General features: G+C 53.0%; 3 protein-coding genes across 13 annotated transcripts; 2 read left to right on the forward strand and 1 right to left on the reverse strand.

Moving 5' to 3' along the window:
* The first annotated feature begins 28,052 nt into the window (after window positions 1-28,052).
* On the forward strand, window positions 28,053-88,081 carry ARIH1 (ariadne RBR E3 ubiquitin protein ligase 1). The gene is made up of 16 exons (XM_060175596.1): window positions 28,053-28,299; window positions 28,511-28,608; window positions 28,673-28,774; window positions 30,730-30,797; window positions 51,958-52,102; window positions 59,594-59,686; window positions 60,136-60,191; window positions 68,461-68,527; window positions 69,551-69,657; window positions 71,389-71,431; window positions 71,886-71,957; window positions 74,670-74,800; window positions 78,583-78,640; window positions 82,462-82,722; window positions 84,164-84,276; window positions 84,841-88,081. The coding sequence occupies exons 1-16, from the start codon at window positions 28,053-28,055 to the stop codon at window positions 84,923-84,925; spliced, it is 1,746 nt and encodes a 581-aa protein (XP_060031579.1). The 3' UTR covers window positions 84,926-88,081.
* Window positions 88,082-96,701: 8,620 nt separating this feature from the next.
* Window positions 96,702-107,000, forward strand: BBS4 (Bardet-Biedl syndrome 4). 6 transcript variants are annotated; one of them, XM_060174269.1, is made up of 16 exons: window positions 96,702-96,994; window positions 98,071-98,122; window positions 101,007-101,092; window positions 101,402-101,465; window positions 101,876-101,987; window positions 102,200-102,272; window positions 102,989-103,042; window positions 103,719-103,846; window positions 104,232-104,286; window positions 104,512-104,580; window positions 104,763-104,915; window positions 104,996-105,167; window positions 105,543-105,612; window positions 105,889-106,030; window positions 106,155-106,406; window positions 106,505-107,000. In XM_060174269.1, the coding sequence occupies exons 1-16, from the start codon at window positions 96,971-96,973 to the stop codon at window positions 106,760-106,762; spliced, it is 1,764 nt and encodes a 587-aa protein (XP_060030252.1). In that variant the 5' UTR covers window positions 96,702-96,970; the 3' UTR covers window positions 106,763-107,000. The 6 variants fall into 6 exon arrangements, with proteins under 6 accessions (XP_060030252.1, XP_060030254.1, XP_060030253.1 ...); XM_060174271.1 differs by having other exon boundaries at window positions 101,876-101,981; XM_060174270.1 differs by having other exon boundaries at window positions 96,702-96,988.
* Window positions 107,001-109,573: 2,573 nt separating this feature from the next.
* ADPGK (ADP dependent glucokinase) lies at window positions 109,574-124,330 on the reverse strand. Of its 6 annotated transcripts, none has more exons than XM_060174276.1 (9): window positions 124,048-124,326; window positions 116,468-116,693; window positions 115,416-115,482; window positions 115,221-115,305; window positions 114,385-114,520; window positions 112,172-112,292; window positions 111,551-111,747; window positions 111,264-111,362; window positions 109,574-110,757 (listed from the first exon to the last, which is right to left on the reverse strand). In XM_060174276.1, exons 1-9 carry the CDS (start codon window positions 124,272-124,274, stop codon window positions 110,206-110,208), a joined length of 1,710 nt encoding a protein of 569 aa, XP_060030259.1. In that variant the 5' UTR covers window positions 124,275-124,326; the 3' UTR covers window positions 109,574-110,205. The 6 variants fall into 6 exon arrangements, with proteins under 6 accessions (XP_060030259.1, XP_060030258.1, XP_060030261.1 ...); XM_060174275.1 differs by having other exon boundaries at window positions 109,574-110,760; window positions 124,048-124,324; XM_060174278.1 differs by lacking the exon at window positions 111,264-111,362 and having other exon boundaries at window positions 124,048-124,330.
* Between the last annotated feature and the right edge of the window lie 15,403 nt (window positions 124,331-139,733).

The raw sequence follows: 139,733 nt of genomic DNA on the forward strand, positions 1-139,733 counted from the left end.
GGTGTGACTAGGATTTCCTCTCTGAGTGTTTCTACGAAGAGGGTGTGCAGATCCCATGAACCCAAGGAAATCGGCGTCAGGTCTGGACCAGACGGCACCCTGGGTTGTTGGACAGCCAGCCGGGGTTGAAGGCCGGCCCCAGGGTCTCTAAGAGCCTCTCACACTCCAGTGAGCTATTTTGTGGTGCAGCTGATTTCTGTGTTGAAATCTTACTTCTTTAGTGGAATCAATAGCTGCTTCAGCGTTAATTTGTACGCACTGTACTGGGGGCCTTTTTTCTTTTTGAACATTACTGTTGCTGAAGCCCGTGGAGAAAACTTCCTGGAAGTAATCACTGCTTTTCTGTTCCCTTCTGTGAGAAGAAACCTGTGTCCTGTCTCTTTGGTTGTGAACGCGATCTCCTTAATACTGCTTCCCATTGGAGACTTTCTTCTAGTAGACGTACTTCCCCGGGCCAAAACGTGGCCAAGGTCTGGACTGTGCATAGGTACGTGCCGCGTGCTCAGGTGTACACACGCACATAGTTGTTTCTTTGGTTTTGAGATGGTGCTATTATATAGCTATAGCTCATCAAATTATGGCATTCGTAGGATTGCTAGTAGTAACTGCTGTTACTGATGGTCACCTACTAGGTGAGAAAGGCTTCCAGCACTGTGTGACTGGATCCTTTGGGGCTGATGGAAATAGTAGTGGCAGCGAGTTGCCTTATTCCCAGTGTTTTGAAAGCTCAAGACCAGCAAAATAGCTCACGTGGGTAATGGGCTGTTTTGCCATGTGCTTGGCCCAGGTTCAAGCCTAGCACTGCATTGAAGGTACACTTCAGTGCTTTGGTCTCTCTCTCTCTCTTTTACCAGAGCACTGATCAGCTCTGGTTTATGGTGCTGGTGGGGGGCAGGGGGGGCTGAACCCGGGACTTTGGAGCTTCAGCCATGAGAGTCTCTTTGCATGACCTTTATGCTATCTACCCCCACCCATTTGGTCTCTTTCTCTGCCTTTGTTTTTATCAAAGAAAGAAAAGAAAAAAAGCCTAATGCATTAAAGTAGAATAAAAACAAAATGCCCAAGCTAGTTGACATTGAACCTTCACTTCCCCTCCAAAACCAAAAACAGCATAGCATGTCTTTAGGTTGAGTGGGTGGGTTTCTTTAGTCATATAACTTAAGTTCCCCCCTAAATTCTCACTCACCCAGTGGCTATCTAGGGTTACCTTTTTCTTTTCTCCTTTGAATAATGTCTCACTTCGTGGTGCGCCAGAGTAGATATCTGTTTGGTATTTGAATTGCTGGGTGCTTTGCCATCACAGAAAGCAACTGAAAAAAGTTGTACTTCATTTAATTACAAAATCAGGATAGTAACTAATCTGAGACCAAAAAGTTGTAAGGGCTTATCTGAGCAGTACCAAATAGCACGCTGAGACTTTTTCTCATGACTTTTTTTGACATGTAAGCATGTCCGGTGGCATTTTTCCTGTTTGCTCTATTCTGTAAATAGAAGTGTTGCCATTGACCAGACACTTAATATGTTTTGGCAAAAAGTACTGCAGATGATGAAGTATTAAGTAACGGTTCCTTATACTAGACTTTTGTTTAGACACTGCTAAGAATAGCTATAATCCCAGACACTCCTCCCCAGACTGTCATGCTTCTGATTCAGATATCAACTTGACTCCAAGTAGCAGCAGACCTTTTTTAAAATATTTCTTTATTCATTCCCTTTTGTTGCCCTTGTTGTTGTAGTTATTGACGTCATCGTCGTTGGATAGGACAGAGAGAAATGGAGAGAGGAGGGGAAGAAAGAGAGGGGGAGAGAAAGACAGACACCTGCAGACCTGCTTCACCGCCTGGGAAGCGACTCCCCTGCAGGTGGGGAGCCGGGGGCTCGAACCAGGATCCTTACGCCGGTCCTTGCGCTTCGAGCCACCTGAGCTTAACCCGCTGCGCTACAGGATCCTGGTAAGCTAGCTGCCGAGGAGCACCTGGGGCGTGAAGTATTTCTAGGTAGGCGTCCTTGCAGTGGGTGCTCATGATATTCTGAAGGGCATTTCCTCTGATAACCAGTTGTATTGCCTTCTTTCCCTTGTGACTTCCCGTCAGTGATTTTTAGAATTTGAGACTCATACGTGCTGCTTTGGCTCCGGCAGTTCCCGCACCCAGGTCACCTGTTTCGTGTTACTCTGTTCTGTGTCTGTCTGTCTCTCTCCACTAGTTAACCCTGACCTAGGCCTCAGTTCTTCTTCTGCCTCCTTTTGCTGCCATTCTGGGTGTCAGGACCGAGTGGAAACGTCGTAGTTCTTTTCCTGTCGCTGACATGCTGTGCGCCCTGCCTCCTTCTCCCGGAGTTTTGATCACTAGCTGGAACCTCACTGCTGTCGCTGGTCCTGCCTACCGCCTCCGGCGCTCCATTGACGATCCTTAGTGGGTGACGCCTGCGTGTCTTCCTCATGCTGCTGCACCCTGTGGCATCTGACTGCTGGGGTGGGGCCCTGGGCCTGTGCAGTCCCTGCTCGCTCACTACCTTCCTGCCTGCGTCCTTCTCTGCCAGCCCTGGGCTTCCTGGTCTGTGTTGGCAGCCCACCCGTCACAGGGATGCGTGCGGTCGCAGTACCTCAGGTTTCCTAGCCCTCCCTATGAGCGCCACTCACGCACACAAGCATTTGCACACTCAGCAAATACTTGACTCTTGTCTCTGAGAAGCACTGCCTTGGTCTCCTTATCTGCAAACCAGAGGGAGCCAGACAAGATTGTCTTCTGGCACTAAGAAATAATTTTGTGATTTCTAGATAACGCCCCAGTGTTAGAGTAAGGAGGTTGTAAGGGGGGAAAAAGTCTTAGGTTGTAAGGGGGAAAAAGTCTTAATTGCAAAAAGACAATTTGACCTTTGTAGATTACACTTTGTATGCGCTGGTGGGCTTGTTCTCAGAACTGCTGGTGAAGCAGTAAACAGCTCCCGGTCTCTTCTGTTGGCGGACTGCAAGGCCTCAGGAGCTGGTGGGGACTGTCCCTGAGAGACCCCTCGCGCTATAATGGAAGCTCTGGGAACAGACCTTGTCTGTCTTGCTGCTTGGCCCTAGGTACCTTAGTGGCAGTTAGGAAACGTTTGTTTGTTTGTATTTTTAGTTCACTTCCATTTCGAACAATATTTTCACTCCCAGTGTTTTAACTCGTTAATGATCCCATTGTTTTGGGCTCCCTTGTTTGTGGAAGGGGAACCTGAGTCTAGGTGTTTGGGAAAATCATTTTAACTTTGTGTTTGAAAGACTGATAAACAACCAATGTCTCTAGTTGGATTTCTTCATTTTCTTTCTTTCTTTCTTTCTTTCTTTCTTTCTTTCTTTCTTTCTTTATTGATTTATTTATTCCCTTTTGTTGCCCTTGTTGTTTTACTGTTGTAGTTTTTATTGTTGTGGTTATTATTATTATTGATGTCGTTGTTGCTGCATAGGACAGAGAGAAATGGAGAGAGGAGGGGAAGACAGAGAGGGGGAGAGAAAGACAGACACCTGCAGACCTGCTTCACCGCCTATGAAGCGACTCCCCTGCAGGTGGGGAGCCGGGGGCTCGAACCGGGATTGTTACGCCGGTCCTTGCGCTTTGCGCCACGTGCGCTTAACCCGCTGCGCTACAGCCCGACTCCCGGATTTCTTCATTTTCAATATCACTTTGGGTTTTCTTGTTGCCTCCCGGCCCTGTCCAGCTACACGTGTTGGTTAGCGTTGTACGCTTTTTTTTTTTTTTTTTTTGGCCACATTGTACTCAGTGTTGCCTCTTTCCTCTGTGCCTTAGCTTGGATCATTTCCATTGGGTTAGCTTCTGGGTCTCTCGCTTTTTTCTCCTGTGCCTAATCTGCAATTAAATACCTCTTAGTGCTTGTGTTCAGTAATGTCTTTTTCAGTTCTAGAGTTTCTACTCTGTTTTCTTGCAGATGACTTTTTTCACCTGTTTCCCATCTTTTGCTCTATTTTCTCCATCATATTAGTCATTTGCTCTTAATGTAGTGTCAGCTAACTTGAGTATCCAAAACATTTGTTGCTGCTTCCTATTTTTTTGTTTGTTTTTTCTTTTGGCTTTTGGTCATGTGTTCCTGCCACTTGACGTACTTTGAATGCCCACATTGTGTATAGACTATTCGAGAGACCTTAGCTGCTGGGGGGCTTCTCCAGAGGCTTTCATTCTTCTCTTGCTGATTCTAGGTAGGTAATACCCAGCACCTTGATCTGGTAGAGGTCAGCTCGAGCCCTCTGCAGTCTGTCCATCTGTGTGAACTGCTGTGCTGTCACCCCCCCCCCCCCCCCCCACACACACACAGGGTCTCGGACGCCAGTCTGTGTCTCAACACTAGCTCAGGGCCTTGCCTCGCCCCTTAGAAGGTCCATATTGGCCCTGTCCACTCCTGGAGTCCAGAAGCTGTGCTGTGGAGAGGACCCCCCCCCCCCCCCAACACATACACACTTTGCTTCTCTGGCTGCCACTCAGCAGCTAAAAGCAGCACAGACCCATTATCATTGTGAAGGTCCTTCACAAGTCCCAATGAATGCCGGCAGCCAGATCTCAGCAGTGTGACCCAGGTGCCTGCTTGCCGCGCTCCTCCTGGTCTCTGGGAGGCTGCTCCGCCATTTCCACTTTCTGGCCCTTTACGTCAAAGCCAGCCCAGAGCATCGTCATAATTCTCTCTGACAGCTTTTCCATTTTAACAGACCCTTTGATTGCACTGATCTGGTTAATCTAGAAGAATGTCTTCGTTTTAAGGTCAGCAGTTTAAAGACCTCAGTCCTGTCGGCAACAGGTACTGGGGGGAAACATCTTCTGCCTCCTGTTGTAGACTGTCCGTCAGTCAGTCCGCACCCCTGTGTCCGTGCAGAGGACTTCTGGGCGTGAACTTGCTTATCTCCTGGAAGGGAAGCAGTGCATGCTTTGCTGTGTCTTCTTCTCTTCACGGCTTTACTTATCTGTGTATTTATTTGGTAGAGACAGCCAGAAATCAAAAGGGAAGGGGGAGAGGCCGAGAGACACCTCAGTCCTGCTTCACTACTCTGAAGCTTCCCCCCTGCAGGTGAGGACTGGGGCCTGGAACCCCAGTCCTTACTCACTGTAACGTGTGCGTTCAAGCAGGCAGGCTACCACCCGGCCCCGCAGCACGTTTGGTAGGCCAGTGGCCGGCCTTAGGCTACTGCAGCTGTTCAGGGATGTGGGACTGCGGCATATGCTTTGAACTTGGGTTCCAGCTGGAAGTCACGACCCATTCAAGACCGCGGTGTGCAGAACCACAGGGTGGATGCAGGGAACAGTCGCCTCACTGGCTCACTTGTATGTGTGGGGAGGCGCAGGAGCGGCGGGCTTAGCTGATATTTGCAAGGTGTTTCGTGTATGCCGATTTGCTTATGATTCCCAAGGAGATAATCCGCTTGGGCAGCTGAGCAGATGTGGAGGTAGAGAAAGCCAAGCTGTGGCTTGCTCAGAGCAGTCTCTTGGAAGATCATGAAAACTTTTTTTTTTTTTTTTTTTAACTTTTGAAGTATCACCTCTTTCTGCTACTGCAGATTATTTGATTATTTTCACATTTTACTTGTCTTTGCACCACGCAACATCGATGGCTTCAGGGCCTTGTGCCTTGTACGTTTCCATTCTCCCCTTTCAGCTTCATATACAAAGAGTTTGAGGTGGGGGAGAGAGAAGGAAAGATGCCCTAGCAACTCCTGAAAACCCCCCAGGGTGCTGGGGCCTTTGTGCACTCTATAAGGCGAACGCTTCTCTCTTGGCCCTGACACCAAATTCCTAGACCAATTTTTTTCCCCCTCTTGTGTTGAAAACTTTGCTAGCTCGTTGTTGACTCTGATTTTAGGTGGGTTACTTGTATTTTGTTATGTTGCTTCCAATTTTTTTAAAATTTATTTATTTTCCCTTTTGTTGCCCTTGTTGTTTTTATTATTGTTGTTATTTATGTCGTCGTTAGATAGGACAGAGAGAAATGGAGAGGGGGGAGAGAAAGACAGACACCTGCAGACCTGCTTCACCGCCTGTAAAGCTACTCTCCTGCAGGTGGGGAGCCAGAGGCTTGAACCGGGATCCTTTCGCCGGTCCTTGCGCTTTGCACCATGCTGTGCTACCTCCCGACTCCCGATAATTATTATTTTCTCCTCCTTGTCATCTCTGGTTTAGGTGGTGTGGGGAATGAACCTGAGGTCTTTTTACATAACCGTTATGTTTCCCTCCAACCCCCCTCCCCAAACACACATCTAGAGGCTTAAAACAACAAATTAAACAAACCTTTCTCTTAATTTTCAGTGACTTAGCTGTGTCTCTAATGAGGTGTGGTAGTCAAGGATGTCAGCCTAGGTTGTTTATCTGGAGATGTGGTTTGGGCTGCAGAAACACTTTCTAGACCCTCTGAGCTTCACTGTCATGGCCACACTCACTGGGCCACCTGTGTCCCCATGCCTTGTTAGCTGACTCCTTCCGGAGCAGGGAGTCAGGGAAAGCAAGTGAGAGACTGTCATGCCTGTTATGACCTCACTGCAAAGCCCAAGTCAGCCCCCTTTGCTATGTGAACGGGACATCCAAACGTCTGGAAGCACGGCCGACTACAGTGACCACAGGTAGTCTGTGGAAAGGAAGGGTGAGACGAGGAAGTTGGCTGCAAGGCTGGATTCTCGCTCCAGGATCTCAGAATTAACATTTTTGTGTGATGCCAAATGAGTAGAAGTGGAATGAGAATTTACAATGTGTGCGATGTTTCTATCATGCCAACACAGCTGGATTTCAGTGTTGGCTGTGGACATCCCTTAATCATGACTTCATTTACTTATCCAAAAGTCTGTCTGACACTTGGTGACTTTATGGGTAAATCCTAGAGTCTCTTAGGATTTAAGTGCTGCAGTCTTGGCTGATTTGTCCCCATCTTTGCTGTTCTGTGTGACAGTCACTCACAAGTACAAGATCTGATATTCTATTAACTTTAGAAGAAGAAGAAGGAGGAGGAGGAGAAAGGACTTTCAGGCCCTTGAGATTGAGTGCAGACAGGCCCCTTTTACAGGCTGCAGTAGACTAACCAAAGCCTTCTTTCTGGAGGAGACCGTAGTATAATAGTCAGCCTGCCTATTGAGTTGATGATTCACTCAGTCTCATAAAAACTCTAGGGCTAGGGAGCCCCGGGCGGTAGCGCAGCGGGTTAAGCGCACGTGACACAAAGCACAAGGACCGGAGTAAGGATCCCGGTTCGAGCCCCCGGCTCTCCACCTGCAGGGGAGTCGCTTCACAGGCAGTGAAGCAGGTCTGCAGGTGTCTGTCTTTCTCCCCGTCTCTGTCCTCCCCATCTCTCTCCATTTCTCTCTGTCCTGTCCCAACAACGAACAACATCAACAATAAGTACAACAATAAAACAAGGGCAACAGAAGGGAATAAATAAATAAAATATTAAAGGAAAAAAAAAGAAAAAAACCCTCTGGCACTAGATTCTAATCCCATCCCTAATGTATCTGTATTTGGACTTGGTGATCTCTAGACTTTTTTTTTTTTTTTTTTTTTTCCTCTCCAGGGCTATCGCTGGGCTCAGTGCCAGCATTACAAATCCACTGCTCCTGGAGGCCATTTTCCTTTTTTTTTGATAGGACAGGACAGGACAGGACAGGACAGAGAAATTGAGAGGGGAAGGGAACATGGGGGGGGGGGCGAGGAGACACCTGCAGCCCTGCTTCACACCTGCCAGCACAGTGTGCAGTGGCTTCTACTGTAGAGGTCTTTCTCCTCTGTCCGTGCCAGTGGGTCTCATCCTTACGTTGTAAGTGGGAGTGCTGCCTTTTCTCCTGACTCATTTGTGTGTAGAAACGCCACAGATTTATGTTTTTTTTGTATCCTGCTACTTTACTGGTTTTGTCTGGCTTCTAGTGGCGTTTTGGTAGAGTCTTTAGGGCCCTTTTTAAGCTTTACCATGTCAGCTGTGAATAATAATAGTTCATCTTTCTCAAGTGGGTTTTTTCCCCCCTTCATTGCACTGGGCTGTGTTAAATAGTAGTGGTGAGGGTGGATGTCCTTGTGTGCTGGGTTGTGGGAAAAGTCAGGACGCGTTTTTGCATGGAAAACCAGAAAAATACAACGTGACTTTTCTGACAGCCCAGTAGTTCCAGATTGTAGGGCAAGAGTTTTTGGTTTCTCCCCACTGGTCACTGCGAAGCTGACTGCGTTTGCTGCACGTGGCCTTTGCTTTGTTAAGGAGTCTCCCTTCTGTTCCCCAGTTTCTTGCATGTTTGTCATGAATGGGTGTCGCAAACTTCTGAAGTGCTGTCGCTCTTAGTGTGTAGTTGTCCTTTGCTGTCTGCTTGACGAAAGCCTGTCTTCCAAAATATTAACTAGTTGGTTTTTAGGCAAAAGGGAGTGTTAGTTATGCGTGGATACCCAGTCTCCTTAGGAGCTGTTCTAAGTTACTAGAAGGCTTTATCGGCAAAGTTGGAAGGTGTGAGAACCTTGCATACCGGTGGAGAATGGCCTAGGAAGCCTTGCTGTGCATGGTAGGGTCACTGGGTTTTTCAGTGTCTCGTTAAAGAGTGGCCATCCTGATGAGATTACTACGGAGTCCAAAATGGTCACCTTTTCGATGAAATTTGAAGGAATCATGTTAAGTGAAATAAGTCAGAAACAGAAGGATGAATGAATATGGGATGATCTCACTCACAGACAGAAGTTGAAAAACAAGATCAGAAGAGAAACACTAAGCAGAACTTGGACTGGAGTTGGGGCATTGCACCCAAGTAAGACACTGGGGTTGGAAGAGGGTTCGGTTTGGGTCCTGGAACATGATGGCAGAGGAGGACCTAATGGGGGGCTGTACTGGTATGTGGAAAACTGGGAAATGTTATGCATGGACAAACTATTGTGTTTACTGTTGACTGCAAAACATTAATCCCCCAATAAAGAAATTTTTTTAAAAGTTCACCTTTGGTCTAACTTTATGGCCGGAGAAGGCATCAGTAGATGAGGTCTTCACCCCATCCGCTGAGCAGGAGGCTGAGGGTGGGCAGGAATGGGACTTTGGAGCAGCCTGCTTCACTTGGGCTTCTGACCCTGGGGTCCCAGTGACTAAGTTACAAGAGGAGCAGATTCAGATAGAAAATTCCTAGGCATGGTAAGGTCAGACTTTTCATTATTCCACTTTTATTTCTACCTGTCAAGTCTCTTGGGATAGCAAAATAGCCAACTCTGAATTTTTCTCTGTCTTTGCATTCTAACTTAGCTGTGATGGTGCCAGTGGGGAAATAGGCCTTTGGAATTCACAAAAATCTTCTAGCTACTTTTAGAAATGAAAGGCTAATGTTTACACTATATATAGTTAAAGGATTAAAGGTGACTTAATTTGTCCAACCTTTGTGTTAAAGTAGCACAATTTTTCATTCACAGAGTCAGATTAACAAGGATGAAAAGAGTCTGACAAGTTATCATGATCAGCCAGTCACCAGTTACTGTCACCCTGCTAAGTGATTTCTTTTCTTTTTTTTTTTTAATATTTTATTTTATTTATTTATTCCCTTTTGTTGCCCTTGTTGTTTTATTGTTGTAGTTATTATTGTTGTTGTCGTCATTGTTGGATAGGACAGAGAGAAATGGAGAGAGGAGGGGAAGACAGAGAGGAGGAGAGAAAGATAGACACCTGCAGATCTGCTTCACCGCCTGTGAAGCGACTCCCCTGCAGGTGGGGAGCCGGGGTTCGAACCGGGATCCTTATGCCGGTCCTTGTGCTTTGCGCCACCTGCGCTTAACCCGCTGCGCTACAGCCCGACTCCCTGCTAAGTGATTTCTGAGCCTTTTCTTAAATCCTCTACACTGTCGTACCCCCTCAGCTGCTTCAAGAAGTGAGCACATTTCATCTCTTAAGTGCTCTCATTTTGGAGCTCTTCCTTTATTAACATCTGCCTCCCTGTCGTTTTTCACTAGAACCTGTCTGGTTCTAACTTCTGCCATAGCTTTTCCATAATTTTAAAGACCGCCCTAACACATTGGAGCCTGGTCCTACTTTCAGCTATAGCTAGGCTAACCTTCCCTTCCTTGCAGAGTTAAAGCCACTGCTTTACTTTTTGCAGATTGTTGTTGGGAAGCGGATTGTGCGCTGGAGTTTTGGACTTAAACCCGTGTGTGTGCTCCAGCAGTTCCACAGGGCTGAGCGGCCCGCTCAGTCAGGTCAGTGCCCGGCAAGCAGAGGAAGGTCTGTTTGCAGAACCTTGCTGCAGACGCTGCTGGTTGCAGGAGCTGTAGGTAACTTAACTCCTCCTGTTACTGTGCTGTTGATAGTTTGGGGGCTTTGAATTCTTTCTGTGTCCTCCAGCTCTGAATTCATAAAAGTCAAACCAGCTGCTGCACGGTGCTAGTCCGCTCTGAATAAAATGTCCTTGACTGTTGATTGTAAGCTGGGTCAGTGTAGGTGGGGCCTGTCCTGAAAGCGCCGTGCCGTGCAGCCCTCTGCCCTTCTGAATCAGGGTTCTCTCTGTTTGAACTAAGCAGAGCAAGCCATAGAAGAAGCGAGGCTCGATAGGCCTCCTGTGACCTTTGTGCTTAGCAACTTTAAGCAGCCCGAGTATTTTAAGACTGCTGGTCAACTTTCTAGGGAAAACAGTTCATCGCTTGACTGGTTGCTTATTTCCTGAGTTTCAAAACTCAAAAAGTACAAGAGAAAGTTAAATGAAAAAAGGTCTTAACTACTGGTTCCTTCCCTCAGAAGCAGCTGCTGTCTTTTATGCAGATGGACCTGCTTCTCCTAAGGTGGTTTTTATCCTTTTGAGACCCTGTCTGTCATGCTAGGATTATTTTCTGAGTTTCTGAAGCTAGTGGTTCTCTAAACAATATGTGGGCTGAGTACTTGGTAGAGTTCTAGCAGCTGCTATTTGCTTAGCAGGAGAGCAGTGAGGAGTCCAAGCAAGAAACCTAGGGCTGGACGGACAGGCAGGAGCCCGGGGCGTCGTCACACGTTAGGAGGGGAATCATTTTGAGTTAGGGGACAGAATAGCTTTGTCCATCCACGGCGCCGAGATGGGCTTTGCCACTGAGCAGCCGGGCTGCTTTGTGACGGTCATTTAATTTCATAAGTTCTCTTTGCTCTCCTGGGGCAGTTGAAGTTTTTAAATGTCATGTAACCAACTTCCTAGGTTACTAACTGCTCTGCAGCTCCTCAAGCAAACAGACCTGTCTGGTGTTGCCGACAGGGTCTCAGCTTCTTGGCATTTCTGGATACGCCGAGCTAAGTGATGCCATTTGTCAGTCAGGATGCACCTCACACTGTACGGTGGCATTTGTATCAAGTGGACAAATCCCATGAGTGGTGGTGTCAGAGCCTGGTGGGAAGCACTGTTCGTGGGTGTGGGGCATTCTGGGAGTGATACGGAGTGTTCTGAAATGAACGATCGACCCAGTTGTGTGTCACAACTCTATAAGTGTCATCAGGAATGCCAGATGATAAGCTCTGGAAGTGCATTTTAAGGTGTATGACTGGTACTGAGTTAAGTTGTCACGTAGGAAGGCATCTACACGGCACCCAGCTCTCCAGCCCACTGTCATAGATCCTGAGTCTCGGGCTCGGTCGTGGAGTTGATGGAATACAGTAAAGATGTGGTGAGGGCTCTTTCTTCATCTGTTTGAAGATTACCTTGTGGCGGCCTGGGTCCCTGTCATCTTTGATATGTGCAAAGTAAAACCTTGTGCTAAAGAAAAGTGATGTTCACACGGAAGCCAGCCTTAAGGAAGCGTAAGGCAGACTAGTAAAGAGAATAACTGTTGGGATCTCCTTGGAGTGTGAGCAGGTGTTAGGATAGTTTTGAGATAACTGGGTGGCTTGGAGGTGACACACCCAGTAGAGTGCACACTTTTCTGTGCATGAGGACCCGGGCTTGAACCCCTGAGCACCGTCCCAGGAGAAGCTTCACGAGTAGCACAGCTGTAGAAGCTTTCCTTGTCTCGTGTCCTCTTTCTAAAGAAAAGCCAAATCAAAACCAAAGCCAACCCACAAAGCTGGGATTGGTGGAGCCTTGCAGGCACAGAGCCCCAGTGATAACACAGCAGTAACAGAAATTAATCAATTGATTGATCAATCAGAGGGGACCACACAGCCTCGAAGCCTATGTTGCTTTTTACTTGATCTCAGGCATGAGAGTCTGAGTGCATAATCACCACGCTGTCTCCCCTGCCCGTAGCTGGTATCATTATATCTTCTTTCACACCTAAGGTCACCTACATGGAATGCTAGAAAGCATCCTTAAGACAGAAAAATGTAGAATAACAAGGTGCCAAAACGTAACCCTAAACCAGAGATTCCAAGCATCTGCCGCGCACACGGGGAATGTTTCTGAGTGGGCCGGTTGCCGTTTTCTCTCTCTCTCTTTCTCTCTTTCTCTCTTTCTTTCTTTCTTTCTTTCTTTTTTAAGAAAGGATAAATTAACAAAACCATAGGGTAGGAGGGGTACAATTCCCACCGCCCAATCTCCATATCCCACCCCCTCCCATGGTAGCTTTCCCATTCTCTATCCCTCTGGGAGCATGGACCCAGGGTCGTTGAGGGATGCAGAAGGTGGAAGGTCTGGCTTCTGTAATTGCTTCCCCGCTGAACATGGGCGTTGACTGGTCGGTCCATACCCCCAGTCTGCCTCTCTCTTTCCCTAGTAGGGTGGGTCTCTGGGGAAGCGGAGCTCCAGGACACATTGGTGGGGTCTTCAATCCAGGGAAGCCTAGCCGGCATCCTGGTGGCATCTGGAACCTGGTGATTGAAAAGAGAGTTAACATACAAAGCCAAACAAATTGTTGAGCAATCATGGACCCAAAGCTTGGAATAGTGGAGAGGAGGTGTTAGGGGGGTACTCACTGCAAACTCTAGTGTACTGCTTTCAGGTATATATTTTGCACTAGTTTATGGATACGTGTGAACATATGCTCTCTCTCACAGAAACTGGTGTATATCTAGGTTTTGGGTCTTTGTTAGAAAGTGAACCACCTGAGATGGAATTAGAGTGTACTGTGAAAGGAAAGGTCTCACCCGAGTAATGAAGCTGAAGGGTTGTCATTCCACACGTGAAGTCTCTGGACACAGTCTGAGGTGAAGCATGTTGAGGTGGCAATCGTTGCGTTGGTTAGATTGTGACCGGCGGATGCAATATTATTTGATATGGATTGGGAGAGGCATGAAGGAAAGTGGGCCCTATCCAAGGGTTCCAGGACTGGGGGAAGTAGAGGCTCTATAGTGGAGATGTGAGGTTCCTGCTGTCTTAGGGTTCCAAAAGACAATGGATAGTTACTGTTATCATCACATTATTTGGTAATTGGGTTAACTTTGAAAAGTCCTTTTGTCAGGGTTTGCTGTACAGTACCCAGTATCTTGTATATAGCTGTGCTATTGGTTGCTTCTCAGTTGCCATTTTCTTTTTTTTTTTTTTTAAGAATTTTTTTCTTTCTTTTTTTTTTTGGTAATTTTTATTTATTTATCTTCCCTTTTGTTGACCTTGTTGTCTTTTTATTGTTGTAGTTGATGTCGTTGTTGGACAGGACAGAGAGAAATGGAGAGAGGAGGGGAAGACAGAGGGGGAGAGAAAGACAGACACCTGCAGACCTGCTTCACCGCCTGTGAAGCGACTCCCCTGCAGGTGGGGAGCTGGGGGCTCGAACCGGGATCCTCATGCCGGTCCTTGCGCTTAGCGCCACCTGCGCTTAACCCACTGCGCCACCGCCCGGCTCCCCGGTTGCCATTTTCATCTGGGTATGGCACACTTGTTTTGCCTTCAGGATTATCGCTGGGATGGGACTTGGTGCTTGCACTGATCCACTCTGCTGGAGGCTATTTTTTTATTTTCTTTTGTTGCCCTTGTTGTTTATCGTTGTTATTATTGCAGTTATAGTTGTTGGATAGGACAGAGAGAAATGGAGAGAGGAGGGAAAGACAGAGAGGGGGAGAGAAAGACAGACACCTGCAGACCTGCTTCACCGCCTGTGAAGCGACTCCCCTGCAGCTGGGGAGCTGGGGGCTCGAACCGGGATCCTTAGGCCAGTTCCTTGCGCTTCATGCCATGTGTGCTTAACCTGCCACGCTACCACCCGGTATGACAGACTTGTAACCCACACTTTGTGTACGAAAGAGCAGTGTCTTGTTGGGAGAAGTTGTGTGGCGTAGCAGCACAGGTGCCTGTTTAGAGAGAATGGCTGTTCTGCCTGTCGCCCTAGGAGGTTGTGTGCTTGAAGGAAAGGAGTGCTGTGCAGTCAGGAGGGCTTGGTGTGGGTGGTTAGGTGGGGTGCCGACTGCAAGGCCAGGTATTAGATGTGGCTAGGTACATCCAACACCCCCCCCCCACACACACCATATGCCTTGATTTAGATTTTGATCAAGTCTGTCTGGCCTTTGCCGCTGTGGCCCACTGACTTGTCCATCTGACCGTTACGGTACGTACTGGGTACTTCCAGAAGTGCGAGTTCAGTGGTGCAAAGGACAGGCGGGCGGCAGCAGCAAAGGTAGGACAGCATCGCTCCAGAGACAAGTCTGAAGGGCCTGAACCTGCAGAAGCGCACGCACATTCATCCTGGTGGCTCAGGCCCCACACCACTTAGTCGGGATTTATTTTAAAAAGCCCCTGACTTGCTAAGTCGGAGGCACCTATTTATAAATAGCCCAGTTGTAGTCTTTTTTAAGCCAGACATTTAATTGACATTCGGGTCAAAGTATCCTATCTAATTCCCTTTTTTTCCCCCCCTTCCTTCCCTCCGCTCCCTTCCCCCTTGCATAGCTGTTGGGATATCTCCCCTGGCCTGAGATGTGTGTTTTAATTGTCATCAGTATTTATTATTGGGAGTCGGGCGCAAGGACCAGCACAAAGATCTCTGTTCGAGCCCCCGGCTCCCCACCTGCAGGGGCGTCGCTTCACAGGTGGTGCAGCAGGTCTGCAGGTGTCTGTCTTGTCTCCCCCTCTCTGTCTTCCCCTCCTCTCTCCATTTCTCTCTGTCCTGTCCAACGACGACAATAGCATCATCAACAACAACAATAATAACTACCACAACAATGAAAACCAACAAGGGCAGGCAGTAAACAGGGGAAATAACTACAAGTGTCTGTGCTTACACGGTATCAGTCGCAGTTCTTGGTCTGCACCTGAAACACTTTATTTTAGAGGAAGAGTGGGTCATGCGCGTGCTCTTCCTTGCCACCTGATATTGTGGGGCGCCCGACAGCTTCTTGTTGCATGTTGACTCTTCCCATCTTTGGACCTAGCGGGCCTGACCTTGGAGGTGTGTTTGCCGGACTTTGGTTTTGACGTTTACCGTTCCGTCATAAAGACCGTGGCGCTTGTCTTCGCTGTCAGCTGGTCAGGCTGTCTTTCCCTCTGGCCACCGGGACAGTCTCCTTAGTGTTACTTGGCTGGTTTCGCATTGGTCTGGGTCGCCTTTTTACCTTTCCTTAGTGAGTTCTTAGTGTGCGATGGGCTTTTCAGCAGTTACTTACTTTTAAAATACGTATTTTGTGGTAGCCATTTGTTCTCAAATGGCTGCATTTTTTTTTTTTTTCCCTTTTCCTCCTCCAGGGTTATTGCTGGGCTCGGTGCCTGCACCATGAATCCACCGCTCCTGGAGGCCATTTTTACTCCCTTTTGTTGCCCTTGTTGTAGCTTCGTTGTGGTTATTATTATTGCCCTTGTTGACGCAACTTGTTGTTGGATAGGACAGAGAGAAATGGAGAGAGGAGGGGAAGACAGAGAGGAGGAGAGAAAGACAGACACCTGCAGACCTGCTTCACCGCCTGTGAAGCGACTCCCCTGCAGGTGGGGAGCCGGGGGCTCGAACCAGGATCCTTACGCCGGTCCCTGCGCTTTGTGCCACATGCGCTTAACCCACTCCGCCACCGCCCGACCCCCGCATTTTTTTTTTTTTAAGTGTAACTTAACTTTCTGTTTGAAGGGGGGCCTAGACTTTTTGATACATGAAGGTTTTGCTTATTCTTTGAGTGCACCAAGGCTTTCACAGGACTCGGTCCTGCACCCCAAACCCACTGCTCCTGCCTGCCTGCCCGCCTTTCTCGTGACAGGATAGAAGGACACCTGCAGCCCTGCTCCACCCCTGGTGAAACTCCCCCCTCCCTGGGGACTGGGGATTTGAACCTGGGTCCTTGCACGTCTGCCACCCGATCCCAAACACATTAAGTCCTGTGAATTTTCTGCAGTTGCCTGCTCTTACCACATGAGGAATCAGTCACGTTAAAGTTCCAGGCAGCTGCGACTCTAGTTTTGGGAAACCAAAAATAAAAATTTTAAGTAAAGACTGTGATGATGTAACCACTCGGAAGCTGATGTCCAAGACCAGTAGTAACTGCTCAGGACCAGAAGCCATCCTGCACTAGACAGTACCAGCGACACACGTGACCATGACTGACCGCTTAGGACCAGAAGCCAGCCTGCACTAGACAGTACCAGCGACACACGTGACCAGGAGTGACCGCTCAGGACCAGAAGCCATCCTGCACTAGACAGTACCAGTGACACACATGTGGCAGTTAAGGCGTCTGCTTTGGGCTGTGGACTAGCATGGTCTCATCGAGTGCCCCGGCATCCTACTCGCTCCTCTGTTCTAGGAAGGTTCTGAAAAGATCCCTGCTTTGTACCAACTCAGCCTTTGCATTACCGGTGTCCCTAGTGGTTGACAGGACCAACTCTTAGAGTTGTGTGCAAGCAGCCACTGAACTCTCCAGCTAATGTAAGTGGCTCATGTCACATTCACTCTTTTTTGCCACCTGGGTTTTCACTGGGGCTCAGTGCTGCTCAACACCAGCTCTGACTCTGTTCCTGTTCCCTCCTGTAGACGGGGTGAGAGACACCAGCTCTGTCTCTGTGTCTGTTCCCTCCTGTAGACGGGGTGAGAGACACCAGCTCTGTCTCTGTCTCTGTGTCTGTTCCCTCCTGTAGATGGGGTGAGAGACACCAGCTCTGTCTCTGTGTCTGTTCCCTTCTGTAGACGGGGTGAGAGACACCAGCTCTGTCTCTGTGTCTGTTCCCTCCTGTAGACAGGGTGAGAGACACCAGCTCTGTCTCTGTCTGTTCCCTCCTGTAGACGGGGTGAGAGACACCAGCTCTGTCTCTGTGTCTGTTCCCTCCTGTAGACGGGGTGAGAGACACCAGCTCTGTCTCTGTCTCTGTTCCCTCCTGTAGATGGGGTGAGAGACACCAGCTCTGTTCCTTCCCCAGTGTGTTTGCCGGGGGCACGGACCTGAGACAGACACATGCAGACCTGCTCCACCGCTTTTGAAATGACCCCCCTACAGGTGGGAATCCCAGGGCTTGAACCAGGATCCTTATGCAGGATCTTGTGCTTCATGCCATGTGCACTCAGTCCGCTGCGCTACTGCCGGCCCCTGCTTCTGAATTTTCTCATAGCTTGATTTTTTCAAGTCACCATTGAACAGCGGTTGGTTTTGTGGTTATAATATCATTCAGTAACAGTCTAGACAGTGTGTTGGAATTATCCCCGCTATTTGAACAGGCCTGATGTCCAGTGTTCTGGGTCTCCCTGAGAACAGTAATCCAGTGTCAAGGTCATCTGGAAGGCTTGCTCTCCTGTGTTGAGGATTTCTACTTCCTGCCTGCCCTCCCTCTGAGCCTCTGGGTGACTGCTGCCACTGAGGATTGCTTCTTTTTCTTTCTTTTTGCCTCCAGGGTTATTGCTGGGGTTACGAATCCACTGCGCCTGGAGGCCATTTTTTCCATTTGGTTGCCAATGTTGTTGTTGTTGCTGTTGTTGGACAGGACAGAGAGACATGGAGAGAGGAGGGGAAAACAGAGGGGGGGAGAGAAAGACAGACACCTGCAGACCTGCTTCACCGCCTGCGAAGTGACCCCCCTGCAGGTGGGGAGCCGGGGGCTCGAACCGGGATCCTTACACTGGTCCTCGCACTTGGCATCATGTGCACTTAACCCGCGGCGCCACCGCCCGGCACCCTGAGAATGGTTTCTGGTGCCAGCCTGTCCCTGGCCGGCTGGCATGTTGCAGGCACGTGTCTGTGACTCAGCTTCCCCGCCGTGGCCCTGATGACGTCTGCAGTCTGCCTTCAGGCTCGCGGAGTGGATCTGCCGCTGCACGGCGGAAGCGCCCAGAGAGGCCGCCTTTCCCACTCACCACCACTAACACGTCTCGCTCTCCTTCTCCTCTAGTAGCAATTGTCGGCTTTGTCTCCACGCCGCGGCCCTCAGCACCCATCCTCTGAACGCCAGCCAGCGGCTTGCTGGGTTCTGCCCGGAGATGGGCACGCACCGCCGAGCGCCGTGCACCGCTGCTCTCCCGGACCCGTGCCGGAGCCCGTTCTCTCCCTCGTTCTGCTGCTGCGTGCGCTGTGCTGCGCTGCGCTGTGTGGCCGGCGTGCCGGTTTTGACAGCTCAGGTGACGGGTGCGCTGGCTCAAGGCCCAGCTGGGCCAGTTTCTAGTCGCAGACCCACTCTAAACACAGGACAGCCTGGGCGATCGGAGGAAAGCTGAGAAAGAGCGCGGTATTGCCGAGAGGCCCTGCTCACTTGGGAGCCGAGGCTGCGGCCCGTGGGGAGCGGGAGCTGGCGGCCCGTCCTCTCACCGCGGCCTCAGAGGAGGAGTCTCGGGCTTAGGTCCGAGTGCGCTCGGTATTTCTCCTGCTCCTCGGGAGCTGGCGACATGTAGCCAGAGCAGAGCCGTTGCCTCAGAGCTTCAAAGCAGAGAAGCTGTGAGATTCCGGGTTTTGGAAGCAGCGGTGGGGACGGGCTGAAGAGGCAGGTGCTGGGCGGCTTTCTCACTCGACTGGTTGCTGGTTTTGGCAGCACCCAGAGGTGGACTCTGCTCTCTTGTGGCCAGACTCCAACCGCACATTATCAGAGGAGAGTCTTCACAAGCACAGGTCTTCTGGGCTCCTCGCGGTGCTCAAGTCCTCCTGATCGGCTTCGCTGTCTGTGTGAAGCCCTCCCTCGCTCCCTCCCATCTGTGAGTCCACAGAGGGTTTTTTTTTTCTTTTCTCACTTCTCCCTCTCTCCCTCCCTGTCTATTTTATTGTCCAGGACAGAGAGATATTGAGAGAGGAGGGGGAGATAAGAGAGGGAGAGACAGACACCTGCATCCCTGCTTCAGTGTTTCTAAAGCGTCCCCCCGCATGTGGGGATTGGGTGCTCAAACCCGGGTCTTTGCACACGGTGATGTGTGCTTAGCTGGGCGGGCCCCACCGGGCGGGCCCCACCCCCCATTTCACCTTTCTCAGCTCACCTGCAAGAATGTAAATGATGCTGCTTTGAGTACTTGTTGGCCGTCACAGTTCACTGGAAGGAAGTTCACCAAGTGCCTGTCTCTGAAGGACAAATCCAAGTGCCCCGTTCTCAGCAGCGTCTTCTCTATAATCTTTACAATTTATTTATGTATTTATTATTGGGTAGAGGAATCGAGAAGAGAGGGAGAGAAACTGACACCTGCAGCTCTACTTTGCCTCTCGTGAAGCTTTCTCCCTGTAGGTGGTGATCAGGGGCTTGAACCCAGGTCCTTGCGCACTGTAGTATAAATGTAGTGTGTGCGGCTAATAAGGTGCACCATCACCTGGCCCCTCTTATTTAACTTTTTTTAAATGTCATTAATTTAATTATTGGATAGAGACAGAAATCGAAGAGAGGGGAAGACAGAGGAGGAGAAAGACTCCCCAGCACGGCTCCCTCACTGGTGAAGCCTCCAGCTCCCTGCGGGAGGGGCCGGGGTCTGAGCACTTGTCTATTTGCTTTTCCCCAGTAGAGGGAAGTGCTGAGCATTTTCCCGCATCTGTTGGCCGTCTGGATCTCTTCTTCAGTGCAAGTTCCGCTCATGTCCTTTCACATTTTTTAATGCTGGGTTTTTGTCGTCCCCCCCCCTTCTTTCTTTCTGAGTTTTGTGCGCTCTCTGTGTTTCGGTTGCTGCCCGTCTGATGTATCTGGCTGGCTGTAAAGAGCTTCCCCGCTCCGCACTCAGCAGCTGTCTCTGCTTTGGTGGGTGATGCTTCCTGGGACTGGCCAAGAGCTCTGCAGCCTTCTGTAGTGGACCCGTTGTTTGGTTCTGCTTTCCTTGCTGTTGGGCGTGATTCTTCAAAGGCCTTTCCAAAGCATTCGCCATCAAGTGTTTTTTTTTTTTTTTTTTAATTATTTGCCCTTGTTGCTTTTTTATTGTTGTTGTAGTTATTTTTGTCATCGTTGTTGGATAGGACAGAGAGAAATGGAGAGAGGAGGGGGAGAGAAAGACACCTGCAGACCTGCTTCACCGCCTGTGAAGCGACTCCCCTGCAGGTGGGAATCGGGGGCTCCAACCGGGATCTTTATGCCGGTCCTTGCGCTTTGCGCCACGTGCGCTTAACCCGCTGCGCTCCTGCCTGACTCCCTCTGCCAGTGTTCTGTGTGTTTTGTGGTTCCTGGTCTAACTTCCGTGTCTCTGGCCCTTTGTAGTTGATCTTCGCACAGCGATCTGTAGAGGTCCAGCGTCGTTCCCCGCATGCCTCCCCGCTCCCTCGCCCTTGTCTCAAAAGGCACTCCTCCACTCGGTGTGTATGCCCCTTGTCAGAACCCACTTGTTTATAGAGGTGGGTCCCTGTCTGTCTGTGGTGAAGTGTTGCTTGCACATCTGTAGTCTGTTTTTTAAATTGGCCTTTTGTTGTTAAGATTTCAAGAGATATTAAAAAAAACAAAGCTGGCGCAAGGATCCCTGTTGGAGTCCCCAGCCCCCCACCTGCAGGGGAGTCGCTTCACAGGCGGTGAAGCAGGTCTGCAGGTGTCTGTCTTTCTCTTCCCCTTCTCTCTCGATTTCTCTCTGTCCTATCCAACAACGACGACATCAGTAACAACAATAGTAACTACAACAACAACAAAAGGGCAACAAAAGGGAAAATAAATAAATAAAAATAAAATAAAATAAAGCACCAGCACATTCTCCATACAGATTCTCTGTCGGAACATAATTGGCAAGCCCTTTGCCTCCGTGTGCAGCAGGCCTTTCCGCTGTCTTTAATGGGTCCGTTTTCTTCTAGCTGACCCCCATATGCGGTAACCACATCAGGAACTAGTCACCTAGCCCCAAATCACAACATCTCCCCATATTTTTATAGTCTCAGACTTGCTATTAAGTCTGAGGTGTAGACAGAAGTTTTGCACTAGTGATCCTAGTGCTTTGCTGGAAAGAGCGGGCCCCAGTCTCTGCTCTGCTCTAGAGCTTGGGGACTCGGGTGGAAAGTGTCCTGTATTTGCAGGGCCGGCTTTGTCTTCTGGTGCAGCGGTAAGTTTTGAAATCAGGTGGTATTCTTTTCTTTTTAGAACCTTTTGTGTTTTCTGATATTTGATGGGAAAGAGAGAAACTGAGGGCGGGGTAGAGGGCAGAGACGCCTGCAGCTCTGCTTCACGCTTGGGAAGCTTCCCCTCTGCGGCCGGGCTCCTCGAGCACTGTCGTGCGTGTACTTAACCAGGCGCGCCGCTGCCTGGCCCCAGACATTGCTCTTTAAAAGCTATGCTGGCTCTCTTAGTGTCGTTTAAAACTGCTTTGTTGACATCTACCCCAAACCCTACTGGGATCTGATTGGGGCCGAGTTTGTAGATACAGGAGGGAGTCGCGTCGTAGCCGCACGTCTCCGCACACACGCACCTTATGCACGGCTTAGCTGCACACATTATGTAACTGCTGTATGACATTGTCTTTTTAAATATTCCTTCATTTATTCCCTTTTGTTGCCCTTGTTTCATTGTTATAGTTATTGTTGTCGTTGTTGGATAGGACAGAGAGAAATGGAGAGAGGAGGGGAAGACAGAGGGGGAGAGAAAGACAGACACCTGCAGACCTGCTTCACCGCCTGTGAAGCGACTCCCCTGTAGGTGGGGGTCGGGGGCTCGAACCGGGATCCTTAGGCCGGTCCTTGCGTTTTGCGCCACCTGAGCGTAACCCGGTGCGCTACCACCCAACTCCCCCTTTTTTTCTTTTTTTACTAGAACACCAGGTTGAGGGAGCTAGCTTTCGACTCCTAATTTGTGGGGTGTTTTCATTAGCACAGAGTGTGGACTTTGCTCAGCTGCCTCTCCTTATCGCGTCTTGCCTTGCTTTCTTTTCTGGCCAGTTAGCCAGGGCTGGCTTTCTGCGTTGGTGTTTCGTCAGCCTGGGCATGGGACTAACCTTTCAGTGTGGCACGATCATCCTTACTTAACATATTGCCAGCTTTGATTCCCTAGCACTCTGTTGACCATTCCTACTTCTTTTTTGTGACCAGGGTGGTGCAGGTCTTCAACCAGGAACAGGGAAGTGTTCCCTCCTGTTTTCTGCCGGAGGTGATGCGAATTGTCTTTTGAGGTTACCTAAGTGACTGGTAGAATTGATCACTGGAACCGTGCAGGATCATAGGGTAGGTCCATTTCTAGCCTTCTGAGAGTTCTCAAATCTGTTCTCCACAGAGGCTGGACCCATTGACATTCCCACCAGCAGTGCAGGAGGGTTCCTTTGACCCCACACCCTCTCCAGCATTTGCTGCTGTTACCTTTTCTGATGTGTGACATTCTCACAGGAGTGGAGTGATATCTCATTGTTGTCTTGATTTGCATTTCTCTGACAATCAGAGACTTGGAGCATTTTTTCATGTGTTTCTCGGCCTTTTGGATCTCTTCTGTGGTGAATATTCTGTCCAAGTCCTCCCCCCATTTTTGGATGGGGTTATTTGTTGTCTTGTTGTTGAGTCTGGCAAGCTCTTTATATATGTTGGTTATATCAGATGTATGGCATGTAAAGATCTTCTCCCATTCTGTGAGGGGTCTCTTGATTTGGGTAGTGGTTTCTTTTGCTGTGAAGAAGCTTTTTAATTTGATGTAGTCCCATAGGTTTATACTTGCCTTAGTCTTCCTTGTAATTGGATTCGTTTCATTGAAAATGTCTTTAAAATTTATGCGGAAAAAAGTTCTTCCAATATTTTCCTCTAAGTATCTGATAGTTTCTGGTCTAACATCCAAGTCCTTGATCCACTTGGAATTTACTTTTGTATTTGGTGAAATACAGTGGTTCAGTTTCATTCTTCTGCATGTTTCAACCCATTGTTTCCAACACCATTTGTTGAAGAGACTCTGCTTTCCCCATATAATAGTCTGGGCCCCTTTGTCAAAGATTAGATGTCCATACGTGTGGGGCCTCATTTCTGGGCTCTCAATTCTATTACACTGGTCAGTGTGTCTGTTCATGTTCCAGTACCAAGAAGTTTTGATGACAATGGCCCTATAATACAGTTTGAGATCTGGCAGTGTGATGCCTCCGGTTCTGTTCTTTTTTCTCAAGATTGTTTTGGCAATTCTAGGTCTTTTCTGGTTCCAGATAAACATTTGTAGCATTTGTTCTGTTCTCCTAAAAAATGTGCTTGGGATCTTGATGGGGATAGCATTAAATTTGTAGATGGTTCTGGGTAATATATTCATTTTGATGATGTTAATTCTGCCAACCCATGAACATGGAATATCTTTCCACTTCTTTGTGTCTTTTTCAATTTCTTTGAGTAGTGACTCATAATTTTCAGTATACAAGTCTTTCACTTCTTTGGTTAGGTTTACTCCTAGATATTTTATTGTTTTTGTTGCTATAGAAAAAGGAACTGATTTCTGGATTTCAATTTCTTCTAACTTAGTGTTTGCATAGAGGAATGCCACTGACTTTTGAATGTTAATTTTATAGCCTGACACATTACTGTATTACCTGATGATTTCCAAAAGCTTCCTGCTGGATTCCTTAGGTTTTTCCATGTATACTATCATGTCATCTGCAAATAAGGAGAGTTTGACTTCTTCTCTTCCAATCTGTATGCCTTTAATTCCTTGCTCCTGCCTGATTGCTATGGCAAGAACTTCCAACACTATGTTGAATAGTAATGGTGATAGTGGGCAGCCCTGTCTAGTACCTGATCTGAGTGGAAATGCTTCCAGTTTTTCACCATTGAGTATGATGTTGGCTGTAGGTTTACTATATATAGACTCCACTATCTTCAGGAATTTTCCATCTATTCCCATTTTTTGTAGTGTTTTGATCATAAAGGGATGTTGTATTTTGTCAAAGGCTTTCTCTGCATCTATTGATATGACCATGTGGTTTTTGGTCTTGCTTTTGTTGATGTGGTGGATCACATTGATTGATTTACGTATATTAAACCAACCTTGCATGCCTGGGATAAACCCCACTTGCTCATGATGAACAATCTTTTTGATATACTGCTGTATCCGGTTGGCTAGAATTTTGTTCAATATTTTCGCATCTATGTTCATCAGAGATATTGGTCTGTAGTTTTCTTTTTTGGTTGTGTCCCTGTCTGCTTTTGGTATCAGGGTGATGTTGGCTTCATAGAAGCTGGCAGGGAGTATTCCAGTGTCTTCAATCTTCTGGAAGACTTTTAAAAGTAGAGGTATTAGTTCTTCTTTGAAAGTTTTGTAGAATTCATTTGTAAAACCATCTGGTCCAGGACTTTTATTTTTGGGAAGATTTTTGATAACTGTTTCAATTTCATTAGCTGTGATGGGCCTGCTCATGTTATCCACTTCCTCTTTACTTAGTTTTGGAAGTTGGTAGGTATCTAGGAAATCGTCCATTTCTTCCAGGTTCTCTAGTTTGGTGGCATATAGTTGTTCATAGAAGCCTCGCATGATATGTTGAATTTCTGCAGTGTCTGTTGTGATATCTCCTCTTTCATTTACTATCCGATTTATTTGGGTCTTCTCCCTTTTTTGTTTTGTGAGTCTGGCTAAAGGTTTGTCGATTTTGTTTACTCTTTCGAAGAACCAACATTTACTTTCATTGATCTTTTGTATGGTTTTCCTATTCTCAATGTTATTGATTTCTGCCCTAACTTTAGTAATTTCTGTCCTTCTGGTTGCTTTAGGATTCCTTTGTTGTTCTTCTAGGTCTTTAAGATGTGCAATCAGGCTGTTTATTTGTGCCTTTTCTTGTTTCCTAATGTGTGCTTGTATAGCTATGAACTTCCCTCTTAGAACTGCTTTAGCTGTGTCCCAAATATTTTGATAGCTTGTGTCTTCATTTTCATTGAACTCTCGAAACATTTTGATTTCTTCCTTGATTTCCTCTTTGACCCAGAAGTTGTTAAGAAGTGTACTGTTGAGCTTCCACATTTTGGCACTGTTACTAATCTTTTGTTGATTGTTAAGTGTTAGTTTAATTCCACTGTGGTCTGAGAAGATGCTTGGGATGATTTCAGTGCTCTTGAATAGGCTGATGCTGTCTTTGTGGCCTAACGTATGGTCTATCCTTGAGAATGATCCATGTGGATTTGAGTAAAATGTGTATTCCAGTTTCTTGGGATGAATGACTCTGAAAATGTCCAATAGTTCTAGTTTATCTATCTCTTCATTTAGCTCCCTTATGTCTTTACTGATTTTCTTCCTGGATGATCTGTCAAGTTGAGATAGTGGGGTGTTGAAGTCCCCTACTATGATTGTGTTACTGTTAATATATTGCTGTAGCTCTTTCAGTAGAAGTTTGATGTATTTAGATGGTTTCTCATTGGGTGCATAGATATTAATAATTGTTAAGTCCTCTTGATTGACTGATCCTCTGAGCATTAAGTAGTGTCCATTCCTATCTTTTTTAATCTTATCTATTTTAAAGTCTATCATGTCAGATATGAGAATAGCTGTTCCTGCCCTTTTGTGTGGACCATTGGCTTGTATGATAGTTTTCCATCCTTTCACTTTAAGTCTGTGTTTGTCTTGTTGAGTTAGGTGAGTTTCCTGTAGACAGCATATTGTTGGATTGTGTTTTCTGATCCATCTTCCTGCTCTGTGTCTTTTAATAGGTGAATTCAGGCCATTGACATTTATTGATATCAAAGATTGAAGATATTTTAACGCCATTCTTGTAGAGTTTTAGAGTGTTTTGATATATGTCCTATTTGTGGTGGTCTGGTTGTTTATAGGAGACCTTTCAGAACTTCTTTCAGGGCAGGCTTGGTGATGGTTGCTTCCTTCAACTGTTGCTTGTCTGAGAAGGTTTTGATGCTTCCATCTAGTCTGAATGACAGTCTAGCAGGATATAGTATTCTTGGCTGAAAGCCTTTCTCATTGAGCACTCGATAGATATCTTGCCATTCTCTTCTGGCCTGTAGTGTTTGTATGGAGAAATCTGCTGCTAATCTTATGGGTTTTCCTTTGTAGGTGACTCTTTGTTTTTCTCTTGCAGCCTTGAGAATCCTTTCTTTATCCTTATTCCTTTCCAATCTAAGTATGACATGTCTTGGTGTCTTTAGGTCTGGGTTAATTCTGTTTGGGACCCTCTGGGCTTCTTGAATCTTTATGTCTTTGGTGTTGTCTAGACTAGTGAAATTTTCAGCTATTATGGCCTGGAGAATGCTTTCTTCCTCCCCTTCTCTTTCTTCCTCTGGTAAGCCAATAATGCGTATATTGTTTTTTTGAAGTCATCCCATAGGACTCTGTTGTTGTTTTCAGCATCTCTTAATCTCTTTTTGAGATCTCTTACTTCTTTTTTAGTTGTCTCTAATTCATCCTCAATCTTGCTAATTCTGTTTTCAGCCTCATAGATTCTATTCTCTCTGCCCTCTACTGCTTTCTGGAGTTCATCTATTTTGTTGCCCTTCTCTGATACTGTTTTAGCTTGTTCAGCTAGTTGCATTCTTAGCTCAGCGATTTCAGCTTTCAGCTCTCTAATAACCATGAGGTAATTAGAATTTTCTTCCATTTTCTCATTTGTTGTTCCTGCATTTCTGATTACAATTTTTTCAAATTCTTTACTCACTCCTGTTATTATTTCCTTAGCTAATGTTTGGATGTTGAACTCGTTGTTTTGTGCTTCACCCTCTGGAGGACTTTTAGCTGGACTCTTGTCCTGGTTCGAGTCTCCAATATTTTTTCTTGTTGTTTTAACCATTTTATATATGTTAACAGTTTTTTCAATCCCTAGTTGGAGCTCAGTGGTGTAAAAGCCTCTTTTTTTTTTTCTTCCCTGTAGGCTATGGGAGCCTGAGGGCTTTTAAACAATCAATAGGCTTCTTGGCTTAATCACTGACTCCTGACCAAGAGATAAAGCAGGGTGTGGCAGAGATAATCCAGTGGTTATGCAAAGAGACTTTCACAGCCCCTCAGCTATGCCACCGAGGTATAGGTCTTCTCCTGAGTTTCCCGGTTAGATCTCTGTCCCCTGGTGTCCCTCCCTGTTGCTGCTCCAGATTCTGAGGGTAGTAGCAATGGAGACTCAGAGTTGCACTTGGTGAGTCTCTGGGGAGTCCTCTCCTCCCGTCAGCTGTCCCCTTGTTGGTGGAGCAGACTGGAGGTGGTGTCTCCACTGATAAACTGTTGAACTGTTAGCAGCCACTTAATCTCTCCTTAGGCCCCTCTCTCCTCTCTGTCACCAGCCATGTGTGTTTGTACTCACGGGTGATTTACTGGGTTCCTGTGGTCATTCTAGTCCTGTCTTGTTTCGGTCCGGGTGGTCTCCTTTGGTATTCCTAGTTGATCCGGGAGAGGAGAGGAGAGGAGAGGAAGCGATCTGCTGCTCGTAGCTCCGCCTCCTTGGTTTCTTTTTCTTTCTTTTTTTTTTTTTTACCAGAGCACTCCTCAGATCTGGTTTATGGTGGTGCAGGGGGATTGAACCGGGGACTTTGAAGCCTCGGGCATGAGAGTCTCTATACATAACCATTATGCTGTCTAACCCCTCCCCCCCCCATTGGTTTCTATTCACCTTTTCTTCTAGTTTTAAGTACTTTTTTTTTTGGTGGTGGGGGTTGGGGGGCAATTGTCTGACTGGGAGTTAACTCTGGGTAGAACATAGGACTTGCCTATGTGAGGCCCAGGGTTCTGCTCCTGGCATTGCATGTGGCCTCTAATGAAAGTCAAGCGCTGTTGGGGCAGGAGATAGTCTAGTCAGAGCAGGGTACAGTGGCTAGGCCGGGCTTCAGCACTGGGGAGGCTTCATGAGCCCTGCCCCAGTCTCTATGGGGTTGGGGGGGGTCACGCTGGCTGCGGCCCCACCATGCATATCCCCAGTTCTGTCTCTGTCGGTCTCCCACACGCCAGAGGTCGAAAACCCAGGGTCTCACACCTGGAGGTTACACACTCGGCCATGGCGTTGGCCTCTGGGTTCTTAAACCATGGAACCACGGTGCCTTTAACAACTGTCGGAAGAAACCTCAGTGGTTCTACCAGTATCTTTCCTGTTGTTACCAAATACCAGAGGGGAGGAGGTGGCCCCCACAGCGTCAAGGCACCGAGCTGCTCTGCCCTGGCATCTGAAGTCACCCTAGAGTCAGCATCTCTGGTCTTCTCCCTTGAGAACTGGGAGACCGGGCCTCGAGCTGTGGATACTCTGGGTACCCTGCTCTGAGGCTGTGTCCAGCCCACTCAGATCAGAGCCTCTAGTTGTCCCCAGCGTTAGCCCTGCCTCGTCGGCACCTCCCGCGCCCACCTAGGCCTGCCCGGCCATCTCCTGCCCGACACACTCTCGCCACCTCCCGCGCCCACCTAGGCCTGCCCGGCCATCTCCTGCCCAACACTCTCTCGCCACCTCCTGCGCCCACCTAGGCCTGCTCGGCCATCTCCTGCCCAACACTCTCGCCACCTCCCATGCCCACCTAGGCCGGCTCAGACTTGGGCAGCGCCTTATGTCCACACAGCTAGAGGCAAGCCAGCGACCTGCTGCTCCCCCCCATTTTGCGACTTCCTTCGTGCTCTGGCTCCCACCAGGAAAGCCTCTCTCAGCTTGAGTGCCTGTCACACTTGGAGGTGAAAGGCATGGATGAAGATCGAGTGCCCAGGGCCTCCCGCACCCTTTCTGACTCTCGCTTGGTGTGGTGGTGTCCTGGCTTCTCTGCGGCCTGGAGACTCCTGGCTGGTGCTGGCTGGAGGGAGAGGGAGTGTCTGTGACGCCTTTCCCTTCAGCCGTGCTGAACCAGACGGGCTCCGGAATCTGCTTTGGGGGGGAAGGACAGCGATGTCCTTCTCGGAGAAACTCGTGATTGAGCTCTGGCCCCTACACGAGAGTGTCGGGCAGGAGATGGCCGAGCAGTTAGATGCTTTGGCACTCTCCCACCTCCTCTGAGCACACAATAAATTAAAATAAAAGTCGGGCCAGGGGTTCAGCTCGAGATTCACACGTGTGTGAGGCCCTGGCCCTTGTTTCTAGCGTGGCTTTATTTAAAACATATATGGGGTGAGCTGGCGAGATGTGGGAACAACGGTCTGGCCTTCCCAGTCCCCGAGTCCCTGACCCAGACAATCACCCCTGTGGGGCAGAGCCCAGGCCGTGTCTTAACTGCACTTTGTGTTTTGGGGGCCCAGTGGCTGGGGGCCTGTTGCTGTGACCACTGTTGGAACTTGGAGATGATAGGCCTAGGGAGGCATCGCCGCATGGACCCCCACCCCCGACCAGCAGGCTCTTGCTGGTGGCCGAGAGCACATGTGCGTGTGCCACCAGCAGACGGTTCCCTAGCCGCCCGTATCTGCGTGTGGTTCAAGAAATAACCGCTGCCGTTGAAGTCACCGTCCGTCTCTGAAGCATTTGAATCGTCACACTTGTGGGGGAGGCAGACATGACTGTGTCCTGTGCAAGTGAATGTGGTGCGGTTAGCGTGTCCTGTGTGGGTGTGGCCGCCCGTACACCACGGAGTGTCTGCAGCCCTGTGTAAGATAAAGGTGCTTTTAGGGAGTAAGGGATGGACAGGACAGCAGGACGGGCTGGCAGGCCGTGGGCAGGAGTGGTGGCTGAGGGTCACTGTTGGCCTTTTTGGGGGGTGTGTGTGTGCTTTTCAGGACAGTAGTTGATTTTTTTCCCCATGACCTTTCTGCCTAGGTTTACTTTTTTCTTTTCTTTTTTTTTTTAAACCAAGTGGGTAATTCACATACTAGGTGTCTTTGGCCCAGAGAGCTTTGGTGACATGCTGCCCAAACAAAACTGTCTGTTTGAGTTGCACCTCTTCTGTTGCTGCCACCTCCTGAGTTTTGGGGTGGGCCTGGAGACCTGAGTCTTGGGCCTCTCGACTTTGTACCTGCAGAGGGAGGGCGGGGAGGGAGCTCACTACCTGGGGCAGTGGACGTGCGTGTGGCCGCCCTGCCTGGAAGGGCGACCTTAGCTCAGGACACTGACCTTCCTCCTAGCAACGAAACAGCAGGCGGCACTATTCTCTACATTACTGCACAGCGCAGATGTCTGTCATTCTCTTAGATATTCTCAGTTTTTACTTTATAGAAGGCATTAGATACTTTACTGTTTAATGGTGTAAACTGTGAGTCTGTTAAACCTTTGTGACAAAACTGGTTCATTTTAATTAGTTTCTCATTTAAGTAGTATTTTCTTTCAACTTAATTTCTTTTTGGCTTATTATAAATTCGGATATAGAATTCCATAGAATTCTGACATATGAATCAACAGCCTTGATTATTTTTTAACTTTTATTTGGTGAGACAAGTTGAGAGGGAAGGGGCATAGAGAAGGAGGGCGAGAGAGAGAGACAGAGAGAGAGAGACAGAGATCTGCAGCCCTGCTTTACCATATGTGACGCTTTCTCCTTGCAGGTGGGGACTAGGGGCCTGAACTTGGATCCTTAAGCATGGTGACATGTACTTAGCAGGTGCACCACCGCCCGGCCCCCTTCTGGTCCTGATGCTATACGTAATTTTTGTATGTGTTGGAAGAATAAGGAAATTTGGGTGGGGCCTTTTAGAAACTTAAATGCAACCTAGAATTTCACTGACTGTCAGTGGAGTACTCTTGCCTTAAGATGCTTTTTTTCCCTTTTCTTTAGAATCCAGCAACTATCACAAGAATACTCCTTAGCCACTTCAATTGGGACAAAGAGAAGCTGATGGAAAGGTAAGGAAGTGCACTGCCAACCTGACTCAGGTAACGTTGAAAGCCGTGGCGGCTTTATGAGATGCAGACAAGGGATTGTCCACATGCCAGTCCTCGGACCACTGGATGTACGAGCAGTGTCTGCTTTAACGGCCTGCGTTCCTGGCCTGCGGAGTTTGCGGTGATTGAGGGGACACGGGCATCGTGTTGCTTAGCTTACTGGGAGTGACACGGCCACGGCTCTGCTTCAGTATACGTGTATGACCCGGAGGACCGAGAACCCACCAGAAAAACGAATCAGCACGCAGTGCGGCTGTTGAACCCACAGGATCTTTTACAGTGCTGTCAGAATAGCTTCTGGGCAGAGTGCACTCACTCTGCTGCGTGGGTAATCCGGGTTTGAGCCTGGCCCCTCCGCACTGGCGAGAACTCTGGTGCTCTGCTTCTCTCTCTAATAAAGAAAGAAAGACCTTTTAATTACTTGGACATTTCTTTCTCCTGGATCTTTAAACTTAGCTCAGGCATATCAAAAGCGTTTGCACTGGTCCTCTGGTTTAGTGAGTCTCGCTTTCCAGTAGAGTCTCTTTCCTCGTCCCCCCGTGAGGAAACTTAATATGAAGTTACTGGGATGAGTGAGTGGCTGTTAGTGCCACTCTCACCCCTTTTTCTTCCCAGATGGGATAGTTGGAGCATTTGCTACAGTGGAAGGTGGTAGCTTGTCACTCTAAAATTAGCGATCCTGATTAAAAAAAGTAATACTGAAAACCTAAATACTATAGAAAATAAATGGAATCTATTTCCTCTTTGATTTTAAATCTGAGGGCAGTTTGTAAACAGGTGTTAAATACACCCGGCTTCTCACACTGCGCACTCAGTGTTGGTGCATAACAACAGCAACGGCCGTCAGTTATCAGGCCCCGTGTGCTAAGCATCTGTTCTCCTTATGGCTTTATGGAGTCAGAAATCATCACCCACTTAATTGATTTGGAAACTAAGGTTTACAGCTTAATATAGTAATCTCAGTCTTGCAAACCAAGAGTCAGCACTCAGACTCAACTGTGTACCAAAACCTGTGTTCTCAGGAGTAGGGGGTTCGGGCAGTAGTGCAGCAGGTTAAGCGCACATGGCACAAAGCGCAAGGACTGTCACAAGGATCCTGGTTTGAACTGCCAGCTCTCCACCTGCAAGGGGGTTGCTTCACAAGTGGTGAAGCAGGTCTGCAGGTGTCTTTCTTCTTCACCCCCTCTGTCTCCCCCTCCTCTCTCCATTTCTCTCTGTCCTATCCAACAACAACAACAAGGGCAACAAAATGGGAAAAATGGCATTCAGGAGCAGTGGATTCATAGTGCAGGCACCGAGCCCCGGCGATAACCCTCCCTGGAAGCATGAGAACAAGACAGCGTGTTCTTAGAACAGACCATGTAGTGCCTGCAGGGTCAGTCTCTCACACGCGCGGGCGCGCACGCCACACACACCCGCCCTCATCACCTGTTAGGAAGCCCGTGATGTTTCTTGATTCCGGTAATGTTTGTCTTCAGCCTTGTGACACCTCCTTTAGGGAAAGGACTTTTTCTCTTTTTCTCTTTTTTTTTTTTTTTTATATATTTTTTATTATTTATGTATTCCCATTTGTTGCCCTTGCTGTTTTATTGTTGTAGTCATCATGGATGTTGTCGTTGTTGGACAGGACAGAGAGAAATGGAGAGAAGAGGGGAAGACAGAGAGGGGGAGAGAAAGACAGATCCCTGCAGACTTGCTTCACCGCCTGTGAAGCGACTTGACCCCCCTGCAGGTGGGGAGCCGGGGGCCTGAACCTGTGCTTAACCCGCTGCGCCACAGCCCGACTCCCGACTTTTCCTTTTTTACACCAGACACTCTTCAAGCATTGTAGGCTTAGAATTTAAATATCTCTCCATTCTGAATTTTGTCTTGTAACATACTGTTGACACTACTGAATGCAATTAAAAAAAATTATTTTCTTTACTGGATAGAGACAGCCAACAATTGAGAGGGAGGGGGGGATAGAGAGGGAGAGAGACACCCGCAGCCCTGCTTCTCCCGCGAAGCTTTCCCCCTGCAGGTAGGGCCCAGGGGCTTAAATCCGGGTCCTTGTGCACAGCAGTGTGTGTGCTCGAGCAGGTGCGCCACCACCTGGCCCCCTGAATGCAGTTTTTAAGTTAAACAATCACTTAATCGTGGGGTGTGTGAGTACCACACACACACACAGTTTGCTCTTTTCATCCCACTCATGAGCAAACTGTGGTCCTTCAGAGAGGGAGCAGCTCATGGTGGAGTGAGGACAGTAGAGTGTGCTAAGTACCTCACTGACCCCAGACTTTGAGTTCTCAGTTTAACCGGATTTATCCTGACCTTGAAAATAGTGTGCTTTGTTCTTCCTAAGAATACATTTTGGGGAGTAGCGCAGCGGGTTAAGCGCACGTGGCATGAAGCACAAGGACTGGCTTAAGGATCCCGGTTCGAGCCCCCGGCTTCCCACCTGCAGGGGAGTCGCTTCACAGGCGGTGAAGCAGGTCTGCAGGTGTCTGTCTTTCTCTCCCCCTCTGTCTTCCCCTCCTCTCTCCATTTGTCTCTGTCCTATCCAACAAGGACAACATCAATAACTACAACAATAATAAAAAAAAAAAAAGGGCAACAAAAGGGAAAATAAATAAATAAATATTTAAAATAATACATTTTGGTGGAGAAGGAATCATTGTACCTGTTGGCTTCTGCCATTTTCTATTTGCTGTTTTACTCACCTGTCTGTTCTGCTTCAAAACCAGTCTTTCCATCTGCATTTAGATTATATCATAATTCTGTGGCGTGTGGCTTTCATTATCTCTTCTTTTATGTATCTTGGAACATTCTCCATTTTTCCTGGTACTCTGTCAGTCAGGATTTTTAGTTGTAGACAGACAGTAAGACAGTGGAGATAGAGAATTAGCCAGTGAAGACTACCTAGCCAGAAAAAGGGCCAAAGCCCAGTGTCAAAACTATTTCATGGGAACCACCGCTGCTGTTGCTGGAATGCGGACCACTGCTCACTGTGCCAGGAAGGGCCACGTGACGGCACTGCGGCCAGCAGGCACTCCTGCAGCTTGGGAAGCTGCACGTCCTCTCCGCCCGCCCAGCCCTCTTCCACACCTCGCTCCGCCCAGCCCCGACTCCGCCAAATGGCGAGGAGAAAGTGAGCTGTTCTTCCCTTTTGATGACAGTCAAGACGCTTCAGGCCGGTCGCTGGGCAGTAGTGTAGCGGGTTAAGCGCATGTGGTGCACAAAGTTCAAGGGACATCGTAAGGATCCCGGTTCGAGCCCCGGCTCCCCACCTGCAGGGGGGGTCAAGTCGCTTCCCAGGCGGTGAAGCAGGTCTGCAGGTGTCTGTCTTTCTCTCCCCCTCTCTGTCTTCCCCTCCTCTCTCCATTTCTCTCCAACAACGACATCAATAATGACTGCAACAAGGGCAACAAAAATGGGAAAAATGGCCTCCAGGAGCAGTGGATTTGTAGTGCAGGCAATAACCCTGGAGGCAAAAAAAAAAAAATCCCACAAACTTCAAGTGCCGGCTTCTTCTGTCTGCCCTTCTGGCACCATCTCTCTCTCTCTCTGCTCCACTCAACTGGTACAGAACTTCAAGGTGGTCACCAGATTCACGACCTCAGGCTTGCAGGTTTCCTTTGTCTGACACAGTGACAACTGTGCCACTCAGCTCCCGGAATCACTTCTAGAACCATATTGTTGGTGGCCTGCGCTGGGCACGCCTCTCTCCTCAGCAGCTGTCCTTCGGATCCCTACCGTAGCTTCTGAGACGACTGTTCCGGGTCCCGCCAACAGTCTCTCCCTCTGTGGCACTGATACGTGTTCGGCCTAGCGTCCACTGCCTGTGCGCCTGTGTGAGACTCTTCACGTTCACGCCGTCTTTCTCAGCGTCCCCTCCTTGCATGTGACATGATTCCTGAGGAGCCAGTTGTTTCTAGGTTTTTCTCTTCAGAGAAACAGGAAGGGGGAGATAGAGAGACATCCGCAGTCCCCTTATGAAGCTTGCTCTGCACCCGAGGGCCAGGAACTTGAGGTGCTGGTAGCACCCACACTGGACCCAGTGCTGCGCCGCCGCCCCTGCCATCCTGGGGTTGTGCGTGCCTGGTGCGAGTCTGTCTTTGCTTCCCTTTTCACGAGAGGGGGCGCTTTCTAAACATTTTTTATTGAGCTGTGCCCCCCCTGTGGTTTTTCTTAAATCATTTTAAAATTTTTATTTATTTTTTTATTTGATAGAACAGAAATTGAGAGGGAGAGCAAGGTAGAGAGACAGCCCTGCTTCACGCTCGTGAAGCTTTCCCCCACAGGTGGGCACTGGGGGCTTGAACCTGGGTCCTTGTGCTTGGTAGTCGAGGAGACAGGTGAACGTCTGGCTGCAGCTCAGCACTTCTTTTCCCAGTCCATGTGCTTGGGACGCTTCCCATGTCTGTGTCTTCTGGTTATTCAGTGTGTGGGTCCTTAGCCTCCTTTATCAAGTCCGTCCCCCCCTCCCCTCCCCTCCCCTCCCCTCCCCTCCCTTTCCTTCTCTAATTCATTGTATATAGAAATGCAACAGATTCCTGTGTGCTGATTGTGTATCTCGCCATTTTACTGGCCTTGTTAATCCCTCCTTTGCCCCCTGCAGGAGACCTGTGTTCCTAGTGGCCTTTGGGTCACAGTGCTGCTCTCCCCCTCCTGGGAGCTCCACAGGGAGGAGCTTTCTCACGCGGTGGCTGGGGACTTGAACCCAGCTCCTTGTACTGTACCCGCAGAGCTGTCCCCTAGCCCTCTTCTCTGGTCGTTTCTGGTGACACCTTTAGATTCTCTAGGTAGCTTACTATGGCATCTGCAGTAGAGACGGTTTTTTTTTCTTCCAGTTTGAATTTTCACTATCTTTTTCTTGCCTAACTAACCTGGCTTGAAGTTCTGTAGCTATGTTTAACATTAGCGAGGAGAGTGGATACTCTTTTTTCCTCGTTTTTGTGGAAGATTTCCATTATGGAACACGGGTTTATTGTGTTTCCTTGACTGTTGATGTCCGTTCCTTCTACTCCTAATTTGTTGAGTTTACCCTAAGTGGGTGTTGGGTCATGCCAAATGCTTTTCCAGTGTGTTCTGGTCATGTGATCTGTCATTGTCCCTTTTGCTGATGCTAGTGTGTTGTGTACTTGACTTGCCTGTGTTGAACCTCCCTGAAGTGAATTCCACTTGATCATGATGAACGATTCTCTTGCTGTGCCGAGTCCTTTCTCCCCCTCACCACCAGGGTTACCGCTGGGGCTTGGTGCCTGGATTACCGCTCTGTTCCTGGAAGCCATCTTCCCCATTTCCTTTCTGTACTGATGGGGGCGTGGGGGAAGAGGCACCCAGCAGCACTGCCCCTCCACGAGAAGCTTCCCTGCCACGCCGGTTGGGGCTGGAGGCTTGAACCCCATAGCCACGTGTGTTGTCTTACTGGGTGTACCACTGGCTGATTATTCTTGTCCTGTACACTAAACCATCTTTATCCAATTTTGAAATCGGGATACTTAAAACATTTTAGGTGTATTTGTTGCATACAGACAGAAATTGAGAGGGAAGGAGGAGATAGAGAGAGAGGGAGACTTGCAGCCCTGCTTGACACTGGAGAGGCTTCTCCTCTGCATGCTGGGGCCAGGGCCTTGAACCTGAGTCCTTGCACATTATAACGTGCGCCCAACCAGGTGCACACTATCCAGCCTGCCCCTGGAATCAGAATACTTCTGGCTTTGTAAAGTTTGCTGGGTAACATTCCTCCCTCTATGTTTTTGAGAGCATTTGAGAGCGCTTGAAAGTTTGGATGACTTCATCCATTTCTCGGGCTTCTGTTTCCAGCGTCATTTATCCTCCAGGGTTGTTGCTGGGGCTCATTGCCGGCGCTATGAATCCACTGCTCCTGGTGGCTTTTTTTTCGCATTTTACTGGACAGGACAGACAGAAATTGAAAGAGGAGGGGAGACAGAGAAGGAAAGACAGAGACACCTGCCTCATCGCTTATGAAGTCGGCGTCTCTCTCTCTCTCTCATAGGTGGGAAGCCAGGGACTTGAACCGGGATCCTTGCACAGATCCTTGTGCTTAGTGCTGTGTGTGCTTAACCGAGTGCGCCACTGCCTGGCCCCCTCTGCTCCCCCTTCTTAGGGAGACTTTTGTCTACTTTTCTCTTTTTTTCCATTTCTGTACTTGTGATTAATCTGTTCAGGCTATGTCCATCCTATCTCTTCTACCTCCATCTCCCTTAGTCTTGGAAGGTTGTGAGAGTCTAAAATCTTTCTCCATTTCTCTAGACTGGGCTGTGGGGCGGATAACTGCCCACAAACAGCCTGCGAAGTCACTTGGTCTGGCTTGTGAAGCAGACCACCAGCAGATGGAGAGTGGGGGCTTGAACCCAGATCCTTGTGCATAGTAATGTGTTCACTTGACTGGGTACACCACTGCCCAGCCCCCGAGACTTGCTGTTTTGCTTATCCATTCCGTGAGCTTGCTCTTCTCTTGGTCGATCCTTTGTGTCCGCTTTGTGATTTGTATTTATTCCTGCTGGTGTTTATATGTTCCTCTACTGACTTGCCAGTTCTTTTCTAGCTCCTTGTAGATGTAAATTGTTTACCTGAGATATTTTTCTGCTTACTAATGGTCTGTTGGTATAGACTTGCCTCTTGATACTGTCTTTGCTGCCTCCTGCGTGACTTGGTAGTCAGTCACCTCTTCGTTTCCGTTGGGTTGGAGGTGGTTACTTCTGCACTGCTTGCTTTCTGTCCAGTACGTAGTCACTCAGGAGCATGTCTAGTGTCTGCACGCTGAGAGCTTTGGATGAGCTGGCTGCGTGTCCTTGTGTTTGGAAAAGCTGTCTGTTACTGTTGGAGTCTTGATATACTCACTGAAGCTTGTTTCATGTCCCAACGTGTTCTGTCCAGGAGAGTGTTCCAGGCACACCTGAGAGGAATGCACATTCATTTATTTCGGGGTGAAATGTCTGTCTGTTCATCGCATCAGTCAGTCACTATTTGTAAAGGAAAATCCTGAATCTCTTGTAAAATCTGTCTGGATGAACTGTAAGTATCAGTGAATAGTGTGCTGAGCTCTGCTGCTATCCTGTGTTGCTGTCAGAGCCTCCCTTAGACACACCAATCGTTACCGATTATGCCTTTTTGCTGAACGTTTATTTTTTTTAATTAATTAATTTATTAAAAAAATATTTATTGATTTGAAAGATAGGAGAAGGAGAAAGAACCAGGTATCATTTTGGTACATATGCTACCAGGAATTGAACTTGAGACTTCATGCTTGAGAGTCCAGTGCTTTAGCCACTCTGCCATCTCCCAGACCACTCTGTCTGTCTGTCTGTCTGTCTGTCTATCTGCCTGCCAGACCGCTGCTCACCAGTGGCTCCCCACGTGCTGTTGGGGGTTGAACCTAGGACCTTAGAGTCTCTGCCCTGGAAACCTTTTGTATAATGTCCTGTCTCCCTCCCTGTAATCCCTTGATTGTTATATGGTGCCTGTCTTTGTCTCTTGGAGCCTTCCTTTGGCTGAAAGTATTTTATTAGGTGAGGCTATCAGTTCAAGTCCCTTTTCTGCATTATTGATTCGCTGTGTCTTCTTCTGGCCTTTCACATCTGGTCTGTGTCTTCTGTCCAGTGGCCGTCATGCTGCTGTGCCTAGACCCTTGACCAAGTCCTCCGGCTGTCCTTGTCTGACTGCTTTCACTGGTGTGCTTGGTAGCGCATGGGGTTCCTTAACTACCACTCTGTCTTTTGCTGTTGGCTTTTACATTTTGCTGGGTCTTCCCACCACCAGTAAATCCCTGGCTGCCTTTTCACTTGAGCTGTTTCCTCTGGTTACTCAGGTCTTGTCTTGTCTGTGTCCCTAGTCCAGGTCTTCGTCTTGATCAGTAAGGATCGTCAGCACCTTTCTGTATCTGAGACATTCTCTCGCATGCTCGTGCCCACTCCGCTTCCTTTGACCGAGCGGATTCTGTCTGGTCTTCTCTTTGCCTTTGGGTGTCTCGGCTCTCTTTCTGTGTCACTGTTCATTACCACCCTCAAGGGCTTCCTCTTTCTTTTAACATGAATAATCCTCCTCAGCATATTTGCAGGGCAGAGCTGGTGACAGCACTGATTTTTGTTTATTTGGGAGAGTATTTTTTCTATCATATCTGAATGGTAGTTTTTCAGATTATTTTTTAAAGTTTTTTTTTCTTTTTTTAATTTTTTTAAATTAGGGAATTAATGTTTTACATTCAACAGTAAGTACAATAGTTTGTACATGCATAACATTCCCCAGTTTCCCATATAACAATACAACCCCCGCTAGGTCTGAATCCTTCTTGGACCTGTATTCTCCCCACCCACCCACCCCAGAGTCTTTTACTTTGGTGCGGTACGCCAATTCCAGTTCAGGTTCTACTTTTTTTTTTTCTTCTTCTTCTGATCTTGTTTTTCAACTTCTGCCTGAGAGTGAGATCATCCCATATTCATCCTTCTGTTTCTGACTGATTTCACTTAACATGAATTTTTCAAGGTCCATCCAAGATCGGGTGAAAACGGTGAAGTCACCATTTTTACAGCTGAGTAGTATTCCATTGTGTATATAGACCACAACTTGCTCAGCCACTCATCTGCTGTTGGACACCTGGGTTGCTTCCAGGTTTTGGCTATTACACATTGTGCTGCCAAGAACATAGGTGTACACAGATCTTTTTGGATGGGTGTGTTGGGTTCCTTAGGATATATCCCCAGGAGAGGAATTGCAGGATCATAGGGTAGGTCCATTTCTAGCCTTCTGAGAGTTCTCCAGACTGTTCTCCACAGAGGTTGGACCCATTGACATTCCCACCAGCAGTGCAGGAGGGTTCCTTTGACCCCACACCCTCTCCAGCATTTGCTGCTGTTACCTTTTCTGATGTATGACATTCTCACAGGAGTGAAGTGGTATCTCGTTGTTGTCTTTATTTACATTTCTCTGACAATCAGAGACTTGGAGCATTTTTTCATGTGTTTCTCGGCCTTTTGGATCTCTTCTGTGGTGAATATTCTGTCCAAGTCCTCCCCCCATTTTTGGATGGGGTTATTTATTGTCTTATTGTTGAGTTTGGCGAGCTCTTTATATATGTTGGTTATTAAACTCTTGTCTGATGTATGGCATGTAAGGATCTTCTCCCATTCTGTGAGGGGGTCTCTTGGTTTGGGTAGTGGTTTCTTTTGCTGTGAAGAAGCTTTTTAATTTGATGTAGTCCCATAGGTTTATACTTGGCCTTAGTCTTCCTTGTAATTGGATTTGTTTCATTGAAGATGTCTTTGAAATTTATGCGGAAAAGAGTTCTGCCAATATTTTCCTCTAAGTATCTGATAGTTTGTGGTCTAACATCCAAGTCCTTGATCCACTTGGAATTTACTTTTGTATTTGGTGAAATACAGCGGTTCAGTTTCATTCTTCTGCATGTTTCAACCCATTTATTCCAACAGCATTTGTTGAAGAGACTCTGCTTTCTCCACTTAATAGTCTGGGCCCCTTTGTCAAAGATTAGATGTCCATAGGTGTGGGGGCTCTAAAGATTTTTTAAATATTTATTTATTTATTCCCTTTTGTTGCCCTTGTTGTTTAATTGTTATAGTTGTTGTTGAGTTCGTTGTTGGATAGGACAGAGAAATGGAGAGAGAAGGGGAAGACGGGGAGAGAAAGACATCTGCAGACCTGCTTCACCACCTGTGAAGCGACTCCCCTGCAGGTGGAGAACCGGGGGCTTGAACTGGGATCCTTATGCTGGTCCTTGGGCTTTGTACCACCTGCGCTTAACCTGCTTGCTACTGCCTACTCTCAGATTAAAGTATTTACTGGCTGTTAGTTTTTACATTTTCTTTTTCTTTTTTTAAAAAATTTATTTATTTATTTATTCCCTTTTGTTGCCCTTGTTGTTTTATTGTTGTAGTTATTGGTGTTATTGATGTTGGATAGGACAGAGAGAAATGGAGAGAGGAGGGGAAGACAGAGAGGGGGAGAGAAAGACAGACACCTGCAGACCTGCTTCACCGCCTGTGAAGCGACTCCCCTGCAGGTGGGGAGCCGGGGGCTTGAACCGGGATCCTTATGCTGGTCTTTGCACTTTGTGCCACCTGCGCTTAACCCGCTGCGCTACAGCCCGACTCCCTAGTTTTTACATTTTCTTCAGCTCTGGCATTTCTGCCAAGAAGCACCATGTGACCTGACTGGGGTGCGTTTGTACGCTACATAAATCTCTCCCCCATGTTGCATGCGCGCCTGTCTCAGGGCTTCACTGCTGTGGGACAACTCTCCTGACAGAACAAGACAGACAGCGCAGCAGTGCCTTCCTCCAGCATGGTGTGGCCATACTTGGCAAAGCTGGCGAGCTGTTTGGCTTCGTGTTTAAAGTTCATTCAGTAGTGGGGCCGGGGGCGAGGATGTGAAACTGAGCATCAGTGTGGCACTTGCAGTGCTGGCAGGTGAGCTCAGACCTTGTGTTTGAAGCCCAGCACTCCATCCACTATTCCACTCACAGCTGCAGCCCCACTATTTTTTTTAAAGGTCTTTCTATTTTTATTAGAAAATTTTTATTTCTATTATTTATTTATTAGAAAGGTAGGAGAGAAGGAACCAGACATCGCTCTGGCACATGTGCTGCCAGGGATTGAACTCAGGACCTCATGCTTGAGAGCCCAGTGCTTATCCACTGTGCCACCCCCCCCTACTATTTTTTTTTTATCATTGTGTTTTGATGATCTAATAATGGTGTACCTTCTAGTATTTTTCCCCCCCCCTTAAACATTTGGGTATTCTGTCTGCTGTCTGTGGTTCTTGCCTTAGCTTTTGGAGACTCCTGGCTCTTAGTTCTGTGAGCACCCCTCCCCCATATCCGTTGTGTGTGCTGCCTTTTCTGTGGAGCCCGGGCAGAGCTCCCCCATGTTGTCTAGTTCTGTTCCTGCTCTTGCTCTGGTCTGGAGTCTTCTGATTGCGTCAGCGTGATTCCTGTGGAGGCTGCGCCTGCCTTAAGTGCTCTCCCTGGAAGTTCATTCACTGTGTCTTTCATGCCCAGGGGCTCTGGGTTGGAGCTACATTTGTTTTGTCACTTGTGGTAAATAGTGGGCTGCAAGACTGTAAGATCACAGGCTGTAGTGCCGTGCCACGCCACGTCCCCACCAAGGTTCCGTGTCCCCTCTTTCCCGACTGGCTTTAGTAGCCTTACTCCCGTTGATGACATCTTTTCTTCCGGAGTTATGTCTTGATAAAGTCTTAAACTTAGTTGATAGCATGTACAGGGGTGTTAAGGAGTCAGCAGGTGTTAGAGGTGAGGACAGACGGATGTCTACCGGCACACTACCTTGTATTTCCTGGTGTTCCTTTTTATTAGTGGCTTATTCCTGACTTGAAGATTACAGTGAGTGGTCCTACAAGTACAGCTGCCAGCACAGTTCGGTGCCTCCACCAGTTTTTAGGAAGTCTTAGCAGCAGTCTGCTTCCTTCTTTTTCTTCGACTTTGTGATACTTGTGCTCACCCAGGTGGGCCACCACCAGGCCCCTTTTTTTCGACTTCCGATGTTTCAGTTCCTTATATTGCACAGAGGAAGGAAGCCTCTCAGCAGCTGTCTTTCAGGGACATGCAGGATGTTCGGTGACTCATAGAAACGGCAGCAGGAGCCTGGTTGCCGCGATGCTGTTGTTGTGTCTCCTGCTTCTGCGGGAGGAGCATGGGGAGCGGGCTTGTTCCCTCTGCCGCACACCTCCCTGGTTCTGCCAGGACAGCTGGCAGTGCAGGCACGGGGACTTCTGGCTTGACTGAGAGTGGAAACAGCTAATGGGAGGCAGGAGACACAGTAGGTTGGGGAAAGGCTGCGGTGCATGCCGAACTGGGATTTAAGACTTGGATAACTGGAGGAGCAGGCTGTGGTGCGCCAGATTGAGCACACACAGAGGCAGGGACCTGGGTTCAAGCCCCCGGTCCCCTCCTGCAGGTGGAGCCTTTATGAGCAGTGAAGCAGAGCTGTAGATGCCTTTTTCTTTCCCTCTCTATCCCTGCTCCCTTCTCAATTTCTCCTTGTCCCATCAAAATTAAAGAACAAACAGAAAGAAAAGAAAAATGGCCTCCAGGAGTGCTGGGTTTGTAACGTAGGCGCCAAACCCTAGCAGTGACCTTGGTGGCACAAAAGAAAGCCGAGACCTGACAGCCGCCGTTGGCGATGTGCTCAGCGTCCGGAGGGTAGTTTGGGGTCATGACACAGAGCAGGTGTGGAGCGGTGTTGAGGTCAGCTGTGTGCATGCAAAACCCAGGAGCCCACAGAAACTCTAGCAGAGTCATTCAGGAAGTTTGAAAGTGGCTTGACTGTGTGTTGTGTGGGAGCTCAGTGCTCAGGGCTTCCTGCTTGCTGCTTTTTCTGCAGTAAACAATAAACGGAGGTAGGGGCCCTTGGGGAGAAAGCAAGGCTTCCTGCGTGTCCACGAGGATCTCACTGAGCCCAGCCCAGGTGCGTCTTCGCCAGGCCCACTGCGGCAGCTGCTCAGTGCACTTGCTGTCCGCGGCCGGCCGGGAAAGCTCGGAAGCAGAGCGCACCTCTCCCTCCCTGACGCACTGCTCGCTGCAGCCTCCAGCACCCAGGCACCCACAGAGCCGGGCCGGGCCGGGAGTGCGCGTGCGGCGGGTCTCACGCGGGCCTCAGCGCACAAGACCTGTGTGCTGGTCCATGCCGAGCCCCATACAGGTCGGAACAGACGACAGGAAGCTTAAATAGCAGGGAAGTGAGCTCTGTGCCGCATCTGGAAGCCGTACCACGGCGCTTCCATGGCAAGTGGTCTTTGGCTTCTCAGTGGCAAGCCGAGAAGTTTTGCTACCTTGCTGTTTTTATTAGGCCAGTTTCCTCTAGTGAGGGGGATCTTATCTCAAGTAGTATTCTGTTATCAAAAACTGGATCAGCGTGGTCCGGAAGGTGGCACAGTGGATAAAGCTTTGGACTCTCGAGCATGAGGTCCTGAGTTCTATCCCCGGCAGCACATGGACCAGAGTGATGTCTGGTTCTTTCTCTCTCCTCCTATCATTTCTCATGAATAAATAAATAAAATCCTTAAAAAAAAAGACTGGATCAGTGTGCTAATTCAGTATAAATCTCATATAATACATTGATATTAAATGTGCACTAAATGTAGTTTTTAAGAGTAGCATCAAGACCCCAGACTTTGTGTAGTTTTAGCATAGTGCCAGAGGCCAAAGCGGGAGCCTTGTGGGCGTACGTGCTGCTGGGTGACCAGCTCACCCAGTCTTCTGTTCTGTGATTTCTTTCTCTCTTTTCTCCCCTCCCTCCCTCCCTCCCTCCCTCCCTCCCCCCCTCCCCCCTCCCCCCCCTCCCCCCCTCCCTCCCTCCCTCCCTTCCTTCCTTTCAGACAGAGAGAAATGGAAAGGGGAGGGAGAAAGACACCTGCAGCCCTGCTTCACCACTTGTGGAGCTTTCCCTGGGGGCTCGAACCCCAGGGTCCCTGCACTCTGTGATGTGAGCGCTTAGCCAGGTGCGCCACCTTCTGTCCCCAGTTTTTTATTCTGTATCAGAGGGAGACAGGGAGAGACACACTGGCTCTGTCCTTGGCCTTCAGTGTGATGTTGGTGTTCAGACCCAGAGCCTCCTTGGTCATCCCAGCCCCAAGTTTTTCTTTCTCCAAGTAAATTTTTGTATATTTCTCTAAGCCCTCCATAGACACCCCCCCCCCCAGTGATCTAATAACAATGAACAAGATTGCAAGATAACAGGTACAAGTCCGTATGATTCGCACCACCAGAGCTCCTTGTCCACCCCTGTTGGAAGCTTCCCTGGTCTTTGTCCCTCTGGGAGCAGGGACCCAAACTCTTTATGGGGGAGCAGCAGGTGGGAGTTCTGGCTTCTGTCATTGCTTCTCCCCTGGACATGGGTGTTGGCAGGTGGATCTACACCCCCAGCCTGTGTCTGTCTGTCCCTAGTGGGGCAGGGCTCTGGGGAGGTGGGGCTCCAGGACATATTGGTGAGGTTGTCTGGAACTTGGTGGCTGAAAAGGAATAAGATATAAAGCAGAGGGAGTTGGGCGGTAGCACAGGTTAAGTGCACATGGCATGAAGTGCAAGGACCAGCTTAAAGATCCTGGTTTGAGCCCCCGGCTCCCGCCTGCGGGGAGTCCCTTCACAGGCGGTGAAGCAGGCCTGCAGGTGTCTGTCTTTCTCTCCCCCTCTGTCTTCCCCTCCTCTCTCCATTTCTCTCTGTCCTATCCAACAACATCATCAATAACAACAACAATTACAACCATGACAGCGATAAAAAGGGCAACAAAAGGGAAAATAAATATAAAAAATTTAAAAAAGATATAAAGCAGAACAATTTGTTTAATAATCAGGAACCTAAAGGTCAGAATAGAGCAGATGGAACTAAGGATCTTGGTGTGGGAAGAAGCTGGGCAGTCCATTATAGTTATTTTTTTCATAATAAGGCGTTAGCACCAAAGATGTCCTATCCATACATCCCTAGACAGTTCTCATTTTCTGGAACTCTGCGCTTCATTTAGCTTATATTCTAATTTTAATCACTCTCAAAATTACCAAAAATGCAGTGATTCTCCCTCCCCCTGGCACTGAAGTCATGTGTGTGTCCAGTTCTGCTTTTCCAGGACTGAATCTCCCCATTTAGTGCGGAGAGTTAGGGATAGAGAGTTGGAGACACCACAGCGCTGCGTCACTCTAGTGAGCCCAGGGCTGCTTCCTCTAGTGGTCTGGTGCTCCCGTGTGCCGGTGGTTTGAGCCCTGGGCCGTGTCCGTGCTGAAGTGCACGCCGAGCCTGGCAAGCTGTCTCCCAGAACAGTGCCCAGCTCTAGCTTGTGGTACTGGGGGTTCACCCTGGGAGCCTCAGGTGTGAAGACCACTTTGCATAACTGGCTGCTGCTATAGTGACTGTTTCAATGTTTATGAAAATGTGCATTCTGCCTCAGAACCTCACACTAACATAATCACAGCTTTTGAACAGTTTCACGGGGTTGTAAATGACCTTGGAAGAGAACTGCTACTTCATTCCTCAGAAGAGAGCACTGCTGGCTTGAGCCCTGAGTGAGTAGCACTTCCCTCGGCCCTGTTCTCCCCCTCTTGAAGCGGGAGCATCGGGGACTCTGAGTCTGCATGCAGATGCTGCTGGAGCCCCTCTCCTGGTGCGAACACTTGCTTGCTGTAGTTTGCTTTTCAGAAGTCATCCTCATTTAGATGCACGCAGGCTGTCCTTTGCTCCTGTGACGTTTTGTTTAAATATACCTTCCTGGCAGGTGGACAGAAAGCACTACTATCACAGGCAGATAGTGGGATGACAGAAGCATTGTACCAGACAGTGGTGCAGCCTGGCTCTCCGGAGCAGCCGCTGGGAGTGTGGAAGCAAGTCATGTGCACAAATCATTTGTTTATGGTTGGGTCTGTGACGCGCGGTGTCCTGCTTCGTCCTTGTAGCTGTCTTTGATGAGAGACGTGTAGCGGGAGCATTAGAACTCTGTAACTAAGATTGAACTCTGCACCTAAGGATAGTGAGTACACTCATCTCAACAATTTACTTTTCTGATTCTGGTGTAAAAACAAGTGTTTCTTTGATAGAGACCGTCTATGAAGTCTGCAACTCTTGTGACTTTTAATGTGGCGGCCACACTAATAAGCGGTAAAGCTCAGTATTGGAATGGCCGCCAACACCGTATTTGGAATGTTAAAAAAATGCCTTCCTTCCCCACAGAGGTTTCAGTCCATCACTGCTCTTGCCTTGAAATGTAATTCACGCTGTTTTGTATTTTGCTGAACCAGAAGTTCGGTAAAGTAAGAAATTAAGATCTAGATAGCGTGGCATGTGGCTGATTAAGCACTTGACTGTGCTTCTGTGAGCACTGAACAGCAGACAGCCTAGTGAGACGGGGGGGTGTGCTTGGCCTGAGACCCCATCCTGCCTGAGAGGCCCACTTCACGGCAGAGGTGCCTTTTCCTTTGGAGACTTGAAGTGAAGGAAGAGCCCTCTGCTGCCGTGTGCACACTGGAGGGTTCCCCAAAAGGATAAGCTGAGATTGCGGGAGAGGAGGGAGCGGACCAGCAAGGGAGAGAAAAGAGCATTACTAGCCAAGGAGCCGCGACCAGCTCCCCGAGCTGCCCACGTAGGCAGGAGCATGAGAGCGAGCAGATGAAGAACTTGGGTGCAGTGACCCGGTCAACAGTGTGGGGAGGTAAGAGTCCACCCGGGTCCCTTCACCTAGCAGCCCTTGATTCAAACACACTAACTAGAGAAAGGGGAAAAGCTTCTTTGGAAGGCGTTCAACACAGACTTCCTGTGAGGGATCACGATGGGGCTGAGAAGAGCAGAGTAAGTCGAAAAGGAGTCTTACAGCTAAGGAAAGAACGAAGGGACAAGTTTCAATACTGCAGAATTTGAACCGCGCTGACGGTGGAAACACTACAACACGCACTGTGGGGAAAAGATGGGAAAGAGGGAAGGAGGAACAGAGGAAGGACGCGGCGAACGCAGGACAAACTAGCAGCCTGGGCGGCGCTCGGGGTCTGAAGCGGCGTGCTAGAAGAAAACTTACAAACCAGGATGGCCTCTAGTTGCAGTGCTGGACTCGAGCCTGCTGTGTGCGCCAGCTGAAAACAAGGGACCTAGGGGTCAGAGACAGCACACTGGCTCTGCAGAAGACCCGAAAGCCTGAGGCTCTAAGGTCCTGGGTTCAGTCCCCAGCACCACCATCAGCCAGAGCTGAGCAGGACTCTGATCTTTCTCTCTTGGTATTTCTCCCACTAGGAAATAAATAAAATACTTGAAGGGGGGGGGGACCTTAATGATAAATTCAGAGGGATTACTTAAAAATAGGCTTTATCAACAGTTTTTCTCAGGAAAAAAAAATAGTGTGCAAATGATGCCATTACTGAAAACATTATATAAAATGAAAATCAAGAAAGACTCCCCAAGATTCAACTAAAACAGATCAGTTATGAGACATAGTGACACTCAAGTGTATTGAGTTAATAATAGGTTTCAATATTTTATTTTTTATATTTAGTAGAGATAAATCAGATTCCAGACTGTTCCATATAACCATCGCAGAATCCATTGCAAACAGGTTATGTAATGAATACAAGTAAAACCAGAGTCTGGGGGCCAGGCGATGGGACAGCGGTTAAGCGCACATGGTGTGAAGCACAGGGACCAAATAAGGATCCCAGTTCGAGCCCCCGGCTCCCCACCTGCAGGGGGGCTCGCTTCACAATCGGGGTGAAGCAGGTCTTTTTCTCCCCCTCTATCTTCCCCTCCTCTCTCCATTTCTCTCTGTCCTATTCAACAACAACAATGGAAAAATGGCCTCCAGGAGCGGTGGATTCATGGTGCAGGCACCGAGCCCCAGCGATAACCCTGGAGGAAAAAACAAACAAAAAAAAACCACCCAGAGTCTGATTCCTTCATTCCCTCCCTCCCTCCCTCCCTCCCTCCCTCCCTTCCACCACTGGGATTATTTCTGTGGGGCTGCTTGCCTACTTGGCTCTTCTGGCCCAGGCAGAGCACGGCACATGGCCAAGTGTGTGCTCTGCTGCCTGAGCTGTCTGCCTCCTGACCCCAGCATGTTGCCTGCCTGCCTGCCTGCCTGCCTGCCTGCCTGCCTCCCACCCACCCACCCAACCTCCCTCCCTCTCACCCACCCACCCAACCTCCCTCCCTCTCACCCACCCATCCTCCCTCCCTCTCTCCCTCCTTCCTACCCTCCCTCTCTCCCACCCTCCCTCCATCCCTTCTGCCGGCCCCTCCGCCCCCTGGGCTGTCTGTCTCTGGGGCCCCGTGCAGTCACTACAAACCCACTGCTCCTGGCGGCTGGTTATTGGCCGTTGCTGCTCATCATCACTGTTTTTGTTGGTGGTGCTGTCGTGTCATATCTGAATGGTAGTTTTTCAGATTAAAGCATTTTTTAAAGATTTTTTAAAATATTTATTCCCTTTTGTTGCCCTTGTTGAATTGTTCTGCTTGTTATTGATGAAGTCTAGTTCCCCCCTACACACACACACACACACACACACACACACACACACACACACACACACACACCCTCCCTCTCACTCCGCAAAGTTCTGTCACACAAACTTTTGTTTCTAGATTTGATGTGCGGCAAGTACCGAACCTTTGGTTGCGTGATACTTCTGGGGACGCTCTGCCGCCTGTGAGTGGTGGTGTTGGCCACCAGAGGGAACGCTGCCGGTGTCCTGGAGCTGGACGACCGCTGGTCCAAAGCTTAGAGAATAACGGGGACACGAGAGGGCGCCGTTGGGCACAGTGAGAAGTCTCTCCGGGCTCCTTTAGACTGCGTCCCTGCTGGATATTGATTTAAGTGAGGATCAGTTTATAAGCAGATGAGTAGGTTTTTTGTTTCTAAAGATGAGCTTTCTAGAAACAGAAAGAGCCAGGGCATCCTGAGTTCAAAGTGTCCTCCACTGTCCATCTGGGCTGCAAGTGAGTAGGTCCTCACAGTTTTATTCTTTTCACAGTCAGTAGTTCAAAGTTCTTTGATGCCTTCTAGAATGGATCAAGATTTCACCTTATTTCAGTATATGCTGAGGTGAAGAGACACACCTTAAAAAAGCAAAGGAAGTCAGACTCATGACTGACTGTCAGTTATCTTTGAGAAGTTACCCAGCAGCTACTCCTTAAAAAGAAATTGAAGGGGGTTGGGCGGTAGCGCAGCAAGTTGAGCTCACATGGTGCAAAGAACAAGGACCAGCGCAAGGATCCCGGTTCGAGCCCCCGGCTCCCTACCTGCAAGGGAGTCGCTTCACAGGCGGTGAAGCAGGTCTGCAGGTGTCTGTCTTTCTCTCCCCCTCTGTCTTCCCCTCTTCTCTCCATTTCTCTCTGTCCTGTCCAACAACGGCGACATTATCAACAACAACAATAAAACAACAAGGACAACAAAAGGGAAAATAAATGATTAAAAAAAAAAGAAATTGAAGGTTACAGCTGGGTAGATAGATATGCAGAGACTGGGTGCCATGCCTGAGGGCCCGAGCTCCCAGCTTCAGTCCCTGGCTCTACCCCAGGCCAGAGTTGAACAATATTCTGGTACCCCCCAATAAATAGATAGATAGATAGATAGATAGACCGGCCAATAAAGCCTTTCTAAAGCTTAAAGAGTGAACATTGAAGGCTTATAAGCTGACTACTTTCTGTATTAATATATTTTGCTGGTTATATTAATTCCGATTGAAAAATTTTGTTATCTGTTGCTTTTCCCTTTATAATATTAAGATAGCACAAGGGGTCTGGTCTCTGTGTGTGTGTGTGTGTGTGTGTGTGTGTGTGTGTGTGTGTGTGTACGCGTGTGTGTGCGCGCGCGCACGCGCGCACATACTTTTATTAGTGATTTAATATTAGCTTGCAAGGTCATAAGACTACAGGGGAATAGCTCCACACCAGACCCACCACCACAGCTCTGTGCTCTCCTACAGCCCTCCCCAGCCGTAGTTTGCACAGTCCCAGCTGTGGTTTATTCTCCCTCCCCAGCCTTAGTTTGCACAGTCCTAGCTGTAGTTTATTCTCCCTCCCCAGCCGTAGTTTGCACAGTCCCAGCTGTGGTTTATTCTCCCTCCCCAGCCGTAGTTTGCACAGTCCCAGCTGTGGTTTATTCTCCCTCCCCAGCCGTAGTTTGCACAGTCCTAGCTGTAGTTTATTCTCCCTCCCCAGCCGTAGTTTGCACAGTCCTAGCTGTGGTTTATTCTCCCTCCCCAGCCGTAGTTTGCACAGTCCTAGCAGTGGTTTATTCTCCCTTTTTGGGTCTCACTTGTTTATATTGCACAGCTGAGCAAAACCATCTGGTAGTTGTCCTTCAGAGAAATGCAGGTCATTTGGTAGCAGACAGAGGCTATAACAAGAGTCTGTGAACACAAACACCAAATTAAAGAACCTTGGGGTGTATATGATAAGGCTGATGAGAAAACAAGCAAGAAAGACAGAACGTTAAAAAGTGCTAGAGAGGAACTAGGGCAACAAAAGGGAAAATAAATAAATAAATAAGTCTTTTATAAAAAAGTGCAAGAGAGAACATGACATCATTTCCATGTGTCCCATATAAAAGTTCATGTGTGATTTATGCGTGAGTCTTGCTAAGCATTTGTTGTATCTTCTGTTAAGTAGCTTGTATTTGCTATCCTGGATGTTAAACTCTCTGTTACCGATGTATTTTCCCAGAGCCCTACTCAGCTCTACCTTATCGTTTGAACCTGGACATTCGGAGCTTCAGGCAGGAGAGTCTCCTTGCATAACCAATATGCTGTCTTTCCCACCCAACACTGTGTATTTAGATACATTTTTTAAATATTTATTTTCCCCTTTGCTGCCCTTGTTGTGGTTATTAATGTCGTCGTTGGATAGGACAGAGAGAAATGGAGAGAGGAGGGGAAGACAGAGAGGGGAGAGAAAGACAGACACCTGCAGACCTGCTTCACCGCCCGTGAAGCGACTCCCCTGCAGGTGGGGACCCGGGGGCTCGAACCAGGATCCTTACGCCGGTCCTTGTGCTTTGCACCACGTGCACTTAACCTGCTGCCTGACTCCCTAGATACATATTTTATGAAAAGCTAGTAAAGATTGACAGAACAAAAATTAGTAAGTAGGTTGATGTAAATGCTTCTTCATTTCCCCCCTTCTCTAATGAATTAAAGTATTTCAAAAGAGTGTTTCAGGAAGCAAGTCTATTCTGTAGAATGTGAGACATTTATTTTTTGAATGATTGTTTTACAGGTGATTTTTCTTGCTAATTTATCTTACCTGTTAGAACTAAAATAGTACTAATAAAGTGAAATATTTTTATAGAATATAACCTACCCCATAACAGTCTCATTGCTCTTCTTAAGATGCCACTAAAGATAACATGACTTCTGTTAAGTTTTAGTAGTTTCTAAATACTGACAGACTGACTTCTCAGAATAAAAAGTTTTTTATTTAAAGTAGCAGCAAAACTTTGATGCACATATCTGTTTGCTACGAGTCATCTCCTCTGAACAACTCACTTTCTCTCACTCCCCACGTTCATGATCTTGATGTGTTCTGATTCAGTTCATTGCCTTTCCTCTAGAACAGTCGGGATTTGGAGAGCTCTGACTGTGCTCTTGCTGGGCCCTCACCTTTCTGTTTAAATGATGCAGGTACTTTGATGGAAACCTGGAGAAGCTCTTTGCTGAGTGTCATGTAATTAATCCAAGTAAAAAGTCTCGAACACGCCAGATGAACACAAGGTCATCAGCACAGGATATGCCTTGTCAGATCTGCTACTTGAACTACCCTAACTCGGTGAGTACCTGGTAGGTGAAGGCTAGCTGGCCACATTAGAGGGTGAGTCGGCCCCCACTGTCTACACTAAGAGCTCCGAGTTGGGCTTGCAGGGCAGCAGTGGCCAGAATATCAGGATAAGGAGAGGTAGGGAAGAATCCATTTGTTCTCCCCGCCACACCGCTTGCCTTTCCCCAGTAGTTTATCCTGCATACCTCAGTCTTTTTGAATTTGTTTTGCTAGCACAGAAGACTTGTACAACAGATTAGCTGCCCTGAATAGAATTATTTTTCATGCAAATTAAAATAGACTTAAAACCAGGTTTTATTATTTTTTTTGTATACACAGCACCACTTCTTACATGTCCTTAGAACTGATTTACTAGGAGGAGTTGAGGATTCTTCTGAAAACCAGATTGTCACTCTCGAAGATCCATTTACCACAGATGTTCTCAGCTAAGTGGTTACAGAGTTGAAGCAGAGACCAGGAATAATTCATAAATGTTTTCCTTAGGTTTTAAGACTGCTACTTCACTCAAGAACTTAGATAATTTCCATTAAGAGTGTCTAGTGGAGAGAAGTTTAGGCTTGGATAGCCTACCCTTTCTATGATGACTCTGTTAGCAACCATGGGAAAATTTACGTGCAGTGTGAAAGTGCTTAGTCACTTGGAATTTTAAGATATTTTCAGCCATTTAAGAAATAATTTAGCTCTGCAGTAATTACCTGTTTGTCCATATTTTCTGTTTTGTTAACTAACTCTGATAAGTTACTGTAGACCAGGTCTTGGTCACCATCTAAGAGCTTCCTGTGTGTGTGGAGAGGCCCCTCTGAAGGGAAGAGTGCCTGTGCTTACGTTTACAAGTCCTTACGAGAGAGGTTTTAGAATCCAGTCAACTAAGTACTTTAAGTAGAAGAGAATCGGCGAGTTAAAATCCTTTAATAAGTAAAAGTAGAGCACTGTAGTGGACTTTGAGGCTCTGATCAGAGCTCAACACTACCCGGCTTTGGGTTGAAGTGAGTCATCCAGGTTTCAGGAGTGGTGTTTTCCCCTCCTTGTCCCTCAGATGAACCAAATATTAATAACTTTTCTCTTTCAGCTTGAGAATGCTGCCATTTCTTAAATCACAACCCTATTTGAGTATTTACAGAAACAGCATTATTATTAAAAATAGATTAAATTGGGAGCTGGGCAGTAGCACAACGGGTTAAGTGCACATGGCGCAAAGCTCAAGGACCGGCGTAAGGATCCTGGTTCGAGCCCCCAGCTCCCCATCTGTAGGGGGGGTCGCTTCACAAGTAGTGAAGCAGGTCTGCAGGTATCGTTCTCTCCCCTTCTCTGTCTTCCCACCCCCTCTCGATTTCTCTCTGTCCTATCCAACAACAATGACAGCAATAACAATAACACAACAACAATAAAAACAAGGGCAACAAAAGGGAAAAAATAGCCTCCAGGAGCAGTGGATTCAGAGCCCCAGCAATAACCCTGGAGGAGGGGGGAAAAAAAAGATTTACTTTAGATCATTATCTTACTGTTTTATTTCATTTTATTTTGGTAGAGATAGAAATTGAGAGAGAAAAAGGGAGCTAGAGAGGGGGAGAAAGAGACACTTGAAGCGCTGCTTCACCACTCGTGAAGCTTCTCCACATCAGGTGGGACCGGGGTCTTGAACTGGGTGCGCTCAGCCAGACCATTATCTTTCTAGAGTCTCTGCTGCTTGTTATTTGGGTAGTGGTCACAGTGCAAAGACAGGTTCTACAAGGTGTCCTTATCCCTTTGCACTTCTTTATGATTATTATTATTATTTAGTGGTTCAGCATTGATTCACAAGTGCATGTCAGTGGGTATTACTCCACGCCGTTCCACCACCAGAGTTCTGCACCCCAAGCCCCTTCATTGCAGACCACAGCGGTCCTCCAGCACAGCACTGAAGCCAGTTTTTCCTTCTTTTAAAATGTGAATGGAGTCTGAGTACTGAGGCTAGCTACTTAGCCCCAATAGCTTTCTCAAGGCCTTTGGTGTAGTCGAAGTCTCACCAGAGGAGCTTTGAGAACCAAGGCTGGTAATCTGTAGTGTACATTTTGCTTGTGCCTGTAACAGATGGTGGAGAGCCCAGCCTACACTTAGTCAAGTAGGCGCACCCAGTGTTAGAACACCGCGAAAAGAAAGCACGGTGCTTGCTCTGCCGGCTGGGAGGGTACCATGTTCAGAAAGAAGGGCGCTTAGCTTTGATAGGACCTATTACTGCGCGGGCCTGCTAGAGGGAGACCTTCCACAGACCTGCCGTCTGAGCTAACTGTAGAAATGGTGTTGCGAACGAGGAAGACACACGAGTACAGAAGGCAGAGAGCGCACCGCGAAGAATGGTAAAAATTGTTTACCGAAACAGAACAAAAAAACCCAGTGAAAAGTGAACTTGGAGTGAATACATTTGGAGCGTGGGCTGTGGAGACAGTGTTGGTGAGCTCCTCTGCTGAGGAGTCGGGCTGTGCACGTGACAGGGCAGGGGGGGCCCACGCCGGAGCGTTTCGGGAACCGCCGCAAGTCAGGCAGTGTGTGGTCGAGGTGAAGTAAGAACTTCCCGTCATTTTTAGACTAAGAGGATAATCTCAGCGTCTCAGTTTGGGAAGGAACTGCTACATACAGTCTTGGTCGGAGCTTGATTATTGGATGGGTCAACGCTTTGCTTACATTGTGCTCCAGGGGACCGAACCTGGCACTTCACCGTTACGCCGTCTCCCCGCCCATCCAGAGGGTGCTGTAGCTTTACATTGTGCCACGTGGGGAGTCCTTTAAGCAGACATTTCTGATAATGACCACTTTGGACTTAACTGTCTTAATGGATCTTTTAAATAAATGTTTCCCTCAGACAGTCTTAGCACTTTTAGTGGTGTGTCCCCTCTAGTTCCTCCCTCACCTGCTCCCCCGCCCCGTGTGGCTGGCGCCATGGTGCACCTAATGCCAGAAAGCCAGTGAGACCCCACCCCATCCCACCCCGCCTCACCTCGCGGTGCTGGCGCCCTGCCTCTTTTTCTTTTTTGCCTCCAGGGTTCTCGCTGGGGCTCAGTGCCTGCTCTACGAATCCATTGCTCCTGACATCCACTGCTCCTGGTGGCCATTCTTATTCCATTGCTATTGTTGCTATTGTTGTTGTTGCTGTTGCTGTTGTTTAGATAGGACAGAGAGAAATGGAGAGAGGAGGGAAGACAGGGGGAGAGAAAGACAGACACCTGCAGACCTGCTTCACCTCCCCTGCAGGTGGGGAGCCGGGGGCTCGAACTGGGATCCTTGTGCTTCTCACGTGTGTGCTTAACCCGGTGCGCTACTGCACCCCCTCCCCCCCAACTTGCTCCACTTGGTGAGGAAATGGATCCCTCGATCATTCTCTGTGTTGGTGAGCCTCGTTGCTTCAGACAACCTGGTTCGGTCTGGCACAGAGGGGAGGAGAGACACCACACCCCTGTTGCTGGGACATCAAGCGGGCTCCCTGGAAACCGCCAGTCTTCATCAAGACAGAGACTCACCTTGGGAGACGATGGGTGGAACTTGTGATGGAGGAACGATTAGTTTACTGAGACTAGGTGAGCTGCTGTGTATGGGAAAGGGTGTACTTAGGAGCATTCTGAGCTCGGAGTGCTAGGCCGTACTCACTTCTGTACGTGGTGATATTCCTAGATTCTAGTACATTCTTGTTAGGCTTGTTTGTAATAGAAGTAGGTTTAAGTTTGATGAGTAGCCTGGTCTCCCAAGCCAGAGAAATGACCAAAGAAGGAAGCCCAAGGCGGTAAGGGGTCAGCTTGGTCAGAGGAAGACAGGAGAGCACCAGAGACGCCATCCCTGTGAGGGCAGCTCCTGAGTGCTGTCTGCGGACGCTCTTTGCGGGGCGTTTCACCATTTCGCCTCACTACTAGAAAGTCTTGTTAGAAAGACTTCCTTTTCTCTTCACCATGGACACTGGTCCAGAGGTAGAAACAATACTTACAGTGACCTTCCTGCTCTGAGCCTTAAGGCTTCTTACTTGAGAAAGGAATGCAGCGCCTGCAGACAGGAACAAAACATTTTGGCATCGTGGGTCTGTTGCTCCAGAGCTAGAGCCTCACAGCAGGTGTCAGCCAGTGCCCAAGCTGTACGAACAGGCTCCTTGTCTCCAGTTGTCATAACGGATGCAAGTCCCAGTTTCCAGGGCCCTGTACCCGTGTGCCCGACCCCGGTTCAAGCTTGGGCCTAGCGCACTGACGGATGCTTCCGTGCTGTGGTCCCTCTCTGTCTCTCTCTGCCTCTCTGTCTAAAGGAAAGAAGAAGCAAAGTGGCAGCTTCCCTGCCTCGAGAATGTGTTGCAGCCGTTACGATTCTGATTATACTGCTGTGTTTCACACTCGTTCAGTGTTTCCTGCCATTACGATTCTGATTATACCGCTGTGTTTCACACTCGTTCAGTGTTACCTGCCATTTGACTGTGAAGGTTGTCTCAGGCTGTTTGTCGCTTGTTGTAGGTGGTCAACACTAAATGTAGAGCTCGGTGCCCTGACACCAGTCTCCTAAGCAGATGCCATATAACAGTTCGAAACTCCCAAAAATGCCCCTTGAGAACTGCATCGAGGAGTAAACTGCAAGAACGTGGAGAAAGCTGGCGACTGAGGAGGCCAAAGGGTAGCCGGAGCATCTGGAGAGGCGGCTAAGGGTGTGGCGCTTGGGGGACTAAGTGATGGGGCCAGGGGCCTGCCGGGTGTCAGGAAGGGCAGTGCAGAAGGGGATGCACAGCGCTGGGACTTCACCTCAGGTGGGCCGTTCCTTCTGGGTAGAGGAAGTAAGGGGCAAGGGCCCCACCCCTCCATAGCTACAGGATGGAGGGCCTCAGGCTTGCCCAGCATGTGTTCTGTATGCTGAGTCTTGTTTAAGGCTTTGATTCCGGTGTGAGGAGGAGGAAGACCCAGGGCTTCACCAGCACACATGCGCCGCAGGCAGAATGCAGGCCACCCGCGAAATTAAAATGTTTGCATATCATTTGTGTGTCAGAATTAACTAAAAGTCATAAATTCAAAAAGATCTACTTGTCACATTTAAAAATGTGCTTCCTGGCAACAACAAAAGTGTTGAAAATTGAAACAAAAATATTCTCCACACATAAAACAGCCTACTTTCTGGGAGTCGGGCTGTGGCGCAGCGGGTTAAGCACACGTGGCACAAAGCGCAAGGACCGGCGTAAAGATCCCGATTCGAGCCCCCAGCTCCCCACCCGCAGGGGAGTCGCTTCACAGGCGGTGAGACAGGTCTGCAGGTGTCTGTCTGTCTTTCTCTCTCTGCCCCCCCCCATCTTCCCCTCCTCTCTGCATTTCTCTCTGTCCTATCCAACAGTGACATCAATAACAATAATAACTACAACAAAACCAAGGGCAACAAAAGGGAATAAATTAAATATTTAAAAAACAATACTTTATAAATCAGTCTCCCCACTATGTCATAAAGGACACAGCATTAGAGAGCTGTGCCTTAGGAGGTGGCCAGTGGGTAAGGTCTTGCTCTCTCGAGCACAAGGCCCTGAGTTCGATTGCCAGCAGTACCTGCACCGCTCTGGTTCTCTTTCCCTCCCTCCTCCTGTATCTCTCATTAACAGAACCTTAAAACCAGACAGGCATGTGCTGGAGAGGGCATTGGGGTTCCAGTACCCGATGGCAGAAAAGCATCTCAGTTTCGGGGGTGGGAGTGTTCTGGGGACACGGTGGCAGGGACATGAGAAATTGTAGCCATATGTCAGCTCCTGTCCTGTGAACCATCATCCCTCCCAGTTAAAAGAGTTGGAAGGAAAAATAAGCAAAATTAAAGGTGACAGAAATAGGTGGCAAGAGTACACAGAAAGAAACGTGTGTCCTTAACTTCCTTTCAGTGTTGAAGCTTAACTCGCCATAAATGCTGTTACAGTAAAACAGAGGCACAGCTAATCTCCCGCTAGACTGGCAAGACGGAGAGTGGCACTGTGCTGAGTGGGTCTGAGGAACTGAGTTGTCTTTCGGACTCCTGTGGCTGCGCATGCTGGTGGCGTGAGCCGCACACAGCCAGTGCGGTGTTGGCGGAGCACCCGTAGTGGTAGACTGCTAACCAGAGGTCAGTCAGCAAGGTGCAGAAATGCGGGTCTCACCCTCCGCCTGCGTGTGTCCACGTTAGCGCGCCCTCAGAACACTAGGTAAGCTTCGGCTGCGAGCCGGCGAGCCAGCGAGTGAGCGGTCTCGGGGGTGGGGTAGTGGGGGGAGAGGGCACGGGTGTGAGCTCAGACTGTTGGGTAACGTTGTTAGCCGGGACCTGCACATCTGCTCACCCATTGGCAGAATACTCTCAGACTGAACCGTGACCAGCACTGACTTCTCTCGCCTCTGTTAGAGGGGCATGTGCTGGGCTGAACCTGCCCTCGGCATCTGCCCTCGGTTAGCGCTTGAAGTTGTAGGCGACCAGACCGGGCTGCTACTTCTGTCCTCAGCGGTCTGCACACACCTCAGGTCTCTACCGGCTTCTCTGTGTTTTCTAGATGAGATACTTTCCCCCATCTCCAGGAAGTCCTCCATCCTTGCATATTTGAGTGACCACACACAAATGACACATCTGCTGAAAGTGGCTTTTAGCAGTCCACATTGACCTCTCAGACATGTTCCATACCCCCAGAAAGAAACTGTGTTCTTACGGCCCTTGAAAACAGAGCTCTACTGTCTTCTCCGTGAACTGCTGATTCTAGACCATTCTCGCAAGTGTTGTCTTCTCCAGCTGATTTCTTTCACTTAGCTTGAAAACAGTAGGTCCCGAAAGACTGTTTTCCAGACTCTGTATTACAGCGTGTGCTAATACTTGTTCCTTTTTATGGCTACAAAACATTCCACCATACGGAAATCACACTTTCTGCCCAGTCGTCAATTTCTAGCCATTTGGGGGGGTTCCACTTTGGTTGTATTACAGATGCTGCTGCTGCGAACATTTCCCGACAGACTTCCGTGTGGCCTGTGTCTCCGCCTCTCGCGGGTGTGGGCGCGGGTGTGGGGTTGCTGGGAGTGACTGCTCGTTCAGCCTGTCGCCGTCCCGTCGGCTCAGTCCGAGGGGCTCCCTCCCCACACCCCGCCAGTGTCGCCACAGTCTCTTCCATGACAGCCGTCCTAGCGGGTGGGGTGTCTCTCTGTGGTTGTGCTCCTGCCTCTGGCGGGTAAGGATATTGTCCATTGATTTTTTTTTTTCCTCCGTTCTTTGGTACGTGCCTCGTTCTCGCTGCTGCAGTAAACTGGTTGCGGCGAGCACTGTGGATGCACTGCTCGGGCGTGCAGGGCATGCAGGGCGTGCAGGGCTGCGCTCGCTGTGTCTGACACCCAGGTCTCACCACCTGAAGTTCATCTGAGGAGCCGTCTGTCTGGCCTTGTCGACGTGCCATTTTTAGTGACTGTGAGACGTGATCTGCTGGGGACTTACTGAGTCGCGTGTGTACAGTGACTTTTCTGATAATGTCTTGTTAAAGTCTGTGTTTTATTTCTGTTGCAGTACTTCACTGGCCTTGAATGTGGACATAAGTTTTGTATGCAGTGCTGGAGTGAATATTTAACTACCAAAATAATGGAGGAAGGCATGGGACAGGTAAAGATGGCGACTTGTTTTTAGTTTCTGTCAGATTTCCTACTGTGCGGTGGACCAGGCAAAGCATCTGGACTGTGGATGCTGGGAGAGCTCTCAGAGAGCAGAGCAACTGACAGAGCAACTCGAGGCTCCTTGTGCTCACAGCGTGGCATTCCAGCCAAGACGAGTCCCCGTCACGTTGCTGTGCAGCCTTCTGCAGTGTTCTGTATTGCACTCAGCTCCTTAAACGCCTTTGCCAGACCTCTTGCTCTTGCCTTTCAAGCTGTGTATGGAAAAGCCAGTTCTCTGGGCTTCCACTGGAAGTTCGCTGGCGGTGATAGCCAAGCTCACACTTACATTCTTCTAGACGGGACGGTTCAGATCCCACCAGCAGAGAGCGCCTGGAGGTGGGAAGCGATCCGTTAATACTTGCTGAATGAAGACACAGTTTAAATTTCAATCTCTTTCAGACGATTTCGTGTCCTGCTCATGGTTGTGATATCTTAGTGGATGACAACACAGTTATGTAAGTATTTTTGATAGATACTGCATGTTGAATATTGGTTAGTAGGTTAAAGCAAATTAACTTCTGAGTCTGAGAGACCTGCTAACCTACACCCTCTGTAAAAGTCCAGTCACTGTTCTGGTAAACTCAGCACTCGGGGATGGCTGGAGTGCTGTGACCCTCGGGATTTGAAAGGAGGGCGAGGCCAGCGTGTTAGAAAGGCCCCACGACACAGCCATATCAGGAAGGGGGCTCGTTGTGCCAGTGCCACACTGGGGAAGGACGAGCAGCGCAGGCGGGCCTAGCTGCGGGCCTGGCGGCTCGAGGGGGGGGAGGCGCCCGTGAAAAGAAGAGGCAGCCTGTGGGGAGCAGGGGCCCCTGGGGCCTAGCGAGGCGGGCCTCCGTGAGCAGATGTGCCGAGGCCTGGCACCGCTGCCACGTTTAGCCACGAGCGGGAGCTACCCCAGAGACGTGGCCTCAGCCGAGACACTGCTCCAGGTCCTGAGGCCGCAGCTGCAGGCTGCTGGCTGCCTGCTCTCCCCGAGAAGACTCAAGGGGAGAGAGAAACTGAAGAAGCAAGCATCTCACTTCTGACCTGGGATAAAATCGCAGGCTTGACTCCCCGTTCGGCGCCGTGGTCACGGTAATAACATCGGGCTGCCTAGGGCCCGAGTGTGGCGCCGGTCCCTGAAGCAGACCTGGGCAAACGGCCTGTGTGGGGCCAGCAGCAGTGAAGGCGGCTGTGGGCTCTCCTCAGCAGCCTCCTCTGATAAACTTGACTGAGCCATCGCTGAAGCCCACGTGCTCTGCTTTAACCACAGCCCATTTTGGTTTGTAGTTACTCAGTCACTACTTTTTAAAAGGCATTTATTGTGTTTCTTTTGGATAGAGACAGAGAAATGGAGAGAGGGAGGGAGGGCTTGGGGGTGGGGTAAAGGAGAGAGCCACACCTGCAGTCCTGCGGCACCCTCTCCAGCTTCCATCCGCCCTGCTTGAGCTGGGAGGCCTTACGTGGTGGCTGTGCGCTCAGCCAGGTGCGCCACTGCCTGGCCACTCTGCTCACCGCCTGTGCGTGCTGGGGTGGGGAGCTTTCCTTTCTCAGGAGCTACTGTTTCCGTTAGTTTCACCCAGCATCTGGCTTATGCTGGTGCCGGGGATTGAACCTAGGACTTTGGAGCCTCAAGCGTGAAAGTCATTTTTGCAAGACTGTTACACTATCTCCCCCTCTGTTACTCTTCTTGTCTCCTTCCGGTCCACGGGCATTTTTGAGTCTTGTATTGTTGCAGTTCTCTTTGTCTGCTTGGTGTGCGCCTTCTCTACAGATAGACGCTTACTGGAAGCCCACCTATTAGCACAGCACACCAGGACAGAAAGGGAAAAATATGTTGACTTCCCCAGAGACGTAGGGCAGGGTCCTTAGTAGTGATGAACTAGAGAGAATGGGCCACTGAGTGTAGAGGTCTGCGTACACTGTAGTAGAAAGAGCCTCGGTTTTCTGCGGGAAGTATCATGTGGGACACTGGGCAGAGGGACTGGAGGGCTTTCCGAGAGCAAGGATGTCGCTTGGCTGAGGGCAGCTACAGTGTCCAGTAGCTGGATGAGAACTTGGGCACTTTGAGCATCACCATTGAAAGTTGTGGAGACTAAGTGGGATTCACATTCTGGAGAGACGGCTTCGGTGGCATGGCGGTATTCTGGCGTGGGGCGTGACTGCAAAGCCTGTTATTTGTTGGTGAGGCTGGGACCCGACTCACAGCCTCCTGCAAGCAAGCTGGTGGCTGGCTCCACGGATGTTTTTTTTTTTTTTTTAATATTTATTCATTCCCTTTTATTGCCCTTGTTGTTTTATTGTTGTAGTTATTGTTGTTTTCGTTGTTGTTGGATAGGACAGAGAAATGGAGAGAGGAGGGGAAGACAGAGAGGGGGAGAGAGACAGACACCTGCAGACCTGCTTCACCGCCTGGGAAGCGACTCCCCTGCAGGTGGGGAGCCGGGGGCTCGAACCGGGATCCTTAGGCTGGTCCTTGTGCTTTATGCCACCTGCGCTTAACCCGCTGCGCTACCGCCAGACTCCCTCCACGGGTGTTTTAAGGGTTTGCTCTTTCTTACAAAGCAAGAGAGAGGCAGCAGTAGTGAAAACAACCAGAGGCTGGACCGGAACCCAGGTTGCGTGCACGGCAAAGCAGCACACCGTCCGAGTGAGCTAGGACGCGCAGGCCCGGACGGGCCAATGGTAAGGTCCGGCGGCTATGCAGCCTCACGAAACAGAACCAGCTGGGGAGTGGACAGAAGATTGATGGCACTCGCCACAGGCAAGGAGGGGCTCTGAGCAGCTGGCGGAGGAAGATAGTCCAGTGCAGGCAGTGTTAGTTTCTGGGACTGGTCGGAAACGTTCCTTAGTTCCTTACTCCGTCTGATCAGATCAGGTCGTGTGGAAAGACGGCAGGATCCCGGGTCTCCATGGGTAGGAACACGCACACCCGGCGGGCCAGCCTCGGCTGTGGTGGTGCAGCCTGCACTGCTGGTGCTCCCCCCCCAGCACACACACACTCGCTCGCGTGTCACTGCTGCTCCTCAGGTGTCAGTTCCTGTCATGGTGCTTTCAGGGGCCTCCTGGCCCTGCGCTTAGGTTCTCTGAGCCTGCCCAGTGGGCTGGCCTGGACTCCCTCGTGTATGTGTGCACCCCGGGGGTACTGATTATTGATACTATTATTGATATTTCCATCCGCTTTCAGAAGACATAACTTTGAGTTTACTTCTAAGAGACACATTTTTATTGATTTCAAAAGAGAAAGGAAACTGCCTGTCTGGCACATGCAGTGATCGGTGCTAGGGCTCAGACTTGGGCTTGAAGCTGGGTCCCTGCATGTGGCGAGGTGTGTGCTCTACCGGGTACATCTGCCCAGTCCCAAATGTGTCTGTCAGTGTGTCCTCTTAAGGCCCAGTGAGTGACTGCAGTGTTCTTACAGTCTCTCCCTTCTCCACTCATCCCTCCAGTGGATAGGACACAGAGACATTGAGAAAGGTCAGGGAGATAGGGAGACAGGAACGTCCCCTCTGCAGGAGCGGAGCGGAGACGCCAACCTGGGCCCTTGTTCATGGTGACATACACTTAACCTAGTGTGTCACTCACTGCCTGGTGCCCTTTCTTATACAAGAGACGGACTCCTTCCCAGTCATAGGTTAACATGCTTGCATTTCAAGTGTGATAGTTTAAAGAGATATTTTGTTCTAAAGTGAATTGCACTGATTTGGAACTTGGATTGAAATAAACCTGGTTGTTCACTGACAACAGTTCTCTGTGACCCTTTCTGGCTCATGACATGTTCCCTTCTACACCTTTTGCTCAGAAAAGTTCATTATCCCCCTCCACCCCAAAGGCTCCGTGCAGACCACTTCCCTACTAGAGTTTTAAAATCTGTAAATCTTAAAATGTTCATTTGCTTGCTCACGTGTTCAGAGAGCTGCATGGTCTGGAGGTGGCACAGTGGGTACAGCACTGGATCTCAAGCATGAGGTCTTGAGTTCATCCCCCAGCAGTGTGTGTACCAGAGCGACGTCTGGTTCTTTCCTCCTATCTTTCTCATTAGTAAATAAATAAATAAAGCGGGGGGGGGGGCAGCGCTGCTAAGCAGAGCATCACTTTGCTGGAGACAGGATGGGGCCCTCGCTCTTCTGCGTCCTGCACTCTGCCCGTGGGCCATCAGCCTGTTGTGTCACTCTGCTCTCTGCTTGTTTGTCTGATTCAGTCAGCCCCATGCTCAGAACGTGCTCACGGTCTCTCTCTCCCGAGGCCGCTGTCCTCAGAGCTGACGTTGGTGCTCCTGCATGTCTATCCTTGTATCAGCCAGGAACTTGTTGAGGACTCTTGGGGCCAGGGTGGTGCCTCAGTGGGCAGCGTGCGTGCCTTGCGACGTGCCTTGGGCTCTGCGCTCGGTTCCCAGCAGTATGTTGGAGCATCGTGGGTGCGAGAAAGTATTGGGAGAGCAGTGGCTTAGTACTCCTCCTCCTCCCTCCCTCCCTTTCTCTATCTGTCTCTCAACAACAGTGCACACAGACTCTGTCTGGGTGTTCATATCAGGAGGCTCTGGGTTCACTCCCCAGCACTGCATGTGCACACAGTGCATGTTTCCAGGCCTGCCTCCATATTGCTGGGTCACGCCAGCTCCAGGGTAGCAGCCCCAGCAGTCTGGAAGCTCACTTCTGTGGTTTTGGCAGTGTGCCCTAGGCTGCCACTCCTGCCTGTTCCTGTCCAGTCACAGCCTCTCTGCCTCAGCCACCAGCTCTGTGGCCCTGCTTGATGTGGTCTCTCTCTAAGCAGCGCAGAAAACCGCTTTGCCGCCTCGTCCTCAGATGCTAGCCTCCGACTTCCTCACATGCGATCCCTAGGCCTGTGAATACCCAAGTTAATATATCTGCATCACTTTCTTTTCTTTTTTTTTTTTTTTTTTTTGGCTCCAGGGTTATCGTGGTGGCTCGGTGCCTGCACTACAAGTCCACTGCTCCTGGAGGCCATTTTTTTCCCTTTTGATGCCCTTGTTGTTGTTGTTATGATTGTTACTGTTGTCACTGCTGCCATTATTGGGTAGGACAGAGAGAAATAGGGGCCTCGAACCAGGATCCTTGCACCTATCCTTGTAGTACTTCATGCCATGTGCGTTTAACCTGCTGTGCTACCGCCCGGCCCCCAGCATCACTTTTCTTTTGAGCTTAAGACCCATGTATTTATTTCCTACCTGGGAAATTCCTGTTTGGTGGCCTGCCAAGAGAAGTCATGCTTTGCTTTGGGAACCCTCCTACCACCACTAGACCCCTAGTCCTGTGCTTCTTGACATCCTGAAAACAGGACCACTGGCTTGTTTAAAGATCTACCTAGGCTGGGGACACCACACGGTGGTTCTGCAAAAGTCTCTCCTGCCTGAGGCTCTGAGGCTCTGTCCTTCCCCACCCTCAGCTCGCAGTGCGCGCGTGCACGTGAGCCATTTTGTGCCCCTTTGCACGAAGTGCCCGTTGAAGCTGGTAGCTTCCTCTTTAAATTTTGTTGTTTCATCTTACTCATTAACAAGAGTCTGTGAGAATTCTACTCCGGTAGTCTTTTTGTTAGATAGATGCATTTGGAACTCTTCCTCATTGTGTAGATGTCCTTTCTCTCCATATTTTTTGACGAATAGCTTTTGTTTTATTGGCATTTGTTTTTCCTCCTTTATAAAGAACCTTTCAGGTTCAGACCCAGGGCCTAGAACATGGGCACGTGTGCACATGACTTAGATACTCTTAGACTTAGATATGTCTGTCTTTCAAGGAATCACTAGAGAGACAAATTTTTATTCTTACTCATGAAATGTGGAGGCTTATTCATATAGTATATATTTTAAAGGCCAGCCACAGAAAGTTTATGGAAAAGGCATTAGCGTGACTTGCTAGTTGTGTGTCTCCTAGTGGGTTGGTAGGTGCCCTCATCTCATCACAGATAGACAGGCAGACAGGCAAGGGAAGCACTGCTGCAGTGCTCCAGACGGGACTCTCACAGCCGCTCTAGAATACTGTTGCTTTCTAAGTTTTGCCCAAGGTGCCAGGGCTCAAGCTGATACTGAGGAAGTTCCCTAATCTACTGGAGATGGGGTGAAGTGACTTGCTGCGTTTGGGCAGTTCATGAGACCGAGTGTAGAAACGTGAAGTCCTAACAACTATGGTTCACTTAAACTCTTGGAAATGTTTCGACGTCTGAGTGTGAACTTCCACACTGGAGGGGGACGGGGGAGGGTGCAGGAGGCAGGTGGTAGGCCGACCACCTCTTGACTTCTGTGCCAGTCAAGCCGAGAAGCTGTAGCAGAGGGGCGGCACCCGGAAAGGCTGCCCCGCTGTGGGGCCACAGGGCGGGAGATCACTCAGCCTCAGGTGGTGCTGCTGTGGCTCAGTCCTTGGCGTGCTAACAGGATCCTGCCTTTGCGATCACACCTCTCCAGCTGTCTCTCCTGTAAAACGGGGAATCGCCCCCAAGCTCCGGGGGTTCATCCCATTGCGCACTGCTCAGCCTGCGTGAGAGGCGCTGAGGAGAAGCCCTCTGTCTGCATCAGAACTGTTGCACTGTGAACCATGGCAGCACGTCCCTGCCAAGAGAACTAGCCTGTTAGTCACCAGTACGTGCCTTCCTTCTTAAGAATACTTATTCTCGGGGGTCGGGCAATAGTGCAAGGCGTGGCGCCAAGCCCAAGAACCGGCATAAGGGTCCCGGTTCAAGCCCCCGGCTCCCCACCTGCAGGGGAGTCGCTTCACAGGCAGTGAAGCAGGTCTGCAGGTGTCTGTCTTTCTCTCCCCCTCTGTCTTCCCCTCCTCTCTCTTGATTTCTCTCTGTCCTGTCCCAACAGCAGCAGCATCAATGGCAACAATAACAGTAACGGGCAACAAAATGGGAAAATGGCCTCCAGGAGCGGTAGATTTCTAGTGCAGGCACTGAGCCCCAGTGATAACCCTGGAGGCAAAACAAAAACAAAAACCAAAACTTATTCTCAAAGGTAGGACAGCACTTTCTCTCCCCTTTTTTGAAATAAACTTTGGCATAGTAACTAACTCTTAATAACCGTGTCCTAATAACCGTTTGAATTCTGGTGGGCCGACAAGACCAGTCAGCAGTCAGTGCTCAGCTCTGCAGAAGTCACAGGCCTTTCCCATGAGAGCCGCGCGTGGGTGATGGGAGTGAGCCGCGTCAGGCTTGCTGGGGCTTTGTTGCCCCCAGGTGGGCAGGGGCGTCAACCTGGGTCCTTGCATGTGGTGACACGTGTCCTGTACTAGGTGAGCCCCACCTGGCCCCATTTTTAAGTTGTGTCAGCTGCACATAGTAGGCCGTGTGCAGTGTTTGAGGCTACAGTTCAGTGGCTTTTGATGTATCCAGTGTCATGCAGCCGTCAGTGCCCCTGACCTTTTCAGTGCCCCTAAAGACAGCCCAGATCTATTACAGTCTCTCCCCGACCCTCCTCTGCAAGACCTGGAAAGCCACCCACCGGTTCCCTGGCCTTTCCTGTCTGTGGAAGTAGAGTGTGGCCTGTTCCCGCATCTCTCCTGACACCTCTCCATCCATGGCTCATGGCCTCCAGAGGTGCTCCATGCTGCCTGCATTCTTTGGTCAGTTCTAGAACCTTTGGGCAAACATTTGCATACAGAGCTTTGAGTAACTAGCCTTCTCTTAGCAGTTTTCTCAGAAATGCGTATTTCTCTAGACCCTCTTCCCGAGTAGAACACTTTGTTGCTCCCTGCCTTCCAGGAGTAACAGGAACTGGAGTGTCACGGCTGGCTGGGTTCTTGTGGGGTGAGAACTGGACACAGCTAGCTTGTACAGGTGGTCTGTTGACTCTCCTGGCCTGTGTGTGTTTGCTCTGATCTTGCTGACTTTGTTGCTGGCTGCTCACCGCCACCCCAGACTCACAGGTGTGAGGCCTCGAGAACTAACGGAATGTAAGAGCCTCAGGATTCTTTGGCTCCAGTTCCTGTGACTCCTGGAAGTAACAGAGTGTTCTGCTCAGCAACCAGGCTTTAAAACAATAAGCATTTCTGATAAAATTGCTAGAGAAGCGGGGTCGGGCGGTAGCGCAGTGGGTTAGGCGCACGTGACGCAAAGCACAAGGACCGGCGTAAGGATCCTGGTTTGAGCCCTGACTCCCCACCTACAGGGGAGTCACTTCACAGGCAGTGAAGCAGGTCTGCAGGTGTCTATCTTTCTCTCCCCATCCCTGTCTTCCCCTCCTCTCTCCATTTCTCTGTCCTATCCAACAACAACGACATCAGTAACAACGATAATAATAACCACAACAATGGTAAAACAACCAGGGTAACAAAAAAGGAGGGGGGAATGGCCTCCAGGAGCAGTGGATTCGTGGCACCGAGCCCCAGCGATAACCCTGGAGGCAAAAAACAAACAGACGGACAAATTGCTAGAGAAGGCTAGCTCCTCACAGCTCTGTGTGCAGCGCATCTGGGTGCGTCCTCTCAACGTCTCTGACTTCACACACTGAGTTTTGGAAGGAGACATCAAGGAAGTTGGTGGTGGATTGCTGTGACTGAAAGGGTTCATGATTCTGTTAAGACAAAACGGCTCAGAATATAAGAAGGAGACGTTTGCCAAATCGCACTCCAGAACTTTGAACTTGCTCAGAGTTACTGGTGCGTTTGACGGCCACCCCGTGAGCATCATCTCAGTGTGTCTCTGCAGGGTGCGGGTCCAGCCTCCGTGTGGAGTTTCAGCTTGGGGCTTGGAGGTCACTGTTGGCCAAACATGTCTTATTTTTGCTTGCAGGCGCCTGATCACAGATTCCAAAGTTAAGTTAAAGTATCAACATTTAATAACAAATAGCTTCGTGGAGGTAAGCATTTGGGTGTTCCTCTTGTTTATGGTGTCATTCTCTTTATGACTAGGAATACTAGTATGGGGGGTTTGTTCCTTCCCCTTTGACCTCATAGTAGAAACAAAGGCCAGAAGTCCTCGTTCTTCTTGTGTAAAATCCTGACACGTAAAGAGTATCTTTGCCGTAATTCGTGGCAGCTTTTATTGTGAAGCTCAGCCAAGCACCTCTGTTCTCAGCGGAGTGAGGCAGACGCAAGCGGCTGCTGCACATGTCTGACCTTTGGTAGCAGTTGCTTCACCACATCGCCCTTCCCTGCCCAGTAGAGAACCTAGCAGGCCGCTGATGATGCCATGCTTAGCCGCGCCTGGCCCCAAACCCCGCTGTATCTCCTCGTGGCAGCTCCCATCACCAGTGGGCTTTGTTTAATAAAGAATACTCATTATTTGTTCTGATCAGATGCCTTTGTATTTGTCAGAACAGAGATGGGGGAGCTGCTTGTTTTCGTTAAGGTTCCCTTGGACACAGCACGCCCACTTGTCCGAGCGCCGTCACAGCCCACAAAACCCGAAGTCTTTTTTTCTTTCCCTGGCTTCCCACAGACGTCTGCAAGCCTCTGTTTTAGAACATAAGTGAAACTTGGTGTCTCAATTTTTTTTTTTTAATATATTCCATTCCAGATTAAATGAAGAGATTTTTGGGGTGGGGGAGGCATGTTTTAGGAACAGGATAATTTTTGAAAAGTTCAGTTTTTGAATTCTGGTGCTGAGTGTTACCTGAGCAGGTCCTGTTCCATTATAATGGCATTTCAAAGGCTGTATTTTAATTAAGAGGGTAGCATGTAGCCTTTGTGGTTTATTCTCGAGAGAATAAGAGTAATTCGTTACTTCACGAACTGTGGGGTCTTGGAGAACTGCAGTTAGTGCTGCAGGGCGCTGCTTTCTCAAGCGCAGCTGAGGCCCTGGGCTCCGGAAGGCCTGTGTGTGGGGTACGCGCTAGCCCGTATCTGACTTGCTGCCGCGCTTGTCTCTGACTCTCTTTCAGTGCAATCGACTGTTAAAGTGGTGTCCCGCCCCGGACTGCCACCACGTGGTTAAAGTCCAGTATCCTGACGCGAAGCCTGTTCGCTGCAAATGTGGGCGACAGTTTTGGTAAGAAGTGACCTCCTGACTTGGCACAGTGAGTGCACATGGCTTCCCCTCTACTCCCCCCTCTATAGTAAACTAAAGTAGGATCCACTGCGTGTAAGTAAAGATTAGATGAAAATGTCACTTTCTGGGGCCTGGGAGGTAGCTCGCCTGCCTGACATGAGCCCTGGAATTACATGGGGTGCACTGGGGAGCCCTGCAAGTGGCACAGCAGTGTGTGGGTCTCTTCCTTCCCACCCCAAGAAGGAAGGAAGGAAGGAAAATTCAGCCCAGGTGATCACCTAGCTATCATGCAGAAGCGCGAGACTTTGGGTTCATTGCTGGGAGCTGCTGTAATCACTCACTTCTTAGACAATTAAAGAATATATATATTTATTTACTGGATAGACACAGTGGGTCGGAGGGGAGAGAAAGACAGACACTTACAGCACTGCTTGTGAGGCTCCCCTGCAGGTGGGGTCTTTTGAATATGTTTCCTTCAGGAAAGGTACACCTATAGTAAGATTTTCTTGTGTGCTTTACTGGAATTTACATGGTAGCATCCTAGAATACTGAGGCAGGAACTAACTCAGTTCGTTTCCTGGCTGTGATTTACTTGACCAGGTAATGTTTGATCCTTCATGGGCCATCACCTGCTCTTAAGTAAGTGAATTGCAGGAAATCAAATACACAGTTGAAATTTTTTGCTTAAATTTATTTTGCTCTGACAAGGAAAGAAAGCCTCAGGTAATTCTTGAATGATCAGCTTGACTGTGTAGGCTTAGCCAGTGAGGGCTTCCTATGGCTTCTGGCCCCGGCTGTTGGTGACACTAACCTTTGGAGTTCTGTGGCACATTTTTCTCTCAAGACTTTTGAATTCTGTGTTGATAAAGTAGTGGTTTTTAATATGAGAGAGAGCGAGAACATGCAGACCAGAACACCACTCTAGCATGCGCAGTGCAGGGGTTGGACGCAGGGCCTCATGCAAGCAGCTTCTTCACTCTTACACTGCACTGCCTCTCGGACCACCAGCCTTTGAGTCCAGGTCTGATCTACCGGAGAATTTTCCAAACCACCTGCTAGAGAGTTGTCCATTTTCCACTCTTTGTGGGTCTATTAGGAACGAGAAGCCAACCAGTTGACTCACAGGCGTTGAGGGCTAGCAGGCAGACACGTCACTAGTGCTTCACTTGTTTACTGTGCAGACACCTGTAGTCGTACACCTCACGGATATCCCAGGAGAATGGGCAGGCCCAGAGACTGATATGCGCTTCAGAACTCAGCCTGAAGCTGGGGGAGCTCACGCTGCTCGCCTACGTCCCTTTGTCCTTATATGAATGGGGAGGGCACACCGGATCGTCACTCAGGATACATGTCATGCTAGGCCTTGAACTTGAGCCAACACTTCATTCACTGCCGAATCTCCCTCACTGCACGTGCTGCTCTAAAAAAAAAAACAAAACACCAAACAGAAACCAGGAAAAAGAAACCATGGCACTGATGCTGGGGAGGGAGAGTCCTCGAACCTGGGTACACAAAGTGTCTTGCTTGTCATCATTCTTCATTCTTCATCGCACACGGTTGAGAGCCCACCACATAGTCGTTCTGCTAGTGAAGTGTAGCTGCTTCTGGTTACATGGGGAAGGAGTGACTCCTGGCCTAGTTTTGCACATCACTAGAAACTAGTAAAACCACTGAGGACAACATAAAGCATGAGGTGGGTTATTTACTTCTCACTCTTCTGTCACTTAACAGCTTTAACTGTGGAGAAAATTGGCATGATCCTGTCAAATGTAAGGTGAGTCTCTGTTTCCATCTAAGACTGAGAAACTCTGGCCCACAATTTGGCCATTTCTCTCTGAGGCGGAGAAGAAGGTCCCGTTTTGCCACTTTACTTCTGACCATCACTGCAGTGTGGTGTCACACAGCTTGCTTATAAATCAGTCAGGTTTTTATCTTAACCAAGGACCACTCCAGGCCAGGTGCGTCCCCGGGCAGGTGTTCGTTCATTCTCTTTTTCTTTCCCTGACTCCCCCCCTTTTCCCCGGACAGGCTCCCACTTGTCAGGCAGCCTCAGCCAGAGAGTGCTTTGGGTGATTGTGTTGGCGATACCAGCTTTGAGACTGCAGCCTTGACCTTGTCCTTTGGCCTTTTCGCCTCAGCTTGATGTAGTGAAGTGCTGAAGTCATTTGTCTTCCCATCTCTTAAACCTCTTGCTGTACCCTAACCTAACAGTTGTTGTTTCCCAACAGTGGCTGAAGAAGTGGATTAAAAAGTGTGACGATGACAGTGAGACCTCCAATTGGATTGCAGCCAACACAAAGGTCTGTGCTCCTCTCAGTGACTCCTGACTAAGGGCGCTGGCGAGCGCGTGGGCGTGTGGCGGGGCGGCGTAGCACCCGCACTGACGTAGTGACGTCCCTTCTTTCCTTCCTTAATCAACTAGACTGGCAGAACGCTCGCCTGTTACAGTTTTCCTTTGAGTGTTGGCGTTTAATTCGATACTGTCCTGCTGTGTGCACGATTCTGCACGCCAGCTGATGGGGGTTTCCCGCTATCTTTGACTGCCTTGTAGAAGAGAAGCCGCATTTACCCCCTAGTTTGGCTTTTATCAGTTTACATCGTGTTTTCATTCCTGCCGTAAAAACAACAACAAGCCCCAGGGCTTAAGAAGTTTTTCTTTAGAAAAGGAGTCGAGCATAGTGACTGAGAGAGCAGTTTCATTACTTAACTGAACTGGACTTAACATTCAACTTCTAAATGAAGATGACTCCTGAACAGGTGAACCGGGTGTACCAGTGACCCTTAGGCCTGTCCTTTTTGTTTTGTAGCCCAGTGCTCACGGTATGTGCACTGACGCCAGTCTCTGGCTGCAGGCTACTTCCTTACCTAGACAGGGGCCACAGGCACGAGTACTGTAGAAGAATCACCAGACTTGGGGTCCCAACCACGTACCCAGGCAGTGACGGTGGAAAACTGGATAGATTTGCAGTTTCTGTGTCATTGCATCTTTATTCTGCTTATATAGAAAATGCCCTGGGAGTCGGGCTGTAGCGCAGCAGGTTAAGCGCAGGTGGCGCAAAGCACAAGGACCGGCATAAGGACCCCGGTTCGAGCTCCGACTCCTCACCTTCAGGGGAGTCGCTTCACAGGCGGTGAAGCAGGTCTGCAGGTGTCTATCTTTCTCTCCCCTTCTCTGTCTTCCCCATCTCTCTCCATTTCTCTCTGTTCTATCCAACAACAATGACAGCAATGATAGCTACAACAATAAAACAACAAGGGCAACAAAAGGGAATAAATAAATTTAAAAAAAATGCCCTGTATGTGAATGAGAAGAATGTTCCCACACTGTGTGTTCATTTTCCACTATGACCTTTCCCGAGTGACGTGACCGATGCTCTCAGGATGCCGCTGTTTCAGCAGTGCTGGTTCTGGCTCAGCACTGATCCCCAAGGCAGTGAATGCCAGATAGCCAAAGCCCGTACATCTGTTTTTAACCACTAGTCCCCTGCTCCATCCCCCCCCCCACAATCAGTAAATTGGTGAGTCCAGTCACATGAAACAGGTGCCACATCTTTGAGGAATATTTAATTGAAATTAATGTTTTTGTACTCGCTAAAATCCTCGTGATAATCACTCAAGAAAACTTTTTAAAAAGTATACTGTAACTTTGAAAGTGTGGTTGCTCTGCTATATTTTAAAATTTTCCTTGCCAAGAATTTTTTTTTTTTTTTTTTTTTTTTTTTTTTTTTGTCGTTAAGGATGTCCTTTCCAGATACCGAGTCTCAAAATCCTTAAATGTGTCCTGTAAAACTGTACTTAGCACCAGGGAGTTATGGTAGCCTGATCAGTGTAACTAAACTGAAGCATCCAATCGGCTTCTAGAGAAGCCTCTGTGCCCTAGGTGTTTAAAGGAAAGGCTGCAGCTTGGCTGACTTTGTTTGTGTCAAAGAAAAGTGTCTTCAATAGCGAAATTATCCACTCGATAGTTTTGACCTGACACTGAAGAGATTTCTCTGTGGTTTCTAAGCCTTGATTTACGGTGGTTTCTAGCGTCTCAGGCAGACGAGCAGTTTGTCAGTGGCATCCCAGTAGAGAGAGAGTTTAGTACGATAACAAAGAAATAGAGAGCAAGTCACAGTAGACCTGGAATTAGCTCCTTTGGGAAGGAAATGTAAGTATTCCTCTGTGAGCGATTTCAAAAATTGGATTTAAAATATATAACTGAAAATTGTCAAGCTGGCCTACTTAAAATCAAGTGTTTATGGACAGTCTGTTCCCTAAAGTGCAAGTGGCTTACTGGGTGGGAGGCTCCCTTGCAGGAGTCGTGGCCGTGAGACATAAGCGCAGCAAACATACAAGCCTCAGCTCTCGTGCGCCTCTTAGAAATGACGAGTAAATTTGGCACAATGCAACTTTGGCGCACTAGCAGCCAAGATGGCGCAGAACTGACAGAAATCAGGATCTCTGCGGCACAGCTGTGACCAGAGCACATGTAGCATGGGTGTCTGGCCGGAGAGAGTCGTGAAAGTTAGACGCCTCCGAGCTCACCTCCTCCTATCTGGCTCTTGAGGCCAGAATGCATGGGCTTTAGTCCTGACTGCCGTTACTATCTGTGACTTCACCCAGGGTCTCAGTTGTTTTCTGCCCTTAGTCTGTTACTCATCCAGCAGGGGGGAGACGAAGAGCCTGGAGACCGTGTCAGGACAGTGCGAGGCCCTGCCATGTTTCTGGGCGACGCTACAGCAGAGTATATTTAGGAGAACAAAAGTGTTCTTATGGGCTGCTTCCACTGCATTTATGGATAAAATGTTAAAAATTATTGTTCCTAACCCCTGTAAGACAAACCCTGAAATTACAGTAGTAATAATGCTCCATTTTTGTAAAGAATTAGCTAAGTGACCCTGTTCTAAGTATTTTACATGCCTTCGTCACAGTAAAGATACTTCAAACCAAGTCTAGAGCTGGCTTCTCCTCAGTGGTAGTAATACAACCTAGTGTAGCATTGACACCAACTTTATAGTTTCTCTTCATAGGAATGTCCCAAATGCCATGTCACAATTGAGAAGGATGGCGGTTGTAATCACATGGTCTGTCGTAACCAGAACTGTAAAGCAGAGTTTTGCTGGGTGTGTCTTGGCCCTTGGGAACCACATGGATCTGCCTGGTAGGTTGGGGGAATGAAGGGACGGTCATGTTCACATAAATATGCACTATGAATAGTTTCTGCCTTAGGGAATCACCATCTATCTACCTTGGGAGATGATTGGATGGATGGGTGGATGGATGGATGGATGAGATGGTCAGTGTTAGAGAAATATATTCGAGACAGCAAGAGAGGAGGCTAATCAGGCACGTTTCACAGAGGGCAAGCAATCCAGGTAGACTTGAAGGAGAACTGAGGTTTAGTTGAACATCTGATGGGAAAGATACACAGGACAGAAGGGACCACATGAACAGAGGTGGCGCGGCGGCTTGTTCAGAAAGGTGCTGTTAGGCGGCCTGTCTTTTGAGACGAAAATTGAAAACCTGAAGGGACTGTGGACCAAACCCAGCACTTGTGTTTCACCGAGCCTGAATTATATTAGACAAGAAGTTGCTCCCACATTTTAAGACCTGGAGGATTGCAGTGCAGTGCAGAAGATTTTTAACTTCTTCTCAGAATGTCGGGGCAGGTTTGCTTTCCTGCTTTTGGGAGTCAGCTGGACCTGCACGGGGCCTTTGCTGTCCAGGTTGGCGAGCTTCTCCAAGAGCACAGCTTCCTCTCCCTGCACGCTTGATGCCGACGCCGCCCACTTGCTGTGGTCACATGTACCTTTGACGCATACTGCCTATCGATTTGAGCCAGGCAGGTGTTCCTGTGTCCTGAGTGTCAGCATGCAGGTGGCCTCTCCTTAACTCGTGCTGCCTGCCTGCCACCTGCCACCTGCCACCATCTAAATCGTGACCTCCCCCCTGGATTGTGTGGAGGAGGAAGACAGAGTGGAGGCTGGGACATTAGGTGTTTGCATTATCATTGTTATTATTTTAACGTTTATTCCCTTTTGTTGCTCTTGTTGTTTTATTGTTGTAGTTGTTATTGTTGTTACTGTTGTTGTTGTTGGATAGGACAGAGAGAAATGGAGAGAGGAGGGGAAGACGGGGAGAGACAGACAGACACCTGCAGACCTGCTTCACCGCTTGTGATGTGACCCCCCTGCAGGTGGGGAGCCGGGGGCTCGAACTGGGATCCGTATGCTGGTCCTTGCGCTTCACGCCACGTGCGTTTAACCTGCTGTGCTACTGCCCGACTCCCCAGAAGGGTTTTAAGTGGTGGTTAACATCCATTATCTATTAGTGACCACTACCCTGTAGACAGTACTAGGAAGGGGAGAGAGCGCCGAGTGAAGACACACTGTGGCAGGCCTGGTCTTTCCTTTCAGGAGTTTCTTCTTTGGTATTAATTCTGAGCCAGGTGAAAAACTAATAGGGTAAGTGAAAGTTTTAAGATTTTTTGCCAATGTCAATGTTTAAGAAGTACATTTGGGATTTAGCTCTTGATTTTACAGTACATTAGAGGATTTAGAGCTCCCAAACTAAACCGCTTATAGTGAATTTAAGCAAGGCCCAAGGTGGGAAGCGGCATTAAAAGAGGAATTTTCGGGTAGGGGTTAATAGCATAATGATTGGCTTGAGACTCCAAAGTCCTAGGTTCAATCGTCTGCAGCAACATAAGGTAGAGCTGAGCAGGGTTTCTGGTAAAATAAATAAAAGGGATCTTCTTGGGAAAGGATTATATCTCTGATCACAACTGGACTATTTATTTAAAAAAAAAATTTTTTTAAACCTTATTTGTTGGCTAGGGACAGTCAGAAATTGAAAGGGAAGGGGGTGGTAGAGGGGGAGAGACAGCTGCAGCCCTGCTTCACCATTTGTGAAGCTTTCCCCCGCAGGTGGGGACCAGGGGCTCGAACCTAGGTCCTTGCGCACTGTAACGTGTACTCAAGCAGGTGTGCCACCCACCACCCGTCCCCTTGACTGGAATTTTAAATGAAGTTAATATTGAAAATTCTAAAGGGCACAGAGCAAATGTATATAGTGCCAGCGCAACTGAAGCCCAAGCAGTGGCTTGCTGACAGACTGCCGCAGGGCATGCCTGTGTCTCGGGGACACGCCACTCCCACTGCAAAGGAATCGTGTGATGCTTCTCAGAGTCAGAATAGCACTCCAAATGGCACTGCCAATCATCTGAAGTAGAGCTACAGGGAATCATGCTTGCTTTCTTGGCCTTTAAGCCCTTGTGCCATTGCCAGGTTCAAGTCCAGAGTGAGTTTAGGCTTATAAATGCTTACACACTCCCGCTTTCCCCCAGAAAAGTCCAGAGTAAAGTGCTAAGGATATAGCAGGTAGAAGAAGATGAGAAATAGCTGAGTGGGGAGGACGGCAGGGAAGAAAAGTAAAAACAACTGACCGACAGAGGAGAGAAGGAGGCTCTTACTCTGAGACATGAGGGGGTGAGATTTCCCGGCTCAGCTGAGCTGTGGTCTGCGTTCCAGGGAGTGAAGGTGAAGTCACTGAGCCATTCATTGTTGCTATTTGAGTAATTAAAGATGATCCCAGATTTCTAACATGTGAAGCACACAGCCTAACTTCTCTCTGTGTGCAGTCTGAGAGTCAGATGGCAGCACGAGGGTGACAAGTCACAGAATCTGTTTGCCGTTGTTGGCCTTGGCAAGGTCTCCCATGTTGCCCGAGAAGGCTGAGGCCTGGGCTGTAGGTCCCGACAGGGAAGACGGACACTAGGATTAGTGAGTGAGGTCTTACTGGTGGCGTGTGTTAATGGCTTTGAAAGCCTTTGTTCTCACCTTTTTTTTTTTTTTTTTTTTTAATGTAAACTGTGTTCCTGGTCACTTCAGTTGATGACTTGCTTGACTTGAGAATCTTGCAGACATTTGGGGTGACGTCCAAGAGGGATATTGATTATATAGATTCCTGAAGAACTTGACTGGTCGACAGCTTGACAGGATTTCTAAATTCAGAATTCTTCCTCAAAGAGGGGGTGAGAGTGAACTTGACTGGTCGACAGCTTGACAGGATTTCTAAATTCAGAATTCTTCCTCAAAGAGGGGGTGAGAGTTTTTCAGAAAACTGAGAAATTTTATCTAGGTGCCAACAGCTGTATTTACTGTAGGCCATTAATCCCTCCACTTAAAAAAAAAAGATTCTGCAGACAAGACTGCAACATGGACCTGTTTGAGAGCAGGGGCCTCACTGGTAGGCAAACAGAACCTCGTTCCCAGTGCCACCTTGCTGTTACTTTTCATTGAAGCCGAGCTGTCCGTCCGCTCTGCACCAGGTGATGCCTGTTTCCCAAGGGTGGCTGGCAGCTAAGTGTGCCCGAGGCCATCAAGGCAGCCGTAGTCTGCGATTCCCCTCAACTAGTGTCAGCTGGTCCTGTGACCAAGGCTCAGACAAGAGGACAGTCGGCTGTCCTTTCTCTGCGCCCGGACCTGGGGATTCTGGACAGCTGGCCCCTCCCCTTCGTTTTGTGCTCACAGCACGGCACCGTCACACGGTAGTCTGCCAACCACCGGGCTTTTGCTTTGTAAACGAGGCTGTAAGAAGGTGAGTGATGTAAAGCTATCGGACGTGTTTGGCAAACAGCCGATGACCTGGAAAATGAAACACACCTTTCTTGAGAAGCTGAGTGAGAGGTTCAGCCGCAGGTCTTCAGCGGGGGTTGAGGATGAGCCTTGCTGTAGGCAAGCTGGTGCTTTGGAACGGGGCCCCGAGGGTGGAGATCCAGCTGCTGCTGTTGTGTGGGTTAGAGCCAACCGCACTTGAGTGCCTTTCAGTCTGGTGGGACCCAGGGCGTCTCATGCCTGATAGTCTCCGTGTCTGAGCTCACAATTGTGCCAGGTTCTTTTTTATTGTCTCTGACCTTGTGGCTTTCTCTGCGTTTACTCCAAGGTACAACTGTAACCGCTATAACGAGGATGACGCAAAGGCAGCCAGAGACGCACAGGAGGTGAGTCTGTCTGTCTGTGTGCGGCCACAGTAGGACAGGAGTGTGCTCTGCGTGTTGACGGGGGTGAGGTGGCAGGGCTGTGGTTCCGAAGGCCTGGAAAGCTGCTTAGTAAACGCCGGGCACCACGGCCGCTGGGAAGTGGGAGTCTTCCTGCCCCATCTCCCTCCCTCTCCCCGTGGCCCAGCTGCATCTCGGGAGTTGGGGTGCCAGGGGAACAGCACTGCTGAATCACTGCTGCCTGCCTGCCTGCAGGGGCATCTCACACTCCACCTTTCTTGCTGTTGTCGGAAGCTGCAGTGCCGCCGCCAGAGCTGGTCTGGAATGGGCTCGCCGCAGGGGTGACTGGGATGAGTTGGGTTTAGCGGTGCCGAGGGTTCTCTCAGCCTGCACATTCTGTCATCACAGTCAGCTGAGTGCTAATCACTTCTTCCACTCTGCAGTTCCATAGTGATGCTCTTTAGGGGCAGTGCATGCACTGTCACCTATGAGGACCCGAGTTCAAGGCCCCACTCCCCACCTGCAGGGGGAGAAACATTAGGAGCAGTGAAGCAGATCTATCTGCAGGTGTCTCTCCCTTCCTTCGCCCTCTCCTCTCTTAACGTCTCTCCATCCTATCTACCTGTTTAGTAGAAGAAAAAAAGGGTTGGGAATAAACATTTTTTAATTCTTTAAAAGTGGTTTTCCTGGGGCCAGGTGGTGGCACACCTGGTTGGGCACATGTGTTACAATGCACAAAGGACCCAGGCTCGAGTCCCTGGCCAAAGCTTTGTGAGTAGTGAGGCAGGGCTGCAGATGTCTTTGTCTCTTTCCCTATCACTCCCTTCCCTCTCAATTTCTGGCTGTCTCTATCCACTAAGTAAGTAAAAGATAATTTTAAAAAATGAAAAGGTAGTTTAAAAAACAGTAAGTAGGGAGCCAGGCGGTAGCGCAGCGGGTTAAGTGCACGTAGCGCGAAGCACAAAGGCCAGCGTAAGGATCCCTGTTCAAGCTAAAAAGTTCTCTCAAGGGGGGGAAAAAGTGATTTTCCTTTCCAGGATGTGGTCCAGAATAAGATCTGTTTACTGCTTCTTTAAAAAAAAAAAAAGCCTTTTCAAAACCTTTTCATTAATTGTATTTCTAACTAGAGGGAAAACAAATACAAAAGTGTATGTGTGTTACATGATCTGTCACAGGAGTGACAATTTTGTATCTCACCTTTTTTTTCTTTTTCTTTTTTCTTTTCTTTTTTTTTTTTAAAAATTAATTTCTTTATTCATAAGGAAGATAGGAGAGAGAAAGAACCAGCCATCACTCTGGTCCATGTGCTTCCGGGGATTGAACTCAGGACCTCATGCTTGAGAGTCTAGTGCCTTAGCCACTGCGCCACCTCCGAGACTTTTTTTTAAACCAGAGCCCTGCTCAGCTTTGGCTTATGGTGGTGCAGGGATTGAACCTGAGACTTCGGAGCCTCAGGCATGAGAGTCTCTTTGCATAACCATTATGCTATCTACTCCTCGCCCTAGTAAATTCATTTTTTTTTTTTTTTTTTTTCCTACCAGAGCACTACTCCGCTCTGGCTTACGGTGATGCAGGGATTGGCCAGCTGCACTCTCCTATGTTCTTTACAGTTATTCAAGCAAACCCTACCCCCCCCGGGGGGGGGGAACCTAGTGAAACTCATTAAAGTTGATTTGAATTGAGGTCAGGCAGTGGTGCACCTGGTTAAGTGCTCACATTACAGTGTGAAAAGACACAGGTTCAAGCCCCTTTTCCCCTCCCATAGGGGAGAAACTTCAAGCAGTGAAGCAGGGCTGCAGGTGTCTCTCCGGCCCCCTCCCGCACCCCCCCCCCCCCCGCTGTTAATAGATTGCTGCGGGGTCTTTGGTTTTAATTGCCACCAAGGTTATTGCTGGGACTCGAAGCCAGCATTATGAACCCACTTCTCCTGGCGGTCAGTTGCTCTTCCATCTCTCCCTCTCCCTCTTCTCTCTCTCTCTCTCTCTCTCTCTCTCTCTCATTTGATAAGAGAAATTGAGAGGGGAAAGGGAGACAGGGTAGAAAAAGACAGACACCCTCAGCCCTGCTTCACCACTCAGTGAAGTGTCGTGACTGCAGCTTGGAAGTGGAGGCTCGAACCCAAATCCTTGTTGATGGTAACTGCTTGGCCCCGAGTGCGCAGGTCTTGCTACTCGCATGTGAGCCGCGCTGCCGGGCTCCACAGGATCGTCGCCATCTTTCTCGGTTCTGCATCGCGGTCACTGCACACGTCCTCTCCTATACTGCATCCTGCACAAAGCGCAAGGACTCCGTGAGGATCCCGGTTCGAGCCCCCGGCTCCCCACCTGCAGGGGAGTCGCTTCCCAGGCGGTGAGGCAGGTCTGCAGGTGTCTGTCTTTCTCTCCCCCTCTGTCTTCCCCTCCTCTCTCCATTTCTCTCTGTCCTATCCAACAACGACCACATCAATAATAACTACAGCAATAAAACAACAAGGACAACAAAAGGGGAAATAAATAAATAAATAAATATTAAATAAAAACAAAAACAAAACCTGCGTCCTGAGTCCAGATGATCACATCTGCGCGGACCTTTGCTCTCAGTGCTTTTCTCAGCAGCCTGTGCAGTCAGGCTGCTTGGTGCTGGTCTTCCCCACTTCTCAAACTCTTCTTTCAGTTATGTGCTTTCAGATGATCCATGTGTTTTTTTTTTGTTTGTTTGTTTTAATATTTTTAAATTTTTTAAAAAATATCTATTTTCCTTCTTGTTGCCTTGTTTTATTATTGTACTTATTATTGTGGTTATTGATGTCGTCGTTGTTGGATAGGACATAGAAATTTGGAGAGAGGAGGGGAAGATGGGGACAGAAAGACACCTGCAGACCTGCTTCACCGCCTGAGAAGCAACTCCCCTGCAAGTGGGGAACCGGGGGCTCGAACCGGGATCCTTATGCCGGTCCTTGCGCTTTGCGCCACCACATGCACTTAACCCGCAGTTCTACCGCCTGATCCCCAATCCACATGGATTTTAAAAGGTTTGCTTGTTGACAGACAGACAGACAGAAATTGTGTTTTAGGCCTTGTATCTGTGAAAAGCAGACGAGGCCCACCCAGGACTCAAACCGGGTCCTGCCGTGTTGTTGCTCAGCCTGCACCACTGCTTGGCCCCTCAGGCCCCCGTGTGGACTGGATGCTATTGCTGAATTTATGTACCGAACTTACTGAATCGGACCGCTTCTCACTGAGAAGCTATTTCGTAAGTGCTGGTCACGTTAAGTCAAGTCCCCTCTGGGGCCTAGAGATGCTCCCTCAGTGGAGTGCAGACTCGACCCTGTCAGGGGCAGGTTCAAGCCCTCAGCCAGCACACAGGAGGAGCTTCTGAAGCCGAGGATAGTGCGGTGGGGTGGTGTCGCTCCTCTTTGAGCCTCTGTCCCTGCCTTTCCTCCTCTGCCTGGGAGAGAGCAGCAGCGCGCTTCACCAGTGGCTAGTCAGGCAGGTGCAAACCCTGGCGGCAGCTGCCAGGTCCTTGATGGCGTGTTCAGTATGGCGTGATGTAGGCCTGCCCTTCCTTTGACTGCTTTTCACCGGAGTGCTGCTCAGCTAGCGGCTGGCGGTGTGGGGGGCTGCACTCAGGACTTGAGAGCCCCTGGCTCAGGCGCCTTTGCGTGGCCGTTGGGTTATCTCCTCTGCCTCTTGGGCGTTGCTGTTTCTGGAGGCTTTGGCAGGGAGTCTGACGCAGCTGCTGTAGAGGGAGTGAGTAAGCTGTCGAGCAGAGTGTTTGCAGTGTGTGGTGTCGTGTGAGTCTAACGAGGACCGCTCTCTGTGTCGTCGCCCCGTCGCCACGGCCAGCGCTCCCGGGCAGCCCTGCAGAGGTACTTGTTCTACTGCAACCGCTACATGAACCACATGCAGAGCCTGCGCTTCGAGCACAAGCTGTACGCGCAGGTGAAGCAGAAGATGGAGGAGATGCAGCAGCACAACATGTCCTGGATCGAGGTGCAGTTCCTGAAGAAAGCCGTCGACGTGCTCTGCCAGTGCCGCGCCACACTCATGTACACCTACGTCTTCGCTTTCTACCTCAAAAAGAACAACCAGTCCATTATCTTTGAGGTAGGCGAGTGGGCGAGTAGGCGAGTGGGGGCTGGGCCTCAGCTACGGACTGCTGGCCTCTGCTGGATAGATACCATGATACAAGTTTATTTCCGCCTGATCCATCAGCTCTGGCTGATGGTGATGCGGGGGGTTGAACCTGGGACTTGGGACGCTCAGAGTCTCTGCAGAACCTTGAAGCCTCCCGCTTGTCCCCATGAATAGTTTTAAAGGTTCCTGCTTAAGCTGCCTGGGAAACACAGGTTTCAGGGAGATTGTGTTGACTCTGACGTCGCGGGTACTCAAAGTCTGGACTCGAGTTGAAGTTCTTGTTGGGGGCCAGTGAGATAGCACCCCGGGGTGGTCCTGCTTCTTCACGAGCCCACGCCACACTTGTAGCACCCTGACACACTGGGGAAGCTTTGGTGCTGTGCTGTCTCTGTCTCTTCCTATTCGGTGTTCGAAGAAGTTGGCTCAGATCAGTGAGAGCCTGGTGATGACAAGAAAAGTAATGTAAAAGACCAGATTTTGGGGGCCGGGCGGTAGCACATGGGTTAAGCTCACATGGCACGAAGTGCAGGGACTGGCGTAAGGATCCTGGTTCGAGCCCCCGGCTCCCCACCTGCAGGGGGTTACTTCCCAGGCAGTGAAGCAGGTCTGCAGGTGTCTCTTTCTCTCTCCCTCTCTGTCTTCCCCTCCTGTCTCCATTTCTCTCTGTCCTGTCCAACAACGATGACAAGGCAACAAAATGGGAGAGATGGCCTCCAGGAGCAGTGGATTCGTAGTACAGGCACCGAGGCCCAGCAATAACGCTGGAGGCAAAAGAATGGAAGAAAAAGAAAAAAGATGTCAGGTTGATGCAGCCTGGAAAGTGTAGCGGGTGTGTGTGGGGGTCTCCCTTCACACTTTATGCCCAGAGATGGCCGCAGCACTGCCCAGCAGCTGCTTACCTGGGAGATTACACTGGAATTTGTGGCCTGCTGTGAGTGTTGTGACTGGGACGTGTGTGGGTGTGTGGTCCTGTTAGGGTAACAGGTTGCTCAGATCTGGTGCAGACAGGTGCAGACATGCACAGGGTTGAGTTCTGTTCTCTCCAGCTTCTCTTTGAGCTTAACAGACGGCATCTCTCAGAACTCGAAAGGTCCGAAAGACTTCTTAAATTCCATTCTTTCCCCCCAGAGCACTGCTCAGCTCTGGCTTATGGTGGTGCAGGTGATGAGTCTCTTTGCAGAACCATCATGCTGTCTACCCCCCCACCCTTCTTTTCTTACATTCTTTGAAGTCATCTTGATAGTCTTCCAGAGGTAGTGAGCAGGTGCTTCAATCTCATTGAAACGTTTTAAAAGCTGTTCCAGAACAGTGCGGGTTGCAGGAGGTGGAGGCGAGATAGAGCCGTGTGTGGAGAACAGTGAGGCGGCTCCTTTGGAAGCTGACACTCACTGTGTGCTCTCCACTCGTGCAGAATAACCAAGCTGATCTAGAGAATGCCACAGAGGTGCTTTCGGGCTACCTTGAACGAGATATTTCCCAAGATTCTCTCCAGGATATAAAACAGAAAGTCCAAGATAAGTACAGGTGAGACTGTCTTCACTTCTGCCTGTGGGGCCTGCCTGCTGGGCCTCAGTGGGGTGGCACCGGGAGGACCGCTCGAGCCGGGGCTTTCGGAGTCCCAAGTGGGAAGGCCGGGGACATCAAGAGCGTGGGGGAGTTAGTCCTAAGTTATGTCTTCACTTCCCGTAGCCTGCCTGAACCACCACGCTTTACTGAATGTATTTGCACCTCTCATGGGCTTTACAGGGGTGACTGGATAGTTACTGAGGGGACTTCCAGAGCTGCTTTTCTGTAAAATGACAGTCTGGATCGGTTTTATTTATTTTCTGTCCCCCTTCTTGGATCTGATTCCTAAGACCCGTAATGATTATTAATATTTTACTAGGTAGACCTGAGTCACGCTTTTTAAAAAGGATCTTTTCTAACTGGTAAATAATCGGTTGGGTCTTTACATTTAGATCAGAAGATATGTCTGTTAAAAAGAGACGCCTAGTTCCAGGTTTGGGGCACAGAAGGGAAGCTTAGAAGTAAACGCAGCGCCTCAGCTTTCTGACTACTGACGGCAGTGTTTCTCTCCTCTGATCGCAGGTACTGTGAGAGTCGACGAAGGGTCTTGTTGCAGCACGTGCACGAAGGCTACGAGAAAGATCTGTGGGAGTACATTGAGGACTGAGTGCCCTGCATAAAGTGAGCTCTGAAACCCTGCCATCTAGAGTGCTCGTGCGGCTCAAACAAACACAAAACAAACACAAGCGCTAGGCCTGCTCTGACACCGCTGGTCTGTAGGACCAGAGTTCTGTTTTGTTAACGGAAAGTTTAAGTAAATTATATTGTAATAAAAAAAAAGGTAGATAAACCATTGTACAACAGTATTCTAGGCCGTCAACAAAAGTATGACAGACATGCTAAAGCTCCGACTTTAACTTGTAACGTAGCTTCATTCTCAGAGCTGACTTCTTTTTCTTTGTCCAAGTGTAGACAGTTAAAATTTAAAACAGCTCCTTGACACTGCTTTTCATTTCCAAACCAGCCATTTTGTTGTACCTTGGGAAAGGATCTCCCCCGCCCACCCCACTTACACAGAGACGGCTGTACTGCCACCCCCCACACGCACAGACGTGCGCATACGCGCGTGCGCGCGCGCGCGTGCACACACACACGCACACACTTTGCTTTCTCTCATACTCCCAGGATCATCAGATTAGTTCCTTGTTTAAAAAAAAAAAAATCTAGGGGCAGGGAGAAGGGAGTAAGCAGCAGGATTAAACACAAACAAAAAAACTTTGTATATGACTTTTAAAACAAGAGGACGACAGTGTTTTTCAGAATTGTACATAGCGCATATGCATGGACAGAGCAAGTGTGGCACGTGTTTGCATAATGTTTAACTACAAAAATATTTATTCTTTAAAACCTTCAAGATTATGTCTACTTGCTGTGCATTTTCTTTCAGTTTTGCTTTTTATTTCCAGGGTTGAGGGTTGGGATAAAAGTCTGTTGGTTTAGCCGCTCTGGGAGCCGTAATTAGAGCTCTTTGACCCTCCTCTTCAGTGTGGATGTGGATGTTTCTGGCCGTGGGCCTCGTGCCTTGAACTCCCAGCTCTTGCTTAGGAACGGGGAGGCCAGTTCTGACCGACCGCCCTGGCCTGCGGAGGGGTGGGCCAGCGAGCTTGGTTGCTGCAGCTGACCCCACCCACCCTGTGGCCCCAGGCGGCTCCCAGGGCATCAAGGGCAGGGCTGTAGGCTCCCTGGGTTCCTTACCACGCCCAGAGGACCCCTTTCCAGTTTCCTTCCTTCCTTCTCCCCTTAATTGCTGCTTTCAGCTGTTTAAGACTTTAATTATTGTGGCTCTTCTCTCAGTGAGGGTGTCAAATAGAATGTTGGGTTATTTGTTTTGTTTTGTTTTTGCTTTAAATATAAATAAATAGCCATTCCTTAGTTTCAGATTGTAGATTTAAAACAGCGGGTACTGAACTTGCTTGTGTGTGTTGCTGTGGGTTCAGTTCTGAAGGCAGACACCCCTAGAACACGATAATCACATCTTGTGTGTTTCCAGAGGAGTCACTGAGTTGGCGGCTTCTCTGTTATCAGCAGGTAGAAGAATTAATACTGCATTTTAGCTGTGGTGTCCGTTTTCATGAGATTTGTACGAAGAGCTACGTTAAAGTAGAGGGTGGTGTTGGTTTCATTAACTGTTTACCTGTCCAGGCCGCTCTGGCTGTGAGGTCTCACAGGGCAGCACCCCAGGTTCTGTCCCGAGTCTGTCCCGAGTCTACAGGAGTGCAGAGTGAACTGGGCGGCCTGACCAAGAGGTCCTGCTCCCGCGCACCCCCGTCCAGGCTGAGGGTCTCTGTCTTCCTTCACCTGCCTCGTGCCTAGGGAGTGCTTGCCACAGGAGTGTGCGTGCAGCCCGCTGCCCCTGCACTGTGCTTCTTACTACTCCACTGGCAAGTAGCTGCACTTTCCTCTGGCCTTTGGCCTAAGTTAGGCTTTGCAGAGTCAACCCCATCTTCCTTTTAGAAAAGGTCCTCACATGAGATGTACTTGCAACTGTACTTTCCCGTCCAAACCCAGGTAGTGTTTGCCGAGTATATCACGCTGCTCCACCCCCACACCCTTCTGGACTCTGCTTCTTCTGAGTCCTCTTCTCTCCCCCACCCGTCGGCCATCTGACTTGATGTTCGGTGCCTGCGTCTTAAAAGGCACTTATCGAAGCCAAGACTGTTTTTAGAAAGCCTAAAGCAGTTCCTTTCCCGGTGACTTTGCGAAGCAGCCAGAGTTGCTCTCTAGATGTCTGTGGCTCCCTTGACATGTTTTGTGTCTGTGTGGTGTTTAGAAACAAAACCTTGCCGGTCACGTTGCAGCGACTAGAGGGGAGTGTCGCGAGTCCTCCTCGTGCTCCTCTGCGGTCCCCACGCAGCCAGCACCTTGCTGTCAGTCCCCACGCACGGAGACCAGCACTGCTTTCGGAGCGCCGCGTCGTGCTGTGGCTGCCTTCTGACTCTGTCCGATGACAGTGAACTGGTCCTTTCGGCTTCTGGCTTTGAACAGCTGTCTCCACTCTCGACCCACCTCCCGAGCTGGTTGCTTTCTCTGTCAGTAGCTTTTGTGCCCCCAGCTCGGGATACAAGCCACGTTGTGCGACCCCTTCCTGTCTATCTCCCTGCCGGTCTTTCTACCAGGGCGCTTTGGAAGTGAACCTCCCAGTGCGGCGCGGTGAGCACAGTTACATTGTCTCCTAAAAAGTGCATGCTCCATTTGAACAGTTAACTGAGCAGTAGCTGGACTTTCAGTGATTCAAAATAAAATTTTGATCCAAAGCTCAGGATACACGCCACGGTGGTGAAATTGAACAGTCTATGGCCTCGTTGCGCCCAGTTCTGTGTAATTTGCTACAAAGCAGATTTGTATGTGTTTTATGTGTGTTTAAATAAATCTATTAAATGCACATGCGTTACATACACACACAGTACACACCAGTTCCAAAACTATCTGGCTTGCTGCGAAGAGGTTGAACCTACAATGTAAGATGTGGTTCGCTGTGATTGGGAACTGAAACTGAGGGAGAAATGGCTTGTGTAACACATTCTGTGAGCTGCTGATCCCGGTTTCGGGCACTGGGGGTGGGCAGGCGGGCAGGCGGGCGGACGGTGAGACAATCAGATCAGCAAGTCGCTTCAGCGCTCCTAACCCTGGGACTTGTGCACAGAGCACCGTGCTGTGGAAATAACTTGTGCTTAGACTTTCTCTGTAACTGGACTGTTCAGGTTGCCCAGAGGGAAAGAACATTCCTAATTCTAATAAAATAAACTTTTATTTTGTTACTCCATTAGTTACTCATGTTTATTTTCTAACTGGAAGAAAAAGATGTGTTGGTGGCCTCACATTCACCTGCCCCTGCCCCCGGGGAGATGTGACTGAGGCCACCCCAACACCCAGCTGGCTCACGCAGCCCTCAGAGCACTTGGTGTAGGCTTCCTGGTAGCCGTGTCTCAGACACTCAGTCACCACCACCTCAGTTTGAAAAATGGGACTTTTGGCTCACTTTAGAAATCTCTCCCATAAGGATGGAGGGCACGAGATCAGGTTTTGTTTTGTTTTTTTCCCCCTCTTCCTAATTTACTTTTCATGAGAGAGAGAGACAGACAGACAGACAGCCGGAACACTGCGGCAGCTCTGGCACACCCAGTACTGTCTTGGCTGTGCAGGTCCGGTGCACTACCCCTGAACTGTCACCCAGACCCATGAGCTTGTCTTCAAGGTCCCCGAGGCGGAGAGCTGGCATCGATAATTCAGCCCTGTCTAGCTCTGGGGACAGTCCTGCCTGGCCTTCGCGGGGTCTTGCTCACTGTATCCTCAGAGCACCGTATGTACCACCCCAAGCAGACAGGTAAACAGCTCTAGTAGAGAAGAGAACAAGGTTCAGCAAGGTAACAGGGATCTCCCAAGAGTCATGGTTCTTCTGTCGGGGACTGTTGTCAACACAGTGCTGCCTCTGTGTCAGATTCCTTCACTGCCCGCAGGCTTTGGAGCCGGCGTGAGGTGGTCTTGGCTACGGTGTCCTTTCCCGCCATGTCAGAGTCTCTCAGCACCCTGCCACCGTTAAAGCAACGCTGTATGCGGTCTCCGAGTATTCCTTCTTACAGTGTTTGCAACTAATGTGGCCTTCCCCCCCCCCCCCCCCCCGAGAAACTGGCCCTGGAATGGGGCCTTGCTGCTGGGATCAAGCCTCTTGTGAAGTGGGACACAAGTGGCAGAAAGGCGTGAGGTTCAGATCATTGGACTTGCCTCCCCGAGGGACTAGCAGTTGTTGGGTCCAGTTCTCTGCAAAGCCATGAAGGTCCTGGGGAGTCCACTAGGGCCGGAGACCAGCACCCCCTTCCTCTCTCAGCCTTCCACCGCCTGTGGGACTCAGAAACAGTGATCGGCGTGGGGAGATCTTGACCTCTCCCAAGACAAGAAAATGCAGGGCCACCTCTTATTCTCTTGCTCCTGATTTTTTTTTTTTTTTCCTTCAGGGTTATTGCTGGGCTCGGTGCCTGCACCATGAATCCACCGCTCCTGGAGGCCATTTTTTCCCCCCTTTTGTTGCCCTTGTTGTAGCTTCGTTGTGGTTATTATTATTGCCCTTGTTGATGCAATTCGTTGTTGGATAGGACAGAGAGAAATGGAGAGAGGAGGGGAAGACAGAGAAGGGGAGAGAAAGACAGACACCTGCAGACCTGCTTCACCGCCTGTGAAGCGACTCCCCTGCAGGTGGGGAGCCGGGGGTTCTAACTGGGATCCTTACGCCGGTTCCTGCGCTTTGCGCCACATGCGCTTAACCCACTGTGCCACCGCCCGACCCCCCATCTCTTGCTCCTGATTTCTTTGGGGGTACGGTCAGTGTCTTTCTAGTTTGTTTTTAGAAATTGCTTCTCCACTTAATTACCCAAGATAAACCAGCCAAGTGGTTAACAGTGCTCTGCTGGAAAGGAGTGGAGCCTCTGCCATCGGAGTGAACACACTTTGGAGCCCGGGTTCTTTGCTCTTTGCAGAACTTAATCTAACCTTGAAGGCGGTTGTGGATCTTCTCCGGGTAGCAGCATCTGGACGGGAGAAAGACCGCTGGAGTCTTTGCTGAGGTTTTCAGGGTTTGCTTGGGGGCGGATTCCCAGCAGGCATGGCGAGTCTGTGAGGACAACCAGGTGCCGAGGGTGGTGGGTGACCCTCCCATTGGTCTCGAAAGCCCCGGCTGAACAGGGGCCTCTGCAGGACCACCTGGGTCTTTCTAAACAAGGGTCAAAGGACAACTGCCCTGAGGCCCTGTTCGCCACCCATCACTCTTGGATCACGACGTACAATGTAGAAGTCCCACTCCAGGCGACCCAAGTGGCTTTGGGTGGTGTCCTGGGCACTGGTCTTTGATGTCCCAGCTCTGGTAACGAGCAGACCAGGCCAGGGAGACAGCTCTCCATTGCAGGCATGTGCCTGCCCTCTGCATGGCCCAGGTTCAAGCCCAGCCCCACACAGAGGGTGTCGGGGTGCGTCTCCCTCTCTGTCCAGACGGAAACAGCCTGAGCAGTGAAGTGACATGTGCCAGGTCTGTGGGGACGCCAGACTGTAAAAGCCACTGTGGAGATTTGAGGCCATTGGTGCAGGCACCTCAGCTTCAGAGGCAAGTGCAGAGCCACGGGGCAACTGTCCGTTTGGGGGTGGGGTCAGTTTTCTGGTACACCTCAGAGAAGCAAACAGGAGAACTGTGGGGCTGGTGGGCTGAGTCGGTCGGTTCTCACAGCAGTCTGGCAGGAGAGAAGTTCGTGGAGAGTCCCTGGAAGATGTTTCTGAGAAACGCCCTTGCCGCTGCCCTCACCAGACGGTGCGAGACCCGTCTCTCTCTGCCCAGCTTGTCTGCTCAGCGTGTCGTGGCCGGTGGAACTCGGTCGGAGGAAGTTGCCTCCGCGTCGTCAGTGAAGTGGGAGCACTGCCGTGAGGGGAGGACCGGTGGCTGACTCCACACTGAGCCCTGGTGCGTCACTAGCTGTGCCCAGCACCTGCTGACGTGACCGGAGCCCTTCTCTGTCAGGACCTGTCTCCTTAGCCTTGGCCCCTCACCAGAAGGACCCCAAGCCCCCCTTTCCCAGGCCCGCCTTCCTGTGGCAGACGGCGGGAGATGCTCTGAGACTCCTGCTGATGTCGAAGCTTGGCCTGCGTGTCCCCCGCCAGCCAGAGTGTGTGGGAAGAGCCCGGGCCTTAAACGCCCACACTCTGTCTGGATCGGGCCAGCAGCCAGCCAGCACGGTCACCCCAAGGCTCCTGAGGGACCCCACCCCCAAACACCAATGGGTCTCCCAGCGCCCTCCACAGGGAGTCGGCTTCCTGCCTCTACACTTGCAGGGCGCCTGCTCTCAGCAGGAGCATCGCACTCTGGGGGCCACTGGGACAGCAGACATTCATTGGGTGCTGAGAATCGAGTCCTCTCCTCCGTCTGCTCTCACTCATACCACTACTCTCCTAGCTCTGGTCGAAGCTGTCTTGCCTGTCAATAAACGCTACCTCGTGACCCTGGCGTGTGCCTCTTGCTTGGGGGGGGGGGGCGGTCGCTGTCGAGCTTCCAGACACCTCACACTAGCTGTGGGCGTCTGCCTGCTGGCTCCAGGTGGGCAGGGATGTTGTGCTCAGACCCCGCAGCTGGCTGGTGGGGCAGGGGGTGGGGGTGACGTGGAGGGGCCCGAAAGTCACCAGGTGAGTGGAGGTTGTGCTGCCAAGCTGCTGTTCTCTCCCTCTCAAAGATTCATTTATTTTAACTTACTTTATTTTTTAAATATGTATTCCTTTTTGGTTTTCCTGTACTGTAGTTACTGTAACTTTTTAAAATATTTATTTTATTGAGGGACAGGAGAGAGAGAAAAAGAACCAGACATCACTGGTACATGTGTTGCCGGGGATTGAACCCAGGACCTCATGCCTGAGAGACCCTTTTATCCACTGTGCCACCTCCCAGACCACAACTTTTATTTTCTATTAGTGATTTAGGAATGGTTTAGAAAACTACAAGGTAACAGGTCTAATTCCACACCATTGCCACCACCAGAGTTCTGTGTTCCCCATCCCTTCACTGGAGACTGCGTGGTTCTCCCAACAATATACCTGTTGCTCAGCGAGCCCTCTCAGCTCTGGCAGATGGCAGTGCTGGTATCGAACATGGGCTCTCAGGCCTGCAAGTCCTGTCCTCTGTCTGACCCCTAGCCATCTTCTCGGCCTGCCAGCTTCTACTCAAGTTGCTGACAGGAAGGTCAGCAGCTAGAGTCACCAGGTCACCAGGTGGTACATGCCCCTTGCCACATGGGGGTACGTGGTCTCTATCTGGAGAACAACTGGGAGTGGTAAGTCGTGTATACACAAGGCCCTAGGTCTGCTCCCCCCCCCCAAAAAAAAAAAAAAAAGGTTGGGGATAGGTGGTGCTGAAATAGGAATTTTCTTTTTTGTTTTAAAGATTTTATTAAGAGAAAATTAATTTCTCACTAATTAATGAGAGAAAGAACCAGACATCACTGTGGTACATGTGCTGCCGGGGATCGAACTTAGGACGTCATGCTTGAAAGTCCAGTGCTTTTTCCATCCACTGTGCCATCTCCCAAACCATTGAAACGATTCTCCATTCACCTTTGTGCTAAATTTGTTTTTAAATAATTTTTAATGTTCTACTTATTGGATACAGCCAGAGAGAGGGGAAGAGAGGAGATAAAGACAGCGACACACCTGCCGCCCTGTTTGACCACACGTGAAGCTTCCCCCCTGCAGCCGGGGGCCAGGGGCTTGAACCTGGGTCCTTGCACATAGTAACGTGAACTCAGCCAGGTGTGCCACCTTCTGGCCCCTTAAGTTGATGCTTTTCAGTTATTTATGAGAGGCCTGAACGAACACTGCTTCACTCCTGCTTAAGAGGCCAGGGTTCCAGCGCAGGGTCTCAGCTGGGTCGCCCCCCACCCCTGAGGCAGGCACGGCCGGGGCACGGGAGCCGTGGGCTTTCTAGCCTTGGGCTGCTAGAAATCAGCCTTGAAATCCATTGTGGGACTGACTCGGCCTGCTCAGAGTTGAGGTTGCTGTTCCGGCAACTGATGGCGGCTGCGTCAGCTCCGGGGGGACAGGGGACAGGACAGCGTCCCCGCGAACCCGAAGGCCGGCCAGTGCGCCCTGCAGGCAGCCCTGTGCCCTCACCCGCTCCGGCTCTGGGGAAGGGAGCAGCCTGTGCCTGCGCGCCCACCACACCACCTCTCAGACGTGTCCATCTTGCTGTGTGTCCTGGCAGGTCAGATTTCTTTTACTGTTGCTGGGACCTCGTTCTAGGCTGGGTTGTTTTTTGGTTTTTTTTTCAAGAATTTTTTTAAATCTTTTTTTATTTATAAAAAAGGAAACATTGACAAAACCATAGGATCAGAGGGCTACAGCTTCGCACAGTTCCCACCCCCAGACCTCCGTATCCCCTCCCCTCCCCTGACAGCTGTCCCGTTCTCTGTCCCTCTGGGAGCGTGGACCCAGGGTCACTGTGGGGTGCAGCAGGTGGAAGGTCTGGCTGCTGTCGTTGCTTCCCCGCTGAACACGGGCGTTGGCAGGTGGACCCACACTCCCGTCCCTAGCGGGGCGGGGCTCGGGGGAAGCTCTTTATCTTTATTTTTAAAAGACCTCAGGAGAAAGAAGCAGACGTCACTCTGGCACCTGTGCTGCCGGGGATCAGACTCGGGACCCCATGCCTGAGAGTCCAAAGCTTTACCGGACCACTTTGTCCCCTTTACTTTTTATCTGAGAGCCGGCCAGAAGCCGGGGGCGAGAGAGGGGGGAGAGATGGGGGGAGACCCGCAGCCCTGCGCCGCCCCTCGCGAAGCTGCCCCCGCAGGCGGGGACCGGGGGCTCGAACCTGGGCCTTGCGCGCGGTGCCGGGAGCGCCCGCCCGGGCCCCGGGCGTCGTCTGCTTCTCCCCCCGGTGCCGACTGTCGGCTGATTCCCGGCCGGGGCCTCGGCGGGACCACGCGGCCGCCGCCCATTCCCACCGGGGAGGCTCCGCGCGGGAGGCCACGGCGACCTGCCCGCCTCGGCGTCCTCCCGGTGGGCGTCCAGGGGGAGTCGGCCGCGCGTCAGGAGCTCGTCTGCGGGGCCAGGTCAGAGGTCAGAGGTCAGCGCTGCGGGCCGGCCGCGCTCCGTGCGGGGCGACCTCTGAGGCGAGCGGGGCGCTCGCTGCAGCGCCGTCTACGCGCCCCGCGCAAGGACCCGGGTTCGAGCCCCGGCGGCGAAGCGGGGCTGCGGGTGTCTCCGCCTCTGCCGGTCAGCGCTCACAGCCGACCCCTGCCGACACCGCACTTCCGGCGCGGCGGCGTCCCGCACTTCCGGCGCGGCGGCGTCCCGAGGCGACCGGCGCTCGCCGCGCCCTTCAGCTCGTGGCGGAAGCCGCTCACCCGCCCGTCACGAGGCCGCCGTCGCATTCTCCTCAGAGCCCGCGGCTCCGGCGGGCGCGGGGACCGAACGCGGGGAGTGCCGAGCCACCACGCCGCCTGCCGCCGCCCCGGCCCCACTTTCACGGTCCGACCGCCGCCGGGGCCGCTCCCGGAGCCTCGCGACGCCTGACTGCCCGCCGCGCTGCGTCCTCCTGCCGGGGTTCCAGGCCCCGTGTCCCCTGCCGCCTTCCCGCCCGGGCCCGGGACGCGACCCCGCGCTCCGCCCGCCGCCCCCGGCGTCCAGTCAGGCCCCGGCTCGGGCGAGGCCCGCTCGGCAATCCGCTGCCCATTCTGCCATCCCCGCTGTCGGCGATCCACTACCCGCCCTGCCCACTCGCGCGCGGTGACGTAACGCTCCGCCTATCCGCGCCGCTTCCGCTCGGAGATCCGCCGTCTGGCCTGTCCGTCCGCACTCCTCGTCTCGGCGATCCACTACCCGCCCTGCGCACCGCCACCTCATCTATTTGTTTCTCCACGCTTCTGCTCGGAGATGTACTATTTGCTCTGCTCGGTGATCCCGCATCTTGCCTGCCACACTCCCTGTGGCCCGCGATCTACTACAGGCTTTGTGCATCCTCCTCCACCCCCGCTCGGTAGTCTACCACTTGCCCTGTATCCACACACTTCTGCTTGGCGAGCTACTATTTGGACTGTCCATCCATAGTCTTTTCTGGCTCGGTGATCTACTATCTGCTCTACCCATCCACGTTCCCTCTACTCGGTGATCTACTTTTAAAAAATCTTTATTTACTGGTTATGGATGGAAATGGGGGGGGGGTAGACAGACAGACAGACAGACAGACACCTGCAGCCCAGCTTCACCACTTGTGGCGCCTTCTTCCTGAAGGTGAGGAGCCGGGGGCTCGAACACTGTCCTGTGTGCGCCAGCACCCGGCCCTGTCCATCTTCACGCTCTTCCCTGCGACTGACGGCCACTTGCCTTGTTCCTCACCCTTTTTTACATCTTGAAAACTTTATTTATTCCCTGTGAGCGGTGGCTAGGTCTTCGAAAGAACATGAATACAACTGTTTAGTACAAATATTCTTTCTGTAAATTGTTATCTGTGTGGTACAGGAGGTGGCGCAGTGGATAAAGCATCAGACTCTCAACCATAAGGTCCTGAGTTCAATCCCCGGCAGCACATGTACCAGAGTGATGGCTGGTTCTTTCTCTCTGTCCTCCTATCTTTCTCATTGATAAATAAAAACTTAAAAAAAAAATTATCTGTGACCACCTGTGGCCAGTAGTTTTGTATTCTTTTTTTTTAAATATTTATTTTATTTATTTATTCCCTTTTGTTGCCCTGGTTGTTTTTAGTTTTGTATTCTTTAGGTCAGTTCCTTGCAGTGCTTGCTAATCCCCCCCGCAGAGACCCTCAGACTCTCTTTCTCCCTTCCTTACTTAGGCAACAGGGAGATTGTGAGCTCTGAAGCCCAGCCCAGGGGGGTAGGAGACAGTTCTGCGTCAGGTATAAGAGATGGAAGAAGGGTGAAGGGGGCGCTGCTGCCTGATGGCCACTGTTGGCACGCCCTTTTGCAAAAGAATAAATGCCTTACTTTAAGGCATTTTTTCCCCCTTGGTAGGTAATTTTAATTGGACGTCATTTACAACATTCCCTTGTGTTGCCCTTGTTTTATTGTTGTAGTTATTGTTGTCGTTGTTAGATACGACAGAGAGAAATGGAGAGAGGAGGGAAGACCATGAGGGGAGAGAAAGACAGACACCTGGGAGCCAGGCGGTAGCGCAGCGGGTTAAGCGCAGGTGGCGCAAAGCGCAAGGACCGGCGTAAGGTTCCAGGTTCAAGACCTCGGCTTCTCACCTGCAGGGGAGTCGCTTCACAGGCGGTGAAGCAGGTCTGCAGGTGTCTTTCCCCCTCTGTCTTCTCTTCCTCTTTCCATTTCTCTGTCCTATCCAACAACGACGACAGCAATAACAACAATAATCACAACAGCAACAAAAAGACATGGGCAAAGAAAGGGAAATTTTTTTTTAAGTTGAAAAAAAAAAAGACACCTGCAGACCTGCTTCACCGCCTGTGAAGCGACCCCCCTGCAGGTGGGGAGCCGGGGTTCGAACCGGGATCCTTACGCCGGTCCTTGTGCTTTGTGCCACCTGCGCTTAGCCCGCTGCGCTACCGCCCGACTCCCGTGAAAACTTGATTATTGGGTAGAACAGAGATAAGTTGAGAGCAGAGGGAGAGAGAAGAGGCGGAGAGACAGAGACACTTGCAGCCCTGCTTCACTCATGAGGCTTCCAGTAGGTGGGGACCGGGGGCTTGAACTTGGGTTCTTGTGCACTGTACTGTGTGCGCTCGACCAGGTGCTCCACCACCTAGTCACCCCCTCACTCTATGTTCGGCGATCTACTAGCTTCCCTATCCTCCCTCAATTCTTTTCATCTATTAATCCGGCGATCTCCTGCCCGGCCTGTTCACCATAACTCCTTCCGCTCTGCGATCTCCTATCCGCCCTGTTCACCCTAACTCCGTTCTGCTCGGCGATCTCCTACCTGCCCTGTCCACCGTAACTCCTTCCGCTCGGCGATCTCCTACCTGCCCTGTCCACCCTAACTCCTTCCGCTCGGCGATCTCCTACCCGCCCTGTCCACCCTCACTCCTTCCGCTCGGCGATCTCCTGTCCACCCTAATTCCGTTTGCGGGGGCCGGCTTCCTGCCGCGGGTCCGATTCACAGGCCTCAGGGTTGTCCTGGAAACCGCCAACTTCCGGCGCCGGGGGGAGGAGCTAAGATGGCGGAGGAGACGCTTGTGGCGGTGAGCGGAGCCTCGGTGGTTGAGGGAGGCGAGATGCTGGGACACGGGCGCGGGGACACGGGGCGCCGAGGCTCGCTGACCCGCTGCCGGTCCCGCCTCGCCCCCGGCGCCTCCCTGGGGCGGTCTTGGCGGCGCCTGCGTGCGGGCAGGAGGGGGTTGAGGGGCTGAGGGGTGACGGGTGACGTCTGAGGGGGGTGACGGGTGAGAGGGTGAGAAGTGAGAGGCTGAGGGGTGACGGGTGAGAGGCTGAGGGGTGACGCCCGAGGGGGTGACGGGTGAGAGGCTGAGTGGTGACGCCCGAGGGGGTGACGGGTGAGAGGCTGAGTGGTGACGCCTGAGGGGGTGACGGGTGACGTCTGAGGGGTGACGGGTGACGTCTGAGGGGGTGACGGGTGAGAGGGTGAGAAGTGAGAGGCTGAGGGGTGACGGGTGAGAGGCTGAGGGGTGACGCCCGAGGGGGTGACGGGTGAGAGGCTGAGTGGTGACGCCTGAGGGGGTGACGGGTGACGTCTGAGGGGTGACGGGTGACGTCTGAGGGGGTGACGGGTGAGAGGGTGAAGAGAGGCTGAAGGGTGACGGGTGAGAGGCTGAGGGGTGACACCTGAGGGGGTGACGGTGAGGCTGAGGGGTGACGGGTGACGTCTGAGAGGGTAAGGAGTGACCTCTGAGGGGGTGACAAATGAGAGGTTGAGGGGGTGACGGGTGAGAGGCTAACGGATGCCGTCTGAGCGGTGACATCTGAGGGAGTGAGGACTGAAGGGTGAGGGGTGAGGGCTGGGTGGGGGGCAGGAGATGATGGATGAGGACTGAGCGCAGGGCTCCGCAGCCAGCAGGTGATGCCGCCTGGGAATGTGGATTTCTGGTGGGTGACAGGGCCGGCCCCTCGCGGCTGCTGCAGTCGTCCCTGTGGTTCCCTCCTCTGTCCCGCAGGTGTGGTGTGGGTGAGCTTGGCGTGGGGGCGGGTCCCGCTGGCCTTGGCGACAGTGAGCACTGCTGACGCCCTGCAGCTGCCTACCTGTGTCGCCTGCCCGTGTCCCCTGCTGTGGCTGACTTTGCCCCGACTCCTCTCGTTCCAGAAGCTTCCGTTTCCCGCAGCTGCTGAGGCTCTGAAGCCCCGGCCCAAGAAAGGTGTGTGCGGCCGCACTGGGTGTCCCAGCCTCTCTCCTCCTTTAAAAATCCAGAGCCCTGTGCGAAAGGGGAGCCCCGGTACCTCGTAGGCACATACAGCACCAGGGGAGGATCCAGAGCCTCATCAGGTCCTGCACCGCCCTGGCTTATCACTAGCGATCTGTGGGCTTTGTACCTAGTATATTAGAGACTCTTAAAATTTCCCATTTTACATCTTCATTTATTGGGTAGAGGTAGGGAGAAATGGAGAGGAGGGGGAGATAGGGAGAGACAGAGACACTTTCAGCCCTGCTCCACTGCTTGTGAAGTTCCCCCTGCAGGTGGGGACTAGGGGTTTGAACCCAGATCCTTGTGCATAGTAATGTGCACTCTACCAGCTGTGCCATCACCCGGCCCCGTGGGAACCGTCTTTCTGCGTATTAGTGGTAGTCTGTGAGTCCATCACTGACCTTGTGATCTTGTGCCAGCTGAGGTCTGGTTAGTAGCCCAGCGCACAGGGGGCAGGGATTCCTCACCTGCCTCTGGACAAGGCCACCAACTCCCCCCGCCCCCATCTGAGTTCCTGGGACCTAGGGGTATGGGGGGGGGGGTGGCAGATCAGGCTGGAGACTGTCACACAGATGCTGCACTTGTGCCACAGGCCATGGGGTTGGGGGGAGGTTTCCTGTCTGCAGAGCTGTGGCTGGAATGCTTCTCCTGTCATCTGCTGGGAGGACATGGGCTCTGGCCAGGCTGGTGACTTTTTCCTCTGACAGGCTCCGGTCAGCAGCAGGGTTAACCTCCCCCCCACCCTCGAAGTCCTATCTTCAGGCCTTGAGTGAGGCCCTGCTGGGGCTGAGCTCTGCTTGGTGGCACTGGTCCCCTCTGTGCCCCCTGTGGGGAGGCTGCCCCTGCTTGGCCTCTTGTCAGCCAGGGGTTCCCCCCCCAGCCTTTGTCACACTCAGCCGCCCCTCCCCCTCTTCCCAGTGGCTGGCTGGAGGATGGGGGGAGGGGTTGTGCTGCCTACACCTCCGGAATGTCGTGAGAGGGCATGTCACAGAGACTGGGGGGCCGCAGGGAGCACAGCCAGGTCGCTTGGGCGATGGAGTGGGGACATGCAAGGCCCGTCCTCAGGAGGGTGCTCTCATTAGGAGGGTGCTGTTCCCTTGGTGAGGGCGCTGTCCTCACCAGGGGTGGGACAGGCAGGTGGGAGCCTGGCCCCGGCCCTGCTGTGAGGGACCCAGACAGCCAGATGATCTGGAATGCCAGGAACCCGGGCCCCGCTCCCACAGGTAACCCGACCTCGGCCCGAGGGTCACCTGCCCCTGCTCTCGGTCTGTTGGATCTGCTAATGAGAAAGAAGCAGAGCCTCACTCTGCCTGGGTGAACTGGGGCTCGAACCCGGGCCTCATGCCTGAGAGTCCAAGACTACCCTCGCCATGGGGCTCGGAAGAGGAGGAGTGTGTGTGGTGCCAGCACCTCCTCTGTGCCCAGCTTCGCTGATCCTGAACAGGTTGTTCGTTCATTAGGTTTCAGGAGGGACACAGCACTGCAGCTTTCCCTGGTGATGGGGCTCAAACCTGTGCTGTCTGTGGCATGGCAGGTGTCCTAGTGCTGCGGCTGTCTCTGCAGCACCAAAGCTGAAGTCTTAGCTGCTGCTGCTTCTTTTTTTTTTTTTTTTTTTTTTTTTTTTTGCCTCCAGGGTTGTTGCTGGGGCTTGGTGCCTGCACTATGAATCCACTGCTCCCAGAGGCCTTTTTTAAAAAAAATATATTTATTTTTCCATTTTTGTTGCCCTTGTTTTCTATTGTAGTTATTATTGTTGTTGATGTCGTTGTTAGATAGAACAGAGAAATGGAGAGAGGAGGGAAGACAGAGACGGGGAGAGAAAGACAGACACCTGCAGACCTGCTTCACCGCCTGTGAAGCGACTCCCCTGCAGGTGGGGAGCCGGGGCTCGAACTGGGATCCTGACGCTGGTCCTTGCGCTTTGCGCCACATGCGCTTAACCCGCTGCGCTCCTGCCAGCCCCCAATCCTTAACTTTTATACAAGCAACACCCTTGGGAGTGTGGGGTGACCCACTGTGTAAACCCTTGGGGTTTGGGATGCCCCCACTCTTCTGCCTCTGGGCCTGTAGCAGCCTTGCAGGTGGGACGTCTTCCTCTATGTCTCCCCAAGAACATCTCCGCGTGCGACTTCAGTCGGGGCTCACTCTGTGCTGGAGCCCCGGGTCTTGGCTCTTGGAGGACCAAGTCTCTGGGGTACTGGCAGGTGGATGTGGGGTGCGGGGGCAGTGTAGGGCTCAGCCATGGGGACATCCTGGACTGTCTGTTCGTCCTTGAGCCTGAGGTGTCTGAGGTGGAGGTTTTGTCCTCGCCTGTGGCCCCTGCCATCATGCACATTGGGCTCCCTCAAGCGTGGGGGCGGGGGCGGGGATCATGGAACTGGGGAGCACCCTCCAGCTGGTCTGTGTCGGGGAGGTCACCCCATGTCTGTGCCCTGGCGTGGTCACCCCATGTCTGTGCTGACAGCAGCTCTTGAGCTGACTGGCTGTGCCCAGGGCAGCACGTCCCTGGTATATCTTGCCCCCTCACCGTCCTCTGTCCCCCCCCCCCCCAACCCTGACACGGACATTCTGGAAACGACGTTAGGATCAATCCACTTCACGGGGGAGAGAGGCCAGGGGCACAGCTCTGTGCTGGGATCGAACCCGGGGCTGCACCCCCCAAGGCCCGAGCCTTGAGAAACCCTCAGCCGCCTGCTGTGATGGGGTGGAGGGACAAGGACACCATGTCTGTTCTGTGAAGACAGCCTCAGGACAGACTCTGTGTTTGAGGACCCCCCCACCCCGTCTCACGGTACAGCACCTGGAGTGACCGAGACATCTCTGTCTCTGTCCCCAGCCCCAGCCGCCGAGTTCCCAATTCTGGAGAAGCAGAACTGGCTGATCCACCTGCACTTCATCCGGAAGGACTACAAGGCCTGCAAGGTGGGCGTCCATCCCCACTGGGAACAACTGCCGCCCCTGTGGACATCCCTGTGAGGGCTCACTGACCACTAGCGTCTAGTCCCATCTCTGGTCAGAGACCACGACCTCCCGCCAGCTGGAGGGCGGGGGGGAGGGGCAGTGCACTGTCCTTTGTCCCTAGGGCCATGACTCCACTTCAGCTTGGGGAAAGGGCCGAGTCACGGGCTCTGAGTGAACTGAGGAGTGGTGTTTAGCGTCCTCCCTTTGGGGAGGGGGGCAGGGAGCAGGCATGGGTGCCCCGCCCCACCCCTCAGAGCCACCTCCCCTCAGGCCGTGATTCGGGAGCAGCTCCAGGAGACGCAGGGGCTGTGCGAGTACGCCATCTACGTGCAGGGTGAGGCATGGTGCCCGGGGGCGGGGGGCCACACCATCAGCCTGGAAACCAGCTCTTCCCGCTGCTCCCAGGACGCCCTGGCCTGCACCCAACCCCGGCGGGCGGCACTGACCACTGCTCTAGAGACAGTGGGCCTTGCCGACCTGGTCCTGCCGGCCGCCCTCCTCCCCAGCTGCCGGGGTGCTGGGGGCACAGACTTTGGGGTTCCCTGTGGTCACCTGGGGGAGAGGTAAAGACCGCCCAGAGGTCATGGGTATGGGTGTGTGCGTGTGGGTGCTGGCGGAAGAGGGGAGGGACTGAGGCCGCTGCTTCTGGAGGGGACAGCCTGTCGTCAGCACTGGAGTCCCACTCTGCAGACGGGCGCCGGCTGGCCCCCCAGACGCACGCTCACCTGTGTCTCCCCCCACAAGCGCTCATCTACCGCCTGGAGGGGAACATCCAGGAGTCGCTGGAGCTCTTTCAGACATGCGCCGTGCTCAGCCCGCAATCTGCAGACAACCTCAAGCAGGTGGCCAGGTCGCTGTGAGTGCTGGGTCTGAGTGGTGACAGAGACGGGGGGTGGCCGCTCCGTGCTGCACCGCACCAGGCCTTGGGCCTGAGGCTCATTCTTCCACACACACCCCCTGCCCCATGGGGAGGGCAAAAGTCTAGAGTGGGGCTCCAATGGTTACCCCACAGAGCGTCCAGGGGCCTCGGGGGCACTGCGCTGGCCAGTGATGATGGCAACTCCACAGGTTTCTCCTGGGGAAGCACAAAGCCGCCACTGAGGTGTATCACGAGGCAGCCCGGCTCAGCCAGAAGGACTGGGTGAGGGGGGCCGCTGAGTGGGGGATGTGGCGGGGACCGAGTGCCCTTGGCTGCTATTCGGACGGAGACCGTCTGTGCCAGAGATGTCTGTGTGTCACCCTCAGGTGACACTGTGGCTCGCTGTGGGGTCGGGAGGCAGGGAGTGGAGATAGCGCACCGGTGAGGGTGCCTGCAAACCTTGCGCGTGGTCCAGGTTCGAGCCCTGGCACCACATGGGAGTATCGCACCAGGGGCCCCAGCTGAGGGAGGAACTGCCTGAGTGGTGGGAGACCTGCTGTGCCTGTGAGCCCCGTGGGGAGGCCGGGCCCCAGGGTGGCTCCTCACAGCCCCACTCAGTTCTGGCTTCTGGTGGTGCTAGGGACTGAACATGGGACCTTAGTACTGCAGGCTGAGAGGCCTTTGGCCTAACCACAGTGCTGCCTCCCAGCACGGCCTGGGATGGGGCCGGGTGCAAGCAGCTGGCATGGAGCCCGCCTCAGGCGTCTGCTCCACACACCTGTCCCCCCCCCCCCGCACCCCTCCACCATGTCTGGCTCTGGGGGTAGAAGGGGTGAGTCTCGACCGCTCCAGTATGGGGGACCCTGGACTCTCTGCTCCACCAGTTGACGCTGAGCCGGGCTGCAGGGCAGGGAGGCCGCCTGGGGCCGAGTGTGGTGGCTCCACCTTCTGGGCAGTTCGTGCGAGGCTGCTGGCCCTGAGCGCCCTCTCGTCCGCAGGAGATCTGCCACAACCTGGGTGTGTGCTACATCTACCTGAAGCAGTTTGGCAAGGTGGGCACTGCGTGCAGGCCGCAGGCCTGGCTCCCGCAGGGACTCTGGGCCGTGAAAGCACCACACACGTTCCCGTCTGCCTTCTCATCTCGTCCATCTCGGGTGTCGTCCTACTTCTGAAGAGGACAAACACCTAGAAACATCTTGAAAGGCAGCGGCGCAGCTGCCTCCCACCCGGCCCCGTTTCCCGGGGCAAAGCATCACCCAAGAAGGAGTGTGGCCTGTGGCACGGGACGGCTGGCCGTGGCTTTCAGCGTCACGGGGATGACCTCAGGCTTTGAGGGGGCCTGCTGTCTCCCCGTGACGATGCGACAGCTTCTCGGGCTCTGACAGCAGAGGAGCTATCTGGTGTCTGGGGACAGTGCTGTCAGGCCAGGGCATCCTCCAGAGCTGGCTGACGCCATGTCAGTCTGTGATTCGGTCCCTCGGTTCAGTCAGATAGAATGACGGTTGGCCCACACCGACCCCTTCTGTGGAGGGCTGTCCTGAGGGAGGGAGGCGGGGGAGAAGCTCAGGAGACACTGCAGAGGTGGTGGCAGCAGACGTCCGCTGACCTGAACACTCGCTGAATCTCTGCTGGGCCTGTGGGTGGCCCAGTGAGGCCATCCGTCCACTCCCCTTGGGGCTGGAAGTCCCTGCCCCGAGGAGCTGTGGTGACCGATGTCTGTCCCCTCAGGCCCAGGAGCAGCTGCACCGTGCGCTGGAGCTGAGCAGGCATGACCTGACCTACGTCATGCTGGGCAAGGTCCACCTGCTGGAGGGCCACCTGGACAAGGCCATCGAAACCTACAAGAAGGCGGTGGAGTGAGTGTGCCCCCTTGGGTCAGAGGTCGGGCACAGACTTAGCCCCTGAGGCCCTTTACTCAGGTGGGCAGTCTGTGTCCTGGGTGAAGGTCAGCCGCTGGACCAGGTTCTTGGGTGAATGTGGGGGAGCATTGGGTGGGGGGCCACAAGCATAGGCTGGGGAGGTGTGGCCCTCGGGGTAGCCCCCCATACCCTCCTCCGCAGGGTCTAGACTCTTGAGTCCCTCTCTGAGGAGACTGCCTTGTCAGAGAGAACCAGAGCACTCTGGGGCTCAGGCCACCCCCCCACCCCCCCGCAAGTCCTGTGCTCTATTGCTGGGCATCCTGGCCTGGTTCCAGCTCTCCCAGGGCCCAGGCCCGGGGCCTCAGCTGCTCTCTTGCTGCAGGTTCTCCCCAGAAAACACAGAGCTCCTCACCACACTGGGGCTGCTCTACTTGCAGGTAGACGGGCTGTTGGGGGCAGGAGGAGGGGCTGCGCCCTTTGCCGGGCAGGGGGCCTGCTGCTTTCTCCCTGTTGCCCCTCCCCAGCCTCTCCCCACTGTGCCTAAGGGGGACAGGACAGGGCGGGGATCCCAGCACCCCTCGCAGCTGGCTATGCCTAGCTTGGCTGCCACGGTGCCCTGGAGGAAGCACACTGCCCACGCAGACCTTCCTCCCGCCTCCTAGCTTGGCCACCACCAGAAGGCCTTTGAGCACCTGGGCAATGCGCTGACCTACGACCCCACTGACTACAAGGTGTGTCTGCTCTGCAGCGGTGGGGGGAGAGGTAGAAGGGGGAGTCACTGAATGAGGTGTCCCGCCCTGCGCCATCCATGCCTCTGGCCACATGCCGCAGGGCCAAGGCGTGGCCCCCAGAGCTTGTTCCTGTCATCGGGGAGGGTGCCCCACGGTCCCCGGCATGACACCCCCTTCCCCAGGCCACCCTGGCGGCTGGCAGCATGATGCAGAGCCACGGGGACTTCGAGGTGGCCCTCACCAAGTACCGGGTGGTAGCACACGCGGTCCCCGAAAGCCCTCCGCTCTGGAACAACATCGGCATGTGCTTCTTCGGCAAGAAGAAGTACGTGGCGGTGAGTGTGCCCCCTGCCTGCCCACCCGCGGCCTGGGCTCGGAGGCTGGTGCCCGTCCTCACCGCACGTCCATCCCGCAGGCCATCACCTGCCTCAAGCGAGCCAACTACCTGGCGCCCCTGGACTGGAAGGTGCTGGCCAACCTGGGCCTGGTGCACCTGACCATGGAGCAGTACGCCTCGGCCTTCCACTTCCTGAGCGCTGCACTGCGTGTGCAGCCCGGCCTGAGCGAGCTCTACATGCTGCTGGCCGGTGAGGGGCGGAGACGAGAGGCCCCCACAACCTCGCACAGCCTCCCTGTCCCCCTCCCCCTTGTGCCTGGAGTCATTACAGTTGGTCACTGCAGTGCTCACCAGCTCTGGGGATGGTTCTCCATGCACCAAGCTGAGAGAGGCTGCAGCAGCTGGGAGGTGGCGCACCAGGCAGGTGGGAGGCCCTCCCCAGGCCCCGTCTCCCACCGTGTTATGGTCTCTCCACACGTGCCCCCAGGCCGCACGGCTCTGTGCTGATGAGGTGGAGGTGTGACCTCCAGTGACCTCAGCTGTCTGCACTGAGGATAGTGGTGCATGTGGGGTCCCTGGGGCCTGGGAACGCTCCTCTCCGAGCTGGGCGATGCCTCTCCTGCAGTGGCCCTGACCAACCTGGAGGACATGGACAACGCCAAGAAGGCCTACGCCGAGGCTGTGCGCCTGGACAAGTGAGCACGCGGGGGTGGGGGGCTGCCAGCTGGTGTCCTTGGCCGGGGGGTGGAGGCAGCAGGACGTGGGGCCACCGGGCTCTCTGAAGCCAGCATTGATCAGCCTGGGCCACGCTGCCCCTGGGATTCACTCCGTCGGGCAGCCTGCTGGCCGGACTGCCCACCCCCCACTCCCTGCCAGGACGCTGCTGAAGGCAGGGCATTTCCTGCCTGTCCCTGTCCTTGTCCCCGCCTCATCCTCTCTGTGGCCCACACAACATGCCGTCTGCCCCGCAGGTGTAACCCGCTGGTGAACCTCAACTACGCGGTGCTGCTGTATAATCAGGGGGAGAGGCAGGGTGCCCTGGCCCAGTACCGCGAGCTGGAGAGGAAGGTTGGCGCACTCAAGGACAGTGGCGCCACTGACTTCGACCCTGAGGTGTGTCCCACAGGGCCCAGGACCGTGGGGCAGATCAGTGCCGGGTCCAGAGAGCTGCCCTGCCTCCCCCCCAGCCTCTTACCCCCCCCCCCCCACCTCTCCCATGGGTTCCTGCTGAGGACAGGTGCCCGCCCTGCTTGTCCCTGTCACTGGGACGCGTCTCCCTATGGCCAGATGGTGGAGATGGCGCAGAAGCTGGGCGCCACCCTGCAGGTCGGAGAGGCGCTGGTCTGGACGAAGCCGGCCAAGGACCCCAGGGCCAGGCTCCGGCCCCCCTCCAGCAGCAGGCCCGCTGTCATGCAGCTGCCTCTGGGCTCCAACCAGGCTCTGGGTCGTGCCATGTCCTCTGCGGCCGCCTGCAGGAAGCTGCCCGCAGGTAGGGGGCGGCTCTGGCCCTGGCTCCCCTGCAGCCATTCCCAGGAGTGACCGCCTCCCCTGGAAGCGAGAGCTGAGCACTGGCTGTTCTGTCCCCAGGTGCCGTGGCTATGCCCCCCAAGCCGCCGTCTCTGCCACTGGAGCCAGAGCCTGCTGGGGAAGTGCGGCCAGCAGAGAAGTAGGAGCACCCAGCAAGAGTGCGGAGGGGCAGGGGTGCCCCTAGAGGGGGGTGGCGGTGCTGGCCGCACAGGCAGGACACAGGCCGATGGACTCGGAGCAGGCCGAGCCATGCGTGGACAGACTCTGCTGCCCGGTGGCCCTGAAGGAGGCGAGTCCCTGGCTGTGGGGTCTCCCTAGCCAGCAGGCCTGGAGCACTGGGGCTTGCCCTCCATGAGCCCAGGGCCCCCAGGGTCCGGCCATCCCTGAGCAGGGAGTAAGGGCTGGTCAGGAACAGCAAATGTTGTCAGGAGGGAGGAGGGAGAGCTGTGGCCACGGGGCCTGAGCACAGTCAGCAGTGCCGTCGGCACGGGGTCTCCTGTCTCTGTCCGAGGGCATGACTGTGCCGTGAGAGCTGCTAATAAAGGCCTGTAGAGCACCTCTGTCGCCCCCTCCGCTTCGAGCGTAGCCTGGACTCCGGCCATCCAGCCCCAGGCACCAGAGCTCACCCAGTTCCTGTGCCGCCACTGGTCAGTGGAGGCAGCTGGTGACCAGCAGGGAGACAGGCCACGCTGTGCAGCCACAGTGCCTGGAGCTGGGCCCATGGAGCCGCAACACTCGCCATGGAGACACCCCCAGGTGCCCAGCAGCAGGTCCGACGGTGGTAGCTGCCTCTCTCAAAGTGGAAAAGGACATTACTGATTCCACCCGACTATTAAGTTTGTTAGAAATAATGTATTCAGGTATCTCGAAAACCTCCAGAATTTAGAATGTAACTCACCTGCAAAATTCATGTCAAAGGGAAAAAATAGAAACTAGCTTGAACTGAACAATAATGAAGAGGCATGTGTAGGATTTAGCTAAATTAGTGCTCACAGGGAAGTGCCAGCAAATGTTGTCAGGACAGAACAAAGGCTGAACACCTGTGATGGCAAAGGATGAAACAGCCGAAACGAGTGGAGGAGCGTTACAGGGAAATCCTGAGCTGGGGAGACAGACAGCAGAGGTTCTACAAACTATGTATGTCTGCGTGAGTCTCGGGCCCCGGGTTCAATCCTCCACACCACCACTAGTCAGGACTGAGCAGGATTCAGTGAAAATAAATACAATTTAAAGAACCAAGAGGTCTGTGATAACAAAATTGATGATTCCCCAGTTACAGACGTGACTAACGCCAAGAAGGGCACACCAGGTTAAGCACAAGATCCCAGTTTGAGCCTCTGGCTTTCCGCCTACAGGGGGGTCGCTTCACAAGTGGTGAAGCAGTTCTACAGGTGTCTTTCTCCTTATCTTCCTCTCAGTTTCTGTCATATCCATAAAAAAAAAGACCGCCAGGAGCAGTGGATTTGTAGTGCAGTATGAGCCCCAGAGATAACCCTGGAGGCAAATATAAAAAAAGTTAATGCAGGGGCCAGGCGGTAGCACAGCGGCTTAAGTGCACATGGCGTGAAGAGCAAGGACCGGGGTAGGAATCCCGGTTTGAACCCCCAGCTGCCCGCCTGCAGGGGGGCTGCTTGACAAGCAATGAAGCAGGTCTGCAGGTGTCTTTTTCTCCCCATCTTCCCCTCCTCGATTTCTGTCTGTCTTATCCAACAGCAACAATAGCAATTAACAATGAAAAACAACAAGGGCAATAAAAGGGAAAAAATAGCCTCCAGGAGCAGTGGACTGAGCCCCAGCGATAACCCTGGAGGCAAAAAAAAAAAGTTAACTTGGAGCACATGATCAACAAGGAGATTGAGGGCCCGTCACCCATAGCAATGAAATTCAGCACAGTGACGAGCTTCAGTCAGTGGGCCCCAGTTGCTTTAGGACACTCCGCCAAGAGCACTTCACTGGCCAGTCCCTTCAAATCTTATGTAATTTCTCCAGAAAGCCAGAGCAAGAGCTTCCTGGGTGGTCAGGTGTGGTGGGTATGACCCTGGCATCAAAGTAGGTAGAGACAGCATGCCACAGACAGCATTCCTTGGAGCCCAGCAGCACAGTCCTTACTTCTGTCCAATAGGATGCCCAGGCTGTGAAGTCAGCTTTTCTTTTTTTTCCTTCAGGGTTATCACTGGGTTACGGTGCCTGCACTACTAATCTACTGCTCCTGGAGGCTATTTTTCCCTTTTGTTGCCCTTGGTTCTCCTTGTGGTGGTTGTTGTTATTGATGTCATTGCTGGGTAGGACAGAGAAATTGACAGGAGGGGAAGATGGGGAGAGAAAGACTGACACCTGCAGACTTGCTTCACTTGTGATGCAAACCTCCTGCAGGTGGGGAGCCAGCCAGGGGCTAGGGCCAGGATCCTTGCACTGGTCCTTGTGATATCAATAACAATAAATACGACAATAATTTTTTTAATTATTTACTGAGGGGAAAGAACCAGGCATCGCTGGTATACATGCTGCTGTGGATTGGACTCAAGACCTCATGCTTGGGTGTCCAGTGTTCTATCCACTGCGCCACCTGCTGGACTGTTTCAGTGGTTTTTTTTTTGTTTGTTTTTAATATTCCCATTTGTTGCCATTGTAGATGTTGTCATTGTTGGATAAGAGAGAAATGGAGAGAGGAGGGGGAGAGAAAGACACCTGCAGACCAGCTTCACCTGTGAAGCCACTCCTCTGCAGGTGGGGAGCCGGGGGCTTGAACCAGGATCCTTACACTAGTCCTTGCACTTTGTGCTTAACCCGCTGTGCTACCACCGACTCCCCCATTTCAGTGTTTTTAATCAAGGTTGGAGGTATCAGGAGAGAGATATCTACAAGCTGATGCCCCTGACCTGGAGCTGCGTGGTCTTTGGAGTAACCAGGCAGAGCAGGACGGGCAGCCCATCAGTGAAGAGGGGGTGTGGCACTGAGGGCGACGTCACACAGCAGACCGCTGACCCGTTCGCTGTCTGGGACAATCAGGCTGGGTGGGAGGCGCTGGCGGACCCCTGGGACAGAGGACCCAGTGACCCACAAGCCAAGGCAGACTGCCGTCCACCTGGCTCAAGTGCTAGCAGCAACAAGATGAAGCAGACTCGGGACTCCCCAAATGTGAGTCTTTTAATCTATTCAAAAGCCCATCTTGATTTGTAAAAAAAATAAATACACAAGACATCTATTTCATGATCCTGGGTTCTTTCCAGGCCAGACCCCCTGATGGACGGGACGCATCGTGTAAACACATGTGACCTGGCCAACAGGGAGTGGGTTCCAGTTGTGCAGCATCAGTGGCCCATCTCCAGAAGTTTCCACCCCTGGGTGCTGCCCAACCTCTGGGCAGGGGAGCGTGTGGGAGCAGCGGGCCAGGAGGTGCTCACGACCTTTCCTGTAACACTGAGCGTGGGGAGCGTGAGGGACGCATGGAGCTTGCTCCCATGCCATGCTCTCTCCATCGCAAGATCTGGCTCAAGACGCTGGGTGGCAAGCAGATTAGGTGTTTGGGAACCAACTTTTAGCTCCCATAATGCACAACAGGATGGAAATCCAGTCTTGTTCAAGCGCTAATTGTGACCAAAGCCTGAAAGTCTGGCGCTGGTCAGCAGGCTGGAATGTCTGGCTGCAGTGTGGTGGGCTGCTGTTCTTTGGCTGTCTCTCCCTCAGACCCTACCAGACAGCGGCCCTACCTCCTCAGTCAGTGCCGGGTCCCCTTCCTCAGCACATCCCCCACAGCCCCTCTAAGGGTGGGGGCCTGCCTGGGAATACAAGAGTCCTTCAGCAGAGATGGCGTCACCGAGGCCCACGGTTCGAACAGGGTCTTTGCACACCAGCACAGGCGTGAAGTGGAAAGAGATGCCCTCCCTGTGCCACACCACCACTGGTTCACTGGGGTTCAGCGTAACCCTGACACCGGCGCCCGAGTGGGAGGTCAGGAACTCAGAGGGGGCCCGCAGGGACACCCGGCTGGCATCGATGGTGTCGGTGGCACAGGCCTGAGTCCCTGCCACCCGAGCACCCGCAGCCACGGCCGCCAGCTGGTTGGCCCAGTGTCCGTCCACGGTGGCCAGGATGTGGTAGACCAGCGTGTGGAAGTGCACCCTGGTGAGCGCCGAGGCTCTGCCTGCGCTGCGGCCATGCTCCTTCAGGATCCAGAAGAGGATGTCGCTGACCATGCCCACGTCGGGGATGCCGCTCCAGGAGGACAGGGAGGAGTGGGGGCCTGAGGCCGCCTGGCTAAGGAACAGCAGCTCTTGTTCATTCAGCCCGAGGGACGTCACAGCAGGGAAGACCTGCTGACAGAAGCAGCACGGTAGGTCTCTGAGGGCCCCTCACGGGGGAGACAGCACCTTCAGGCTTCCCCCCCCCCCCCCGGGCGCTCCCTCCACCTGTCCACAGTGGGAAGTGCAGCTCCGCCCACGTGCCCCCCAGTCCCGACACCGGTTCCCAGACAGGGCAGGGGAGCGCTGCCACACTTGTCCACCGTCCCGGCTCCTGCCTACATGGTCAGCAGGCGTCAGTTTCACTGGCAAAATGGAGGCAGCGGCTGCACAGCAGGGCTGCAAGCGACAGCCATCAGCAGGACAGCCACCACCCCGTCCAGGGCCCAGGCGTGTGGACAGGCCGCTTCTCACGGCCGCCAGAGCAGAACTCGGGCCATTGCTGCCTCCAGTACCTGCTGGGCGCCCACTGCTGCCCAGGAAAAGCACTCAGTCCCATCAGCCTTCGCGGTGGGAGACCTAGCGGGGCCCCAAGAGGGTCTCTGACTACGCAGGGGAGCCCAGGTTGCCTCCACTACCTGGTGCACGATGGTGCCCATGAGCTCCTGGTTGGTCATGCTGGCCAGCTCCAGGTGGACCAGAATGCCGGCGGGCAGGTCAGAGATAGAGGCCACCACCTGCAGAGAGCGGACAGCACTGCCATCAGCAAGGACTGGCAGGGACCTCCGGTCCCCAGGGCAGAGCACAGGGTGTAGGCGACAAGCAGCAACACAGGCAGCCACGTGCTGGCAAGCACAGAGGGCAGTGGGGGCAAGGAGTCTGTCCCCGAGGTGGCCTGCTGGGCACCCAGGGGGGCAGCTGTTACCTCCAAGAGCCTCTTGCGCTGCAGCTCCCTGCTCTGCCCCTCCATCATGTGCAGCCCCGAGAGCACCACCAGGTCCGGCCGGAACTCCTCCAGGCTGGACATGAACACCTCCAGGGCGCTCATGGCCCCGTTGGAGAGGTCGTGGGAGAAGATGAAGCGGTTGGCGTGGGGGGCCCTGACCTGGCCCCACTCCTCGCCTGCAGAAGCCGTCAGCATAGTGGGAGAAGGAGAAGAGGTGTCAGGCGGCTGAGTGGTGTGTAGAAGGGCTGGCAGAGGTGCCAGGAGCTGTTGGCCTCAGCCATGACGGCCTCAGGTAAGCGGGTGCCACCCAGGATTGTGGGCAGCGAGGAAAGAAGTGGAGGCCCAGACTTAGCCGAGGCCGGGCCCCTGGCTCTGCTGTCAGAGAGGGAGGAGACAGCACTCTCCCCACCCTAGTCTGGGCCACCAGATCTCCAGAGAGGCGCTGGGCTGTAGCCTGAAGGACACTGGTCACTCTGTGTCCTGGCCTCTGTCATGATCTGACGTCTCACACCAGTGTCACTCAGGGGAAGCAAGGGCCCACCAGCCCTTTGTTGACCAGAATGGGTCCTGCCCTGCAGAGGCCGCTCCCTGGCCACTCACCCGCCTGGTACTCTAAGATCAGGTGGAACTCATCCGCTGCCTGCAGGGACTCTGGTGGCACAAATACGCTGTCGTCAAGAAGCTCCTGCAGCTTTGGGCCAACCGGACCACAGAGGAGGACCTGGGGATAAGCTCATTGTCACCTGAGGCCAGCCCAGGCGGGTCCAACCCCCTCCCACGGCACCCCCACCCACCGGGAGCAGAATCTGCAGGAGCCCTGGCTGACCCTCAGCCCTAGACCCCTGTGCAGGCCACCGCAGTTCTGTTGCTGTGGCCCAGACGCACCCCGCTTCCTTGCCCTCTAGCCCCCTCCCAGGGGATGAGAGCAGAGAGGCTGTCACCCCCATGCTGCCGGGAGTTTCACAGCCCCGGCGAATTCCCGCACCTTCTCTCCCCAGACTCTGCCGGCCACAGCTCTTAGTGAGGAGAACCTGCAGCCCTCCTGCTTCTCTCCACCTTCCGCAGGAAGCTCATTCTAGAGTGTGCACTGCTTCTAAAGCCAACTCCCATGCAAAGGAAATCTAGAGTTCCCTGGGGAGGGGCCTCCAGGTCTTAATCCCCTCAGCAGGTGCCCCCATGAGGTCACAGGCAGCAGAGACCTGGAATTCAGAAAGTCTGGGAAAGGCGGGCTCTGCAGTGCTCCCAAGCCCTTTCTCGGCTCCAAGCCCCGAGCCTCTGTGGAAGCGTCTGTCAGTGTGGGGCCCCACTCAAGGCCCTGGAGCCTTGGCAGGAGGGCCTGGCCCAGCCTCAAAGTCCCCAGAGAAGATCAACACCAGCTGCAGCTTAATATGCCTCGTCCAGAAGCTTCAAAGGGCACCTTCAGCCCGTAATTAGCGGCTCCTTTGAACAGAGGCTTCCTGCCTAAGGAATGCCAGAAGCTGGATCAGAAGAGGCTCCCTACGTTCCTCTCACTCTGACCAGAGCTTCCATTCTTAATAACAAGGTCCAGACTCACCCTCTGGCTTAAACAAACTCAAAGCCCAGACAAAATAGACAGTTTTCAAAGTACTGATCTGCACACTAGGCAACACAGGACAGTGATTCTTTTCTTTTTCACTAGAGCACTGCCCAGCTCTGGGTTTTGGGGAGTTCCAAGGACTGAACCTGAAACTTCTCATATGCAAGGCAAATACTGTGCCACTGTCCATACATATATGCACCAACACACACACACACACACACACACACACACACACACACACACACACACACACACACACCTACCTGTATATGGTGAGTTTCACAAGAGAAGGCAGAGATAGACAGAAAGAAGCCAAGGTGTTTAGTGCATTGGCATTAAACAAGAAGCATCAGGCTAGCAGCCCTGTACTCTGCCAGCTGAGCTATTTCCCCGCTGTAGGACAGTGAGGAACAGAAAGAAAAGACTCATCTGGTTTAATCCTAATGCCAAGATGAGACGAGCAGCAAACGGAAAATACAGATCAACATCTTCCTGGAAACATGTAAACATTTTAAAACAGAATGTAAGAAATTGAATCCAATGACGTATGCAAAGGACAGGACAGCAGTCCTGAGGCCATAAAGATTGCTGTGACACTGGAAGCTCACTGTCACTGCACTGAGTGAACTCTCGGCTGAGTCCCTACATCCACTCTTGGGAGGCCCCGGTCCCCTCCACCCGGCCTCCGCTCTGCTCTGAGGCACACGGCGGCAGATCGTGAGAAGCTGCACTCAGAGGCTTCAGGCCCAGCTCTCCCTCCCCGGGTGTGTGACTCCGGACAGCAAGGTAGCAGGTGTCTTGTGGCGACCAAAGAGCTAGCGTGGTACCGGGTACTGTAGTGACTGAACGAAGCATGGAAGGCGCTGGGAACTGCCTAGCCTGCCACTGCCCGTGTCCATTATCTTCACCCTTACCTGGTGTGGTGCTTAAGGAGTGGGGTCTTGGGTTAAAGCGGGCCCACCTCTTGCCAGCTCAGAGCCCCTCTCTGCCTCTGGCATCATGTGCAAAGACAAGGTAGTCACAGGACTGAGACGGGAGCTGCCAGCATTAATAAGCGATCGTCTAAGTAAACGCCGCAGACAGAGCACGCGGCTGCCACTCGGTGGGCACTAGCTACACTTCTCCTTCTCACCCCAGGCCTGGCACCTGGTAGGCCCAGAAGCTGCATGAGGGACCAGGTGCTCACTCTCATTCCTCAAGTGACTAGGACTCCAAGGAAAGCCATAGACTTTCATCTGGGCATCAGACCTACCTCTAAATCCGAGCTGGCTGCAAATTTCTGTCCAATTAAGGCTGCATTCCCACCTGCGTAGTGCTGCAAGAGAGAATTCCGCAGAGTCACAGCACAATCTGTATTCTTTCCGTAAAAGCTGGGAAGTGACTTCACACTAGATCCACAAATGAAGTTAACAAACCACAAACCACATACCTGTGGGCTAAACAGACAATGGCTATAACAGGGAAAAGAGACTCTAGTATGAAAATCAGTACAGTTGCCTGGACCCTGCATCCAACCCAGTTTGCTTCAGGAGACCAGACAGACAGGGAAACACGAAGCGCGTGGGTAGACTTTCCCCGCCTAGCTAGCACACGTAATGATGTCACTCCCCTCCTGAAATGAACCAGACCCCACTCCTTCCACCCTTAGGTTTGTGTGACGACCCCTGGAGCTAGCCACCTAGACTTGAAGACACTTCCGTGTGGAGCCTGACATCTTAGGCAATTTCTTATTTAACTATAACACAGACTGAAAGTCTTGGGGAGGGGAATATTAACATTCTGTCAAGGGGGTTCAGAGTTTTCATACAGGAGTTTCTGAGCTTCTCTCTGTCTGCCAACCAGACTTACAGCTTAAGGGACTTTGGAAAGTCACCAAACCCAGTGAAAGGGAAGCAGTGCACAGCAGGCTTGACGATGTAGAGAAACAGCCGGGTGAAAAACAACAAAACAAACTACACGAGAGCTTCCATAGGAAAAAAGCTCTTTCACCTTTTGCATTAGGAGACAAAGGGCTGGGTCATGGTGGAAGAGAGACTGGGGGTTTAAATGCCATGCACAAGGACCAGAGTTCAAGCCCCTAGTCCCCACCTGCAGGGGCCAGTTTCACAAGTAGTGTAGCAGTGCTGCAGGTGCCTCTCTGTGTCTTTCGCCCTCTTCCCTCTCAATTTCTGTCCTGTTAAATAAAAAAATATTTAAAAATTAAAAATGATAATAAAATAAAATATGTAAACAAATGAAAAGCTGCCCATTGGCTGCTCAGCTTCCTGGCTGTCCTGTCCCCACCCGGCTCGCACCAGCTCATCCACACGGCTCTTCTCCTGCAGGGATGGCTCTGTGCCCACTGCTGAAGCTACAATGGACAGTTCCAGAAAGAAAAACAAGCAAAACAGTGACTCCTACACATGACCAGAAGTGGACACCACGAGGGCCTGTGGAGGTCTGAGAAATGGCAGGAAGTTTTCCCCACAGAACCCACCCAGGATGGTGTGAGCCACTCTAGAGGTGTGAAGGCATGTGTGGCAGCAGGTGTCATGCCTGGGGGTGTGACGGTGGCCCTGTTCCCTATCCTGAGGACACAGCTGGTCCACATACCTGGGACTTCATGATCTTTGCTTGGTTGCCACTAGGGTAATTAATTTCTGGGCCTTAGTGCCGGCATGACTCAACTGTTCTGGCAGCCAGTTTTTGGACAGAGTGAGAGGTAGAGACACAGAGAAGGGGAGACACCACAGCACCCTGAAGGTAGCTCCATGCGGTTTCCTGTGGCTTGAACCCCAGAACCCCAGTCCTTGCTCATGGTGACGTGTGCATTCTACCGAGCCAGCCGCCTGCCGGCCCTCTATGACCACGACCGTTCTTTTTCTTTTCTCATTTTTGTAGGGAGAGAAACACAGTACCAAAGCTTTCCTCAAGCAGCGGGGGTGGGCTCAAGTCCGGCCCATGCGCACGGCAAAGCAGCACTCTGTCCAAACGAGCTATCTGCCTTACATGGGGGAGGTTGAGAGGAGTGACAGGAGGGGCGAGCAAGCCTGAGCGCAGGGCCTGCTCCTGCTGAAGAGCTGAGCGCTCTACCTACTGGCCCCTCCCTACCTTAAACATGGCTGACGTGGAAAGGCGACACAGTAGGGAAAATGCTGGATTCTCAAGCACAGGTCCCGAGTTTGAGCCCCGGCCTCACATACGGCGCTCTGCTTTGCGCTCCCTCCATCCGCATTCAAAAATGTTGGGGAGTGTGCTCACAGCTGCGCTGACAGCCAAGCAAACTGCAACCGCCACGAGCCAGCATCACTCAGGGGACAGGCACGGTGCTAGGTACTAGCGGGCCTCTCACACACCTGGGCATCCGGGAACTCGGAGGCCACCCGGGCGATGTCACGGAAGGCCTCCTGGTTGCTGAAGAAGCGCTCGGCAGCGGCACCCTTGCCCATGAAGTGAGCGAAAGCCTCCTCCAGGTGGGCCTGCGAGTGCAGCACGGAGTGGTCCCTCCCGCTCCCAGGGCTGAGGCCCAGGGCCTGCAGGAGCTTCACCCCTGACAGCACCACATCCACACAGGCGTTGACCCTGCAGAGTGAGGAGAGGGTGTGAGGGTGGGATCGTGCTGCAGAAGAGGAGAGGGGCCTCTGGAGGAGGCCTGGACTCCCGGCCCTTCCTCTGCTGGCCACACGCAGCCCCCAGTGGGGGGTAGGGGCCACGCCTGTTGCCGAGGGGCTCCCCATTCACCGCAAGCAGCTTCGAGCTTGTGCATCAGCAATAAAGCCCCAATGGCTGGACTTCAGCGAGAGAGAGTCAGTCAGTACAGTGGCAAACAGCACAACTGAGTACGAGACTCCGGAAGGGAGATAAGTTTCCAGCCAGGGTTCTCATTTGACAGGCAAACATTCCTTTTTTAATGATTTTCTGTGTTTTTTATGGGGGTGGCAGGGGTGGGAGGAGGGAGAGACACCGCAGCACCCTGTGATGCAGGGATGGAGTTCTGGGCCTTAGAGCACAGCTCTACCACTGAGCCACCTCCTGGGCCCGTCAGTTTTTAAATTTCAATTTAAAATTGTATTTATTTCATGTGAAAAATTTAAAATTGTATTTATTTCATGGGATGAAGCCGGGGGTCTCGTGCTGGTCCAGCTTGGGTCTGAAAGGGCTGCATGTGGGTGTGATTCTTTCTATCACTGCAGGGAGGTGGGCAGGGGCAAAGTGTTGACACACCCACCTTCCTTTCTCCCCCCCCTTCCAGGATCTGTTCTGATTTTTGCCCCCCCCCCCCGAAGATATTTTAACACTCAAATCCTCTCATTCTTCTTGTCATGATGGGCTTCACTGCTCCAAGTTGATTTATTTTATTTTATTTATTATTGGATAGAGACAAATTGAGAAGGAATGGGAGACAGAGGGAGAGAGGCAGAGAGATACCTGTAGCAGTGCTTCACCACATGTACAGCTTTCCTCCTGCAGGTGGGGATCAGGGGCTTGAACCTGGGTCCTTGTGCACTGTAGTAGGTGCACTTAACCAGGTGTACCACCGCCTGGCCCAAAGCTGACTTTTTAAGATATTTATTATTAGATAGAGATAGAGAAGTTGAGAGGGGAAGGGGAGATAGAGAGAAAGACACCTGCAGCTCTGTGTCACCACTCATGAAGCTTTCCCCTTGTAGTTGAGGACCAGGGGCTTGAACCTGGGTCTTTGCGCACTGTAATGTGAGCACTCGACCAGGTGCACCACCACCTGACCCCGCCAAGCTGATTTTTTTCAGAAAGAAAGAGAAAGAGGCAGGGGTTGGGTGGTAGCGCAACAAGTTAACCGCACATGGAGCAAAGCGCAAGGACCAGCACAAGGATCCCAGCTCAAGACCCCGGCTCCCCACCTGAAGGAGGGTCGTTTCACAGGCGGTGAAGCAGATCTGCAGGTGTCTGTCTTTCTCTCTCCCTCTCTGTCTTCCCCTCCTCTCTCCATTTCTCTCTGTCCTATCCAACAACGGCGTCATCACCAACAATAATAGCCACAAAGTTAAACAAGGACAACCAAAAGGAAAAAATAGCCCCAGGAACAGTGGATTCTTGGTGCAGGCACTAAGCCCCAGCAATAAACCTGGTGGCAAAAGAAAAAAAGAAAAAAGATGTTGGTCTGCTTCTAATTCTGCTTCTAAGACCCCTTCTGTTTCATTGGTTTAATCCCCCCTGCTTAACACTGTGTTCTATTTACATAACCACTGTGAACTAAGCACCGCCCTGCCTTCAGGGCATTGGTTTAATCCCCATTGGTCACGATGTCTTTTTGCTCCGCCCCCTCTCCTAGTACACCCTGATTTTCACCAATCTCTTTTCACTCCACCCTCTCTACGTCACATCCTGTTTACACTCCTGTTTACATCCTGTTACACTGTTTACCTGTTGGCAAGTATATATATATATATATATATATATATATATATATATATGGACAGGATTGTGATTATAGTTAGTTTTAGATGGCTTAGATGGTGCTGCGTTCCGCATTAATAAAGACTGATCTGTGTACAGCTCAGCCATGAGTCTCTGGTCGTCTGTCTCCCGCCCGCGAAGCTAGCCCGGCATATTGGCGCCCTGAACAGGGACTGGCAAAAAGAGGCAGCGAGACACAGACCAATGTCTGTGTGCCTTTAAAACTAGAGACCCAGGCCAAAACACCAGGGGCCAGGTGCCTGCCTACAGCTTCACGGAATGAGCCACAGGCAGCCTAAAAGCTGGCTCATGCCACCACCCAAGTGTCCCTACTGAATGCAAGGGCAGAGGCTGAAGGGTGGACTCTGGAGCCCGCTGGGTCCCGACAGCAGAGAGGGGCTGGGGTTCAGTCCACCCAGCGGTCCCATCCAGAAATCACCCCCCTTCCCTCTGGGTCAGGATGGTCCCAACCCCCGCCTGGCCAGAGGGAGGACCCACACTCAGCTGACACCTCAGCCAGAGGGGGGACCCTACTGCACCCTCAGCTGACACCTCAGCCAGAGGGGGGACCCCACTGCACCCTCAGCTGACACCTCAGCCAGAGGGGGCACTCCACTGCACCCTCAGCTGACACCTCAGCCAGAGGGGGGACCCCACTGCACCCTCAGCTGACACCTCAGCCAGAGGGGGCACTCCACTGCACCCTCAGCTGACACCTCAGCCAGAGGGGGGACCGCACTGCACCCTCAGCTGACACCTCAGCCAGAGGGGGGACCCCACTGCACCCTCAGCTGACACCTCAGCCAGAGGGGGGACCCCACTGCACCCTCAGCTGACACCTCAGCCAGAGGGGGGACCGCACTGCACCCTCAGCTGACACCTCAGCCAGAGGGGGGACCGCACTGCACCCTCAGCTGACACCTCAGCCAGAGGGGGGACCCCACTGCACCCTCAGCTGACACCTCAGCCAGAGGGGGGACCGCACTGCACCCTCAGCTGACACCTCAGCCAGAGGGGGGACCCTACTGCACCCTCAGCTGACACCTCAGCCAGAGGGGGGACCCACTGCACCCTCAGCTGACACCTCAGCCAGAGGGGGGACCGCACTGCACCCTCAGCTGACACCTCAGCCAGAGGGGGGACCCCACTGCACCCTCAGCTGATACCTCAGCCAGAGGGGGGACCCCACTGCACCTCAGCTGACACCTCAGCCAGAGGGGGGACCCCACTGCACCCTCAGCTGACACCTCAGCCAGAGGGGAGACCCCACTGCACCCTCAGCTGACACCTCAACCAGAGGGGGGACCCCACTGCACCCTCAGCTGACACCTCAGCCAGAGGGGGGACCCCACTGCACCCTCAGCTGACACCTCAGCCAGAGGGGGGACCCACTGCACCCTCAGCTGACACCTCAGCCAGAGGGGGGACCGCACTGCACCCTCAGCTGACACCTCAGCCAGAGGGGGGACCCCACTGCACTCTCAGCTGACACCTCAGCCAGAGGGGGGACCCCACTGCACCTCAGCTGACACCTCAGCCAGAGGGGGGACCGCACTGCACCCTCAGCTGACACCTCAGCCAGAGGGGAGACCCCACTGCACCCTCAGCTGACACCTCAACCAGAGGGGGGACCCCACTGCACCCTCAGCTGACACCTCAGCCAGAGGGGAGACCCCACTGCACCCTCAGCTGACACCTCAGCCAGAGGGGGGACTCCACTGCACCTCAGCTGACACCTCAGCCAGAGGGGGGACCGCACTGCACCCTCAGCTGACACCTCAGCCAGAGGGGAGACCCCACTGCACCCTCAGCTGACACCTCAGCCAGAGGGGGGACCGCACTGCACCCTCAGCTGACACCTCAGCCAGAGGGGGGACCCCACTGCACCCTCAGCTGACACCTCAGCCAGAGTGGGGACCCCACTGCACCCTCAGCTGACACCTCAGCCAGAGGGGGGACCCTACTGCACCCTCAGCTGACACCTCAGCCAGTGGGGGGACCGCACTGCACCCTCAGCTGACACCTCAGCCAGAGGGGGGACCCCACTGCACCCTCAGCTGACACCTCAGCCAGTGGGGGGACCCACTGCACCCTCAGCTGACACCTCAGCCAGTGGGGGGACCGCACTGCACCCTCAGCTGACACCTCAGCCAGAGGGGGGACCGCACTGCACCCTCAGCTGACACCTCAGCCAGAGGGGGGACCGCACTGCACCCTCAGCTGACACCTCAGCCAGAGGGGGGACCCCACTGCACCCTCAGCTGACACCTCAGCCAGTGGGGGGACCCCACTGCACCCTCAGCTGACACCTCAGCCAGAGGGGGGACCCTACTGCACCCTCAGCTGACACCTCAGCCAGAGGGGGGACCCCACTGCACCCTCAGCTGACACCTCAGCCAGTGGGGGGACCGCACTGCACCCTCAGCTGACACCTCAGCCAGAGGGGGGACCCCACTGCACCCTCAGCTGACACCTCAGCCAGAGGGGGGACCCTACTGCACCCTCAGCTGACACCTCAACCAGAGGGGGACCCACTGCACCCTCAGCTGACACCTCAGCCAGAGGGGGGACCCCACTGCACCCTCAGCTGACACCTCAGCCAGAGGGGAGACCCCACTGCACCCTCAGCTGACACCTCAACCAGAGGGGGGACCCCACTGCACCCTCAGCTGACACCTCAGCCAGAGGGGAGACCCCACTGCACCCTCAGCTGACACCTCAGCCAGAGGGGGGACTCCACTGCACCTCAGCTGACACCTCAGCCAGAGGGGGGACCGCACTGCACCCTCAGCTGACACCTCAGCCAGAGGGGGGACCCTACTGCACCCTCAGCTGACACCTCAGCCAGAGTGGGGACCCCACTGCACCCTCAGCTGACACCTCAGCCAGAGGGGGGACCCTACTGCACCCTCAGCTGACACCTCAGCCAGAGGGGGGACCGCACTGCACCCTCAGCTGACACCTCAGCCAGAGGGGGGACCCTACTGCACCCTCAGCTGACACCTCAGCCAGAGTGGGGACCCCACTGCACCCTCAGCTGACACCTCAGCCAGAGGGGGGACCCTACTGCACCCTCAGCTGACACCTCAGCCAGTGGGGGGACCGCACTGCACCCTCAGCTGACACCTCAGCCAGAGGGGGGACCCCACTGCACCCTCAGCTGACACCTCAGCCAGTGGGGGGACCCCACTGCACCCTCAGCTGACACCTCAGCCAGAGGGGGGACCCACTGCACCCTCAGCTGACACCTCAGCCAGAGGGGGGACCGCACTGCACCCTCAGCTGACACCTCAGCCAGAGGGGGGACCCCACTGCACCCTCAGCTGACACCTCAGCCAGAGGGGGGACCCCACTGCACCCTCAGCTGACACCTCAGCCAGAGGGGGACCGCACTGCACCCTCAGCTGATACCTCAGCCAGAGGGGGGACCCTACTGCACCCTCAGCTGACACCTCAGCCAGAGGGGGGACCCTACTGCACCCTCAGCTGACACCTCAACCAGAGGGGGGACCCTACTGCACCCTCAGCTGACACCTCAGCCAGAGGGGGGACCGCACTGCACCCTCAGCTGACACCTCAGCCAGAGGGGGGACCCTACTGCACCCTCAGCTGACACCTCAGCCAGAGGGGGGACCCCACTGCACCCTCAGCTGACACCTCAGCCAGTGGGGGGACCGCACTGCACCCTCAGCTGACACCTCAGCCAGAGGGGGGACCGCACTGCACCCTCAGCTGACACCTCAGCCAGAGGGGGGACCCCACTGCACCCTCAGCTGACACCTCAGCCAGTGGGGGGACCCCACTGCACCCTCAGCTGACACCTCAGCCAGAGGGGGGACCCTACTGCACCCTCAGCTGACACCTCAGCCAGAGGGGGGACCCCACTGCACCCTCAGCTGACACCTCAGCCAGTGGGGGGACCGCACTGCACCCTCAGCTGACACCTCAGCCAGAGGGGGGACCCCACTGCACCCTCAGCTGACACCTCAGCCAGTGGGGGGACCGCACTGCACCCTCAGCTGACACCTCAGCCAGAGGGGGGACCCTACTGCACCCTCAGCTGACACCTCAACCAGAGGGGGACCCACTGCACCCTCAGCTGACACCTCAGCCAGAGGGGGGACCCCACTGCACCCTCAGCTGACACCTCAGCCAGAGGGGGGACCCACTGCACCCTCAGCTGACACCTCAGCCAGAGGGGGGACCGCACTGCACCCTCAGCTGACACCTCAGCCAGAGGGGGGACCGCACTGCACCCTCAGCTGACACCTCAGCCAGAGGGGGGACCCCACTGCACCCTCAGCTGACACCTCAGCCAGAGGGGGGACCCCACTGCACCCTCAGCTGACACCTCAGCCAGAGGGGGGACCCCACTGCACCCTCAGCTGACACCTCAGCCAGAGGGGGACCGCACTGCACCCTCAGCTGATACCTCAGCCAGAGGGGGGACCCTACTGCACCCTCAGCTGACACCTCAGCCAGAGGGGGGACCCCACTGCACCCTCAGCTGACACCTCAGCCAGAGGGGGACCGCACTGCACCCTCAGCTGATACCTCAGCCAGAGGGGGGACCCCACTGCACCCTCAGCTGACACCTCAGCCAGAGGGGGGACCCACTGCACCCTCAGCTGACACCTCAGCCAGAGGGGGGACCCCACTGCACCCTCAGCTGACACCTCAGCCAGAGGGGGGACCCCACTGCACCCTCAGCTGACACCTCAGCCAGAGGGGGGACCCCACTGCACCCTCAGCTGACACCTCAGCCAGAGGGGGGACCCCACTGCACCCTCAGCTGACACCTCAGCCAGAGGGGGGACCGCACTGCACCCTCAGCTGACACCTCAGCCAGAGGGGGGACCCCACTGCACCCTCAGCTGACACCTCAGCCAGAGGGGGGACCCCACTGCACCCGGGTGCCCCCAGCAGCCAGTCAGGGCCCCGGGTGGTGCAGCCCCAGCTCGCGGTGCCGGGCTGAGGGTGGGTCGCAGGCGCGTGGCCTCTTCCGGCGGCGGCCCCCGCACACCGGCCTGCAGGGAGGGGAGCTCCGGGGGCACAGCGGCCGGCACGGACCCGGAGGAGGCCGCTCTAGGCGGGCGTTTCCTGACGGCCACCAGGGACGGCGCTCGGCCCTCAGGCGAGCACACGGCGCGGGACCCCGAGTCCCCACGGGGCGCTGCACCGGCAGGCGGGGAGAGCGCGACGCGTGACGAGGCGGAGTGAGGCCACGGCAGCGCCGGGCACCCTGAGGCGAGGCCGGGCTCCCCACAGCGCCGGGCAGGCGGCCGCAGGAGGCACCGGGCTCGGGGGCCCCTCACGGGGCGCGGCGCGGGGGGTCCGGGTGAGGGGCGGCTGGCTCCGCGGCCGTGCCCCTCACCCCCTGCGGCCCTCACCCCCCAGACCCCCAGCCCCCGGGCGCCTACCCCGACTCTCGGACCCTGACCCCGCCCTCCTGACCCCGACCCCCGGACCCCCGGCCCCCGGCCCCGGCCCCAGCACTCACCCCACCGCCACGCGGCGCCAGCGCCGGGCCGGCCGCACGATGAGCGCGTCCCAGGCTGCCGCCAAGCGGCCCTCGGGGGAGTCGGGCGCGGGGTTCGGGGCGGCGGGCCGCAGCGAGCTCCACAGCGAGCGCAGCGCCGAGCCGGGCAGCTGCGGCTCCAGGAGGAACACGCAGCCCAGCGCCAGCGCCAGGACGCCCGCCAGCGCCGAGCCCCGCCACAGCGCCATGGGCCCCGCGGGCGCGTCAGCGAGCCGGGCCGCCACTTCCGGCGCGTCTAGTGACGCCACGACGCACGTCAGCCGGCGCGCCGCGGACACTTCCCGAGGGGCGGCCTGCTCCCGGACGTGGGCGTGAGGCTCTGTCGGGGCGGGGCCTGTGCGCGGGGGCGGGGCCTGTGCGCGGGGCGGTGGCCTGTGCGTGGGGCGGGGCCTGTTAGCGGAGGGCGGGGGCCTGTGCGCGGGGGCGGGGCCTGTGCATGGGGGCGGGGCCTGTGTGCGGCGGGCGGGGCCTCTGCGCGGGGCGGGGGGGGGTCTGTGCGCGGGGGCGGGGCCTGTTAGCGGAGGGCGGGGCCTGTGCGCGGGGGGCGGGGCCTGGCGGCGCCCGGGAACCAAACCCGCGGGCCCGCGCCCCTGGCTGACCCTGGGCGCGCGGCTGCTGCTCTGCGCCACCCTGTTTCCCGCTGGGCTGACTTGTGACTGTTTTCCCGTCGTGGCTTCCAGGGCGGAGACAGCACGGGGGTTGCGGGGCTGCACAGGCCCAGGCTCAGTGCCCCGCAGGCCGCTGCTAAGGGAGGAAAGGAAGGGTCGGGCGGCGGCGCAGCGGGTTAAGCGCAGGTGACGCAAAGCACAGGGACCGGCGTGAGGATCCCGGTTCGAACCCCCGGCTCCCCACCTGCAGGGGCGTCGCTTCCCAGGCGGTGAAGCAGGTCTGCAGGTGTCTGTCTTTCTCTCCCCATCTCTGTCTGTCCCTCCTCTCTCCATTTCTCTCTGTCCTGTCCAACAACGACGATATCAATAATAATAACAACGATAAACAACAAGGGCAACAAAAGGGGAAATAAATAAATATTTAAAAAATTAAAAGTATTAAAAAAAGGAAGGAAAAGAAATGGACGGAGGCAGAGGCAGAGGGACCGGTGCGGCCTGCTTCGCGCCTGCACCCGCCGCCTCACGCCACGTCTGGGGAGACGGACAGGCAGACAGACAGGCAGACAGGCGGCAGAGACGCCTCAGCCCTGGCCAGGCCGCCCCCTGCGAGCCCACCTGGGCCTGTCCTCCAGCTCTCCTCCCCTCTCTCCTCCCTTCCTCCTCGCTCCTTAGTCACGTGGCCCGAGGCGGGCACAGGCACCGCACGGCCCTGGACTTGCCAGCCCGCGGTCTTGTGTGGGAAGGACGACGTGACATTCTGGCCGCAGGCACAGAGCGGGGCATCGCTGGTCTGTGGCGCTGCGCCCGGGACCCGGTGCCATGCCGGGGTCTGTCCTCCTGCCCAGAGAGGCCGGTCCAGACTGCGGCCGGCTCCGGAGGGCTGGCAGGGTCAGCAGGAGCTAATGTGGGCCCGGGAGGAGGCAGGGAGCCGGCGCCCGTGGGCCCGGGAGGAGGCAGGGTCAGCAGGGGCGCCCGTGGGCCCGGGAGGAGGCAGGGTCAGCAGGGGCGCCCGTGGGTCCGGGAGGAGGCAGGGTCAGCAGGGGCGCCCGTGGGCCCGGGAGGAGGCAGGGTCAGCAGGGGCGCCCGTGGGCCCGGGAGGAGGCAGGGTCAGCAGGGGCGCCCGTGGGCCCGGGAGGAGGCAGGGTCAGCAGGGGCGCCCATGGGTCCGGGAGGAGGCAGGGTCAGCAGGGGCGCCCGTGGGTCCGGTGGAGGCAGGGAGCCGGCGCCCGTGGGTCCGGTGGAGGCAGGGTCAGCAGGGGCGCCCGTGGGCCCGGGAGGAGGCAGGGAGCCGGTGCCCGTGGGCCCGGGAGGAGGCAGGGTCAGCAGGGGCGCCCGTGGGCCCGGGAGGAGGCAGGGTCAGCAGGGGCGCCCGTGGGCCCGGGTGGAGGCAGGGTCAGCAGGGGCGCCCGTGGGCCCGGGAGGAGGCAGGGAGCCGGCGCCCGTGGGCCCGGGAGGAGGCAGGGTCAGCAGGGGCGCCCGTGGGCCTGGGAGGAGGCAGGGTCAGCAGGGGCGCCCGTGGGCCCGGGAGGAGGCAGGGTCAGCAGGGGCGCCCGTGGGCCCGGGAGGAGGCAGGGAGCCGGCGCCCGTGGGTCCGGGTGGAGGCAGGGTCAGCAGGGGCGCCCATGGGCCCGGGAGGAGGCAGGGTCAGCAGGGGCGCCCGTGGGTCCGGGTGGAGGCAGGGAGCCGGTGCCCGTGGGTCCGGTGGAGGCAGGGTCAGCAGGGGCGCCCGTGGGCCCGGGAGGAGGCAGGGAGCCGGCGCCCGTGGGTCTGGGTGGAGGCAGGGTCAGCAGGGGCGCCCGTGGGTCCGGTGGAGGCAGGGAGCCGGCGCCCGTGGGTCCGGGTGGGGGCAGGGTCAGCAGGGGCGCCCGTGGGTCCGGGTGGAGGCAGGGTCAGCAGGGGCGCCCATGGGCCCGGGAGGAGGCAGGGAGCCGGCGCCCGTGGGTCCGGGTGGAGGCAGGGAGCCGGTGCCCGTGGGTCCGGGTGGAGGCAGGGAGCTGGTGCCCATCGGTCCTCCTGGTGGGTCCTGATTCACCAGGCTCAAACCTTTCGTTAGCCCCTTGGGGGCGCTGCTCCCCTGGACAAGCTCAGGAAGAGTCCAAAGCTTGGTTCCCATGCGGAGGGAGGTGACAGGCCCTGAGGAAGGGGTCCTGTTCCAGCTCAGACTTCCTGGGAGCTTCTGCACCCTGTGGACAGCTTGCTTCTGTGAAAGGTAACAGACTTGTCGGCACCGTCACTTGCAGCCACCACCTCACGCAGCCACAGGGCTGCTTCCAGCCCTGGGAATGTTTGAGTTCTGCTGAAGAAAAGATTTTACTTATTAAAGAGAGAGAGAGAAAAAATCAGAGCCTTGCAGTGCCTGAGACCCACTCAGCACCTCATGTCTGCGGTGCCAGGCTCACCCACTAAGCCACTGCCGCAGAAACTTGAGTTATGTGTGTGTGTGTGTGTGTGTGTGTATGTCTGTGTGTATTGTGTTTGTGTGTGTATGTGTGTATTTCTCGAGAACCCTGCTCATCTCTGGCTTCTGGTGCTGCTGGGGAATGAACCTGGGACCTTTGGGGCCTCAGGCAAGAAAGTCTTTTTGCAGAACCACCGTGCTGCCTCCCCAGCCCTTCTTGAGTTTGTTCTCCACCAGGGTTATTGCTGGGCTTGGTGCAAGTGCTACAAATCCACTGCTCCCGGTGGGCATTTTACCTTTTTATTTTGATTAGTTAGGACAGAGAGAAACGGGGTGGGGGATAGAGAGAAGGAGAGACACCTGCAGACTTGTTCCACTGCTTGTGAGGCTTCCCTCCTACAGGTGGGGGGCAGGGGCTTGAATCCGGGTCCTTGCATTTGGTCACGTGTGTGCTCATCCAGGTTCACGCCAGCCCTTCCTTGAGTCCTACTTTTAAAATTTTTTATTGTTGTAGTTATTATTGCTGTCATTGTTGTTGGATAGGACAGAGAGAAATGGAGGGAGGAGGGGCAGACAGAGGGGGAGAGAAAGACAGACACCTGCAGACCTGCTTCACCGCCTGTGAAGCGACTCCCCTGCAGGTGGGAAGCTGGGGGCTCGAAACGGGATCCTTACACCGGTCCTTGCGCTTTGCACCACCTGCACTCAACCCGCTGCGCCGCTGAGTCCCGAGTCCCACTTTTAACCACGTTCAGATCTAGCATACCGGCACTTGGACTCATCTCATTTATTTCTTAATCTATTTATTTTCCCTTTTCCTATGAATGTCATTTCATTCAGTTTTTGCCACCAGGTCAGCCGCGGCCAGCACCGTTGGGCTGCACAGTCACTGCAGGCTGTCCCCACATGGAACCACACGCGCCTCGGGAAGCCTCAGAGCTGCCCCCGGCACTGTAGGTCTCCCCAGCTCTGGTCGAGTACTCTCTGAGGCCCACACTGCGGCCAGGCCTGGGCTGGACAACCCCAGGCCATAGTCGGAACCAGCACTGAAGGCTCTGGACAAGCCAGGAGGCCACAGTGAAGGGACAGTGGAGGGGCAGGCCCTGGGCTGGTGGCATGGGCGAGAGTGCCCTGTGACCAATATCATGTCTCTTGTCTTTTCAATTTCTCTTTTTTAATTTTTTGCCTCCAAGGTCACTGCTGGGGCTCGGTGCCAGCACTATTAACCCACTGCTCCTGATGAACTTTTTTTTTTCCATTTTATTTGATCGGACAGAGAAATTGATGGAGGAGGGAGAGACAGAAAGGGAGAGAGATAGAAACCTGCAGACCTGCTTCACCGCTTTTAAGGTGTCCGCCTTGCAGACGGAGAGCCGGGAGCTTGAACCTGGATCCTTGCGCGGGTCCTTGTACCCGTGTACCGTGTGAGCTGAACCGGGTGCGCCACCTCCCGGCCCCCTTTCAATCTCTTAGTGAGTAAAGTTCTTTGGGAGAGGCAGGACCACGCACAACTCACCACTCTTCACTCAGAGAGAGAGAAGAGAGACATGCAGAGAGGGAGAGACACAGAAAGGGGAGAGACACCACAGCCCCACAGCTGCCCTCAGTGCCACGGCCCCTCCCGTGTGGCGCCCGGGCTCAGGCTTGGGCCGTGTGCACGTCAAGGCACGTTCCCTACCAGGTGAGGTGAGCCCCTCCTGCCCCTGGGAATTCCGTCAGCTCTGCTCCGTTCCTCTCTGCGGAGAGGAGAGATGATCTCTCCAATCCTCTGGCTTGTAGAGCGTGGCAGTACCTGATTGCTTTCCAGAAACTTTGATTTGAGAGCACACTGGCTCCGAGAGGCCCAGAGCAGCGCTGCCCGCTGCGCCTGGCCCCAGCCCGAGTGCCCGCCTCCTCTGCCAGCCTCGGCCCTGCCTCTGTCTCTGCCCATCCCCCCACCCCCAGGCCCTGCGCAGAGGAACCCTGTGGTTCCCTGCCAGCTTTCTCTCCAGCTTCCTGCCTAGAACTCACCAACCCACTTTTCTGCGGCTGTTCGTTTGCTTGCAGTGACCTCACCCCGTCAGAGTGTGAGCTGTTGTGGCTGGTGCCTGGCACTGTGTGAAGAATCGAAGGGAGGACAACCCTGCATCCTCCCAGCCCATGGTGCGGGCTCTGTACCCACCCCTTCAGCACAGACACAGGCTGGGCTGGAAGAGGGCGCTGGGTCCCAAACCACGCAGCTGCTGTGACTGGTGGCAGGGCACTGGGCGCTGAGATGCCCTCGCATAGCTAAAGTCTCTCTCTCTGGAGTCGCTCTGTCTACCACAGACTCAGACCTCTGTAACCAGGCCAGGGCCAGCGGAGCCCCAAGCCATCATCCTTGGGGGGGTATTGCAGCAGAGAAAGCCCCCCCACTTTCCAGACAGAACAGTCAGCCCCGCACCCCCTTCCCTCACAGCCCGGGCAGGAACACCAGGAGATGCATTCCCTACCCTCACCCTTTCTGGATCTTTGTTGTAGGAGGTTAAGTTAGTTACAGTTTATTGCAAACAGATCTCTCCGGGCAAGTGAACCTTGTGGCTGAAAGCAGAACACATGTTTCTCTTAGTTTGGGGGCAAGATTCACCCTGGAGAACAAAGTGGGGGCTTAGGAACTGCCAGGGACTCCCCCAGAGCCTAGACAACAAAGAGGTTCTGTTTCCAAGCTGGAAGCCGGCAGATCTCGGCTGAGTTTTAGATGTGCATATCTAGAATTCACTTCCAGCAAAGATACAAGCCTATGAGTCGGGATGGCAGCTGTAGCCGGGAACGCCCAGGGCTGGAGTGAAAGCCAGACCACACCGCCTGTCCTCCAGCAGATTCTGCCAGGGCAGGGCTGTCTTCTTGCCTGGAGACGATGGAGGACTTGCACCCCAGCTTCGTCCCCATGGAGCATGGGGCCTGTCTCAGGGCCCGCTGACCTCAATGCCCACAGCTGGGGCTGGGGACAGGCACTGCCCTGGCAGTCACCGTGCCCTTTCCTGAGCAAGTCTCCAGCTGCTGAGCATCCTGGCTGGATCAGGGGGCACGGCCCCACCTGCCCACACACGAGTCCCCACAGCACAGCACATGAGCGGTGGGGACGGCTACACACACGTCTGCGAGGAGGCATGACACACAAGCCAGGGCCCAGGCCAGACTGCAGCTAGGACAGCAAGGCCCCATCTCGCACCTTGATCGGCCAAGCTTGCTCTCCAAGGGCCCTGGGGGAAGTAGTATGTTTGGGTCACAGTGACTGGGGCATGTGTGTTGGCACACACACACACACGTGTGTGACGAGATTCAGGGGAAGTGTGTCTGCGGCTGGGGTGGCTTCGGTGCTAAAAGAACCCTCACAGAGTATGCTTAAATATCAAAATATAAACCAAGAGGGCCGGGTGGTGGCACACCTGGGTGAGTGCACCTAGTACAAGGACCTGGGTTTGAGTCCCTGCATCCCCACCTTACAGTGAAGCAGGGCTGCAGGTGTCTCTCTGTCTCTCTCCATCTCTATCTCCCCTCCTCTCTCAATCTCTCTTTATACTGTCCAATAAAATGGAAAAACTGGCCGCCAGGAGCAGTGGATTTGTAGTGCTGGCACCAGCCCTAGTGATAACCCTGGAGGCAAACACACACACACACACACACACACACACACACACACACTCTCACACACACACGCACACTCACATACTCACACACACACTCTTACACACACACACACACACACACACTTACACTCACACATACACACTCACACACACACTCACACACACACACACTCTCACTCACACACACACTCACACACACACACTCTCATAGTCTGGGTCATAGTCTGTCTGGAGCCGCAGGGGCAGTTCGGGTCGTCTCTGGCTCCCCAGCGATGGAACATAGCGGCGCACCGGCCATGGCCTGTTCGATAGCGATGGAGGAGGGCCCGATCATAACGTGCTAGGTCAAAGCCGGGTTGACGCTCGCAGGGGTCTGTGATGAGGTGTTTGTTCTTGACCTCAGCTGACTGCCAACTCTGTTTCCAAGAGACTGGAACAGAGAAGTGCAGTGTAGGCGTAGGGGACCAGATTGGATGACGAGACGTCAAGCGTTGGACAGGGTGGGCGAAGATCTCCGCGTATATTGGCAGGTCCGGTAGAGCGTAGACGTGGGAAATGAACTTAGATGATGCCGCATCCTGACGAATATCTGGTGGGGCGATGTGGCTAAGAACTGGCAGCAATAAACAACAATAAACAAGGGCAACAAAAAGGGGGGGGAGAATGGCCTCCAGGAGCAGTGGATTCGTAGTGCAGGCACTGAGCCCCAGCAGTAACCCTAGAGTCAAAAAAAAAAAAAAAAGAAAAGAAATTGAGAGAGGAGGAGGGTGAGAAGGAGAAAGACAGAGATGCCTGCAGCCCTGTTTCATCACTCGTGAAGCTTCCTTCCTGCAGGTGGGGACCGAGGGCTCGAACTCCTGCATTGTAATGTGCGTGCTTACCCGGGTGCACCACCACCTGGCCCTGAAAAGCTTTTATTTATTCACTGAGAGAGACACAGGGAGAGGTGCCAGAGCATTGCTGGGCTCTGGCATGAGGACTTGCCAGGACTTGAACCTGTAGCCTCTGACATGAGCATCTGGGCCACTGCCCCCTCCCCACACCATCTCCCGCTGATCCATGCACAGGACCTCTCGTGGGGTTTTCCCTCTGGGCTCTGCCCCATTAGACTGGGCTTCCCCTCTAGTCCTGTGTGACCGACTCCTGGTTGTCATTCCTGGGTCCAGGGATACATGGCAGCAGTCTGGGTGACAAGCCTCCCCGGAGGGGTGTGAGGGCCTGCACACACTCTGCATGTGTGTGTGTGTGTGTGTGTGTGTGTGTGTGTGTGTGTGTGTGTGAGACAGAGGGGGTGGAGGGAGATGGAGAGGGAGAAGGACAGGGAGAGGGACAAGATAGGCCCAAGGTGGTGGCTTCCAGGAAGGGCTGTGAGTTGGACCAGAGTCTCCTCGTCCAGAGCTCAGCCTGTGCCTCTGCGGCTGGTGGGACCCCAGAGGCAGAGTTGAGGAGAAGAGAGAAACCTGTCAGAGTCCTGGCTGTGCTATTCAGGGGCCGATGTCAGGGAGCCAGCACCCAGGAGTCGAGCATGGGTGAAGGATGGCAGATTCACCCAGGAGCCAGCCGCCTGAGCAGACTCCACGGCCTTCTCCTCTCAGGGTGGGGTTTGAGGGCCTTGTAGGGAATCGGACAGAGGGGAGCTGGGAGCAGGCCCAGTTTCCACACTGTCTCCTGGCTCCCGTGCAGTCCGCTGGGCCCTGTGGTGCCCCGGGCCTCCTGTCTCCAGGGGCTGTGAGGACAGCCGCCCTCCCCACACAGCTTGCTCGGCAGGCTCGCTGAACAAGCCTTTCACGGTACCGCTGTGCAGCCAGGCGTTACACGTGTGTGAGTTCAGCACCCTGAGCCGCTGTTTCATTCAGAAGTGAGACAGAGAGAGAGAGACAGAGATATCACAGTGCCACTGCATTTCCCATGTGGTGCCAGGGACTGCAGACCTCAGGCACGGCAAGGCCACAGCAAGTGCTCATGGGAAGGATGGCCACCCAGTGCCCCGCCCCCCCCCCCCCCCCGCCTCCGGACATTCTGCATGTGAGACCATGGCTCCGGCCGACATGAGGGACCCTGCACCATGGCCTCCTGAAGGGCCACCGCTCTGGGGGGCTGCAGGCAGGTGCTGGGGTGCTCCTGTCCCCTCTGAGTGTCCCCAGGTTCACTCCCCATCCTCCTGATGCAGGAAAGATGGGTTGAAAGAGCTACGGAATGGGGGCGTTTGCTGGACTGGACGCTTCTCTGTGGAGCTCTAATCTGTTTGCTCAGTAATCCTCATGATGGTCTGGTTAATCCGCTCACTCAGTAATCCTTCTCACCGTCTGTCTGGGTTGGGGGACCCCCCCCCCCAGAGAAAGGCCCCCAGGGGGCTGGAGCTTTCCACCAGTTTCTGCCTTCTTATTCCCTTCAAAACAAGGACAGGCCCTCAGAGCAGAAAACAGGCCCTGCTGTGGGTCTGGGGTGCCCCTGCCCCCCTGCTTCTCACCCTGCTTTCTGGAAGGCATACCTGAGTCAGTCCTCAGCTCCTCTTTCACTTCCTCCAGGAAGTCCTCCCAGACCCCATTCCTAGCTGCACAGCCATGCTCCTAAGGACACTGGGTCTTGCCGGCTCTGAGAGGGAGGTGCCGGGACCTTGGATGGGGAGAAGTAGGGGGTCCTGCTGGAGACCCCTCCCTGGGCAGCAGAGGACCTGGCCTCCATCTCCCAGGGCTGGGGACAGCATGGGGGGGGGGTCCTCTGCAGATGGCTTCCGGGTCACCTGGGCCAGGTGGGGTCTCCTCTGTGCACGCCCCCGACTCCCGCTCAGACCCACATGCATGGGGATTGGTGAGGCCAGGAGGGCTCAGGGTAGCTGGGGAGCAGCTGAGATGGGGTGAGGGTCTTCCTAGCCCCACAGCTCCCCCACCCTGGATGTCACTTATGAGCATGTTACACGGGGTCCCCACCAGGTCTGTCTTCTGAATGTAGAGGCTGAGGGCTGGCTAGATGTGGGGGAGTCGTGGGGCAGGGGAACCGTGCAAACAGGGCAGAAGCACCTCCTTGGCCACCTCAGCGCCCACCCAGAGAGCAGGGGCTACAGACACCCCTGTGCAAGCCTTCTACACACCCACCCACCACACCCCCCAGTCTGTGGCTGCCCTGGTTTGGGTTGGTCTTGGGGTCATTGTTAGTGCATTCTGAGTGTCCTGGGCCCTCAAGTAGCCTGTCTAGTGTCCTAAACTAAAGGTCAGCTCTCCCACCGTGGGGTGACCCGAATGCTGACCACTCACAGTCTCTGGATCCCAGCCGCCCAGGACAGCACCTAGGTTAGGGGCCCCAAAGTGCGGGCGACCCACGCAGGGCGGAGCCGTGGGGAGGACTGGCTGCCTTTGCCTGAGACGGCCAACTGCCCCCTCTCTGGGGCCTCCTCTCCAGCTCACCTCCTAGCTTAGGGACCCCTCTCCCAGGCCACTTCCTCCCAGGATCCAGGGTTTCTGTAGAGAGACCCACACTGGAGGACAGAAGTGCTTCATCCCATCATTGGTCGGGAGAGAGGAAGTCCAAGATGGCGGCAACTCACAGAGCCCGTGGGCCACTCAGGCGGGCCGCGCCCACCCTGCTTACGGGGTGTGCTCACATCCAGTGGTGTCAACTGTAAACATCTTTTTCTTTTTTAATTTTTATTTATCGGATAGAGGCAGAAATTGAGAAGAGAGGAGGAGACCGAGAGGCAAAGACACAGAGAGACACCTGCAGCCCTGCTTAACCACTTGCAAAGCTTCCCCTCACCCCCAGGTGGGGAGCCGGGGGCTCGAACCTGGGACCCTGTGCTTTGTCAGATGTGCGCTCAGCCAGGTGCGCCCCCGCCTGGCTCCTCACGCATAACATCTTAAGGTGCACGTAATTGGGTAATCTCCCTCCTGGGATGTGAACCACTCTAAATCAGACGTCTTATCTCCAATTCTAATGATCATCTCAGGTTCTGTTTACTCTGAGACTCCTGACCTTACCCAGGGATGTGGGCCTGGTTCAGGGGTGTCAGTTAAGGCCTCCTGTAGCCCGCGGGGGCCTTTTGAGCCGCATTCTGTATTTGCCCTGATGTCAGCCAAACATCCCTGGGGGCTGGAGACAGAACCACAGAGAAAGCAAAGCATTTTCGCCATGTCTGGTTCTAATACCTAACTGTCAGTAGTCAGAGGACTCACATAAGGAATCGGGTGTTGGGAGCTGCAGGGTCCCCTCCCCGGCCTCCTCTGCGGCCCTGGAATTCCTGTGCGGTATATTTCTGCTCTGCAGAGCTGGTAGCGGCGTGCCCCTCTCCTCCCAGCCAAGCACACCAGCTCTGGGGCCTCTCTCTTCACATAATTAAAAGATTCATTAAGGTGGTTTTCTAAACACAAGAGCAGCTCTCTCAGAGGAATCGGCCATCCTCTGAGGACCATCTCCGAGCACGGCCTGGTTTTAAAGTAGCAATGGTCACAACCACACACACTAGGGAAGCTGCCTCATCTGACTTGTCGCTGGAGTCCTGTGTTGTGGCCACATGCCCACTGCCCCTCTCCTGTCTGCGGGTGTCCAGGGGGTGCCCTCCCGAGAGAGGCCCTCCCTCAGGCCTGGGCGTGCCCTGTGAGGCTCCTGCAGCCCGGCCTTGCGCCGTCACCTGTGCCCCCTCTCAGAAGGCAGTGGCGCACCAGGTTAAGCGCACATAGTACTAAGCCTAAGAACCTGCACAAGGATCCGGGTTGGAGCCCCCGTTCCCCACCTGCAGGGGGGTTGCTTCACAAGGTCTGCAGGTGTCTGTCTTTCTCTCTCCCTCTCTATCTCCTCTCCTCTCTCCATTTCTTTCTGTCCTGTCCAATAAATCGGAAAAAATGGCCACCAGGAGCAGCGGATTTGTAGTGCCGGCACCGAGTCCTGGCGATAACCCTGGAGGCAAAAAAGAAACACAAAGAAAGGAAGGAATGACAGCACATTTAGAAACGGAAATCTCGGGGCCAGGTGGTGGCGCACCTGGCAGAGCCCACATGTCACAGTGCGCGAGGACCCGGGTTTGAGCTCCCGGTCCCCACGGTCCCCACCTGCAGGGGGGGAAGCTTTGCAGGTGGTGGAGCAGGGCTGCAGGTGTCTCTCTGTCTCTCTCCCTCTCTACCGCCCCCTTCCCTCTTGATTTCTGCCTGTCTCTATCCAATAAATAAGGATGATAGAAATGGAAATCGCCACAGGCCATGTCTGTCTCCCCACCAGGCGGTGGGATTAATGAGGACTCTGCTCAGGATTCACAACTTGAAAAGCGTGTTTGCGGGAGGCGGGTGAGGGTTTCACATTCACACTTCAACACCTCCCCCCAGCACGTGAGCAGGGTGCTTCATTCTCTGAGATCACCACGGAGGGAGAGAGCCCCCAGGAAGACCCCCGAAGCTGTGCACGCCACCAGCTAATTAGAAAAGGGACCCTAATTTCACGGGTTTCAGTCCCTGTTGATTTATTCAGAGCTTGTTGGTAATGAAGCGTGTTTGTGTTAAGAAGAAAACATCAGAGGCGGGCGTGAGGCTGCCAGGGCTCCGTCCCCCACTTCGTCCTGCTGACTGAGGCTGCGGCGTGTGGCTGAAAGTAAGCTCAGTGGTGGAGTGCCTGCCGGCCTGGCAGCCGAGAGACCCCTGTGTGGCTCATGTAGGATATAGGGGGCAGGTGATGATGACGATGATTTTAGGGTGTCGGGCGGTAGCACAGCGGGTTAAGTGCACAAAGTGCAAGGATTGGCGTAAGGATCCCGGTTCGAGCCCCCGGCTCCCCACCTGCAGGGGAGTCGCTTCACAGGCGGTGAAGCAGGTCTGCGGGTGTCTGTCTTTCTCTCCCCCTCTCTGTCTTCCCCTCCTCTCTCCATTTCTCTCTGTCCTGTCCAACAACGACAACATCAATAACAACAATGATAACTACAACAATAAAACAAGGGCAACAAAAGCAAATAAATAAATACATATTAAAAAATCTTAACAATAATGATTATCTTAGTGCTGGGACTTTATACGTTCATGATTCCACTCAGCCTGCACTGATTTTCCCCCAGTGCTATGCAGGCTGCTCCCATGTGGTGTCAGGGCTCAAGCTCAGGGCCTGACATACAGTATGGCCTGCACTCTACCTGCAGAACTACCTCCTGGGCCATTATTATTATTTTAAAATTCAAGTTAAACAGAATTGTTCGGTGTGCACTGAGGCATGAAATTAGAGCCTTATGCAGGCCAGAAACTGCTGGGTGGTCTCCCACAGCCCATTGCTTTATCATTAAAAAAAATTCAAAACGAGGGGCCAGGCTGTGGCGCCCCTGGCTGAGCGCACACGTCACAGGGCACAAGGACCTGGGTTTGAGGCTCCCGTCCCCACTGCAGGGGGAAAGCTCCACGAGTGGTGAAGCAGGGCTGCAGGGGTGTGTCTCTCTCCTCTCAATTTCTTTTTGTGTCTATCCAATAATAAATAAATATTTCTTTAAAATATCAGAGTGAGAAAAGAGAGAGCAAGAGACAGAGGGTGAGTGAGGGAGAGGGACAATGAGGAGGGAGAGAGAAAAGAGAGAAAGGGAAAGAAGGAGGGAGGGAGAGAGAAAGAAGAGAAAAGGGAAAAGATGAGAGGAGGAGAGGGAGGGAGGGAGAGAGAGAGAGAGGAGGGAGAGGGAGAGGGAGAGGGAGAGGGACAGGGACAGGGAGTCTTTGCAGCCTCCAGTCTGCAGTGGGTGATTCAGTTCCAGCTGGCTCTGCATGGCCCCAGAGCGCCCCTAGCTGGCAGGACACGCCCCACAACTGCCACGCCCCTCACAAACCACGCCCATCGCCAGAGGGCACTCCCTCGCAAGCACCACGCCCCTTTACAAACCACGCCCGTTACCAAAGGCACGCCCCCTCGCAGAGCCACGCCCCCGCGAAAGGAGCCGCCCCCTGGCCCAGGTCTGTGTGGGCACAGCTGCCCCCAGCACCTGTTAGAGCCACAGTAAGGGGCCGGGCAGCAGCGCAGCGGGCTAAGCGCACGTGGCGGAAAGCACACAGACCCGGCGTAGGGTCCTGGTTCGAGCCCTGGCTCCCCACCTGCAGGGGGAGTCGCTTCCCAGGCGGTGAGGCAGGTCTGCAGGTGTCTGTCTTTCTCTCCCCCTCTCTGTCTCCCCTCCTCTCTCCATTTCTCTCTGTCCTATCCAACAACAATGACGACATCATCAACAATAATAACTACAACAATGGAACTAGGGCAACAAAAGGGAATATATATATAAAAGGACCTACAGTTAGAACAGCCGAAATGCGAGAGGGCGGGGAGGAGGGAAAGACTCTCGGCCCGGGGCACCCGGCCACAGGGCCCATCTGCTGGTCCTCAGGGAGTGGGGCCACCTGACTCAGTTCTTAGCCGCCCCCCCCCCCCTTTCCAGGCGTGAGGCCAGACCCTGGCCGCCATGAGGACAGGGCCAGGCACTCCGGGACACACACCCGCCACGAGGACAGGGCCAGGCACTCCGGGACACACACCCGCCACGAGGACAGGGCCAGGCACTCCGGGACACACACCCGCCACGAAGACAGGGCCAGGCACTCCGGGACACACACCCGCCGTGAGGACAGGGCCTGGCACTCCGGGACACACACCCGCCGTGAGGACAGGGCCAGGCACTCCGGGACACACACCCGCCGTGAGGACAGGGCCTGGCACTCCGGGGCCAGGCACTCCGGGACACACACCCGCCGTGAGGACAGGGCCAGGCACTCCGGGACACACACCTGGAGGCCGCGCTGCTGTCTGCCACCGTCTGTGGTGGCTGCCCTCCTGTTCTCTCTGCAGACCAGGGCAAAGACTGCGCCCGGGACCCCCCACCCTGCCTCTGGACCCCCACCCAGCTGCAGCCACGGCTCTCTCCATGTAGATGCCACAGAACCCACAGGGCTGGCTGCGCAGAGAAGCTCCTCTTCTGTCTGGACTGCCTTCCCCCTCCCTTAACTCCCTCCCTCCCTTTCTCTTTCTTTCTCTCCCTTTTGCCCCCTCTCCCTTCCTTTCTTCTTTCCTTTTTTTTAAAAAAACATTCTCTATTATCTTTATTTTTTACTGGATAGAGACAGTCAGAAATTGAGAGGAATGGGGAGATAGGAAGAGAGACACCTGCAGCCCTGCCTCACCACTCGTCCCCCTACAGTCTCTACCAGCTGAGCTATTGAAGGGTGCACACTGCTTCACTGGTCATTCGTGAAGCTTTCCCTCAGCAGGTGGGGACAGGGGGCTTGAACCCAGGACCCTGAGCACTGTAACGTGTGCTTAACCAGGTGCGCCACCACCCAGCCCCCCTTCCTTCTCTGCTTTCTCTCTTTCTTTCTTTCTTTCTTTCTCTCCTTCCTTCTTTGCACCAAGGTTGTTGCTGGGGCTCAGTGCCAGTACTACAAAGCCTCTGCTGCCAGAAGCTATTTTTCCCCTTTCTATTTTATTTGATAAGACTGAGAGAAATCAGTCTTAGAGAGACACCTGCAGCCCTGCACACAGCCCCATCCTCAGAGACTCGGGGGCTTGGTCTCGCCCTAGAAAGCAGCTTGAGGTTTGCAGAATGTGTGAGCAGAGTCACATAGCGAGCAGACACTCTTTCTCTTTTTCTGCCTGGATTACTTTTTCTTGTCTTTTTTTTTCTTTTCTCACCAAGGTTTTTGCTGTCACTGTCCTACTGCTCCCAGAAGACATATTGATTGACTGCGGGGAGAGACAGAGATAAAGAAGGTGAGAGAGGGAGAGAGAGAGACACCGGCAGCCCCGCACCACGTCTCCTGAAGCTCCCCCCCCTGCAAGTAGACAGCAGGGTCCTGTGTGACGGTGGCCCCAGCCCCTCGACCCGGCCCTCTGCCTGGTTCGGTTCTCCCCGAGCCCTGTGCACACTGGCTGCCAGTCTGGTCACTTGTTTATCCAGCCACCCTCCCTCCCATGGGCCTTCCAGGCCTGGCTTCTTTGCTTTCATTCAGCTTTTGCTAGAGGGTGAGAGAGAGGGAGACAGAGACGCAGAGGGTGGGACGCCACAGCAGCTCTCTGCCCTTCACGCGGCTCCCCGGGGCA

Source organism: Erinaceus europaeus, chromosome 16 (assembly GCF_950295315.1).
Source record: "Erinaceus europaeus chromosome 16, mEriEur2.1, whole genome shotgun sequence".
In the NCBI taxonomy this organism is placed as follows: Eukaryota; Metazoa; Chordata; class Mammalia; order Eulipotyphla; family Erinaceidae; genus Erinaceus; species Erinaceus europaeus.

Coding starts and splice junctions, on each gene's coding strand:
- ARIH1 (XM_060175596.1), top strand. CDS start 28,053: ATGGCGTTGGCCTCTGGGTTCTTAAACCATGGAACCACGGTGCCTTTA. Junction 68,528..69,550: donor TAACAAATAGCTTCGTGGAG/GTAAGCATTTGG, acceptor ACTCTCTTTCAG/TGCAATCGACTGTTAAAGTG. Junction 74,801..78,582: donor GAACCACATGGATCTGCCTG/GTAGGTTGGGGG, acceptor GTTTACTCCAAG/GTACAACTGTAACCGCTATA.
- BBS4 (XM_060174269.1), top strand. CDS start 96,971: ATGGCGGAGGAGACGCTTGTGGCG. Junction 104,287..104,511: donor TGGGGCTGCTCTACTTGCAG/GTAGACGGGCTG, acceptor CCCGCCTCCTAG/CTTGGCCACCACCAGAAGGC. Junction 104,581..104,762: donor ACGACCCCACTGACTACAAG/GTGTGTCTGCTC, acceptor CCCCTTCCCCAG/GCCACCCTGGCGGCTGGCAG.
- ADPGK (XM_060174275.1), bottom strand. CDS start 124,274: ATGGCGCTGTGGCGGGGCTCGGCGCTGGCGGGCGTCCTGGCGCTGGCG. Junction 115,306..115,415: donor GATGAGCTGGTGCGAGCCGG/GTGGGGACAGGA, acceptor TTTATTTAACAG/GACAGAAATTGAGAGGGAAG. Junction 112,293..114,384: donor CAGCCAGCTCGGATTTAGAG/GTAGGTCTGATG, acceptor GCTTATCCCCAG/GTCCTCCTCTGTGGTCCGGT.